General features: G+C 37.6%; 11 protein-coding genes, 1 non-coding gene and 1 pseudogene across 13 annotated transcripts; 3 read left to right on the top strand and 10 right to left on the bottom strand.

Annotated features, from left to right (window-relative positions):
- Positions 1–7,008: 7,008 nt before the first annotated feature.
- Positions 7,009–8,159, bottom strand: LOC137718774 (bZIP transcription factor 11-like). Its single transcript, XM_068458410.1, has one exon. It carries the CDS (start codon positions 7,673–7,675, stop codon positions 7,202–7,204), a length of 474 nt encoding a protein of 157 aa, XP_068314511.1. The 5' UTR covers positions 7,676–8,159; the 3' UTR covers positions 7,009–7,201.
- A 4,185-nt stretch (positions 8,160–12,344) lies between these two features.
- LOC137745674 (mitogen-activated protein kinase 7-like) lies at positions 12,345–15,223 on the bottom strand. Of its 2 annotated transcripts, none has more exons than XM_068485680.1 (3): positions 14,731–15,223; positions 13,569–13,995; positions 12,345–13,223 (listed from the first exon to the last, which is right to left on the bottom strand). In XM_068485680.1, exons 2-3 carry the CDS (start codon positions 13,989–13,991, stop codon positions 12,510–12,512), a joined length of 1,137 nt encoding a protein of 378 aa, XP_068341781.1. In that variant the 5' UTR covers positions 13,992–13,995; positions 14,731–15,223; the 3' UTR covers positions 12,345–12,509. The 2 variants fall into 2 exon arrangements, with proteins under 2 accessions (XP_068341781.1, XP_068341775.1); XM_068485674.1 differs by having other exon boundaries at positions 13,569–14,005; positions 14,731–15,219.
- Positions 15,224–18,424: 3,201 nt separating this feature from the next.
- LOC137747288 (phosphatidylinositol/phosphatidylcholine transfer protein SFH12-like) lies at positions 18,425–23,125 on the bottom strand. Its single transcript, XM_068487376.1, has 15 exons — positions 22,957–23,125; positions 22,275–22,423; positions 21,777–22,032; positions 21,578–21,677; positions 21,144–21,410; positions 20,761–20,838; positions 20,549–20,650; positions 20,420–20,469; positions 20,211–20,310; positions 20,039–20,086; positions 19,782–19,856; positions 19,441–19,585; positions 18,947–19,329; positions 18,669–18,758; positions 18,425–18,583 (listed from the first exon to the last, which is right to left on the bottom strand). Exons 2-15 carry the CDS (start codon positions 22,291–22,293, stop codon positions 18,569–18,571), a joined length of 1,728 nt encoding a protein of 575 aa, XP_068343477.1. The 5' UTR covers positions 22,294–22,423; positions 22,957–23,125; the 3' UTR covers positions 18,425–18,568.
- Positions 23,126–24,697: 1,572 nt separating this feature from the next.
- LOC137744739 (thioredoxin domain-containing protein PLP3A-like) lies at positions 24,698–26,475 on the bottom strand. Its single transcript, XM_068484535.1, has 7 exons — positions 26,170–26,475; positions 26,009–26,056; positions 25,755–25,897; positions 25,603–25,675; positions 25,385–25,446; positions 25,024–25,121; positions 24,698–24,952 (listed from the first exon to the last, which is right to left on the bottom strand). The coding sequence occupies exons 1-7, from the start codon at positions 26,326–26,328 to the stop codon at positions 24,846–24,848; spliced, it is 690 nt and encodes a 229-aa protein (XP_068340636.1). The 5' UTR covers positions 26,329–26,475; the 3' UTR covers positions 24,698–24,845.
- Positions 26,476–28,160: 1,685 nt separating this feature from the next.
- LOC137713132 (AAA-ATPase At2g18193-like) lies at positions 28,161–38,037 on the bottom strand (annotated as a pseudogene).
- A 2,759-nt stretch (positions 38,038–40,796) lies between these two features.
- LOC137742308 (AAA-ATPase At2g18190-like) lies at positions 40,797–42,771 on the bottom strand. The gene is made up of 2 exons (XM_068482149.1): positions 41,608–42,771; positions 40,797–41,412 (listed from the first exon to the last, which is right to left on the bottom strand). Exons 1-2 carry the CDS (start codon positions 42,619–42,621, stop codon positions 40,948–40,950), a joined length of 1,479 nt encoding a protein of 492 aa, XP_068338250.1. The 5' UTR covers positions 42,622–42,771; the 3' UTR covers positions 40,797–40,947.
- A 16,703-nt stretch (positions 42,772–59,474) lies between these two features.
- On the top strand, positions 59,475–62,919 carry LOC137742301 (uncharacterized). Its single transcript, XM_068482135.1, has 5 exons — positions 59,475–59,979; positions 60,640–60,718; positions 60,826–61,590; positions 61,783–62,043; positions 62,302–62,919. The coding sequence occupies exons 1-5, from the start codon at positions 59,571–59,573 to the stop codon at positions 62,459–62,461; spliced, it is 1,674 nt and encodes a 557-aa protein (XP_068338236.1). The 5' UTR covers positions 59,475–59,570; the 3' UTR covers positions 62,462–62,919.
- Positions 62,920–63,033: 114 nt separating this feature from the next.
- LOC137742316 (AAA-ATPase At5g17760-like) lies at positions 63,034–65,258 on the bottom strand. Its single transcript, XM_068482160.1, has 2 exons — positions 64,196–65,258; positions 63,034–63,679 (listed from the first exon to the last, which is right to left on the bottom strand). The coding sequence occupies exons 1-2, from the start codon at positions 65,171–65,173 to the stop codon at positions 63,245–63,247; spliced, it is 1,413 nt and encodes a 470-aa protein (XP_068338261.1). The 5' UTR covers positions 65,174–65,258; the 3' UTR covers positions 63,034–63,244.
- Positions 65,259–77,601: 12,343 nt separating this feature from the next.
- LOC137728591 (probable S-adenosylmethionine-dependent methyltransferase At5g38780) lies at positions 77,602–79,781 on the bottom strand. Its single transcript, XM_068467332.1, has 3 exons — positions 79,665–79,781; positions 78,716–79,381; positions 77,602–78,030 (listed from the first exon to the last, which is right to left on the bottom strand). The coding sequence occupies exons 1-3, from the start codon at positions 79,779–79,781 to the stop codon at positions 77,692–77,694; spliced, it is 1,122 nt and encodes a 373-aa protein (XP_068323433.1). The 3' UTR covers positions 77,602–77,691.
- A 4,115-nt stretch (positions 79,782–83,896) lies between these two features.
- LOC137720513 (U4 spliceosomal RNA) lies at positions 83,897–84,043 on the bottom strand. Its single transcript, XR_011066530.1, has one exon. It is a non-coding gene; the product is annotated as a U4 spliceosomal RNA (small nuclear RNA).
- Positions 84,044–102,765: 18,722 nt separating this feature from the next.
- LOC137717784 (cytochrome P450 711A1-like) lies at positions 102,766–105,603 on the bottom strand. The gene is made up of 5 exons (XM_068457274.1): positions 105,252–105,603; positions 104,789–104,941; positions 103,594–104,386; positions 103,389–103,484; positions 102,766–103,314 (listed from the first exon to the last, which is right to left on the bottom strand). Exons 1-5 carry the CDS (start codon positions 105,479–105,481, stop codon positions 102,988–102,990), a joined length of 1,599 nt encoding a protein of 532 aa, XP_068313375.1. The 5' UTR covers positions 105,482–105,603; the 3' UTR covers positions 102,766–102,987.
- A 22,926-nt stretch (positions 105,604–128,529) lies between these two features.
- On the top strand, positions 128,530–130,140 carry LOC137713312 (cytochrome P450 716A1-like). Its single transcript, XM_068452621.1, has 4 exons — positions 128,530–128,804; positions 129,450–129,774; positions 129,890–130,039; positions 130,123–130,140. The coding sequence occupies exons 1-4, from the start codon at positions 128,530–128,532 to the stop codon at positions 130,138–130,140; spliced, it is 768 nt and encodes a 255-aa protein (XP_068308722.1).
- Positions 129,243–132,193, top strand: LOC137739937 (abscisic acid 8'-hydroxylase 1-like). The gene is made up of 7 exons (XM_068480072.1): positions 129,243–129,774; positions 129,890–130,550; positions 130,646–130,732; positions 130,886–130,964; positions 131,190–131,296; positions 131,494–131,612; positions 131,815–132,193. The coding sequence occupies exons 2-7, from the start codon at positions 130,314–130,316 to the stop codon at positions 131,906–131,908; spliced, it is 723 nt and encodes a 240-aa protein (XP_068336173.1). The 5' UTR covers positions 129,243–129,774; positions 129,890–130,313; the 3' UTR covers positions 131,909–132,193.
- Positions 132,194–143,879: the final 11,686 nt, after the last annotated feature.

Raw genomic sequence — 143,879 nt, forward strand, 5'->3', positions numbered from 1 at the left:
AACTTTTGACACACGTTCTTGTGAGGCCCACTTCGTAATGTATTTTAATGATCCGAATCATCTATCTTTTCGAACTTTCCTCAAAGTTGATGTCTATCAAAAACCACCTAAATTTGAAACCATATGAACGTTGGATTCAGGGTTTAGGGTTGCTTTGTAGAACCATATTCGTCATTTTTTCCACTACTAATGAATGTATGAATGGTTTTGAATTTGTCTAACTTTTTGCAAGGATGATCTATTAATGTTGTTCTAAAAACTAGACGTTTGGATGGTTAATAAGTATTACAAAGTGGGTCCAAAAAACAAGTGTCAAAAGTTAGGTAAAATATATTAATAATAAATAAAGTCACATGTATTAACGCACAAAATTGGAGGTTAGACCCAAATGAATCCATGTGAACACTAACATACTTTAAACCCAATGATAAAAAATATATTGACACACCTTGACCCAGAAATGTCCACTTGGACTTTGAATCGAGTTGTGTTGGCCAACACCTGAAGGGTGACGAAGCTATAAAGTGTAGTGTAGTGGAAAAATACGAATAAATTTAAAACCTACAAGTGCCTAATTGAAAGAGTGGCGCGTGAGGGGGATTGAACTCATTTCACACGTGATGGCAGAACGTAAGAACAGTACAGTAATTAGGGTGAATGTTATACCACTGAAGATAACCATCTACTGAGATCTTGCCAGAGTCCTCGCTTACACGTAATCACAGTTACTAAACCTGGAGGGGCGAAAAAACAAAGTTGAGTGGGTCAGAAAATAACGTTTTGTAAAAATCTTTTCAAAAACATTATAACCCCTAGCCATAAAATCAAGTATAGTTTCCACAATATATACATACTACATATAGTAAGAAAATACTTACCGTAACCTGCAAAGTCTTAAAAAATCAATAAGGCATAACTATCGCAAATAATCACAAGGTGACCAATATCACATAACCTCGTAATATGTAAACATAACATAACAAATGCTCATCGACACATGCTGACACACGAGTCGAAGTTGCCTAAGGCAGCCTATACGACAGGACTGGGTGTAATAAGTGCGCTCTAGTACTACAATCACGTGAAGGCTGGCGTCGAAGTGCGGTCACATACGAGTTGAAATTGCCTAATGCAATCTGTACGACAGGATTGGTACCAAACTTGGATCCAAGGTGAGTGAACGGTGCGGATATGAACATACATGTGAAAGATTGGCCCGGACCCTAGGCAGAGTACTAACACCGGGGTGCAGCAAGGAAGAGCAGATGACATAAATAAAATTGTGCCACAAAGATTCGATAACTCTAATCAACATATTAATAATCACAACTATAAATATAATATCATGGTATCTCGTGCATATTTGTGAACCTATAGGGCGCAGAATAATTCCCTAGGTTCAGTCATTTCACTACTTTATGTAATTTTAGTCTAAGCAATGCATACATAGTAAATTCTTTTCAAAGTATAACTGGAAACTAGCAAGTATGCGTATACTTATAAAAAGAAATGACCCACTCATAGTTACGTAGTTGAAATGAAGCCTCTGAGCCTTGCTTGACTTCGTATGTCCTTGGGATACGTTTCCTCTGTATTTGAAATTACTAAATAACTTAGTTTAATAATACATAAACGGAAACTTAAATAAAACCTTCGTAGATTGCTCAAACATAGGGTTTGAATATACGAAGTCGATTTACTCGACGACACGGACCTACACAAATTGACAGAAAGCCAATCGGAGGCCGAACGTGCCACCACGTGCCGGCTAGGGCACGACTATATGCACCACCACGCGTAGACGAAACCCTGATGTACGTCAGGAATATTCCATTAGTTTGACGGAATATTCCGTTAAATGATTAATAGAGTTTAACGGCGTTACCTAACACCGTTAGAATGTTCCGTCAACTTTGACGGAATATTCCGTCATTTTCTCAAGGAGTCCTTACCGGTCGCCGCCGTCTGAACTCGCCGGAATCTGGAAATTTTCACCAGTTTCTGGGTAGAATTTTAAACCTTCATATCTTCTTCATTTCTCAACCATTTTTCATAAACTTTGCATGGAAATGAAGCTTATGAAGTGTAAAATCAATTTATACTTTTGGAAGTCCAAAAATGGACGGGAAAAGGCCTGAAATTGGCTCGATAGTCTCGGCTTAAACTCGGCCCCTTGAAACTCGTCTGTTTCGACATCAACTCTTCCTCAAATCTTCACTAGGACCTTTAGGGAGTTGAGTAGGAGTTTCCCCGAGTCCTAAAATGCCATGACTCGATTTAAAAATCGTCAACCTAAAACTCACCAAGTCAGAGCTTTCGATTTGGTGAGTCAAAACTCAACCATTCTTGAAACTGGTTGCATGGTTATGTTCTTGGGGTCGAGATGAGTTTAATGGTATGGTTTTCAGGTCACGTTGGTAAGGTTTGTTGTTCGTTTGAGAGAGTTGCAGAGTGAGAGAATGCCTTCGAGGAGTGAGAAGGAAGTGAGAGAGAGTGATCTCTGCAAACTGATTGGGGAAGAGAAACATGAGAGTGAAATCTGATTGGTGAGGTAAAAGAGGGAAAAAAATTGATTGGGTGGTGAGGATGGATTCAAGGAAAAAGCAAAAGTTTGATTCTTGTTTTTGTGAAGAAAAGGGGACCGAATCCACCAATTAGGGAATATATGAGTGGATTTTGTACAATTTTTAATGTACAAAATTTGCTTCCTTACAGTGTTTCAAACATTGATAATTTGTATGTGCATGTACAAAAATACCTGTGGTTAACGTACTTTAACGGAGCGTAACTATTTCGTTACAACTCCGATTCGAGTCTAACATGCGCTCACGCGTTCGTAGCGACAAGTACTAATTTAGTACGAAACTAGGAAAATGAAACTGAAAGCCGAAAACCACGTCCATGTTAGATTCGACTTTTGTCCAAAAGGGTAAAATCGTTAACTCATACCAACAGAAAAGAAATCAAAGTGAAAAGTAGGGACAAATCATCACAAAAGCCATAGCTCTCAGGAGGAAGAAGTGGCCCAAATGCGTTTGGCCATGACGCACAAAGGGGATAGAGAGCAAGAATGGTTCAAATGCAATTTCATGATAGAGGACCTCAACAAATACACTCCAGAGAGGAAGAAGTTCTTACGTGCTAAGCAAAAGGAAATTTTGTGAAGACATGCCACAAGGAGTATATTTCAAGATGATTCATCTCAAGGCTATATCCCAAGTCCACCACCAAGTCAAGATGGTGGATATCATTATTAAGTTTACGTAGTTTATGAATTAACGATTGTATTAAGTTTATGTGGTTTATTAATTGTCGTTTGTATTAAGTTTATGACTTATTAATTATCGTGTGTATTAAATTTATGGCTTATTAATTATTGTTTCTATTAATCTAGATGTCTTCAATAATTATTGTACTTATTGTTGCACTATTTGATGTACAATAGATGCCTTCAATAATTCAAACGGCCTTCAATAATTTTGACAACGTACTAGACAAAAAACTTGTCACAAGAAGACACTTCAATTTATTACTAGAAAATACCAACATAGTACACTTAAAATTATATAATTTTAACAACATAGCACACTTAAATTTAACACAAGAACAAATTAATACACCAACATAGCACATTAATATACCAATACTAAAACATTAATGCACTTAAGATTATCCATCATCAACGTTCTCCTTCTTAGTGCCATATATGCTCAACCAAATCCTTGCGGAGTGTGTCATGACCTTGAGGAGCTTGAATTCTATTTAAACGTTTCATATACTCACTCAACATGACCCTATCCTGTTAGGTCTTGTATGTGGTTGCAGTGAGATATTCAACATCTCTTGCCATAGCTCTCGCATATGTTGCTTGGTCATCATCCACATCTTCGTCAGAATCATCTTCAATTTCTACGTACTCATCTTCCACAATCATGTTGTGCAAAATTATGCACGTCATCATGATTGAATGGAGGTATTCCACATTCCACAATCGTGTAGCCCTTCTAACAATGGCCCATTGAGCTTTGTGAGAACTTGTATTTAAAATATATATATATATATATATATATATACTATTATTTTCTAGTTTTGACTTAGGGTTTCCATGTGGTATACTATAACTAGTATTCATATGTACTTATACTTAGCCAATAAGTTTACAATCTATTTATGTATATATTGATCATACTGAAGTTTGAGTACATGCTGTTGACTCAGCATATTAGCTTAGCATGAGGTGCTGGTAAGAGGAAGAATGGTTGGGCTGTCTTTAGCTAGGTGGTGGCATTCTCATCTATTTTTTTTAAGGTTAAGGTGGCATTGTTTAGACTTCCCAGGTGCTCCACGAGCACTCTATTGTTGCTGACTAGTTATAGCTAGTAGCAGGAGCTGTATTGCATGCACTAAGATTAGATATCCTCGAACCAATTTTACTTTAGTTGCTGCCACATCCACCAATGAGATGCTTTTAAATTGTCGGCTTCTACTACTATAAATAGGAGCCTCGCTCCATTGTTTTTAGATGGAGAGGGGTTGGAGCATGTGAGCTCTCGTAGGAGAAAGAGATAGAGATAGCCTGCAATGCATGCATTACGTAGAGATTGGTGCATACATACATACATACATACATACATACATACATACATACATATGTTTTGCGTGTATATATTTATATGTAAGAGAGAGAGAGAAAGAGAGAGAGAGAGAGAGAGAGAGAGAGATTTAGGAAAGAAAAGAGATTGAAAGAAAGATATGGTGTTAGGAGCAATCAAGAAGCTTCCTTAAATAGGTGGAACTTAGCTATTGTGGTATTGACGTCGATAAGTACGTGGAGCTTAGCTACTCCGGTAATGACATTGATTTTGGTTTAGCCTTGGAATCTAGGTAGGGGAAATAAGGCAGACCTTTAAGGAAATTGATTTTATTAAATTCGTGAAGTGCTATAATATTCTTGATCTTTTTGGTTGATTAATGTGATTGGATATTAATTGGCTAATTGCTTCAGTTAAGTGTTTACTTGTTATTGGTTATGGAATTATTGCTGGAATGCTATTCGTTGAGAATATACTGTGAAATATGTGAAAGATAAAATGACATTATTTGTGCATCATTCATGTTGATATGGGTGGAGTTTTAGTATTCAGATTGGAAGTATGGAAATGAGGGTAGTTGGAAAGGATCTTTTGTGTAGTTGAATCTATTCATTATGAAACCGGTTTCAGGCGAGCCCGATGTGCACATTAGAATAGGATATCGACGGGAATTGTCGATGTGGGTGATTTGGGCTGGAGATCAATAAATTAGATAAGATGACTAGCAAAAGGGGTTTATGAGCTTGGGATATCATATAGGGGTTAGTTTCTATAATATAACATTTGAACCACCTCTGCAGGGGTAAAATGCATGGTATGGGACGTGCAGGTCCGCATGTTTTATTATATAAATTAACGGGGGTAGTTGAAAAGGTTGCATTGCATTCATGCATTTCTATCGATACTGATTGATATTTTGCTATATGATTTCATGACACTTAATTTAATATTGTCTATTTACTGTGATAAGGTTATGTCCCTACTAAGCTGTTGAAGCTCATCCCTCTATTGTTATGCAGGTTTACGAACTAGACATTCAAGAGGGTAGGCAAGATGAGATCAAATTAGATTGGAGTAAAGAACGTTTATTCATCTATTTACTGTAGGTTGTAAAGAATTCTTGATTTGTTTAAGAATCATGAATTATTTTAATAAGAGATGTTCATTTTTCAACTTATGTCAGTTTCCTTTTATTTATTGACCTTTTAACTCACGTTTCAGATTCAGGTTCGAGTTTTTACTACTGATTCCGGGTTCGGGGCGTGACAAGCTTGTAGGATGAATACTCTCTCCATATCCTTCCTGTAAGACTCTTGTTTCTGCGAAAATAATTTCTTCTTTGCACTATCGGGATGAGAATAACTTTTCATAAAGGTAGACCAACTAGGATAAATATCATCAGTTAAGTAGTAACCTAGCTCATACCTATTACCATTTACCTTGTACCTCCATTATGGTGCCCATCCATTGACAACATCATCGAACAGATGAGAAGACCAAAGAACGTTGATATCGTTGTTTGATCTAGGAGCGTCGAAGAATGCATGCCAAATCCATGTGTCGTAAGACACCATAGCCTCGAGCATGATGGTTGGCTTGTTGTGACGGCCAATGCATACAATCGAGACTTCCAATGCATACAATTTGGCCAAACCACAATGATGGCTAATTCATTGTGGTTTGGCCGAAAAACGGCTCGAAAGTGGCTAACTTGATACCAAGACAGCCAATTTAGAGTCATTTTTTGGCCAAATCACGGCGATTTAGCAATCGACAAAGGTACCATTCTCTTTGTCTCGTCGAGAAGTATGATTTTCGTTTTTGAATCATCGATTTCGTTGAGTATTGAAAAAGTTATGAACGTTTAAAGTTTACCCAGTTTCTGGTGAGTTTTCCAATTTTCCCTCTAACAAGTCACCTGTCAGGCTATTTTTTCGGCCATCTTCGGCAACCATTGGGCTTCCAAATAGGTATAATCTTATTCTACACTTTTCTATCTTCATTTTGATATATTATGGGCCGAATTTGGTTAAGAAACGATTGAGTACGAAACTTTGAAAATTGCCAAAAGTTTCGGCCAAGAGTTCCGGGACACTTAACGGAGTTTTTAACGGAATGACCAAAATAATGGATGATGGACAATCTCAGGAACCATTTCTATTGATTTTCAATCTCAGGAACCAAAGTGATGTGTTATGCAAATCTTAGAGACCATTTTGGCTAAAAACCATATTTGTCTAACCGTATGATATGAAAACCACACAAAATTCCAGCACACAATATGCCAGCATTATTAATTTTTAAGAAAATAAAATAAAGTAAGCCAACATTATTAACACAGTACAATAAACTTGAAATTGTATACAAATAAATAAACTAGAAGTATTTTATTAAATCATAAAATTGGGAACAAAACCAGAGGCCAAAAGAAAAAACAAAAGTGATTGCTTACACATGCTTTACATGTTCAACAGTAGAACAACTCATGACCCACCCACCAATAATTCAATTGTTACAACAAATCTACACAAGCCATAGATGTTCTTAGTAGTTACATCTCAATTCACTTCACTAATCTCTCACTTAATCCATGATTAACCCAACTGAGTTTAGCACATAAACATGTCAGCAGAGGCCATGATTGGTTGATTATTCAAAAAGCCAGCACTCCATGGATTCAGAAATCCATCACTTCCACCAATAATATTATGATTTTCTTCTTCCTCATAAATCCATTTGCTTGAATTAATACAATCCAGGATATCATTGAGGGACTGCAATCTGTTGGTAAGCTCATCCATCTGAGCTCTTAGGACTGAGTTTTCGGCCTCAATCTTCATGTAAAGCTGGTTGGTCACATTCATGGATGTGATGATCTGGTTGTTCTCCTTCATCAGCAGCCCAATCTGAGCCGTTAGATCAGTCATATGCTCTTGTTTTCGCATCCGGGATCGACGTGCTGATTCCCTATTGGACAGCATTCTTTTGCGCTTTCTCTGGTCCATGACTAGGTTAAGATCTACATCAGATCCTGAGTTTTGGAGCTTGCTTGACTCTGAAGAAACCCCACTTGAAGAAGCCATGCGCGTAATGTTTATATGCTTAACAAAACCAAAAAATAAAAACTTTTTCCTTACCCAAGAAAGTAAGAGTGATTATTTGAAGAACCCAGATGCTAGATATGAAAAATAATTAAGAAAAAAGTAAAAATTTGTTTATAAAATGTTGTAAAACCAGTAGAGGAAGACAACAGAGAATGATTGAACTAAGTGGCTTCTGCGAAGGAGGGTGGAGTTTATCATATACCCAGAGAGCAGGATTTCACTGAGCACTGGAGACATAATTATATCTATAGGTTTTTATATTAAGCATTGGAGAAAAAGGATACCACAAAAGCTATATATGAATTTCGAAGCAGACTCAAGTTTTTCAGAACTAGGAAAGAAAGAGAGAAGGTTTCCAGAACCAGGAGAGGAGAGAGAGAGAGAGCAGACACAAGGTTTTCCGAACCAGGAGAGAGAGAGAGAGAGAGAGAGATCAAAATCTTGGGGTAGGCACTACTAGGCAGGAAAGATAAGGGAGAGGAGGTTTTGAAGAGTGTTCGATGGTTGAATATATAGGCCAGCGGCGCCCGCCTAAAATAAATAAACTACTAAAAACAATTTAAGAACATGTCTGATTGTCTCATATAATATAATTATGAAGACAAGGGAACAACCTATAATGTGACTCTTAGCCCTCGTTTGTTAGTTTGGACTGTATTGATTATTTTAGTTGGATAAAATAAATAATCATCGGATAATATTAATTAAATTAATCGGACGTTTAGTATAATATCGAACTAATGATCGTCTTATTTATACTGACCGGATATGAATTCAATGTAATTACCTAAAAACCCAAATACATTTCAAATCATAATCTTCAAAATAAAAAAGCCACAAATAAGAGCAAATCTATTTAAAAAAAAAAAAATTGCCCAGATAAATTTTTCTTAAATTTCAAATTCCATCATCAATTCTCAGCCAAGAGACTTCATCACTAGTGTCCTCCTCTCCGAGAGCTGCAACGAGGGGCGGTGGTTTTGTCCCCACTTTGTGGTTTAACCCCCGGCATTTCATTACTGTTTTTGTTTCTCTGTCCTCTGTAACCTTCCTCAGAAGGTTTCGCTCCTTTTGCAATATAAGTCGCAGCTTCCAGAAAAGAAAAAAAAAAAAAGATTCAGCAAAACAGGGCCTTTAAGGGCCAAGTCCTCAGTATTTGAAATTTCATAAGACTTGGTTTGCATTCTGTCTGATATGTATGTATTCTTCAAAAAGAGTCAATATTTTCCGCTGATTTTGTGAGACAAAAATTCAGGGCCTTTAAGGGCCAAGTCCTCAGTATTTGAAATTTCATAAGACTTGGTTTGCATTCTGTCTGATATGTATGTATTCTTCAAAGAGTCAATATTTTCCGCTGATTTTGTGAGACAAAAATTCAGCATGAAATTGAGATTTAATTTGTAAATTGAAACTACTTTAAAGTAATACGTATTCCTCTCATCTCATCTTAGATTATGTAGCAATCGGCCTTGAATTATATCGTGATATACAATATGGTGCACTTCATTGATGCGGCTGACACCTCCACCACATCCGTTTCAGCATTTCAACACCAATATAACATAATAAACAAAATTTAGCTAAAATAGAACGAATATCGAGATTCAAAATGCAGAATGACAAAATTTTAATCCAAAAGAGAAAGTGAGATTAGGTTCGAGTTTCAGGAAGTTTCGCAAAAAATTGCCTTTTTTTTTCCTCAAGTTTACATCATATACTTGGCAAGTGTGGCATAATTAGGTTACACCAACCAAAAGTCGCACATGAGTCTTGTGTTGACATGCTTGCTGTTCTAGTTGAATCCCAACAATACAAGGGCACGTGTATGTGGTCAGAATTCTAAGCGATGGTCCCTTAAAATTGATCAATAACAAGAAGGGTTACATCTTACACAGGTAAGGCCCCCTCCCTGCAGCCTACAAAACGACTGGTCATTGGCTGCCCAGCGATGGAGCTGTGTTTTTCTTTTAAAGAAAATATAGCCACTCGAGTCCCTTTCGAGCAGTTCTCGTGCCCTCGAGCAATGTATGAACACTTCTTGAATATGTATTATGCAATTTTCGAGAGCACGAAAATCTCCCAATAAACACTTGATGCTTTTAGTTTCTCGATCATTTTTCATGTTTGTTGTGTTTATAATTCAATTTAAGCATATGAATTTTAGACATTTAAAATTTTAAGTGACCAATTTGTTTTATTAACAATGATCCCCGTTGGACTCTGGACTTTGGAAACCACATATGACATATTGGACCCTTCCTCAACTTCAAGGTCAACTCCATTTAACATATTGCATACTCAAATACATATATACACATATACTGATATACATATACATAATATATATATATATATATAGAGAGAGAGAGATTGTCCACATCAAATACCACCTAAAATGGTATAAACATATAGTACAAAAACATGGTATGAATAACATGATATGAGAGAGAGAGGGGGGGGGGGGCGGCGGCGGCGGCGGCGGATATTCCACTTTTGATGTACATGTGCTTAAGAGTTAGGTAATCTTTCATTTAAAGATGCCAGCTCCTCGTTACTTTTTGCCAAACACACTTTTCATACCGGGCACTGAACACAAATTAGATACAGTAGCGGTTTTTACACTCTCAATTTAGCTTCTAACATTGTATCTATATGTGTAGAAAAATTATAAGCTAAATCGAAAGTACCAAAATCTTTACCTATTTAAAGAGAAAATGGAAGCATTGTCATGAACTTTGACCCAATCTGAGTTTTAGTTGTTAAATTGAAAATCTATAAACATTAATTCTTGAACTTATCACAACGTAGAGAAAACATCCTTTTGAGCAACAATGATGGAAATATCATCCAAAATAAAAGGTTAAAGGAAAAAAATGAACAAAATTTCTAACGAAGTCGCTCAAAAAAACTCATTTCTACACATTGTAGTAAGTTCAAAAACCATTACTCTAATTAAATTACAATTTAAGACCATTACTTCAATGGCATGTTTCGTGCAAGTTGCCTTGAGAGGGTTGGACCCAGTCATTGTAAAAAGAAGGGGGAGAGGCAGGCAAGAGAGGTAAGCAGTGGGCAGTGAGTGGTGGGCTGTTAGTGGGTTTATTAGGGGTTAAGAAAAGTTGGGAGACATAAATGTCAATTCTTATCAACTTCTTCTGTGAAGGTCTCTTTCTTTGGGTCTCAAATTGTGTGCTCTTTTTGCTTTAAAGTGAACTTTCGAGTGTCATGGCTGTTTTTGTATATGTGGTAGGATATAATATATATGATGGATGTTTTCTAATAGTTTGTTTGCCAAAATAAACTTAAAAGGTAGGCTGCATATCGATGCAGCAGCTTTAGAAATAGGACAAGGATTATTTCTCATTTTTATCCACCTTCTTCTGTTTGAACGATTAAGATTTCATCTTGTCACTCTACTAGTCTTAGTAATAGTTGATTTTAATTCTTGATAGAGCCAGAAAGAATGCATATAGAGGAACGAGAAATGAAGAATGGTAGGTGAAGGGTCTGAAGATTAAATAAGGGAGAATGTAGAAAATAGAAAAGAAAATCTACTAAACTTTGTTTTTAGTTAATTTTTATTTTGTGTACTCTAAGATATCCGCTTTATTCCCGCCATTCATCCTCCACCTTTGTCCATCCCTCATTTCTCTCTTGTATTTCCTATTTACTGTTAACAAAACAATGAAACTAAAAACAACAAACGAAATAAAACAGTCTTATATTCGGTTCCGAAAGGCATTGAACCAGTCAATCTCCAACCAAAAGCTAGGGGCCATACTAACAACTGTGTGCTTACAGTAGGACAGTATTAAGCTGCTTTATCCATGCCTCGGCTCACCTTATCTATCCATATCCACCTCTGGATATTATCCAAAATACAAGACAAACATGAATTCCCTAGTTTACTTTCTCAGTCTTTCATTCGTGGTTTTCTGCTCTTTACTACAAAGTTGCATAACTCTACAAGGACTAACCTTTTCGATAATAGTTTTAGTTTTCAGTTTTCGTTAGAGATGGAGAAACTAAAAGGAGATGGAGGAGGGTGGAGGTACAAATTATGGAGAATGATTGAAACAAAAATTAGAAATTAAAGCAGTTCGTTTTAGTTCTTAGTTTTCATTCTATGTAGCATTTCATACACGCATCTTCGACCTCCCTCCCACCACCTTACTCTACACGCATCTTCGACCTCCCTCCCATCACCCTTACTCCGCACTTCTTCTTTTCTCCCCTTTCTCTATATCTCTATCGAGTTTTCATAGCTCTAGAGCAATTGTAGTTTCCTATTTGTGCCTGCCACGAAATATCAACCAAATGACACAAATCGTACAGTGAAATTTTGACGAATGATTTTATATATTCCTCTCACTTTCAGGCAAACAAGCATATGCTTCAGCATATACACTAAAGCCTTGGGCGACCCACTCATCTACCTATTAAGCTTGAGCTTGACAATATGTGAAGAAACAGTACACAAATACACATCTTTGCCTTTGAGTAAAGAAAACTACAAAGATAATTGAAACAGAAGACAACAACGCGAATAAAAATGGACGCATCTTTATTCAGTTACTTTCGGTTTTTTCTCAGGAAATGTCCTGCATGCATTATCCATAATAAGATATCATAGTTACACGATAGAATGTTCAGAGAGACGGAGACCTCAAGCTACCGAACATAATGCAAAATCTTGGTAAGATCATTATGAACAACAATACGTTTCTCTAATGCATGGTTTTTTTTATAAATAATAAACACATTGCACGAAGAAATATTGTTTTTGAAACTGGAAAGCCTTTTGAAAGTTTACCTAGGCATGCACAAAAGCCGCTACTGGATGGTAGTGAAGCATCTGGATAGCTTCTGGATGGTAGTGAAGCATCTCGTTCCACATCATCTCCCTGATCATTGGTTCCCCCATATTCTCATCTATATCGAGGCTGATGGGAACCTGGGCAAGAGGATCGGATCTTGGATCGTATAGCTCTGACATGTAAGGGTGTTGGAGTGCTTCTGAGACGGAAATCCTCTTGGTTGGATCAAACACAAGCATCCTTTGCAACAAGTCTATAGCTAAAGGATCGGCTTGGGGGTATAAACGGGACAAATGTGTCCCCCTAGAAAGGGGCAGTGATTGGATGTACTTCCTGGCTTTCGGGTTGTCAATGAATGCAAGATCAGGCTCATTCTGGCTACCAAGAACATTGATAATTAGTTTTAGTTGGTTGAGGCATTCAGTTCCAGGAAAGATTGGCTTCCGGCCAAGAATTTCAGCAAAGATGCATCCTACGGACCAGACGTCAATGGATGTTCCATAATTGTCACAGGACAATAGCAGCTCTGGTGCACGATACCAGCGAGTGACAACATACTCTGTCATGAACTGGCCTCTACCTCCGCTGGTTCGGGCCAACCCAAAGTCACATATTTTCAAGTCGCAGTTAGCATTGACTAGCAGGTTCCCAGGCTTCAAGTCCCGGTGAAGGATGTTTGCTGAATGAAGATACTTGAGCCCTCGAAGCAACTACAATGCCGAATCAAATCAGTCACAAGTAGAACAACTATTATAAGAGCAGAGCTCAAGGATTAACTGAAGCTTGGTGAGGAACCAAAATTTCAGCCTTTGAAAAGCATAGAAACACCGGAGTGTTGAGTTCTACATAAGAAAATGCAAGAAGCTGAAACGTCTGCTTGTGCTTGGTCAAAATGTTCTTCGGTAACATGCTTTCTACTCATCAGTTCCTATACCTTTTCAGAATTGTTCACATTTCCATGAACTAATTCAGCTCAAAATTAGCATCAACCAATTGGGATGACTACTTGGAGGAATTAATGAGGTAATTAACACTAGTTGAGAGAAAGCTAGTACCTGAAATAGGAAGTACTTGCAATGGTCACTGGAAAGTGGTTGGGAGGACTTTATAATATGATGAAGATCCGTGTCCATGAGCTCGTAAACGAAGTACACATCTTTGAAACTTGTCCTGTGGATAGGCATCATAACATCCTTCAAAGCAATCACATTTTCGTGCTGGATATGTTTAAGAAGCTTCAACTCCCTCAGAGTCCTCAATGCATCAATGCTGTTCTCAAACACGTTATTGATCTTCTTGATTGCAACTTTCTCATTCGTTTCCCTATTGATTGACGAGCACACTACACCATATGCCCCTTTCCCTATTGCTTTGATCGGTACGTACTTGGTGTCAACCTCAAACAATGTTTGCCACATTGAGTAATAATGCTTCCCCCGTTGCCTAATTCCATTCGGAGGCTCAACTAAAGTTGCCATTTTCCTGCAAATCACTATAACACGATCCAAATCACTCAATACCTTATAACTTAAAACACAAATACTTCTAATAAAAACCCTCAAACAACAAAAATATAACAAGAACAACATGAAATACCAAGTGAAAGAAATTGAAGTGTATGACAAGCACTGGATGATAAATTTCTACAGAAACCGAAAACGGCATGTGTGGGAGTGTGTACGTAAAGAAGAGGTAAGCTTTAAAATGGAATCAATCCTTACTTGCCCATAACACTTCTAGACTTGGATCTTTTGCAGTCACCCAATTCCCCGTTTGTGTTATTCTTGCTACTTTTCTCCTACTTTTTAAATTACACAGAATTTCACTTCCACTTTTGACTTCTTTTTTTTTTTTTTTTTTTAACTTTCAACTCCTAAATTTTTCATCTTTTTTCTTTTACTTGTCGACCCAGCAATTTTTGAAATCCCATTCACACCAACAGTTCTCCAACTTCCACACACCATAAAAAACTACCCAATAAACCAAACTCAAAAATGAAACTGAGAAGCACACTTATTACCCGAGTTCGAATTCCCTCCCGGAATTTAAATTAGTTTAAAGTAGAATGTCGATTGCATCAAAAGACTAGCTGAGGAATCGAAGTTTTTACTTTTTACCGACATGAAAGCTCCCAAATCACGAATTCATAGCTAAATTCTAAAACTTCACACAAAAATTCAAGAAAAACAAAAACCCAGAAGAGAAAGAAGAACAAACCTCAATAATTGGCAAGCAACATTAACAGGAGAAGAGAGGATCCTCAAAGGTCGTGGGGACAAGTAACTGGCAAGTACATAGATCTTCCCTTATCTATATTTATATATACGAATACATATATATATATATATATAGATGTAAATATATAGATAAATGGCTCAAAGCCTCATAGTGATATCAGATCATCATCACGAGTTATGATTCTTTTTCTCGTCGTGATCAGAGACAGAGAGAGAGAGAGAGAGAGAGAGAGAGAGAGAGAGAGGGAGGGGGGGTTAATGTTAAATACAAATTAACCCCCCACGGGAGAGAGAGGAGGAGGAAGGAGCTAAACCCATGACCCCGACACCGACAGCTGCATAAGATCTCGCTTTCTTTCTGTCTTCGTCTTTGTTGCTTCATGCACAATCAATCAAACACTCTAAAATCCTGCTGTCGAATATAAGATTACGCCGTCTGTTGACGGCTCTGGGTCAATTCGGCTTACCTATCAGTTTATCACTTCCCTCGTCTATGTGAAATGTACCTTTTTTCAACCCTACTTATTTGAAAATTTGTACCACCAACGACATAGGCATTCATTGCATTTTATCTATTTTTGCATACGGAAAATGTTCTATTTTTTTTTTATAATTCGATGACATTTTTATACTGAGGGGTGGATGAATTGAGTTAGGCTGCTACAGTAATCATAATAATTAGGTATCATATTAGTTATTTAAGTAAGTTAAACTTGAGACGTTCCATGTGAGAATGAATACTACTAGCTTTTGATAGACAAAAAAAAAAAAAAAAACCTAGCCTTTGTGTTAGTGACATTTGGTTTGGAAACTTCAGCATGAATTGATCTCTAAGATATCTTGAATGAAGAAAATTTAATAAAAAATTTTGTGCCAATTAGAAGGTAAACGATGAATTACTCATTAACGAAACCTATCATTTCAACCCCTCAAAATAATATGAGAAGTTTCATTCACGTACAATTCTTCTAATCACCTCAAAATGAATAAATTTTCACCATTACTTTTAATATGCCTTCAATTTATGAGATATTATTATTACTTTTCTTTACAACGATAAAGAAATGATACTCATCCCCGTTTTTGTTCAATTACAAACAAGAAACTTGGAAATAAGGATGTATATGCTCTTTAGATAATGCTAAACAATTGGCGGTTGATAGGATAAGTATAGATTAATATTTAACGTGCAATGCGAGGAGATCCATTAAGATGACTCATCGGTGATACACAATAGGTGCCCACATACATTCCATATATCACTATTATCACTATTACAAACACAAACATCATCATTTACCATTAGAATTAACACATATTTACATTTAAATAGACTTCCGTTTAACTAAATGAGTACCCATTGATGATACCTATTGGTACATTTCCATAAGGCTAAGTTCCATAAGTTTGGTCACATCTTTAAATGTTTCTATTGTAATTGGAAAAAAAAAAATGCCCAAACTGAATTTTACATCAAAATTTCATCCAATTCAAACTAAATGGTCGTTCCAAGTGTGATTTAAGGGTGAAACAACTTCACAAACTTAAATAAAATTTACATTTTTACTCTTGAAATGATGCACACAATAAAAATAATAAAATATGGATAAAGTTTGAATGTGATATAACAAGGGTTATTATACAAAATGGTCCCTGAGATTTGCATGATCAATAGAAATGGTCATTGAGATTGTCCACCATCCATGATTTTGGTCTTTCTGTTACGATTTTGGGCAATTTTCAAAGCGTTATAACTCAATCGTTTCTTAACCAAATTCGACCCATAATATATCAAAATGAAGATAGGAAAGTATAGAATAAGATTATACCTATTTGGAAAATAGCTTGAAAGGTGACCGGTCCGCGGGAAACTGGAAAACTCTCCGGAAACTAGGTAAACTTTAAACGCTCATAACTTCTTCAATACTCAGCCAAATCGAGTGATTAAAAAACGAAAATAATACTTCTTAACGAGACAGAGAGAATGGTACATTTTTCGAAGGCTAACTCCCCGTGATTTGGTTGGACAACGGCTCGAAAGTGGCTAACCATTTTCGAGTTAGCCACTTTCGAGTAGTTTTCCAGCCAAACCATGGCGAGTTAGTCTTCGAAAAAGGTACCATTCTCTTCGTCTCATCAAGAAGTATTATTTTCATTTTTGAAGGATTTGGTTGAGTATTGAAGAAGTTATGAATGTTTAAAGTTTACCCAGTTTCCAGCAAGTTTTCCAGTTTTCCTGCGGACTAGTCACCTTTCAGGCTATTTTCCTGCCATCTCCGACAATCATTGGGCTTCCAAATAGGTATAATCTTGTTGTACACTTTCTTATCTTCATTTTGATATATTATGGGTCGAATTTGGTTAAGAATCGATTGAGTTACGAAGCTTTGAAAATTGCCCAAAGAGTTTTTAACGGAATAACCAAAATCATGGATAGTGGACAATTTCAGAGACCATTTCATTTTCGATCTCATGGACCATTTTTATTGATCATGCAAATCTCAGGGGCCATTTTGTATAATAACCCTATAACAAATAAAATTTGAAATGAGATTGGTAACATACTAATTATACAACTACAATGGTATTATTAAAGAGTTATGCACCGCAAGAGCAACATTAACATACGCCACAGTACATGGATGATTTCTCTAATCTGGCTTTTAAAAAAAAAACATATTTAATCTTTTCGATTTTAGAGATAAATGTTAATGATGATCACAAATATAGAAAGTTTCAAGTGCCAAATGAGATTTTTGGAGTGCTAATAACAATTCCTCAAAAATAATATAATGTATTAATGTTATAATGTTTGATGTATAATTCTGTTTGTAAGAGAATATCAAACCCTTTCGGTGGACTTGGCTGCCAAACCAAATGGCTAAAAGCCTAAAACTAAGGGGAGGCAGTCCAACTTGAAGATATGGTAAGATTGTGAAGAGTGTTGTCTTTGCTTTCCCTCCAATTCATTCATTCATTCATTCATTCACTCTCTCTCTCTCTCTCTCTCACGTGAGTCTTTGAAAGAAACATTCCGTAAGTGCACACTTTCTCCGCCGCCCTCCTCCATCTCTCAAGCAACCGGCGCAGCTGCATGGCGATGCGGTAGCTGCCAGACTGGTTGCCGGTTGCCTTTGCTGAGTTTGCTCAGCTTGCTTGGTGGGCCCCCCTAGAGCAAACCCTATTCTGCTATCCATCTAGATTCTGATAATCTGAGAGTAGCTAAACTCTTGCTTTCCAACAAGCAAATCACAAAGTCTTTGGCTACATCATGGTATCATATCATGCATAATGCACCCAAACAAACCCAGCTGGGTTTGTACCAAACACTCAATAGTGTTTCAACAACTCTCCTCGACAAAATCTGAACTCAGAATTGCCTCCAGCGAAGTAAAGACTAAATGTCCGTTTAAATTAGGATATCTACACCATGATCATATCATGCATGCACCAAAAATCCAGTTGGGTTTGTACCAAACTCTAAAGAGTTTTTTCAACAACTATCATCTGTTCATGAGATGTGAACGCAATATCTTCTTTAACAAACTAGAGATCGAGTGCCGCGCGCTAGACCACTGTTCATGTGCTATTAGAAATTTATATTGAAAAATGACGACATGCACATAAATTATAATAGTGAAAAGTGATAAACTGGCAAACTATGCACATGGCCAAAACTTTATTCATTCATATTTTATGTGGTAAAAGTTTAATAGAACAATTAAGTTGAGTACAGGCGCGCATTTGGGTGGGGGGTTTTGACAGCCAATGATTCATTTATTCAACCAAGCATCTCGTCTCCTGTGTCTGACTTTTCTTCACCAGATATGGAACTGCATTACAACCCAAAACATATTTAAAATGTCACAAACTCCACCTAAAATTCGAATAAGTGATGTTTTCGTCTCGGTTGCTTACCATTTTCTTCTTCTTCTTGTTCTTCTTCTTCTTCTTTTTGTCAAGAGAGCTCAAGAGCTCCTCTTGCCGGGTAAGTGACTCCTCGAGAGCCTAAACAAGAAGCCAATTCAAATGAGGATCATACACCTATAACGTTTACAGTACCCTCCTAGCGATTGATGTAAATTACGGCTTTTACTTTCCTATGGTTGGATTCTGTTTCATGATTTATTTTTTTGGCTAGGTTTTACAGCTCTGTATTCCAGAAATCTACATAGAGGAACTTGTACAAACGCTACCTGCTTTGTTGCCATAAGCTCTTGCTCCAAGGCATCAACCCGGCCTAGAGCAGCATTCAGCATTTCCTCCTTCTGAGCTGGCTTGGCGGCTGGTTTCATGTTCAAAACAGTCATTCTCTCTTCCAACTCAGCCATGCGTTTCATGACAGTCAAGAGATCTGAACCGGAGATGGCAGAGTGTGAAGAGCCCTGGCCTTTGACCATTGTGTCACTGTCGCAGACAGTGCTGGAGTAGAAGGTAGAGTCGGTGAGCTTCCTCGGCATGCTACGTGTTAGTCTGACCATGGCAACAATGCCCATAAGAAACGTCATAATAGCAGCCATAATCTGAGAGCCGAACCCTTCAGGAAGTTCGCAAGCATTGTTCCTGGTTAAACAATCTCCTGCAAGTAAAGAAACTCGGACCCTATAACTATTGTGAAAGGAACAAAAAGGGAAAAAAATGGAATATCTTAGAATTAGAAAAGGAAAGAAAACACAATATACCAGCTCACCTAAATTCTTAGATGATTTAGCCTTTGAGAGGGAAAATTTAACATTCCCTGCTGACACTGGCCAACTTGAATCCACAGATTTACCAACCATCGAGACACTGTCCTTGCGCCTGAAAGACACTTGACGAGTTTTGGCTAGGGAAACCTGCAAAGATTATCTCAGAGGAAGTTAGAACTGTCACAATAACAGAGGAGGGAAACTTCAGCTACAAGATATGCAGATAACAATTATACGTGTGTCTATGCTTAGAAACACATACATAAGAAAGAAAAGCTCTCAGTGTATTTTGACAATTGCTCGGTTGAAATTTAAATTGAACTTGGAAGTCTTTTGCACTTACTTCTTCATGAAAGCGAGAAAGTGCATGATTGAGTTTAGGAGCGGAAGGTCCAATGTTTAGAGCTGCATCGAGTCCCTAGGAAGATTATATGATTAAGCTATGAATTACATCTACGAACAGGAAGCACCAAAATATATTTTGAAAATCATGTGACTAAGAATTTTGAGATGACTTAGTGTCCGAAATGTGAATCTGGAAACTAGGGGCAGGTTTATAAGGAAAAAGAAAAGCAGAAGATATGTTCAAGCAGGACCTACTTGAAGTCCAGATTTTCTTGAACATTTATGACTGCCGTTATGGACCATCTGCAGGTACATAAATTGATACTTATGAATTCTAATTAAATTAGAAGTTAAAATAATGCATAGTGGTAATGATACAAAATAATAAAAAGGAAAAAAAATGAAGAGAAGAACGGTCTTTATCTACCTTCATGATCTCCGGTTGTTTCCAGGGTCCCTTGTCCGAAAGCATACAGCCTCCTTGATCAGCACAAGTACATGTACCTCCTAAAAACTCGGGCAATTCGCTGGAGCAAAGTCAAACCAGAAAATGTACATGAAAATAAGCAAACTGATGAAGCAGCTTATGTGGAAGCAAAGCTCCTAAAAAGTCTGCTTCGTTTAAAACAGACTTACCTAGCATCAATTATTTCAAGCAACTTGCTCTGATACTTGTTGCCAAGGACCTGGAGGATGATAGTTTTCCCTGATTAATGTAGCCCTGACGAGAATAAGCATTTTTAGCATAAAAATGTATATACTCACATTAATCTTTGCTGTAGTCTTCGGATCAAGGAAGGACTTCACGGTGTTCCACAACATTCGAAAGCCAGAACCAGCATTGATGATAAACATGCGATTCAAGGTCTGTGGTAAAAACAACAATTTGTGTGGCATCATAATTCTGACATCAACAAAAATGTCCTGAAGTTCCCGAAATTTTATAGACCAAAAGATGTTAACTGGTAAGGCAGTACCTCAGGATAATTGTCACCGTCAATCTTCTGAAGACGAGTAATAAGTTCCCTGGCAGATTTGTTGAAATTCTTAAATCCCTGAGGCATTGCAGTAAGTTTGTAACAGATTATTTAACTTCCATGTAATGTAATTTGAAGCAAGAAAACTTAGAAGGCCAAAAAGGCTTGTCTAGCGCCATCATCTGCAAACTGCGTAAGAAAACTTATGCCTCTCAAGATTCTTTGTAGTAAATATCCCTTATAGTTAAAAATCTTAGCACATCTTGGCAACAGCTATAAACAATATACCAGCTTTTCCCTTGTTTTCCCATAAGTGATTCTAGTTTCCTGTTTTTCAAATTATTTGCTGAGTAGAAGTAGCGGTTATAGTTAGTATCACATACCACTCCTTGCACATCGAGGATAGTTGTACTTTGATCAATGTGCTTCTTTGCTGCAATTGAGCAAGCTGGAAACTTAACAGCAAATGTCCTCTCGAACTCCTGGACATGGTATTTGATGTAGCGGTCCATAGTTGTAGCTTGCATCAGCTTGGTCACATCTACAAGGCCTAGTCTCTCGATGTACACAGGTCGTCCTTCCTTGTCTACACCATGATGTCCTTGGGGATAGTATTTCAAGACTTCATCGAGTTCCTTGAATTCAAAGTCCTAGAAGAAAAGATAAATACATGAGTAACTAAATTGACGAACAAATATAAACAAATGAAATTCTGCTCTTTACTAAAGGAAAACAAACATAAAAATTGAATGGAAAGATATAAAATGAAATACTTAGCAAACTTCAAAACCTAAGCACCTATTTCTACAGAAGATACCTCCATGATTGTGTCAGCATCGAATGCCTTCCTCCACTCGAGCATGTCAGACCACATTTGCTTGGTTTTGTCGACATCAAATTTCCTGGCCTTCAAGAATCTGTCTTACAATGATTGATTAGATTAAACAAGAACCCAGTATCTGTCATAAAAACCATCGACGACAAAACTGCCACTGGAACAAGAAAAAGGAAGAAACCTGAGCATCTTATGATAATCATCGTGTTTGGAGGGTAGAAGCTCCTCCAGTAAAAGTGCCTGCCGCAATGAATCAACAGCATGTATCTCCTCTAAGTCGTGCACATCCTCAATGTCGATAGACAAGACTTTACTACTGCTTCTTCTATTCCTTTTTGACAAAGAATTTCTGAACCTAGTAGAGGCATTCATTGCCTTCTTCTTCAACGACCCGACTTTAGTCTTTCTATCTTCCTCAGAGATTTTGACATCAGATACTGAAATTTACACAACATAAGTGAGTCATATCTATGCGCATCAAACGCGAGGCATCCTAATATGCAAAGAATAATATGTTTGCCTATCAATGCATCCAAATTCCAAGGCTTTTTTTGTTCATTCCAACATCCTAAAGTCCCTTAAAGTGGCATTGTGCATTACAAATTCAAGACAAGTCCTCACATTTGAAGCATATAGTTATCGAGATGTGAATATACGTTGATTCTAAATGAAATATTACCGGGTAGAGGTCCAGACATGGTGTTACTTGTGAGGGCAACGGGGTTTACTTGTCCGAAAACTTTGTTAAAGTAGTAGCTGAAGTGCAGAAGAAGAATGAAGCACTCATATCACAGATGCAGACCCAGAACCAAAACCCTGCCCAAATGCCTGCATTTACATTCCCACTTTGGAAAACAAAATCACAAAACAGACCAATTATGCTATATAATGTACTTTGCAACCAAATGCAGCTTAAATTTCGAAAAAGAAACAACCAACTTAAAAGGGCAATTCGCTAAAATGATTAGAAACTAAATCCCAATTCCTAAAACGATCAAAATCAGATATCAACGATATATTGAAAACTGATCGTTTTTAGCAATTGGTACGTGAAAAATGATCGTGTTGGCTAATTTCCCAACTAAAAAAGCAAATTACTTCAAGTAAAATTGAGCAGTAACTACAAGAATCGCCCAATTGAACAAATCCATGCATTTACATTCCCACTTTGGAAACCAAAATCACAACCAGAGTGCAACTTAAATTAAAATATAAAAAATATATATAACTCAACTAAAAAATAGGATTAATTCAAATAAAATTGAGCAGTAACAACAAGAAAGAGCAAAATTAAAGGCCTCCAATTGTGCAAAAATACAGAAAAATATAGTGGGATTAATAGGATTATTGATTTTATTTACCTCTGTCCTCTGGTGAACACAGTGGGGGGTCAGTCCAAAAAAAAAAAAACACGAATGGGGTTTTGGGGGAGAGAGAGACAAGGATGGATATAAATATCCTGAATCATAGTCGGGATTTGAGAATTCTTAGAAAATGTCGGAGAGACAGTGAGGGAGAAGAAAATTAGTAAATCTTGTTTTCTTTTTTTAAGGTTTCGATTCAGTTGAGAGCTTGATGTTTGACGAGGTCTCGACAGAAGGCGAAATGCAAGGCAACTCCACTCAAATCCTAAATAACGTCTCTTTGCTTTTCCCGGTAAAACTATATTCCCACTACTTTCATTTCATATATGGTTTTGTTTTCATTTGATTAGTTCTCGACAGTACGAGGACAATTTTATTAACAATAAAGCATAAATTTGATCTTGGCTAACTAATACCTAGCTCGTAGACATGTTTTTTTTTTTTTTTTTTTTTTTGAAAAACACTTACGTTTATATGCACTTTTATAAAAAGTACGTTGAAATTTTTAATAAAAATCCAAAAAAACACTTGAAGTTCCTAAAAGAAGAATCTAGCAAGTGCTTTTCTTATACAGCATGTCCGGATATTTTTCTAATCCATATGCACTTTTAACTTTTCTTGCTAAATATTATGAAACATGGTTTTGATGATCTGAAATCACTTATACAAGAGAGTTTTCTATATGAATAAAATCAGAGTCACCTCGAACTAACCAAGACAAACCAAAACAAAGAAGAGTAAAGCCACAAGATAAGAGGGTTTCAACTAACTGAATCAGAGAGAAATATTACGTTGTGCATTTGTTGTCTTTTTTCTTCACCGTCTGCCTTCTTTATTTTTGGGGATAGAAAGTTAGAAACCAACGTCCTCCCATTCTAATTATATAGCGCTCCAACAGACTCCTCTGAGTGTTCATTTGGAAATGGTGATCTCAAATCTACGTATTTGGGATTTGATACAAGAAATATCTAGAGATTTGGATAATATTACCTAGTTACATTGTTTGATTTTACTATGCATACCTGTATTTTTTAAGAAAGTTTGATTGCATCTGGTCATTTTAAATAAATGTGATGTTGTTTCTCACTCGACGTTCACCTGCATGAGAGATTTTTATGCCAACTAAAAATAACGGATCATAAATCTTAGATTGTTACTCGATCACGAAAGAATTTGCGGATGCTGCACTTACCGAGTTGTACTTTCTGTTTTTATAATTACTTTTTTCGACTTTTCTTAATTAATTACAAAAATCGGAATCCCTTCTTTCACATGGTTTCATCCAAATGTACATTGTTGTATAAAATCAGATACTTTTCTTAATTTTCTTTATAAAACTAAATTTATTCACCTTAAGTCATTTCTTTTCCGGTTCTGTTGGCTTTACCTAATTTACTTATCGACTTAATGTCATTTTTTCTTTCTTACCTATCCAATCTCCCGGGATTTGGCTCGATTATTTCCAGCTCTGTCCAAAATATTTGGATTCCAAATTTCCTGATTCTGCTCATTTTTGTTGTCGCCCGGAGAGCACAAAATCTCAGGACGGACTTTTACCATTTATCAGGATGAAGAACTTGCACGTAAACGGAGTATACACCACCTGATGTAGGTAAAGTTTATCTCAAACTGAGGGTTTAGCAATATAATCGTATTTCCATGCAATTGTTTTACTATGCTACCGTATTTTGTTCACGATAAGTTATTGTGTGGTACACGATTTAGAAAAGTCTACAGATACAGTGCAAACGAATGCCTGGAAGAATATATTTCCACTGCAAATGCGGTCCACAAAAAGAGAAAACAAAACCGATTCCGTTCATACGGTAACATAACTTAGATGCCACAACAAGCATACAACGCATTTGAAAACTCAGGTTGCGGTTTCAATCTGAATCCGAATCAAGATTCACAGATGATCTCACTGTCCTGCGACCGCCTTCAAGATATCCATCATCTTCATCATCGTCTTCTTTCTTCTCACTAATTATACCTGTTAAATTGGCAGTTTAGAGACTCCGCAACAGGATACAAATTGTGAAACACACTTGACAAAGCCATTACCTTTCTTGATTAGTGCAACTTCAAGCGCCCTTGTGCTGAAATCATCTTTTGCTCCCACTTCTTGAAATCCAACCAACCTATCCACGGCAACTCCTTTTCTGAAAAAAGGCGAACCTCTGAATCAGTAAATATGAATTTCAATGGAAGATCTCAGTGCAAGATGTTATTAGCATGAAAGTTATCACATGCTCTTGAAGCACACGTCAAATGATTGCGCAATTACAGTATCACTATATTTCCAGCTTTCGTTGCTCTCCTGCCTTTTCATACAACAGCGAAATAGTGGATGCCCATATGCCTCTTTAATGCTCGAAATGGGCATGCACACAGATTTACAATAGTTACATGGAGATTGCCTGACCTGAAGAGTATGACACAAGGCAAAGTTTTGATTCCGAGCTTGGTAACAAAGAAGGGCGCATTCTGCAGTTCATCATCAAATAATCAATTCCCAATTCTAAACCCATTACTAACTAAAGGACCAAAAACGGAAGGTTGCAAACAAGTAAGCAAAATCCAAGTAAACACGAAAATTTGCACCAACTATAACACAAAACAGGAAACGAAGTTCACAGCAACCTCGGCATCCAGCTTGATGAACTTAGAATCAACATGCTTCGAGGCAAGCGTCTTCAAATGCTTATCCATTATCCTAGAAATAACCAAGTAACGTAAGTTCAAAACACAATCACTAATCCATGTCTAAATTTTCTAGACCAATATGCACTTACTTGCATCTATAGAACTCCCGGTGATAAAAATGGCAGATAACCTTTTCAGTTCCAGTAACTTCACCCAAAAAATCCCCCTCAGTTATATCCCTGTACTCTCCATGCCCCTTCCTCTTCAAAGCTTCTCGCTTCTCAGCTTCTTTCTATTCAAACAAAATCAAAATTTCAAAATTTCAAATCAAACCCGTCAAATAAACACACAAATCCAAGAAATCCCCCATCCGCAAATCAATCAAACACGAAAAATATCGTACCTTTAAAGCATTAATCCGATCCGCGTGCAGTTTTTCAAGCTCCGGATCCTACTCATCACAAAATAATCAAACAAACCATCGCTTTGCGAATTGGGAATTTGAAATGCACATGAAAGATGCAGAATTGAATCAAATCGAATGGAATCGAACCCAGAACTTACATCCATCAACTCGTCGAGGTCGACTTCCTGGTTGGAGGAGCTCGTGGCGGCCGCCTTCTCGTTGGAAAGCAGTTCCTTTTGGTAATTACGGGCTGCGGCGGCCATTACATTTCCGAATGCTAGATTTTGGAGAGTGGACTTCACTGAATCGGGATCCATGTTTCCTGGGAATTGAAAACTTTTCGGATTTGGAGCTTGGATTGTATTGTTCTTCAGTAATATATGGATGATTGCAGATCTGGAAATACAGAGTAGATGCAATCGCAGCTTTTCTGGATTTCGCGGAGGAAAGGGTTCAATTCAAGCGCGAACCACCATTGAGTGGAGGTTTTGGGTCTTGGAGACGAAGACTAACGATCAAACGGGCTCCGTGTTTGGGTGACAATAGGTGATCGGGCATTGGCCCAAATAGTACTGTTTTCCTTCAATCAGAGCACTCAATTTCTCGAAACACTCGTACCCATTTTAAAGAAATTATTTCATTTTGTTTCTTTGAGATTATTTTTGAAAAGGCTAAAAGAGTTTTATGACAATTAAAAGCACTTTTGGCAATGTTTGGTAATTTTTTTTTTTTTTTTTTTTTTTTTTAATGTTTGTGATTTATAAAAGTGCTTTCTTCGATAAGGTATTTCTAAAAGTTTTATTAGAAAACACTTAGATAATAAAATTTCAATGTATACTTTTACTGAAAGTGTTTCTTGCAAAAACTCTTATAAACAAACATTCTTTCAACCTATGCAATCTGAGCCACTACTCATCTTGCTAAAGGCCTTCTTAGACTTTGATCATCCATTGTCTTCAGATGTCCCTGCCTAACTGATATTCTTATTTTCACGATCATTTTAGTTGAGTTTGGTCTAATTATATTGTAATTAGTCTATTTGAATTTGGACTTTTGCCCCAATTCCACCCAAAAGAAAAAGGTAAAAGTTATTGTGAACAACTTTTTTTTACCTTGAATATTGTATTGCAAAGGGTACAAGTCACAACTTGCAAACTGCAAATTGAAAATCTATGAAGATGAACGGAAACCAAACATTTTTCTACGAGGTAGCGTATATATTACATAGCCTCATGCTTATTCAACACATGCATGATGATAATTTTCATTGACCTTCCCTGCTCTTCAAGCTTCCAGACACCACCTCTAAACCCAACATCCTCAACCGGAAAAGACACCAACTCACATTCAGAACTCTCAACGACGGCAAAACTTGTCGAACCCCTTCCCATTCTTCTTCGAAATCCGAAAGAGATTCGAGCATTCGGCCTACAGTTTTCCAAACAACGCTGTCACTAATCCCTTAAAACCTTTCATTCATCTTCTCAAGACTGCCCGATGATTCGAAAGATACCTCAAAATAGGAAGTGAGATGGGATTGAGCCAAACTGGACTAATCTTTCCGCGATAAAACTTAAGACTCAGCTCATGAAGCTGCTGAGGAGGGAACAACAACTTATCAAGCTTGGTGACGAGATCATCACTGCCGTGACTATGGAAACAACAAAAGGTATCGAATTTAATACAAACCTTTTACATATTAGTCCATTCATAAACGTGAGAAGTAAAGAAAAATATCACTGAACTTAGTCCCTTTTAGCCAATTAAACATTCTCCAACACCCAATTTATAGAGAAGTTTGCTATTCCACCTACCACATTTCTTATTTCCTTGAATTTTTGCATTTTTGCTTCTTTGCTTTTCTAGAATTTGTTTGGAACTATTTTTGTTAGAAGCATTTATCGTAGTAGCACTTTTACTATAAACATGCTGAAATTTTGTTTAAAATTCAAAGTAAATGTCTTAAGTTTTTTCTGATAAACATGGTACGAATTTCTTTCTAACTATCCCAAAAAAACAAAAAAACAAAAAACAAAAAAAAAAAAATTAACCATTCTAAAAACAGTTCCACACATGCCCTTAATCCTTTCATCCATTATTCCATTGCTCCCAGTCTCACTTTCTTTCCTATGAGAAAATTGGCAAATCCTTAAAGAGCAACTTCAACATCATTGCTCTTCATGAGCTCCTCAGCAACCTCAGCAGTAGTCACCTCTGTGCTCTCTATCAACGCTTCAATCTCCCCACATAAGCGACGTCGGTTGTCATCATGGTGTTGGTGTGAGTTAAAGAAAACAAAACTTTCTCTACAAGTTGTATTTCATTTTCTGTGTATAACAATTACATGGATGTATGTATATATAGCCTTGGGCTCTTTACATTTATGCCCTTAACTAAACTGTTACAATTCTAACTAACCACACCTAATAACAAAACTAACAACATTTAGTTTTTACAAGCTATGTTTTCTCAACAGATACAGATGATTGATCATCTGTCCTAATACACCCCCTCAAGCGAGAGATGGAATCAGAAATGATGCCAAGAGGAAGCTTGGAACACAAGTAGCGCAACCTGGTTTTGGACAAAGACTTAGTGTGGAGATCAGCCAATTGATCTTCACTGCAAACAAACTGCACTTTAAGCAGACGAGCTAAAACCAGTTCACGAATGTAGTGGTAGTCAAGTTCAATATGCTTAGTACGAGCATGAAAGACGGGATTGGAAGCTAAGGAGATGGCGGAGAGGTTATCACACCAAAGAGTAGGCAGCTGAGGAAGAGAACAGTGAAGATCACGCAAGATTTTACAGACCCAAGTAAGTTCTGCAGCAGTGTGAGCTAGAGACCTGTACTCTGCCTCGGTGGAGGAACGAGCAACCGTGCTTTGTTTCTTAGCACTCCAGCTAATGAGATTGGAACCAAGAAACACACAATAGCCACTAGTGGAGTGCCTATCAAACGTGCAACCAGCCCAATCAGCATCCGAGTAGGCTGAGAGATCAACAGAACTTTTGGTAAACCATAGGCCTTGAGAAACAGAACCCTTAAGGAAACGAAGAACACGTTTAGCAGCTTGAAAATGCTGGTCGCGCGGAGCATGCATAAATTGGCATAACTGATTTACAGCAAACGCAAGGTCTGGGCGAGTCCAGGTGAGATACTGAAGTCCTCCAACCAGAGACCGATAAGCAGTCGGATCAGAGAGAATAGACCCACTGTGATCCAGTTTCTGGGAGCCAAGAGGTGTGCAGCAAGGCTTTGCACCCTCCATATTAGTCCGCTTGAGAAGCTCAAGTAAATATTTGGTTTGGTGAAGGAAGATCCCTTTAGTAGACCGCTGTACTTCCAACCCCAGGAAGTAGTGTAAAGGACCGAGATCCTTCACTGGAAATCTGGCACTAAGCTGTGTAATAAACTGATGACAGAGAGTAGAGTTAGGGCCAGTGACAAGAATGTCATCCACATAGACGAGAACTATAACCAAGTGAGGACCATTCAGGACAAATAAAGAAGCATCAGAGAAGGACTGAGTGAAACCAAGAGCCTGTAATGCCTGGAACAGTTTATCAAACCAAGCCCGAGGCGCTTGTTTGAGGCCATACAAGGATTTTCGGAGCTTGCAGACATGACTGGGAAAGAGAGGATCAGTGAAACCAGGGGGTTGCTGCATGTAAACATCCTCATGTAAGTCGCCATGAAGAAAGGCGTTGCTAATATCCAATTGGTTTAAAAACCAATTGTGTTGAACAACAAGGGTAAGCAGAATGCGAATAGTAACCGGTTTAGCAACCGGACTAAAAGTGTCGTGAAAATCAACCCCTTCTTTTTGATGAAAGCCCTTGGCTACAAGCCGGGCTTTGTAACGATCGACAGTACCATCAGCCTTGGTCTTGATGCGGAAGACCCACTTGCAGCCTACGACGTTTTGAATAGAATGAGAAGGAACTAAAGACCAAGTTCCTGTAGATATTAATGCATTATATTCATCTTGCATAGCAGCTCGCCAGTGAGCATGCTTAGAGGCCTGTAAATAGGTGCTGGGGACAAAATCAAGAGGAACTGGGAGTGGATGTTTAGTCGCTGCATACGCCTTCGGTTTGTAAATGCCTGCCTTAGATCTAGTGACCATAGGATGAGCATTATCAGAAACAGGGAGATGACAGGGTGCAGATGGAGAGACAACTGAGCTGCCAGGATGAGAAGCACCTGTAGGTGGAGAGACAGCAACAACAGCATCAGGGACGGATGAACTCGGGCTAGGAGAAGATGAAGAAGCAGCAGCAGCAGGAAGAGGCTGTTGAGTATACTTGGTAAAATAAAGATCCATGGAAGAAGAGGAGACTGGAGAAACACTTGCAAATGGAGATGGATGAAGAGGCAGGGACTGAAAATGATATGTATCTTCATTAAAAATCACATGTCTGGAGATGTAGATGCGATTGTCAACAGGATCAAAGCATCGATAGCCTTTGTGTTGAAGGCTATAACCTAAAAACACACAACTCTTGCTCTTAGCAGCCAATTTGCTAGAAACATAAGGTTTAAGCCAGGGGAAGCACTGACAGCCAAATACTTTGAGTTTGGAATAATCCGAATGCTGATGGAAGAGAATTTCCCAGGGAGACAGGGTAATACCAGAGATGGGCAGGCAATTTATAAGGTATATAGCAGTAGAGAATGCTTCAACCCAAAACACATGAGGGACATGAGACGCCACAAGTAAAGTCCGAGCTGTTTCAACAAGATGCCTGTGCTTTCTCTCAGCACAGCCATTTTGTTCAGGAGTGTGTGGACAGCTAAATTGATGAAGTATACCATGTGTACGAAGAAAAGATGCAAAAGAATGACCAGTGAACTCACCCCCTGAATCAGAACGCAGGACTTGTATTTTATTGCCAAGTAAATTTTCGACATAGGTTTTGAAGACAACAAATGTAGAAAATACATCAGATTTTGGCTTCAAAGGGAAAAACCAACTATATTTACTAAAATCATCAACCAAGAGTAAGTAATACTGAAAACCACTGTTAGATTTAACAGAAGCAGGTCCCCACAAATCACAGTGCAACAGTTGAAGACTGCGAGTTGTAGTGGAAGAAGCCACTCCAAATGGAAGCTTGTGGTTCTTAGCTAAAGCACAATCTGAACAGAAGAAGTCAACCGTAGATTTGCCATGCACTGCAAGTGAAGTAGTAGAGATGATCCTGCAAAAAATGGAAGAAGAGGGATGACCCAAGCGTCGATGCCAGACTTGAACAGGAGCTTTTACACTGAGAAAAGCAGAATGAAAAGGAGGAGAAGAGTTACTGGAACTTGGCAGTGGATAGAAACCATCTTTAACCATTCCCCGCAAAAGCGTCCTCCCCGAAATACGATCCTTGACAGTGGATCCATAAGGGTCAAGAGTTAAAGAACAGTCATTATCCTTAAGAAATTGATAAGCAGATAAAAGGTTATGTGCCATGGAAGGAACATGAAGAACATTCTGCAGTTTAAAAGAGTGATGAGGAGTGTGCAGAGTAGAAGAACCAACATTATGAATGGATAAACTTTTACCATTGCCAATATACACTTTGTCCTCGCCAGTGTAGGGAGTGGGAGAAGAAAGATTAGCAACATCATTGGTGATGTGAGATGTAGCGCCGGAATCAATTAACCACGGCTGAGAAGATTTTGCAGAATGATGCACACACATGGCAGCAAGCTTAGCCGGAGGAATACGACCACAGATTTCAGGGTTCATGCGATCGAAACAATCAATAGCCTCATGACTAGTAGAACCACAAATCTGACAGGGGGCTTTGAAGTGAGAGGAACCTGAATGATTTCGAGAGCCTTGATAGATCCGATGACCGCGATTAGGAGAGAAATTACCACGATGATTGCGATTGCCCCGATTAGAAACAAATTGGCCCCGAGGAGACTTGCCACGATTAGAGTTGTATCGAGAAGCAGATTGAAGAGGAGAAAACTGAGCAGCAGATGGAGTAGGAAGTAGAGGAGGCTGAGATTGCACTGAGAAGGCCTGAAAAGGTTCAACCACAGAGGCGACTGTTTTTCGTCGAGCCATAGAAAGTTCCTTAGTAAGTAAGAGACCGTGAAGTTCATCAAGAGACGTAGAAGACAGGCGAAGCATGATAGAGTCTATGAATGACTCAAACTCATCAGGTAAACCATGTAAAGTAGCTGCAATGAGATCACGATCAGAAACAGAAGAACCCGCAGCATGTAATGAATCCGCAATTTCCTTGATTTGCTGGAGATAGACAGAGATAGAATTGGAGCCTTTTTGAACCGATTGAAGACGAGATCGCAATTGATGAATGTTAGCCTCCGAAACACCACCAAAACGCTATTCAAGTTTCACCCAAAGCTCGCGAGACGACGAAACCCCAACCGTGAACGGAATGATCTCTTCAAAAAGTGTGGAATTCAACCAGATCAGAAGATTCTGATCTTTTTCATACCATTCCTCAGCAGCAGGATTCAGCGAGCGATCAGCCAAGAAAGGTGGTGGACAGATCTCAGTGCCATCAATCACACCAAGAAACTTGTACCTTCGTAAAATAAGAGCAAACAACGCTCGCCATGGAAGATAATTGGAGCTTTTCAATTTGATCGGCACCATGCTTCCAATGTTATGAATCGTAAGAGAAGTATACGAATTCAGAGAAGGAGGATGAGAAGTCAAATTAGGGTTTGGAGACGATTCAATTGGGGACGATTCAGATGGAGAAGCCATAATCCCAGAAAATAAGAAGCAATCAACGAACAGAGAAGAGATCGGAGAAGAAAAAACAAAGAATCAGAGTTGAAACAACAAGAAAACGATCAGAAGAAGATCGATCGATGCGGAAGGTGGAAAGAAAGCTGTGAAGCGAGAAGGCGAGATACCATAAAGAAAACAAAACTTTCTCTACAAGTTGTATTTCATTTTCTGTGTATAACAATTACATGGATGTATGTATATATAGCCTTGGGCTCTTTACATTTATGCCCTTAACTAAACTGTTACAATTCTAACTAACCACACCTAATAACAAAACTAACAACATTTAGTTTTTATAAGCTATGTTTTCTCAACAGATACAGATGATTGATCATCTGTCCTAATATGAGTCAACATCCTAGGAGGGTTAGGAATATAGGTGTTTTTCCTACTTTGGTTGTATTTCCTTTAAAATTCCTTGTATCACAAGTTTTGGAGTTGTATATATATATATATATATATATATATATATATATTACCTCCCAACAGGAGAAGAATAACAAGAATTATTAGAACTCTAAAATACAATTTTATCTTGGTATCAGTGCAGGTTTCAGCCGGTCTCTTCCTCTAAACCCTAGTCTTCCACAACAAAACAAAACACCAACAATTTTGATCAAAGAAAACAAGGTAGGTCTCAAAACAAGAGACTGAAATAAGATCATTGAGCCGAGTTTCAGACAAAGAAGATAGAAAAGACTGGACACTGTTGCTACAAAGAGGAAAGGCATTGCAGCCTTTGGCCAGACTTCCATACCATAGAACAAAATCACAGAAGTACAAAATTGTGCCACTCCAAATGGCTAAACAAGAAGTTGGGTTTCCCATTGTAGGTCCAGCTCCGGTGTCCAATCTGGGTGCTTTGCCGTTTGGATTCAAGTTAAGGGATTCAAACTACAAAATTTGGTCAAAGATGATGGAGGTTCATGTTGCGGGTTTGAACAAGATGGGATATCTCAATGGGCAGACTTCGGCTGTGGAAGAAACCGATCCTGGTTTTTCTAAATGGCATACAGAGGATGCTGTCGTCCCGGGTTGGTTACTGAAAACCATGGAGCCGCATCTTATAGGGTTATTTATCGACTTACCAACGGCTCATAATATTTGGGAAAACGTTACTCAGATGTTCTATGATGGGGCTGACGAATCTTAGTATTACGAGTTGAGGTGCAAAGCTACAAGGACAAAACAGAATGGACGGTTAATAAATCTATACTTCGCAAAACTAAAAAACATGTGGCAAGAGATGGACAAGCGACGTCCAAATAGAATGATATGTGCTGCTGATTTGAGAAGGGAAAAAAGGATTTTAAAAGAGATAACGTGTATGATTTTCTTGCATGACTAGATGACTCATTGGATGCAGTTCCCAACAATATCTTACGAATGAAGCTCGTCCCTGGAATAGAATAGTGCTTTAACACCATTCGGTGTGAAGCACAAAGAAAAAACCACCATGCTTGGAGGAAAGGAAAGTGATAGTGGCCTATCTATGCCCATAATCAGCAATCCGGGCCATTACGTTCTCTAAATTAGAGGACGCAGAAAAAGACAAACTTCGATGCATACATTGCAATGGAACTCACCATACAAAAGAGACGTGCTTTGAAATTCACGGCCACCCGGAGTGGTTCTTGGAGCGTAGAAAACAACGAGGTCAGGGAAAACCGAATAGAAGAGCTGCAAAAGCCAATGTGGCAGATTCGGGCCTGGGCTTATGGCCCTAATTTCCAGCGGACCAGGTACTTCTATTCAACGTGTTGGGCTGGCTGAGCCTAAGGCCCAAAGTCAGGTAGGGCAACAATCAAGTGGAGGCGCTACCAACAGCGCTAACGCCAATGAAGGAAACACCTTGGACCCATTTGCAGACTTCAAACAGATTGTGGAATCGGACTTGGACAACTTGGCCCAACAGCTATCCCTATTAAATTTAATTGCCTTGCAAGAACAATCCGACGATCCAGGTAATCTCGATACAGGTTGGATTATTAACTTTGGTGCTACTGATCACATGACCTTTGACCATACTCTTTTGAATTCCACAACAACAACCCACGGGATAATATTCTCACTGCAAATGGAGGTGTTGCCCCGGTCACAGGGGTAGGTTCAATCACACTCACTCTTACTCTCTCTTTACACAACTATTTACTCGTCCCTACATTTTCTAGCCATCTATTATTTGTGGGACCAAAGTTCTAAAATACGCTAGGCAGCTAGGCGGAGCCTAGGCAGACTAGGAGGATTTAAATAAATATATTATATTTCGTGTAAATAAGTGTTTGTTTATATTTAAAATATATATAATTTCATCATAAACTACAAAATCAATTCACATTTATATTATGAAGTATTGGAACATAATGAAAATGTGGGGAACAAACATATAATGTGTGTTCATTTAAGTATTCAACAAGCCTCTTACAATTTATTGAAAAAAAATAATATGCAAAATAGAAGTTATCTATTTTTTGTTTAAGTGAGTAGCATGCTAAGCTGGTACCTAGGCGAGTTTGGGTGGGCTAGACGGGTGCCTAGGCTGTCTGGGTGGGCGCCTTAGCAAGTCTAGGCGCATTTTCTTAATTTCCAAACACCTAAGTATTAATCGGGGTGGTGGCCAGCCGCCTAGCGCCTAGGTGGCAATAGGTGGGGATTTTTAGAATAGTGTGTGGGCCAAGTCACCAAGCAATTAAACTATGTGTGTGCTAATGTTTCCGTCTTTCTGTTTACTTTAGAATATTTGGACTTAGGTGATCATTGGGTGTGGTACTAAGAGAAGGGGGTTGGGCTATGTTGATGATGTTGCACAAGGCAGTGCTCATCAAGTTCAAGGTTGTGACAATGGAAAGTTGAAGACTGTCCAATTATGGCATCATCAGCTAGGTTATGCCTCCTTTGGTTATTTGCAAAAATTACTTCCGTTATTATTTAGGAATATTTCAAATTCTTCGTTAAAGTGTAATGTTTGCACATTAGCTAAAAGCCATCAAGCTTCTTATTCTCTGAGTATGAATAAAAGAACGATTCCTTTGAATTAATTCATTCGGATATGTGAGGGCAATCTCCGGTTGCTACTTAACATGGTGTGCGTTGGTTTGTAACCTTTGTTGATGACTGTACTAGAATGACTTGGTTGTACCTCATGAAAAATAAAAGCGATGTGGGTGGAATCTTCAAAAAGTTTTATGACATGGTCAATACTCAATATTCTCTCCCTATTAAAGTTCTTTGGTCAGACCACGGTGGTAAGTATATGAATCAGGATCTTTCTCAGTTTTTCACATAAATGGGTATTCTCCATGAAACTACGTGCCCTCAGACTCCACAGCAAAATGGTTGCCGAACGAAAAAACCGACACATCCTTGAGATTACCCGTGCCCTTCTTATTGGTGGTTGTGCACCCAAGACATATTGGGCGGATGCAGTAACCTATGCTATTTATCTCATGAATCGGATGCTATCGCGTGTTCTCTCTTTTAGAACACCTTTGGCCATGATTATCGATCATGCTTTGCTCTCGTCCACCCTTCACTTAGAACCATAGGTTTTTAGTTGTGTGGCATACATTCACCTTCACAAAAATCAATGAAGCAAACTTGATCCATGTGCGGTGCAGTGTGGTGCGTGTTCCTTGGATTTAGTCTTCAACAAAAGGGTTATCGCTGTTATCATCCATCCACTTGACATACATATGTGACCATGGATGTTACCTTTTCTGAAGACGAATTATTTTTTCCTCTCAGCCATACTCCTCAAGGGGAGCAAACCTTAATCAATGATTATGGCGAGTTCGGTATAATTGAAAAATTAAGTGTAGAAGACAGTGTACATGCCCCAAATAGGCTGCTTAACTGTGATAGTAATAGTCTAAATAGCACCACCACTAGTGGGCCACATAAGTGCCCATAATCTGCCTACCCAAAAGAGCAAAAAAATCATGATATTGCCGAGAGCCCAAGTGGCCCCAATGAAGTGAATAATGATTCACGCCCCAGGCAAAATCTATTGGACATTAATGATGACACAAGTGGGCTGAGTGCAGAAAATCTACTCCATTGCCAACTATGTCTCCACTCATCGACTTTCACCGCAATACTGTGCATCTGTTCAACAGATGGAAACCATCAAAATACCCACCAGAGTGGAAGAAGCCTTGAAAGATCCAAAATGGATAGAGGCAATGCAAGTTGAAATGGAAGTATTACAAAAGAATAATACATGGAGTGTAGTTACACTTCTCAAAGAAAAGAAATCAGTATGATGCAAGTGGGTGTTTACTATTAAACATATGGCAGATGAGACAATTAACAAGTACAAGGTGATGTTAGTGGCAAAAGGGTTTAGCCAGACAAGGCAAGGTAGTTAGAGGCTAAAACCCTGAACCCGCTTGTCATGCAATAGGATATGTGAATGTGCACATCCATTCCACTAGGACGCAGCAATGCAGGGTCAAGTCAATTCTTGTGGTTAGTGGTGAATACAATAATTCTCTCGTCGCCAAAGCTCGACCACAAACCATCTATGAAGTTCAATAAGCTCGAGAGTGACACTAATTGCAATCATTATAACACCACGTGATATGTCAATGCCCGTCAAAAGAAAAAAAAAAGTAACTAAGAATATCATTTGTAACAAAAAACAGAAGGAATTGAAGCAAAACCTTGGTGTTAGAAGTTTGATTTTGTTTTTCTGATTGCCGATTTTGTATATCAACACTGCAGCAATTGATATCCTCAATCACCAAAATTGAACGATTTGTAGTAGACAACAACACCCTCTTCAATTTATAGTCAGTGGAAAGATTAGTAAGCCCCAAATCATACACATCAAACTTAAAATAATTAGCCATGGCTGCGATCAAGCTCGATTTCCAGTGCCGAGAGGACCATACAACAAGTAGCCTTTTTTCAAGCCTTCCCCACCTTCTTATAAAACTCCCTCCTCCTCACAAACCTATCCAAATCCTCTACAATCATTTTCTTGAGCTCAGGGTCCATTGCCATCGTCTTAAAAGTAGCAGGGTGCTCTAGGTTTATCAATCCCCAAGTACTGTTGTTGCCATCATCATACGAACATAAATGACAAGAGTAAAGCTTCACAACCTTCTCCTCTTCTTTAATGGCATTTGCCCTAGCAAGCATGTAAGGCAAGAAGGCGTCTATCACTTTGTCTTTGTGTTTTTTGTGAAATGTCAGCTTAAAGAATTGGTGCTTCGAACTTTCCCTAGAGTACTCCTTTACCTTCTGGGTTTCCATGACATTAAAGTGCCACCTGAGCTTAACATTATCGAAAGTGTTGGCAACTTTTTCATCTTTGTCGATGGAAAATTAGATGGTCTATTGGCAATGCATTTTTCCGACTTGGAGGCATTGAGTGCCGGGATTGTTGCCAATGGTTTAGAGGTAGACCTCAGTGGCATCATAGACCTGGTTGCGTGATAAGCTCATATTTATATATATTTTTTACATCAAATTCACTTATCTTTTCTTTGTTAGTTCCTTATATTTTTGAGCTATTTACTTTATTTTTGTGTTTTGTAGGATTCGTCAAGCAAAGAAAAGAAAAATAGCACAAGTGGGATTTTAAGTAACAAGTTCGTCAAAACTGCCTGTGCAGGTCAGCTGACTTTGGAAGAAAGTTGCGGACAGGTCAGAATGAATTAGAGAATGAGCTTTATGTGCTTGGAAAGCTACAGATGTCTATTTTTTTGGAGCATTTCATGGATTACTAATATCATTTTTCTAGAAGAAGTTATGAACATTTTAACACTGAAAGGTTCCCAAGAGGCTGAGCAGTTTGTAACTGACAAGAAAGCATTGAAAGCAATAAATCCAATAAAACTAGCAGCCAAAACTGATGCAGCTAAGAACAAGCCAGTTGACACCTATTCAAATATCAGAGGAAATGGAAAATTAACTGGGAGTAATTGGCATAAAGGCTGCCCAAAGAGTTACAATTGTTTTACCATTTTCTCTCACTTATTGTCATCACTAAATGGTTGTTAGTGGGGTGAGTTATGGAGAAGAAACTGTGGCAGCAAACAAGAACCAAAAAGGGATGCAGGTTGCAGTGGCAAAGCTAGGAAAAAAATGAAAGGAAAGGAAGAAAAAAAGGCAAGGCTGCTGCGTTGGGGAAGGAAGGAAAGGAAGGAGGAAATCTTGACATTCTCTTCTTTCGGTTTTATCTTCTCAAACTCATATCTTTCTTTTGGTTTTATTTGTGAATAATGTGTAACTAAATTTTTAGTAGTTAGGGGCTGTTTTGAAGCCTCGAATATGATTGCAAGTTTGTTATAACATTTCATTTGAATTACTTTTATGAATGGATGAAAATTGGTTCAGTACTTGTCTCATTGATGAATTCTTTATGTGTTTTCTACGGATGCATACTTAGTAAGTATATCTAGGATTCTAATGCTATGAATATGTGTGTGCCTGCCCTTGTCGAATGAGGACCGACATATGTTCTAGAGTAGTACTTGTTAATTGCGATTAAAATGTGAACCAATTTCTAGGATAAGTAAGACAACACTAGTACTTACGATGCCTTATGATGACTCAAACTCTTTTCGTTCTTAATGATTTCTACTTGTTAAATCTATGAACACGCTATTCTAGATTGCACGTTAGGGACTAAGTTGAGTTGAAAACGCCATTCTCTTAACATACTATATAAGAAAGGGTAATATGTTGAGTTCTAACATTGAGCCAACTTGAGCACCTTCATCCAAAAATAGAAGGAATTTGAATGAAACATAACATGTTTGCATGATTATTTGGTGGTGGATAACAATTCCCCTAACTCGTTTTTCTTAATTTGTGAACTACTTGAAATATGTTTTTGTCCTGTTCTTGTTCGATTTAATTTAAATAGCAAATCAACTCCAAAAATCCCAAAAATTTGTGTGAATATAACTCTGTGTGTCTAGTGTTTGCATATGAAATTTCGTAGACTTTAGATAAGTGTAAGTCGGTCTAATAATTATTTTTTGGTGGCTGGCCAGTAGGGACAGCAGCCCAGTTTTTGTGACATTTTAAATAGTTAGATAAAACAATTTTCTGCGGGATAGACCCTTATTTTCATATGCTACAATTGACAAATCTTAGTGTTAATAAGGAAAATCAATAGGACATTTGTGTGATACTTTGTGGTGTGTTTTTAATCCTATCATTGTGTACCACTCCGTAGAGCTCGTCAATGATGAGAGTGAGGTTAGAGGAGAGTGGAGTGAAAAGGGATTTGAGTTTTGAGTAGACGTACGAGCGGACGGCGGGGATGAGCTTTTTGGCCATGGGACGGACCAACACCATGGATCCTGCAACGGAGATATAGGCTGAGAACAAGGAGGATGCTACCGTGAGTAGATTTTTTGGATCAAAGGAAAACATTTTGGTAATTTCAGATTGGTTTGTTGAGAGATGGATGAAGATACCAATGGAAAATTATCTACTCATCAACCAACAAATTAGACTTCATACAAGATGCTTAATTTTATTTGATCCCCTCGTCACCACAAACGAACCCAACAAATTATCTGCTTAATAATTAAGCAACCTAATCCGCCGCCACCGTGAGGGGAAAGGACACCCAAATACAATGCATGAGAAATAAGGGAGACGAAATTGGACAAAGTAACACAATAAAATGTATCGAATTCAGCACATATATTATACGCCTTAGTTCATTCATGTTAACCCCTATTAGCCAATTAAACATTCTCCAACATCCGCCTTATAGAAAAGATTGATATACCACCTATCACATAGGGTTAAGACGGCACCCCACTAGTTTTGAAATTTAACTTGACCCCTTTTATTTTTTAAATTTATGATTAACGTCTGTTTCACTCTAAATTACGAAAAAGAGAATTCGAACTTGAGTGCAAAGTATGAAGCACATTGCAGACCTAATTTAGATTTAGAATGAATTACCATATCGCTTTGTCAAAGAAAAAAAGGTAGGTTAAACTCTTGTGCTGCAATTCCATCTAATTTCCTGTGTTTACATTCGCGAATTCATAAAACCAAGTTCAGCAAGTCCTTAAATCACATAAGATTCACAAAAGAGAGCTTGAAACTAGCCAGAGATTTCCGAAAGGATTTAAGGGTTAATCATCTAAGATTGAAACATTAAACTAGGACATGGGAGGTGCCAGGCAACAAGCATCAGGATTTCGACCATGGAAGACGGATGTGCAGCAACTTTTTGATCCCTTTTCTGTGCCGCTGTTGCTTCTTAACCGACGGCAGCGATGTTTCCTTCTTCTTGCTCTCAGCCTTCTTACCTTTGAGCAGGTTGACAAGTCCTTGAAGAGCCACATTAGCATCATCACTCTTCATCAGCTCCTCAGCAACCTCTGCAGGGGTGACCTCTGTGCTCTCAATCAGCCCTTCAATTTCTCCGCAGAGGCGATGGCGGTTGTGTTCTTGAATGCCAAGGTAGTTAGAGGCCAAGATCCTGTACCCAGCTGTGGTGCAATAGGACATGTGAATGTGCAGGTCCATTCGACCCGGACGCAGCAATGCCGGGTCCAGTCGGTCTTTGTGGTTCGTGGTGAACATAATGATCCTCTCATCTCCACAGCTTGACCACAATCCATCAATAAAGTTCAGTAGACCCGAAAGTGTCACCTGCAAATTAAACATTAAGTCCATGTAAAGTTGCAACGCAATGCTAATGCCCATTTGAAAATAACATGATAAACAGGGAAGATGCAAAGTACTAACAGGCTACTACAATAAAAATTTGAAACTTAGAGCTTCATTTGGCAAAACATTGAACCTTGATTCATCAAACAAAGGGCATCGAAAAAAAAGAGTACTAACCCGGCTCCTGTCCGAATCTGAATCCGAGTCCGAATCTGAATCCGAATCCCGGTTGCCAACATCCACTCTGCAGCAATCAATGTCCTCAATTACCAAAATAGAACGATTGGTAGTGGACAGCAAAACCTTCTTCAACTGAGAGTCACTGTAAATGCTATTGAGCTCCAAATCGAACACATCAAACTTGAGGTAGTTAGCCATGGCGGCGATCAAGCTCGATTTTCCCGTCCCTGGCGGCCCGTACAGCAAGTAGCCCCTTTTCCAAGCTTTCCCCACCTTCTTATAAAACTCCTTCCTCCTCACAAACCTCTCCAAATCCTCCACGATTATTTTCTTCATCTCCGGGTCCATCGCCATGGTGTCGAAAGTCGACGGGTGCTCCAGGTTCACAGACCCCCATTCGGAATTCGCCACGTCATCGTCGTTGTATCTCGACCAGAGGTGGCGGGTGTAGAGCTTCACCGCCTTCTCCTCTGCTTTAATGGCGTCGGCCTGAGCAAGAACATAAGGCAGGTACGAGGAAATCACCTTGTCCATGTATTTCCTACGAAATGTCAGCTCAAAATACCGCCTTTCGGATGTGCTGTCGTTCTTCCCCTTATTGGTCTCCGAGATAAACCGCCACTTGAGCTTGACGGCATCGTCGAAGGTGTCGGAAACTTCCTCGTCCTTGTCGATGGCGACGCCGATGTTCTTCTTCCGGGGAGCTTTGCTGACGCGGAGGCGCTCGGTGTGGGGCCCGATCTTGGTCCGCAGGTAAACCTCGGCTGCGTCGTAGACTTGGTTGCGGGTCATGCCGGAGAGCTCATCGACTACGAGAGTGAGGTCACGGGAGAAGAGAGGAGCAAAAAGGTAATTCAGGGCTTTGTAGATGTAGGAGCGGAAGGGGGCGGGGATGAGGTCGCTCGCGACGGAGCGGAACAGCATCATGAATGTGGTGATGGAGGCGTAGACGGAGAACATCGACGACGCCGTCGTCGGCATCTGGTCTTTCAGTTTGTCGAGAGAAAACATTTTTGAGGTTTTATGAAATATGGCGGCTCTGTTTTCAGAATTTGAGACAAGTGATTTTGCTGCAGAGTTTTTATAGATGTAATGATCTTCAGGCTAACAGAAGAAATGGTATGGACTGTTTAGTAATTTTATCATAAGTTGATGTGCAGAGAGGAAAGATTCGGGTGATGCTGCAGCTGCGATTTCTTGGGGCCAAAGAAAGGAAAAGGTGGAAAAAAAGTAAAACCGTCAATGTCATGGACTTGGGAGCTTGACTTCGGCGTCGGCAATTCAGTAGCTATTATTAGTAGTGTATATTAAATTTGCAGTCAATAATAAAAAATAAGCACGTTAATCAACACTTAAATAATAATTCAATCATCAACTTTCATGTTATTTAATTTACAAAATTTAACCCAAGGGGGCACCCTTCTCCAGAAGTTACGGGGCTATTTTGCTGAGTTCCTTAGAGAGAGTTGTCTCGCGCCTCTAGGTATTCTCTATCTATCCACCTGTGTTGATTTTGGGTACAGGTACCCATTTGTTGAAGGTCGTTAGAGCTTTTTTTTGGAGTATGGCATGGACTTTTAGTCGGAATCTTATTAAAAATGGGAGCGTATGGATTGGTTCGGATGAATATGGAATTAATTCTCTTATATAAATTTAGTCTTGTTAGCATTACCCTTGTTATTAAGTTTCATCAGCCGTTCATGCTTTTTGTTTGATTTGGGACTCTTTAAATTTTGAGTATTGACTCCATGTCAAGTATGGTTTCGATACTTGGACCTATCGGCTAGCACCTTCACCTCATGCTAGCTGCGAACATTGCAAAATTTTTAGGGAAATACCCAAAATGGGACAATTTCTTAATTTTAAGAAAGAAATAGGACAAACCGGCCATGCACACCATGTACAAAACTGAAATTACTAAAACACCCACATATAAATGGGTTATTCCTTCCATTTTCTGATTTCTCTCTCTGCTCTCTCCTTTCCTCTCTCTCTCTTCTCTCACTTTCTGTCTCTCTACTTTCTCTCCCTTCCTCAAATCTTTAAGCTCAGATTTTGAAGAGATGGATGTCCAAAGAGAGGCGAGATGAGTGAGTTGGGCTTTGGGTTCACCTCATACCCTTTATTTCGAACAAAGTGATGTGAGAGAGAGAGAGGTCAGAAGAGTGAGTCACCATATTTGTTGTTTTGGCCAGAAAGTTCCATTTTTTCTACGACTAAAGCTTTGGCAGGCATAGTAAGGTATGGTGTTTAGTTCCAAATTCCTTCATCAATGATTAAATGGGTTGTTTGTAAGATGAATTAATACTTAGAAGTTAAATTAGGGTTTGTGTTTCATGTTGGGGCGTATGGGTTGTGGAATAAATTTCAAGTTTTGATGTGCTACAAGACTAGGATGGAACAATTTCTAGTTCAAGTGTTCAATTGCAGAAATTTGTGTGAAATTTTTTTCGTAATGTGCACGTGGTGTGCATGGCTATACCTTAATATGAGAAGTGGGTAGACATGTTGACACGCCGAACCCTGATATTATCCAACATACTAGGGTAGGCATGTGATGGCCGACACCTGAAGGTGACGAAGCCATATTAGGATGCATGAGAACTAAAAACAAATAACCGACATATATAAAACTTGTAAATTTAATTATAATGAGTATGCAATTGTGGAACGTGTTCAGAGCATACAACTAATACGAGACACTAAAAAGGAATAATATATAATTTAATGAACAAAGGGATGGGTCCTACACCGAGTGGACTCGAAGATGCTGAATCTGGAGTGTCTTGATGCCAATTCTAAGTCCTAGCGGGGCGCAAAACAAAACATGAGTGGATCAAGTTGATATATAAGTAATACTAAAATAGTTATTCTTCAATGTACTAACCCCCAAAGTTTAAGAAAACTCAATAGTATAATATGTTTTCCGAAAACCCTAGCATGTCATAAAACTTCATAAAACATATATCATATATAATGTGCTTAGTAGTGATATCAGTATCGCCCGAAGACATATAGAACTCTTCATTTGCCCAAAGGCCTTCCTTCACCCGTAGGCCCCTACAACACCCGACTGAAGCCATATATAAATATCATTCGCCCGTAGGCATATAGGGACCATTAGATAAGCACAAAAATCATTAAACATAATATTTCCAAAATATATCTCATCGGAGCTCAATAACTCAAACATCATATCATAAATCATGTTCATAAATATCTCAGTGAAAGTAAATCCAGGAAAGCATGAAATATCAATAAGCGTAAATCCAATTTACTCATAAATGTTTCATAAAACTTAACCATTAAATCATGATTTTCATGTATACATTTCTAATAGTAAAATCATGCATTTTGGAAGGGGTTCACTCATAGATACTTTGCCATCGAAGAGCCGTGCAAACTATGGAAGACGGAAACGTCACAAACAATTGCACCTAAGCACATAAAAGGACCAATTAATAAAACTATACTAAAACAATTGAATTTGGGAAAACAGATGTCGGATTTGTAATCAGGGTGTCGAATTACCCTAAGAAGAGTCTTGGGTAAATTTCGTAAAAGTCAACAAAAAGTCAACACAGAATATTCTAGGAATATTCTAGAGAATATTCCTAGACAAAAATTTATTCCCTAACAGAATATTCCATCCGGGTCGGGTCGGGATAATCCGGTTTGGATCTGGGTTAGATCGAAACTGGGTTTGGGCCGGGTAGCTGGGTTGGCCCTGGTTAAAGGGTTAGGCTCGGTTTCTGGGTTTGGGTCAGAGTTTTGGGTTGGGCCGGGTTACTAAGACTGGGCTGGGTTGGTTAGGTTTGGGTTAAGTAGCAGGGTTTTGGGCTAGGGTTTGGAATACGTTTGGATTTACAGGTCGGGTTGACCTATTTCAGGCCGAGTTGGCTGGTTTTGACGAAGAAGAATGCTAGAGCTTTCCCAGCTCCGTTTAACCCCAAAACTTAACCAAAATAAGTCATATAATATACCAAATTGAAGCCCAAAGAATAAGGATTTGAATCATACCATTAGTTTCCTCAATCATGGCCGGAGTTGGCCGAAAAACGGCCTGGAAGTCACGGCATTCTCGCCGGAATCTGGGGAAGTCTCCTTGAGGTGTTTCTTTGTAGTTTTGACGACCAAAACATGTACAAAAGAGTTAGTCTTCAACCAGAGACGAGGGAAGGACAACCAAAAGTGTTAGAACCTTACCCTTGTGTCGGGAAGTCGAGGAACTCGTCGGCGATGGCAGCTCTGCCGCGGTGATGATGTTGCAGGGTTAAGAGGAGAATTTAAGGGGAGTTAGGAGATGGTTGTTAATGGTTGAAACTTGTCGAAACATGACGGTGGGTACGGTGTTATCCTCTGCGTTTGTAGAGAAAGAGAAAAGAGAAATGAGAGAGAGTTGAGGGAGAGAAGTAAAAGAGAGGACCTCACGAGGAGATAAGAAAGAAGGGAGGGAAAAATGGGCCGGGGGACAAACTAAAAGGAGTGGGCCCGACAAGGCACATAATTTAAGACCTAAAAAACAACATTTCAAAATATCTAACCCCATAATGAAAATACAAAATTACCCTTCCGTTCTGTAAGAATCGAGGACGGGTGACATGCCCCGATCCTGATGTCCAAAGGACAGTGGGGTGGCCATGTACTGGTCAACACCCAAGGGTGATGCAAGCCATTAAATGAATGCATATGCCGAGAACATGTGAAACATGCATATAAATTTCGCTCGAACTACATAATAATAATATTCAGCCGTCAATAAAATGATGGTGATAATGCATGACATGTTGAGAGGTTACATCTAATTTAGAATATAAGTGGAAGGTGTAACAGAAAGTGCTATTACAAGTGATGTCAAAAGCAGAAAGGATGATACGATATCATTGGTAGGGGAATGCCTTGTAGCTCGGATCGTATGCTTCGTTCCTATGTCTTGAGGGGGTGCAAAACAAACATGAGTGGACCAAGTTGATATATATATATATATATATAATACTGAAACCGTTATTCAACAACGTACTAACCCCGCAAGGTTTTATGAAAACTCAATAATATGTAATAGATTTTTCCAAAAACCCTAGCATGCCATAAAACCTTCATAAAACATATATCATATATAATGTGCTAAATAGTGGTATCAGTATCGCCCGAAGGCATAAAGAACTCTTCATTCGCCCGAAGGCATATAGGAAACTTCATTCGCCCGTAGGCTCCTACATCACCCACACGAAGGCATATATATAGTGACCACTAGATAAGCACAAAAATCATTGAATATAATTTTTCCAACATAAGACATATATCTCAATAGAGCTTAGTAGCTCAAACATCATATCTCAAAACATCTTCATAGTATATAGCCATCCATCATATATACTACAAAGAACGTAAAAATCGATAAAGTATGGTATTCCAAAATATTCTTAATAAAGCATGATATTTCATAAAGTGTAAATCCAATTTACTCATAAACGTTTCATAAAACGTAACCATTAAATCATGCTTTTCATGTATGCATTTCTAATAGTAAAATATGCATTTTAGAAGGGGTCCACCCACAGATACTACGCCATTGAAGTGCCGTGCGAAATAAAAGGACGGAATCACTGTTAATAAACGCACCTAAGCACATAAAGGGTACAATTGATAAAACTCTACCATAACGATTGAATTTCAGAAAATGAACGTCATAAATGGATTCAGGACGTCGAAAAACATAAGGAGGGACCGCGGGTACCCCCACGCGCTGCCACAAGGTGGCGGCCCCAGTGGCCACACGTCGAGATGGATTGCTAGAAAGTTAGCCAGAAAAGTCGCCAGCACGGCCCAAAGGCCTGGGTTCAAAGGGATTTTGGGTTTGGGTTCTAATGGGCTTTGGGCTTGAAAGCCTGGCCCAAAGCTCTGGGCTAGAGGACCCAATTTAGGGTCTTGGGTTGGGTATGACTCGATTTTGCGATGGAGAATACTGAAGCTTCCTGAGCTCCGATCAACTCCGTTACTCAACCCTAGGATGCGATTTAGCTATCAAATTGAAACTTAGGAGGAGAGGAAGAGATTCGTACCTACAACACGTCGTGAGGTGGCCGGAGTCAGCTGGAGTTTGGTTTGAAAGTCCCGGGGCTTGCCGGAGTCTCTAAACCCTTGCACCAGTTTCCATGGTGCTACCTTCTTGGTCCTGGGTTCCAGGGTTGGTGTCTGTGGGTAGTGGGTTCGAAGGTTGGTGTGTGTGTGTGTGTGTGTGTGTGTGTCTCGTCAGAGAGGAGATAGCACTGAGAGAGAGAGATCTGCGAAAGGGAGAGATAGTGTGAGCTGAGAGAATGAGTGACTCAGGGGAAATGAGAGAAGAAGAAAGAGGGAGATAGGGAGCTGCCACGTGGCAAGCAGATAGGAGGGGAATGTGTTAAAATAATAGGAAGAAATCCAAAAAGGGAGGGGGGAAAATCCGGATTGGGTAATGGATAGGGGGCAAAATAGTAATTTCATAATTTTGTTAAAATGAAAATATACATAATTTAGGATGGGGTGTCACAATGGGTCGTTACACTTGTAAACGAGTTGGGTTTACTGGGTTTGAACCCGACCCGTTAATTTAACGGGTCACCTGAACTCAACTCTTTAAGCTAACGGGTCACCCAAATCCAACCCGTTAATCTAGTAAGTCACCCGTTAACATCCGTTCACAATTTTTTTTTATTTTTTATCTTTTACATTTTGCATTCCAATACTAATTACAGATCTTTTAACCAAAATTAAAAACATTGACTAACAGTCTAACATCATATATATATATATCAAAGTACAATCTTCCAAATCAACAAATTAATAAAACTCCATAAGGGTTTTACAAAATGTGAAGCATAGCTATACGTCATGGGGCAATGTCGTATTCAACATCATCAAGATGTACAGCCAAATTACATAGTTACTTCAAGGAAGAATTTGCATATCAAACACCTAAAAATCTGCAACACACCCACAAAACACAATTATTTTAGAATCACAGAACAAGATTTGGCTTACTAGACTAAATTTGAAACACAAAACACAATTATATCATTCTGCTTTAGTGCTACGCAATGTCCCAATACTTATAAGGCCAAGCCTGATAAAAGTTGGCTGCCTGGACTAAATTGGAACTATTTTTCATGACAAGTCAAGGCCAAGGTGGTACTTAACAAGGTGCAAACACAATTATATCACAAAACACGAAGGATGCATGCAGTGTTACTTGTTTCTATTCATTTGCCCCAATAGAAAGAAAAAACTGGATAAAGAAGTGAAATCTCCATTAGTTTTGATACCAAATGAACAATAAAAGTAAGCATTAATCTTGCACAATCCATCCAAATTACTAAACATCACAGAAAATATCTTTAAAAGAACAAGGGAACTCTAATTCTGGTGTAAGGGGTGGGCGCCAAATGGCCTAACTCACATCTATTGATAGTTTTGACCTTCTACTTCCTGGAACATATATATTGTAGCCCAAAAAGCACCCAACTGCTGAAGCTTAGCTCAAAAATTGACATATTAGGTTCCAAGAATGCAACTTTAAGCTAGGCAAAATTAAAATGGGATCAATACAATCGTGCTTAATAGCAGGAAATGGGTGGCTTAAAAATTCAATATTTTTGGACTTTCCAAAGATTATAATTGCTAAACAGACGAATACCCAATTGGTTTTGAGCAAATTAAGCACTTCAATGTTCAACCAACTACTTATAAGGTTGAATAAATCCAAGCTCAATTTAGTTTTATCAATGACAACTAATCCTCAATGCATAACAAAAGTAATGCCTACAATCAGTAAACTAGATCTTTTATCGAGGAGATTGGGAATATCAAGCATGCCAGCAAGAATTGAGAATATGAAATAGCACCGAATCTAATTCCAATTTGCATTCTCTCTAAAAGGATTAAAAGGGACTTTCAGAGAATAGCACCCAACCATTATGCTCGATACCATGAAGGTTTGAGTTGACATAAACAATCCAATTAACGAGAATGCAGATGACAACAAATGCATTTTCAGAGAATGCAAAAGAAAAGCCTCCATAGCTGTAAAAATTGATTTCCCTTAATTGGTTTGAGTGTAAAGAATACTTATCACATTTCTTATATTATATTTGTACCACATTTTTAATAAAAGTAAAACCCTCCAACACATGCGAATTCTATTTTTATTTGGTAAAAATGTGATATAAAAATGTGACAAGGGTAGAACCCGCCAACACATGAAGGGAGACCAATTGTTTAAGCCAAATGATGTGTCACTAATAAGAAATAAGTGCGTTAATCAATAGTTAATTAATAATCCAATCATCAACAACCACATAATTTGGTTTACACAATTTGGTTTAAAAATTTGACCTCCCTAATATTACGCTTTTGTAAGTATTAACTATTTAGTAAAGGCTTATTTTTTTACTATGTTCTTGAGACTTGATTTTTAGTTTCATAACTAAATTTGTTTTCGCTTAATCATATAAAACTCAATTTTTATCTCACTTTATCACAGTTATGTCAACTTTGTCGAAAAAGCGTTAACCATCACATGGTACAACTAGTCTGCATGTTTAGAGTTTTGGGCGGACGACATGGATATTAAGCCATTAATATCACATTTTTTATATTATATTTGGACGACATGGAAGAGAAAAACAACCGTTGACGTGTGTGAGTAAAATGCGAATGGAATTATAGGACTCCCTACGCCTCACAAACCTGTCCAAATCATTTTTAATCATCGTCTTAAGCTCAGGGTCCATTGCCATTGTCTCAAACGTAGCCGGGGGCTCCTAACTTATCGACCCATTCACAATTGTCGTCACCGTCGTAGTGCGAATGTGAATTTTTTGTATAAATTTTCGCGACTCTGTCTTGTTCTTTAATTGAATTGTGTTTGGACTGAAAATAAACAATTATTTTCACTTAAAGCACTGATGGGTATTTATTTTAAACAAAAGTGAACAATGCGTCGGCTTAAAGATTTCAAAAGTATTTTACACGTGGTGTTGTGGAGCTTCAGTTGATGTGCAATTCTACACTAAAGCCTAATGCTTTGTTTCTTTATTTTCTTTGGTACATAGCCCTAATGCTTATTCATTTTTTGTACATATTATCTATTCTGAGGAGAGAGGGTGAACTTAACATCACAATATGCTAACAATAATATGGTTTAAACTCTTCTTTGACGAGAATCGAACATAAGATCTCTCATTTATAAGTGAAAAGGAATACCACTACAATGTAGTATTCATTAAACAAATGATTTTGGTAACCTTTTTCGAGTCAAACGAAGATATTGTGAGCTTTTTCGGTGAAGAAGTTATTGTGTTGTACTAGAATATTGTAACTTAATTAAACAGTAAGATGAAACTGATTTCCTAAATTAAGTTTACAAAATAATTTATTATCCCATATCGCGGACATAATGCAAATTTATATTAAATATATGTATCAATTTTAAGGCAAACTACCAAGTTCAAAATTCTATTTGGATTAAGCTATAATTTGAAAGAAGACATTAATAAGCATAGGACAATTTGAAGGAAGACATTTATAAGCATAGGAAAATTTGAAGGAATACATTAATAAATATTTTTAATTCCTATAATACTCTTATTAAACTATAAAAAAAATGATATTATTTATCTTTCTAGACACAGTTTATACTTAGAGAACAATGTGACTGCCATCACCTACCACTACCAAACCTAACCTCTTACACCACCATTGCCATGACCACCACCACAACCATAACCGTCACCACTACCACCACAACCACAACTTCCACTACCATCATTGCCATCACTGCCACCACTATCATATACGAAACCGGCACCATCGTTGTTGTTGTTGCCCTTGCCACTATTGTTAACTTTGCAACCCAACCACCGTACCCCTTATTGTAGCCCAAGCGCCACACCCCTTTATTGGCACCACCACCACCACCATCACCATCACAATCATTGCCCTCGCCGTTATTGTCGTTGGCATCACCCCCAGTATCATGTTTATTTTTGTCATTATATACAATTATATCCCCTTTACATTAAATTTTACCAAACGCTTTTTTACACTGTTTTTCATACTCACAACACTTCTAAAATATAGTTTACTAAACGCTTAATTGCTTTAATTTGCAGCTGATCATTCTTAAAATATAGCAGAAGCAGTTAAAAAAACATATATTCTAGCTAAAAGTTTAGACTTGGTATTTAAACTTTAAACTATGTTGATGCACAAAATCAGCAAGACTTTGGAACAACGTAAAGTGTCGAGTTTATAACTTTCGCACGGTTGCTCCGGTCACCTAGTGAGGATAATATGTAAAGAGATAAAGATAGGGAAGCAAACACAAGATGTACGTGGTTCACCCTAAGTTTGGCTATGTCCACGGAGTAAAGGAGTTCTCATTAATAGTGAAGGGTTTACACAAATACATAAGTTCAAGCATAATCATCATTAGTGGGTTCTAATGACTAGTTTAAGTACAATAATAACATTAGGGATTCATTGTAGGAGAATGGTCTTCTTTTATAGTTAAGGAAAGTCTCCAGCTTTTGTCCGCGGTCGATGTGAGACTGTATGAGCTTTATTTTCACGTTGACATGTGTCGTGCTGTGATTGGCCTCCTGGTTTGAGGGAAACCCTTGTGCTTCAGCAGTGGTGCCTTAGCATGAATCCTTCAGTGGGTCCTTGAGGGTATGAAGTTGACCAGTGCTTGGTAGTTTCAGGATTGGTCAAGTATGGTACAAACAGTGCTCCCCTAAGTTCTCGAGTGAGGAAAGCTTCTTGGTTGGGGACTTGAAAAATCCAAAGTCACTGAGTAAGCACAAAACTTTTGAGTACCAAAGTGTAGTAGCATATAATGGGAGTCCCCTAAGTTTCCAAGTGAAAAGGATAGTCGAAGGAGGTGGCTTGATATTCTTGAGTCATTGAAGAAAAAACACTTCAAAAATTCTTTTTTTTTTCTTTTTCTTTTTTGGATGTAGCCCAAGCATATATATTTTTTCTTAAGCCCAATTCCTTCTTTCTTTTTTTGTGGGAAAAAAAATGTGTTTGGAGTCTTTTCCTTTGTGTACATAGCTTGCATGGTTGAAACTTTTTCCTTTAGGCACATAGCTTGAATGGTTGAAACTAGTCATAGGACCCCATAAATCGATTTGCTTAACACTGTCTTGATCAAGAATGTGTGAAGCTTTTTACATGTTATAGTGTTGATGCCTTTTCCTTTGGGCACATAACTCGAGTGGTTGAAGCATTGTAGGTGAAACTTTTGGGTTGAGGTTTTGTTGGTGAAATTTTTGGGTTGAAGCTTTGTAGGAGAAGTTTTTGGTTGAAGCTTTGTAGGAGAAGCTTTTGGTTGAAGCTTTGTAGGAGAAACTTTTTGGTTGAAGCTTTGTAAGTGATTTTTTTTGGTTGAGGCTTTGTGGGTAGGAGAAGCTTTTTGGTTGAGGCTTTGTGTGTGAAGCTTTTTGGTTGAAACTTTGTAGGAGAAGCTTTTTGGTTGAAACTTTGTAGGTACAACATTTTGCTTAGGCACATAACTTGAATAGTTGAAGCTATTCCTAGAGCACCATAAATTGATTTTGCTTCACACTATCTTGATCAAGATTGTGTGAAGTTTTTGACATATGTAGTTGCCTCCTATGTGTTGAAGCTTTGTTTGCCTTCTCCACATGTAATAATTAATAATTAATTAATTGCTTAATTAATTTCAAAATTTTAAATTATTTTTTTTGGCAGAATTTTTTTTAAACTAGGGACAATAAAATATGGGAGAGACCACATATATAGATTTTGCTTCCACATTCTTGAGTAAGATTGCGAGGCAAACCACATATTGTAGTAGTTGATGGTTTGGAGGAACCGTATAAATTGATTTTGCTTCACACAGTCTTGATCAAGAGTGTGCGAGGCAAACCACATATTGTAGTAGTTGAAGGTTTGGAGGAACCATATAAATTGATTTTGCTTCACACAGTCTTGATCAAGAGTGTGCAAAGCTTTCTACGAGTTGTAGTTGCATTGTTATAGAGGGAAAATACACTACTACGAAACCATTTATTAATGTCGCTATGATAATCGACAAGAAACGTATATTACTGTCGAATATTAAGCAAAATTTGACAGAAAATGGATGCATTGGCAGATATAATAAGTGACAAAATTGCTAACGTCAGGAAATGAATTTTCCGACAGAAAATACTTTAAAACCAACAGAACTTGAGTCGGATATAACCGACAGAGAATATATTAATAATGAATAAATAAGAGCATTCTCTGTCGGATAAAATCGACAAGGCATAATTTTGAAATCTGCTCAATTTAAAATATTCTTTTTGTCGTTTCCTTTACGCACAATGTCCTATCATTTACGCTGCTTCTGTTCTTGATTTTGTACTTCACTTTTCATGTGAATGTAGAGAGGTAAAGCTTAGACGGTGCAATTGTTGGCAGCAGCCAAAGTAAATTTAAATTGACAAATCCATTCTTCATCCATTAAAAAAAATATTTTAAATTTACTTGAATACATTGAATTTACTTGAATGTTTACACCAGGCCAAACCAAATTTGAAAAATAAAGTAAAAGAAATAACAAACATTTGTTGACAACTTCATCTTCCTCAAAAGACTTGCACCTCATCCTAGACTTGCTGCTTACAAACAACTTCATCTTCCTTAAAAGACTTGCACCTCACAAACAACTTCATCACAATTATTCAGGGCAACATGCATACAAAAAAAAAAAAAGTACATGAGTATAAAGAAGACTATCAGATATATGGATACAGAGACCATGTTTATTCTGGGTTGAGCATTTATACCTATATTTCTGAGATCTGTGGACATCGTGGTTGCCACTGCTCATTTTTCTTGCTGATCTAAAGTCTGACATTGCTACCGTTCCTTGTGTTTGCCATCATCTCCGGTCATCGTCAACAACAAAAGCTCATGGACTAGGCTTGGATTTCACTATTGCATTTGTACTGGAATTAAGAAATTAATGAGGAAACGAAATCGATGCATTTTACCTTTGTGCGTCACAAACCGAGACAGCTGAAATAGGTGAGCTAGGCTTGGGTCTGCGAAGAAATGAAGGCAAATTTGTGTTCAGATTTGCAGGTTTCAGAATATGGAGTTGTACAGCTTATATACTAACTTGCTAGGGTTTCTCTCACACAGGAATCTGAATGAATAACAAATTGAAAAACTTTTGGCAAAAAAATAATAAAATAGTCAATTTCTATCAATTATAATAGCCATAATATGTTAAAAATATTAAAAAAAAAATACTAACAGTTGCATCCGACACTAAATATCCGCTAGGAATTTATGTCGGATATAATCAACAGGATTTCATTGTTATCCGACACTAACTGATTGATGTGTCAGATATCTTTTATACGACATAATGGCTTATTAAACCACCACCATCATCCGACGCCTAAAGCTAATATTGTAGTAGTGATGTATAGAGCAGATGCAAGAGTTCTGAAGAGCTTGATCTTTGTATACCATGCACTGAAGCCTTTGTTGGCTTGTAATTAGACTTCATTGGTGACTATAGCCCTTGTTGGGCATAAGTGCTCCCCCAATTTGGTTGAGTTAAGTTTGCTTATCTCCCTTTTGAGTTGTAAGGCTTGAGGGTTTTTTATTATTTGTGAATGCTAATTATTTGTGATTGCTAAGAGTTCACATGTACAAGTTGTACCATTCTTCACCTAGTTGGTGGGAAGAATGGTGAGTTGCTTAGGCAAAAATGTTTATTAATAGTACTAGTTGTACTCTTCATCGCCTGGTTGGTGATAGAAAGGTGAGTTCCTTCATCACCTAGTAGGTGATAAGAGTGGCAAGTTGCCAAATGATATTAAAGTACGGGTTGTACTTTTCATCACCTGGTTGGTGATACGAAGGTGAGTTCCTTTATCACCTGGTTAGTAAGAATAAGGGCAAGGTGCTGAAGCACATTATAGCAAGTGCCAAATGACAAAAAGTATGTTTACACCCCTTCAAAGCTCAGTTGGCTTATGTATGAATGTGTTGGAATATATGATGTTTATGTTGATTGATATGAGTGATGCTTATGAATGTTTTGCTATGCATGAAGGAATCCATGCTTTGGATATGTAAACCATGTTGGTTGTAACACTTAGTTTCACTTTCTTTATGTGAAAGTACGCATATTGAAGCTCTGAGTTAAAGTATAGAGGTAGGTTAACGTAGACTAAGTGTTCTAGTGCTAGGAATGTAAAAGACTCAGACGAAGTTGTTTGAATTCCTCTTCATTAAATATTTGCCGAAGGGCTTCTGTTACAAAAGATCTCAAATAGTTGAGGATCAAAACATTTGTAATGTGTATGCATTCTTATAATAGCATTTCCTTCACACCTAGTCCCCGTACTTTGAAAGAGTGAGGCTTGACCCCATGGTCATAATAGTTGAAGGTACGTTCACCCCTGGTTTTCTTGATATGAACCTTTATCCCTCTTGTTGTAATGAGCGTGCTAAAAGTAAAAATTCTTCCTCTTACCAAGAGACAAATACGTTTGGTGGCTTAGCGAGTAGTTAAGTAAGGCAGGACATGATGCAATGGGTGTTTAAATGGCCAAAATCTCATCACTTGGTAGAACCTAACTTCCACTCCGCACTTATTGATATGGGTTAACCATATGAGGGTTCCCTTGATATGTCTTTGCCTTAGTAAAGGCATGATTGTAAGCTTGCATCATCACTTCAGAGTAAGTCTTCCAAGTGTTAACATTGATCATGTACTTGAAGAAGCATTTACGCATGCCTACCGTGAAGGCCCTGAGTTCTGTTTTATCATCTGTCTCAAAGCAACGAGAGTACTCATGGCTGAAGCGACCAACATATTCATGCAATGACTCGTCTAATTTCTGACGAATGATGTATAACTTATATGCGAAGTGTAAACGATCAGCTTGGTAGATGTGTTAAACCATGAAAAGTCTTCTTAGCTCAGCGAAGGAATCCACAATATTAGGTTGAAGACGACAATACCAATTGAGAACTCGACCAAAGAGAGTTGGGGGGGATATGAGACATCGTTCTTCATCATTATGTCTTTAGTATGTCATGGTAGATTCGAAGACCCATGCTTAATTAGATTTTTCCTACCAGTATACGATTGCAAGCCAAGCTTCTATTTAGTTTTTTTTTTCTTGTAGACGGGTGCAAATTGTTAAAGGTCTTGGCCTTGAATGATTTTAGTCAGGTATTTTAGCTTGACGCTCAGCCTTCAGCTTGTTCACTTTTTCAAGAAGCTGCAAGATAAGGGGTCTTGATTGGAGTTAGGCACTATTATAAATTTTCTTCGTAAGTTTCCCTCATCCTTTGGAAGGAGAGAAGTTTGGTCAAAGGCATGTGGCCTTTCCTTGGATACACCGTACTCATTTCCGGGAAGTGCCCGTTAGAAATCCCCCGAGTTTTCTACACATTCTTGTCCCTCCCAGGTTTGTTGTTCTTTTCCTGGATTGAGGGCTAGCTTATGTTGTGGTAGGGGACTGAGCCCTTTAATGACCTTTGGGTCTTTGATCCTTGAGTTTATATAAAAGGGGTTTTCTTGACGCTACCTTAAGAAGTCTTGACTGTCGTGATAAACAGCTTTCGATCCTTCTACTCCTTCTGCAAGGAAGTGCCTTCCCCCATTTCTTCTGCTTTGAGTCAAAGCAGTTGAGTTAAGAGAAATCTCGCGTTGATCAACATATGATGAGTAGTTCGCTCCTTATTAGGAGTATCCATGTTGAAGACCGGTGTCCCTCCATGTTAAGGGGCATCCAGGTGATGGTTAACATCCACATGGGTGATGGGCTCGTGAGATTAAGTTTGTCTAGCCTTGTGGAGCATCCCGAATAGTTTCTCATACTATTCTTGGAGGATTTCATTCTTCATTGCTATCTTGTTGTTTTGAGCCTCAAGCTCTTCGATCTTAGCCTAAAGAGCAAATTTTTTTCTTTCCTTTCTTTGCCGGCTCACACTAAACACGAGGGCAGTATCATTATGTATGTTGTGGCTTCCTTCACTTCCCATGTTGGAGAAGGATGCTTGATCAAAGGAGAGTGTACGAATGATGGAAACTAGCTTGACAAAGCTGGAGATAGTAGGAATAAGTGTCGTTCCCACAAATGGTGCCAAATGTTGATGCACAAAATCAGCGAGACTTTGGAACAACGTAAAGTGTCAAGTTTATGACCTTCGCACAGTTGTTCTGGTCACCTAGTGAGGATAATATGTAAAAAGATAGAGAGAGGGAAACAAACACAAGATGTATGTGGTTCACCCTAAGTTTGGCTATGTCCACAAAGTAGATGAGTTCTCATTAATAGTGAAGGGTTTACACAAATACATAGGTTCAAGCATAATCATCATTAGTAGGTTCTAATGACTAGTTTTAGTACAATAGTGACATTAGGGATTCATTGTAGGAGAATGGTCTTCTTTATAGTTGAGGAGAGTTTCTAACTTTCGTCCGCGGTCGATGTGGAACTCTATGAGTTTTAGTTTGACGTTGACATGTGTCGTGCTGTGATTGGCCTCCTGGTTGGAGGGAAACCCTTGTGCTTCAGCAGGGGTGCCTCAATATGTATCCTTTAGTGGGTCCTTGAAGGTATGAAGTTGACCGATATTTGGTAGTCAAACAAACTAAAAAAACTCTATCAATTTAATCTTCAACCTGTTTAATATATGATTGTATATAAAAATAAAAAGAATAAAATTCCCTAGGATAGAGCGAAGCTTCTCTCCGATTCGTGAAAGTTCATTCTCTCATTTCGTGAGAGTTCCTTCCCCCTTTTTGAGAGTTTGTTGTTTACTTCTTCATCCCTTCTCAGTCGCAGGCCCTGGGTGAATCCAAGGTCGGTGGCCATCTCATGTTTCTCTTTTTCTTATTTTATTTTCTGCATGCTCGTTGGCATGCGTTTTGTCCTCGATGTTTCGACCTAATCTACCTGTGCTCCATGTTCTGATCCCCTCTTCATCCAATCTATGTTTCTTGTCCACCTCCCTATAACTCTTCATTCACCATCTTATCGACTGCACCTGGCTCTAACCTTTTTCTATCTCACTCAATTTCAGATTTGCAGTCCATTTTTCTTCACGCGACTTGTCGTGAACCTCTTAGAAGGTGCGTATAGCTCCGGCTTCGGTGGAAACACCACCACCTTCCATGTGTATGCGTTTATTGGCATTGCTACTGGTGGGATCTCTTTCACGCTGGTTTTTATCAATTTGTGGCTCAGATCTATTTAGTGTTTGATACAGGAAGGTTGGAGTTTTCTTTTCCACGAATGAGGATCTTCTTCAGATCCTCTTTGTGAGGATCTTGGAAATCCTCTAATCATGACAGTTTATCGTATATCGTGCGGTTAGAAAGCATTGTAAATTTTTTTATTTAAAATTGAATATAAACAGTACTTGACGAAAATTGGCTGCACGATGTATAATGAACATATGTGATTAGAGGAACCTCGAGATCCTCACAAAGAGGATCCAGAGAGGATCCTCATTACATTTCCACCACTTATGGGGCATTGGTTGGCTAGATCTCTGGTATGTTCTGGGGATGGTGGTACACGATGGAGGATTCCGATCGATGGCGGTGTGGTGTAGGTTTTTTCTAGTTGTTTTGTTTTTTGTTGTTATGTTTGGGCCCAATTGTTTGTTTAGGCTATGTTTTGCTCGGAGGGCTCATTTCTTATTTTGTGCTTGACTTGTAATTGAACCTCCTATCATGTATAGTTGTTGTGTTGGTAACTTAGCAATTAATAAACTTTGAACAAAAAAAAACACAAAAAAAAAAAAAAAAAAAAAAAAAGAAGAAGAAAAATTCCCTGCAATATTTTTTGGTGAAAGAAAAGCCCTAAAAATTGGGGGTTGTAGACCCATTTTAAGAAATTCCCATTGTATTCGTTGGAGCTGGCCGCAGTAAAAGAATGTCCATGGAGCTTCAAACCGCTGGAAATCCGAGAAAATGGCGGTTCACATGGGAGGCCCAATCTCACATCCCAATCCTCCGCCTATTCCTATTTGATTCCTGCACAAAACCCTCGACTCAATGCCGGAAGCTCACCGTCCACATAACCCCCTCAGAGTCTCTGGTCCTGGTGAGCTGGGCCGAGGAAGCTCAGGAGGTCTCGCTTAGGGTTCCAATGCCTAGGGTTTTGGTGGACGCTGACTCTCCGGTGAGCTTCAGTGCCCTAGACGATCACATTGAAGTCAAGCTCGTCCTCCTCCTCCCTGTTGATCACCCTATTGTTTTGAGCTTCGATTCTTTACTCAGTTTGGATGGAGGGGAGGAGAAAGCGTTGGAGGGCGAATTGAAGCCACTTTCGTTGGCTTCTGGTGAGTTGGATTTTTTGCTTAATACGTTTGGTTTTGTTCAATGTTTGTTGTATTAGCTAAATTTGTTTTCTTTGCAGTAGGAACAATTGATGTGTAAAATAAAAACACTAGCTGTTTTTGTGTTTTTATGGTTTGATTCCTTATTAAAGTTGTCGTCTGTTCGAAGATTTCAATTAGTTGTCCAATGTTGATAATATTTGCTCAAGACATTGATTCTGGGTTATTGCTTAATGTGTTTGGTCTAGTTCAATGTTTGTTTGTTTGTAAGTTGTATTTGAATGTGTGTAGGTACATTTGCTTTCTTTGCAGGAGGGAAAACGATGTACAGAGAAAAAAGACTACAATTTTTTGTGTTTTTATGGAGTGATTGAGCAAAGTTGTATTAAAGTTGTGGTCTTTTCCTTTTCGATGATTAATGAGTTGGCCAATGTTGGTAATTGTTGATCAATACATTAGTTTTCTGGGATATTGTTGTAAGGGCGTGACTTATCATGTGGAAAAGTGTGCACATTTTGTTATGTTAATGCCCTTTATTTTGGGTTCTGCATAATGATGTACCTCTGTTTTTTTAATCAGGATTGTTTGTTTTCTTTTCGTGTGATTTTTGTAAACAAATAATTACTTCTTTTATGTAACGCTTGGTTGGTCGGTTGGTTTCAGAGGTTAAGAGTCTATCATCGTCTGGAGTTCACTTTTACTGCAGAAATTGCTCGTTTAAGTTGACTGCAAGTCCCCTGAGGTAAGAATTTGTTTTCTTGTTTGAGCTCATTAAATTGTACTTAACTAACCATTGAAAGTCTCTTTCTTGTTTCTTTGTGATATTTCAACCTTTATTTATGAATGTAGCCAGTTTGTGGAAATGCCTTCAGTCAATTGGCGAGAGGTGGCTGATAACTGGTTTGGGGCTTGCTGTTGTTCATTTGGAGGCATTAGTGAGAAGCTGGTTGTTAGATATGCAAATTCTTACACATGTGTGAAGGGTGTCTGCCTGGTGAACTCTACAAATATTACACTATGCAAGGATGATCTTGTTGGATTTGAATTTCCTGACTTGGGTGAACGCCAAAGATATGATAGTGAATCAGATGGAAGTGGTGACAATGGTTTTACCGAGTCAGAACTTAATCTTGGAAATAATCTCACATGCAATGAAGATTTTGCTGCAGAATCTAAATGTGAAGTTGCTAACGACGAAAGTAACGGTGAGGATGTACCTCATCTCTGCTCAGGATCAGTTTGCTCTATAAAAAATGCGTCTGCACCAGGATGCTGTAATCATATGGGAAGTCATGTTCAAAATTATGATGGTGACAGCTGCAGACTTCGTTTTTCTGAAATTTCTTTAGAGGACCAAAAACCTACTAAAAGTACGGAGATCCTGAAAAACCACGAATCTTTCCTAAATGGGTATCTTGAAAACATTTTTATGGTTAGGTCCTCCAATCTATCTATAGATGTTGAGTGGGTTGAATTTTTCTGCCCTCAATGTTCATCACTTCTCGGAGCTTACCCTTGTGATAATGGCAGTGCACTTGTAGATGGTGGAGTTCGATTGTTTAAATGTAATGTTTCCACTGGCCTGCCAGTTGGTGAGCCAGCGGACATATTCAGGTTAGCATATAGTGAACTACAATGAATATATATCTCTCTTCCCCCTCCCCCCGTGGGTACTCACATCACTCACTTGTGTCTTTTGTCCACCTTGTAGTTTTCAGTGGTCATCTCCTTTTCACTCTACAGTATTGAAGTTTGTTTGAGTGTCATGGAGAAGTTTAATTTTCAAAAGTTTTGTTTCATAAACAGGAAGTATACACTGGAAAGTATGTTCGCAAATCAACTACTTGAGTGTGCAAAAGACGAATTATCTTTTAGGACCGTGGTTAGTGACCTAAAAAGCAGATCTCCCATGGTGCAAATTGTTCTCATGAATACAAATTCTTGGTCTGGCACCGGTCATTGTTTGGCCAGAGAGGGCAATAAAGAACCAGTACCCAAGATAGATCTGCATCCTGTCATCAAGGTGCTATTTTCACAGCGCAGCAGCAGGGAGGAATCTCAAGCAAGGTTAGTTTATCATTTCAGCTCTTTTTGTGTTTAGATAAATGTGCAAATTATTCATAGCTCATCTTGAAAAATGATGCTAGTCTAGGCCTTAGCACAAAGAGGAATGCATTTTTCTCCTTGCTAAGTAAGTTTTCGATTTTGTGCATTTCGGTCTGCTATGCGATAGAGGTTTGTCTAGTTCTGATTAATTTCTATGTATACTCTCTGCTCATTGTCCTCAATTTTTGTCCTCTAATTTTATAAGATAATGGTATGTAGGATGCTAGAAGATTCAGTAACGAAGGACGTCGTTGATGAAGTATTTATGCTGACACATCAAATAGAAGAACTAATCGAGACTCTTTCTGCAAGAAAGGATATGCTTCCACCTTCCTGCTCTTCATTACAGGGTTTATCTTTGTCATCCATGCCGAGGTAGCAGCGTATCCTAGATCTCCCGGAAATTCCATATGTATGGAGAAATAGCCCAATCTCGTTTGGATATCCGAAATATGGGAAAAGAACCCCCCCCTTCTCTACCTAGAGTGGCAGATTCTGTATCGTGGTGATATCTCAACTTGATGTGTAGAGTGGGATGCACACATATTAAAGAGGTGACGACGTATACAAGGGGAGGCGAGTTTAGTGATTTCGTTACCACCATCAGATAGGCTAATTCATGTTTGAATAGTTTAGAAACCCTGTAGCATGTAATATGGATGTTAATGTTCTGTAAGATTGTCCTGTTTTGAATTTCTTCAGGGAGGTTGTAAATTATTCTTGAAGGCAAGAGTTTAGTTTTGAACTTATTCCCGGTGACAGCCTAAGAGTACCCCACACGACGGCTTACGAGTACTCCACTCGTCGGCTTACGAGCAATCCACTCGTCTGCTAATACCTGTTTTTTCTTTGATTATGGTTATGTTGTTTTAGCAGCATGAAGAAATGAGCTGAGTTTGGCATCACAGACGTGCTCCTTCTGCTTTTTTCACAACAGCATAAAAACAGAGCTTAAAGAAAATATTATCCATTAATATTTAAATGACCGCACTCATTTATGTTACGCTAGTAGTGAAACTGAGCCCCAAAATCTAGCAGCAGTCTCTTCGTAATAGGATTAGAGATAATCTCGTTCTAAACAGATGATTAGTTTAATACAAAATGGGTTTTTTAGCGGACAAACGGTTGCTGCTTCTTTTTGTGGCGATTCTTCTGTTATTCCTCACGGATTTCTTGTGTTGCTTCCCAATTTCTGCCTCTTTGCTGCAGGCTTCTTCTCAGCCTCCGCCTCACATTCATCGCCTTCCAATTTCTTCCTCTTTAAAAGCTTGACAAGCCCTTCGAGTGCAGTATCAACATCTTCGTTCTTCATCAGCTCTTCTGCAACGTGCGCTGGAGTTACCTCCGTTTCCTTGAGTAAGTCTTCGATTTCTCCGTAGAGGTGGTGATGGTTATAGATGCCTAAGTAGTTCGAGGCCAAGAGTTTGAATCCGTGGAATGTGCAGTAGGACATATGAATGTGCATGTCCATGCGGCCCGGGCGTAAAAGCGCAGGGTCTAGCCTTTCTTTGTGGTTAGTGGTAAAAATTATGATCCTCTCGTCTCCACAGCTAGACCATAAGCCATCTATGAAGTTTAGTAGTCCAGAGAGTGTTAACTGCAGGAAGCCAAAGATGTGTTAGCTAAACTTCTTGTACTGAGGAGTGCGTTTTCCAGGGTTAAATCCGGAGAAAAAAAAAATGGATTCTTGATAATACACCGGTGTATGTATGTATCAGTATTTAAAACGCTTGGATTAGGACTATCAAAATTCATTCACACAAATCCAGCCGCCCAATGTACGAGTACATTCACCGGTGCAATGTAGAATACAAAAAAACAATCGATTTTCCTTCCAATCCAATGGGGTAAAAAGAGTCGTGAAGGGAAATATAAAAAAGAGCAACTTCCTACCTAACTATGTGGGTGCTGGTGCTTTTCCCCCTTTGATTCAAAAACTAAGAGTGAGGTAGGGTTGGTTGAAATGTAGTGCTAAGCTAGTTGTTAGTTACATGCTAAATAACCAATCAAATGCTAATTAACCCAAATCAAGATTTACCAAATCACAAAGATCAATTCAAAGCATCAAACTCAACAATTTTATATAAGAAAGCAAAGCACTAGGATGGCAAACCTGTGCATCATGCTGCTTTCTTCCATCTGTATGTTGACGATCGGGAAAATCAACGCTACAATCGATGTCTTCAATCACAAGAATTGACCTGTTCGCGGTGCCCAGCAGCACGTGTCTCAGGTCCGACTCCCGAAATATGTTAGTGAGCTGCAAGTCGTAGACATCAAACTTGAGATAATTAGCCATGGCTGCGATCAAGCTCGATTTTCCAGTGCCCGGAGGACCATACAGCAAGTACCCTCGTTTCCACGCCCTTCCTACTTTCTTGTAGAACTCCTTCCTCCTGACAAACCTGTTAAGATCATCGATAACCGCATTCTTGAGCTTTTGGTCCATGGCCAGAGTCTCAAATGTTGCAGGGTGTTCGAGATTGATGGATTCCCATTTGATGCAACCGTTTGAATTCAGTGTGTACATCTTCAAAGCCCTTTCTTCATCATTCATTGCATTGGCCCTTTCAAGAACATAAGGCAAATAACAATCCAAAACTTTCTCTCTGTACTGGTTGTGGAATGTTAGCTCAAAGTAGCGCTTTTCGGACCTCGGAGGAGAAAATGGATCATTACGGTTCCCCTGTTGTGACTCTGCACAAACAAACCTCCATTTGAGTTGAATCCCTTCATAGAAATCGACCAACTTCTCGCCTTTCTCGAGTCGGATTGTCAAGTTCTTCTCCTTGGGGCTCTTGCTAACTCTGATCCTCTCGGTGTTGGAGCTGATCTTTGTGCACAAATAAATCTCTGCAGCTGCATAGACTTGGTTGCGCGATATTCCATTCGATTCCTCTATGACTAGGGTGAGTTGAGGGGAATGAGTCTTGAAAATGTATCTGATGGTAGATAAAAGGTAGCCCCTAACCGGATGAGGAATGAGCTCGTTGGCCATGGACCGAAATAGCATCATCGAGGCCGCCATGGAGGCGTAGGCAGAGAACAGCGACGACGGAGAGGGCATTTCTTTGGAGGAGAACATGTTCATGGTTAAAAGCTTTGGATCCAGAAGAATTTTAGAGTTTGTGTTGTCTTTCAAGTTTTTGTGAAGTGTTGAGAGGAGAGGAGTGAAGTATGATATGTAAACGTGTGGATGCATCTGCGTATGCGTGTATGTAAACGTGTGGATGCATCTGCGTATGCGTGAGTGGAATCCTACAACAATACAACCAAAAGAGAGAGAGAGAGAGAGAGGCCCCATTATCCCATGCTTTCTTCTTTCCTTCTTTCTTTCTCTTTTTATTTCTTTTTCGTCCTTTTTCTCTCTCTTTTGGGTTTCATCGTTAGTTGTTCAATTATTATAATTCAAACGCTAGAAAAGCTGAATTCCGAAAGCTTCGGGAGCAAGCAACGATGTCATGTCTCATAAAGAATTCTCCCATACAACTAGTGTAAATGCATAACTGGTTGCACGGATAAGCTGAGATCATCTCTAATCCTTGAGTTAAAATCTAAAATTTTTAGCTCAGAAAATTTAGTTTTAGCCCAGAAACAGTTTTTCTGCTTAAACCCTTCTGGTTTAAATTTTTTAGTCTGAGATTATTAAATAATAAATTTAGGCTAATTTTTTTTAAAGTAATTTAAAATTTTTTTTTGTACACTATTATAATTTAATTTTAGTCTAAATTGCCAATTTGCCCCCTGAACTATCACTCAACTTTCGATTTCCTCCTTGAACTTTTTAATTGGAAACTTAAGGACTTAAACTAATTTTTTTAGCCGATTTCCCCCTACGGTTAGTTTTTCATAGATTTCATCCAAATTAACATTATGTCTGATCATGTGCACACCACGTAACTCTCCTTTGTGGACAAAAGTGTCACTTCACTAGACGTTTAGACACAAAAGCTATAGAATCACACATATTTGCATAAGTTTATATTTTAGAAATATAAGGTTTTCAGTTATTTTAAAGAATGAAACGACCGAACTACCCACACTTATTATGCACTTGCTTCCATTTAACAAAAATTTGGATGGAATGAATGAAAAATTAATAGCAAGGGAGTAAATCGGCCAAAAAAATTTACGTTGTTACCATTGTAATATATTGAACTCTTGATATCTTGAATATAGAAATGATATGTGGTGGGTCTGATTCTTGATATATAGATAGAAATAATTCTATGCTTACTGTTCTATTTAATTAATCCGTTCAAGGATATAGGAATAGGCTAAGTGATCTCTGTGTTCAATCTGTGTTCAATCTATGCAATCTGTGCAACTACATAGAAATGATGTGCAATATGTGCAATTGTCTTGCACTCTTGGAATGGAGTGATGTTGGACGTTTAATGTTATTGCAGATGTTAATGTGGATGTTATTCCGGTTTTAATGTTTATGTTTTTTTGGATTTGGAATAGCATGCAGAAGCTTGAGGCTTGAGGTAGCTCTTGTAATTTTTGAAAACATCTGTGTTGCTACAATGCTGCTGTGCACTGCAGTGCAGTTTAATAAAAACGTATTTTTGAAAAAAAGAAAAAGCAAAATAGAGTTAGACTTGTGAACCTGACCTGGACCGGCCTGTTTGAAACGGTCCGAGTTAGGTCTGGTTTTAAAACTCAAAATCTCTCTACCTGGCCCGGCCCGCTCCGTTACAATTTATAACGGGTAGGACCAAGTCCCTCCAAATTTGGGCCAGGCTTGGCCCGTGCCCACCTTTAATGCTCGTGGTAGCTAAAGTTAAATTAAAAACATGAAGCTACAAGTAAAAAGCAAAAGTAAAAAATTGAGTTTAAAACTCAAAGGAAAGGAGCTGCGACCAAAAATTTGCTTTTGTAATGTCAAAAGTAAATTAAAAGCAATGTGGCTTGCTTTTCTTGACGCCACGTGAGTCCTGCTTGGACCTGGAAATCCAAGTCTACACTACACAGAGAAGAAACAAAAAGCCTGCAAAGTTCTTAATTAATTGGGAATTGCAGCTGCCCATGTGGCAACCTAGGGAAAGCTACGGCCTCTAAGAATTTTGGACCTTATAAAATATAACTTGGGCCAAAATAAATGGGCAAAGCCCAACGATGAAATTGGATTTCATCTGCATCCATTTTATGGGGATCTTAGAGATCTTCACATTTTAACCATTCATCGTGTATCGTGCAGTCAGAAGTCAGTTGATTTTTTTTTATTTAAAATTAAACACAAATAGTATCTGATGAAAACTGACACACGATGTACGATGAACGATGAACTGTTAGGATGTGAGGGTCCCCACAAAGTGGATCCAGAGAGGATCCTCTTCCCCCAACGGCATCATGGAGACAGTTTTGAACCACTTCAAACTCCGTAGACGTGAACCATCCAAAAGCACAAAGCTCGATGGACTAACACTACGTTAAAAAAATTAGTCAAATTCTCGAAGTAGTCAAATGACACAAAGTCGCATCAATTTCCAAATGGCACGAAGCTGCTTCAAAATTCAAATAGCACAAAACCGTATCAAATATCAAATGGCACGAAGCCGTATCAAATACCAAATGGCACGAATCCATATCAAATATCAAATGACACAAAGCTGCATTAAATTTCAAATGCTTATTACCTGCACGAGCTGAAACTGCATAAAGTACAAAAACCAAACAAACACCAATTCAACGAACTACGTCGTTTTGGTTCCATTAAGGATACGTAGACAGTCTAGTACCATATTTTAGATGCAACTGCAAAGCCCAAACACAAAATCGAATCCTTAGTTTATTCAACTAAATTCACCCAAATAAACCAGAACACCAAATCTTTTTAGTGGGTCATTCATGCACTAAAAACCCAAACCAAATCAAAAGAACTGTGAGCGACTTGATCTCTCAAAGGGGTACATAGGCAATCTAGGGCTCGACCTAGGTGCAGTTGCAAAATCAAATAAACACACAAATCCTCAAATTTCATTTTTTTCATGTTAGAATAAAAGGGTATTCCTTTCTCAAAAAAAGGGTCGTAATTGATAGATGTGTGTGACATTGACCAAGTAGTTTATAATGGAATCTTGCCAGTTTGTAGTTGTACTAACCTGTGACACCTTGGCTGTTGGCTCCACTTCTATGCTTGGTTGGTCTAGATACTCCAACGGAATAAAGCGTTTGAGTTGGTGGTCGAGGACGGAGCCTAAGCCGGCTAGCAAGTCCGCGTAGGTGTTGTCTGCCCACGGAACTTGAGTGAGAGTGTAAGTTTGAAACGCCTCAAGTTACTTTCGTACCTTCTTTAGGTATTGCATTATCTTTGGATATTTTGACGTGTACTTCCCTATAGTTTGGCTGGTGATTAGCTGGGAATTAGAATGAATTGCAAGCTTTTCACCGCTAAGTCTTTTGCCATTTGGAGGCTTGTTAGCAAAAAGCTTCGTACTTTGCTTCATTATTGGATGCTTTGAACCTTAGAGTGATTGCCCTCTCAAGCATCGAACCGTCTAGGCTGACAAGGACCACGCCTGCTCTGAAGCCCTTGTAGTTAGATGTACCGTCGACATGCAAATGCCAGAAGTCTCTATCAGGTGAAGCAGGCGTGGCTAGGGCATGCTCGGTTGCCTCTGGGGCGTCATTGGGTAGCTCTGTTACGTCGCCTAGGCTAGGCGTGAATTCTGTTATAAAGTCCGCCAAGGCTTGGGCCTTTATCGTTATGCGGAGTCGGTAAACTAAGCTGTATTGGCCAAGTTCCAACGCTCATTTATCACTCGTTGAGAAGCATCTAGACTATGTGGGATTGATCGTAGAGGATAGTGAGTTATGATGATGACTGTGTGAGCTTGAAAATATGGTATGAGCTTTTGAGCTGCAATAACTACTGCCAAAATTAATTTCTCGATCTTTGGATATCTGGTTTCCGCATCAAGAAGAGCTTTAGAAGTGTAGAATACTGGCAGTTGGACCCCCAGTTATTCTCGTATGAGGGCAGAGCTCACTACTATTTCAAAGACTGCTCAGTAGATGTATAAGTCTTCTGCTGCTTCCAGTTTGGATAGTAAGGGAGGTGATGTGAGACACTTCTTTAGGTCGTGGAAAGCTTTTTCATATTCATCATCCCATTTGTCTCATTGTGCCTTCCTGATTGCTTTGAAAAAAGTCTTCATCGATTGATGAACCGTGAGAGAACGCAGTTAAACGTGCTACTCATCCGATCAAGCTCTAGATCTCATTTAAGGAAGTTTGAGACTTCATCTCTAGGATTGCTCAAATCTTCTTGGGATGTTCTTCAATTCCTCGTTGGGTTACTAGGCACCCTAAGAATATGCCTGAAGATACTCCAAATGTGCATTTAGTGGGATTGAGCTTCATCTTATACTTTCTAAGAATGTCGAAAGTTTTCACCAAGTTGCCAATATGGACTAATCACTGTTTTCCCTTCACTATAGTGTCGTCGACATAGACCTTCATGGTTACTCCAATTTGCTTCTTGAACATCATGTTTACTGATCGTTCGTAAGTGGCTCCCGCATTCTTGAGGCTAAAAGGCATGACCTTGTAGCTGTAGGTGCCTTGCTTGATCATGAATGCGGTTTTCTCCTTGTTGGGCTCATGCATGACTATTTGTTTGTAGCCGGAGTTTGTGTCCAAGAAACCGAGCAGCTAGTTCTTGGAAGTTGAATCTACTAGTAGATCGATTCAGGGAATTGGATAAGGATCATTTGGGCGTGCTTTGTTGAGGTCGGTGTAGTCTACGTAAACCCTCTATTTGCTCTTCTCTTTCTTCATTACTAGCATGACGTTGGCAAGCCATGCTGAGTCTCCTAACTTTTCAATAAATACAGCCTCTAATAGCTTGTCAATTTCAGGTTCGATGATCGCCACTCATTTGGGTGTGAAATGTCTCTTCTTTTGGATCACCGGTTTGGCAGTGAGGTCAACGTGTAGCTTGTGGCAAGCTATCTTGGAGTCGATGCCACGCATGTTGGAAGGTCACCATGCGAAGATGTCACGATTTTCCCTAAAGGTTCCTCATTTTCCTTTGGGCTCAGATATGAGCTGATTTTAACAGTCTTCTCTAGCTGCTGGGGATCAAGAATGATGTGCTTGGCGTCTTTTTTGGGTTTCCATCCCGTCTCGTCTGCTAGCGCGTTGATTTAGACACCTTTTTCTTGATCCGTCTGTTGTAATTGCTATTTGGTAGCTTTGTCGTCCCTTTGGACCTTGGTAGCCTTTACGGGGGTCAAGGTCTTCTTTTTTTACTCCTTCAGTACTTACACAGTGCATCGTCGAGATGTGGCCTGGTTAAACTTGATTTCTCTAACTCCTCATCTCGGGATGTTAAATTGAATTTTTTGATACTTAACGGAGGTTACAGTGTCTAGTGTTATCAGCCAAGCTCGTCCTAGAATCCCATTATAGGGACACAGCTCACTTATAATTGTGAACATCTGCTTTGAGACAACTAATGATGTTCTCACGTCAAGTGTAATGTTGTTGATGACAATCGAGGTGTGTCAGTTGAATATGGTGAGTACCTCTACTCGGCATATGATTGTATTTAAAGCCCATCTTCTGAATTACTGAGAGCTGAAGTAGGTTGACCACACTTCCGTTGTTAACCATCATTATGTCAACTATAGAGTGGGCTAGTTGGACAGATACCACTAATGCATCGTCGTGTGGGAAGTCAACGTCTTCAGCATCCTACTCGGTAAAGCCAACGATGGGCCAGGTTTGGGTGTTGACTGCCTGGACCTAATAGACTAGTAAAGTTTGCTAGATCTTCATTTTCTTAGAGTTGTTGGTGGCCCCCAAGTGTTCGAATTCGGCAAAGATGTCCTTGATCCGGATTGTCTTAGTCGGCAGTTCTTCGTCGATGTCTGCATTTCTTCTAGGCTATATAGTTGGCTTTTCCGAGTATCTATTGACCTTGCCTTCTTTCACTAGCTTATTTAGGTAGTTCTTCCAAGTGTAACAGTTGTCGGTTGTGTGACCAGGACCTCGATGGAATGCACAATACTTAGTATGGTTCAACTAGAAGGTATCACCATTTGATTACTTCGGTAGTGTTAACCATGGTTCGCTCTTGATGTCGCGGATGATTTGGTGGATCGAGATAAAGAACTTAAAGTAGTTCTTGGGCGTCGGGTTTCCTTTAATTGGGGATCGGTCCTTGCGTTTAACCTCCTGCTTGCTTTTATTGTTATACTACTTCCCGTCCTTCTTTTTTTAAGCTACTGCCATTCTTTTCGAGGCTGATCGGGTGCCTTGTCTGCTCCCCGAGCTTTGTCCCAAAGTGCATACTTCTTTGCTAAAGTTAGATATTCTTTCATGATCAACTCTCCAAACAACGGGTGATCTGTTAGAAGCCCTTTTGGAAGGCTGCACTAGCTATCGAATCGTTGCATCCAACTATCTTTGCCTTCTCTGCTTTGAACCTCTTCATATAGTTGTGGAGCGATTTCTTTAGGTTCTTCTTCACGTTGAATAAGTGGTTGGACTTCTTCTTAATCGAGTGATAGGATGAATACTCCTTGGTCAAAACCAAAGAAAGCTCATTGAAACTCAGGATGGATCGTGGTGGTAAGGTGTGGAACCAATCTTGTGTTTCGCCTTGTAGAGTGGTGGCGAATATCTTGCACATGAGAGCACCATTGTTCCAATAGAGGATCATTGTGTTTCGGTAATGCTTTAGGTGTCTCTTTAGGTCTCTATCATCTTTGAAGGATGTGAAATGTGGCATGCTAAATTTGCATGGAGGCTCTGCCTGCTCGATCTCCTCCATGAAATGTGACCTACTTATATTGGTCAATCCCTTCGTAGTGCTTCATCAGTGATCTCGTTGCGTTGGAAATCGCGTAATCGCTTGATCATAAGCCTTTCTACTTCTTCCTGAATTTACCTTTGTTAGGGGTAGTGGAGCTCTCGGCTGCCCCAGTCGTGACCTATTGGTCTAGGCTACTTGTCCATATGTTCAACTTATCTATGTCGCGGTTGCGGTGCATGTGGTATGTTCCTAGCAAGTGAGTTAGTTCCTTGTGGGCTACCGGTTGAACTTGAGCCGAATTGAGTAACTGCTTCTCTCTATCTGTCGTGCTACCTACTCTGATGTGAGGTAAATGATGCTCCTTGCGATCCTAGCCACAAATCAACACTTTGCTTGGAAGGTTGCTCATGTTAATTATCGGAGTGTGGCTCTAGCCAAGAATGCACGCTCCTCTACACATTAAGAAGAAAGTATACGCTATCTTGGAGGTCGAGTCGGGAGTGTGTATTACCCAAACGCTTGATTCGTGACTGGTAGAATGGCTACTTGCCGAGACACTATTGGAAAGGTTTGTCGTCTGCCCTTGTCCTACTTTAGGAAACCTCGTTTGGGGCACGCTGCAAGAGGTGATTTACCAAGGTCATCTATTACGCAAGGGCGCTTGTCAACTCTATGACTTGTCGAGACAAGTGTTGTTCACAATTTAGATTGGAAGAACTTGGACGATATGCATTTCCTTGAGTAGAGGAAGTGTAATGGACTCCGGCCACGAAATTTGAGTTGGGATATGTCAAATCTGCGGAGAAATGAGGTGAAAATACCCACGATTCAATCGTCGGTCCAGAAATCTGAAGTTGGGCTAGTTGAACCGATCTTGTACCGGTTTGGGGTGCTAGGAGGGCCACGGGAATGCGATGGGCCATGTGTGCAGGCTGTTCCGTGTGTGGTGCGTTTGGGCGCTGGGCTTGGGCTCAGCTAGGGAGCACATTGGCCTTGGGCCCGTGAGCGCTGGGCTTAGACAACTTGGGCCCGCTTGCACTGCTGGGGCAGTGACTTGGGCTACCTTCGATGGCTGGGCTTACTGTTGCACAGTGGCGTGGGTTTTTGGCTGCCTCACTGCTTCCTGCTCACTGTGGGTTGTGAGCTCGCCTAAGGCTGCTACAGTGGTTGATGTCATGGTGGCTGTAATGATAGTGCCCTGTGGGGGCGGTGCCACTCCACTAGTTGTCGCATTGAGTCTTCTGGATCGTCGTGGTAGGGCTACATCACGATCTCCATTACTTGGTCCAAATCCTTAAACGTAGGAAATGTTTGTCATGATTTCTGAATTTCTAGTCATTATACTTTTCTTTTACATTTATTCAAAGAATTTTATCAAAAAATTCTAGGAATAAGGATGTACGAAAAATCTACAAATGAACAAGAAATAAGAAACTTTGAATGCGACAGTCTTCTTTGAGCGTGTGAATTAGGATTCTCAATGAAAACACCAATTTGTGGATGCAAATTTCCATCGTCTTCTCTTTTGACGAAAATGCACTTGCAAAATAATAACATCTAAGATTAAGGCCAAAAGCCTCACGCGCCCACGATGAATGGGGGGGCTTTGGCCGAAGAATCTTCGATGCCAAAGTTAGAATTTGAAAAAGAATATGTAATGGCCTAGCATTTTAGTGGGAGAATAAGGCTATTTATAGGGAAGTGGCCAGCCCTATTTGGAGAATAGGGACTAGCCATATATGGTGGATTTATGAGTATAATTGCAAGATATTATGTGGAATAAGCAATTAACTTCGTAATTAATCCTAAATTGAATAGAAAATTAGGAGTTACCTTTCGAGTGAGGATTTGATGAGGAGTGATGAGAAGGATTTGAATAAATACCATTTTGATCACCTTTGACTCTTCCTTGATTGAGCTGTTATTGTCTGTTGCATGCGCATGGGAATCCCAGTGTGTCTCGATGGTAATTTTGTCTTTTTCACCCAAAAGTACACGTGTCACCTCCTTAAGTTTCTTGATTATTTTTGGCTCCACAACACGTAGTCTAGAAAGGGTCAAACTTAAATTAATAAAACTCTCTTCGGAAAAATGAACGAGGGTGAAATTGTCATGAGTAAATTATCTATTCTCGTGACAATTTTGGCTCAACAAGAATATCTTTGCACCACTTCCAAAGCATGAATCTCGAAGCTAAGTTTTGGGGCTAATAGTCTGCCTCCAAATTGGGATGTGCCATATGTGGTCGGCCTGAAACCGAGTGATTTGAACAGTTTACTTGCTTTGGCACAACCATTTGGGACACATAGGTCGAATAACAACAACAATGCCACGTATACGACGCGTCTCCTTACCTAAATTAAGGATCTTGTGCTTACAAGCACACTTTGCCAAGCCTGCTCATTTGGAAAATTAGATATGTTATCCCTAGCAAAAATACTAAATGGCTCTCTTTTCACAGTGAATTCAAGGGAATAATTGTGGACTAATCCAACCAAAAGGTGGACTGTGTAATTACCTATGGTTTTGGTTGATTTACCGACACATTGGTCACATGTTTGTCCACGCACTACTAACCTCTTGGTTGAGTTTAACCTAAGGGTTCACCACCCTAATTATCCTATAGAGTCTGGAAGACTGGATAATACCAGAGAGTTTATATAGAAGATGTTTTGATAAGTATTACATGTCTTTTGAGTTTGCAAATTGAACATCGAATTCTCTATGGTCACCCCCAAACAGCCTTGCAGCGCGATCATAAAGCACAATTACATTCATTGCCCCAATTTTGTGAACGCACCAACTGCCTAGGGCTATGCAATCTTGTTTGCAGCTATGTTGGTTCCCTTAAGGCTCATTGTCACCCAAATCATTTTGACATTACAGATGGTTATTAGGTACAACTTCACATTTCACACTTACACATTTAGGTGTGCATTTTATGTGTCACGTTGTGTTGCCGAAACATACCAATATGGGTCATCAAAAAAGGATGTGAATCTCTTTCGATTATGATTCTTTTTCAAAATAGCTCTTTAAAACCCTTGCAAGTGATCTCTTTACCGCTTATTTGCAAATTGTCACTTTAATGAGATAGTATTCCAATGTTAGAGGGGATAAGAATGTCAATGTTCCTGAATAAGGGCATAAATTACCGTGGACGTTGCCTACTATGTCTCATCTCGATCCTTGTACCACACAAGTATGATAAGCAAGTGCAATGTATTCTAGCTTTCAAAATGTGCTCTAGACGAATTTCTCTGATCTAGCTAAAGTGAAGAAATCAAATACCAGCTGCAAACATATCTGCAAGGATAAACATACCTAATGGATGGCAAGTTAACGTCCTCGATGGGTGTTCTACCCCTAAAGGATCCTTGGTCGCCCTAGGAGGATAGTTGGCCGCCCTTGTTGGACGTTCTAGTACACCGGCGAACAACCAATTAATCTTTCATAGGCCTAAAGCACAACAGATAACTCAGTTCGTAGGATTCACTTTCCTAGAAGAGGAAGGATAAGGCAAAATGAATCCATACTCGATCAATGTCTCAATCATTTCTATCTCATGAGATTAATCTGAATTACTCTCGAGACCTGAAGTTCTTGGTCCAATATACTAGTTTGGGTGAGATAAGGAATTGGAATAAGATTATCATTGATGATGTTTCAATTATATGGTAGTTACCGACATAAATGAAAAGTCACAATATTGAACAGTGCTTTGTTGATTAGTAAAAATGTAAAACTGATTTGACAACTGAAATTACAATCCCAGTTGAATTATATTCTTTATGAAAATGTTTTTGGACAAGTCGTTCCTACACTACCTAAGGTAAGGTAACATTATCATGTTATAAGTGGGAAATGAAGTGTAAAGAGATGAAAAAATAGTGTGATTTAGTGCACGCGTTATTGTGCAAGGCTTCTCTCAAATGCCTTGTTATTGATTGTAGCATTATAAATGTGGTTAGCACTTTTCTCCAGGGGGATATCGATACAAAGATTTACATGTAAGTTCTCAAAGACTTATATGAACTGGTTCAAATGGTTCCAAACCACTAAACACCCTCTCAACTCGTTTGTCCCGTTCATTTTACGGATTGAAGCAATCCGAGCAGATTTGGTATACCCATCTAAGCCCCTGATCCTCAGAATGATGTTTGTTTTGTTTATTATGTTGACGCTGGTTACTTATCAAATTCACACAAGGCACTGCCCCAAATAGTTAAACCATAAGCAAATTAGAAAAAAAAAAGGATTAATTGCCCCAACCGTCAAGACACTGGCCGCCATGCCATCCCCAATCTACACCTAACCCGTATCATTCTTTTTTAATAGATTTTTTATCACAAATGGTTCCTGAAAGTGACCCTCACCATCAAGATGGTCCCTGAAATTGAAAATCAATCAATGTAGTTCCTGAAAATTAGTGTCGCAAATCAATGTAGTCTTTCCGTCACAATTCTATTAAAAAATTTCTTTAAGTGCTGATGTGGCACATAAATGGCCCTATAAGTCCTTTTTTTTCTTCTCACAAATGGTTCTTGAAATTGATCCATGATATCAAAATGGTCCCTGAAATTGACCCACGACATCAAAATGGTCCCTAAAATTGAAAATTAATCAATGTAGTCCCTCAAGTAAGTGTCTCAAATCAATGTAGTTATTCCGTCACAATTCTATAAAAAATTTTGTTATGTAATGATGTAACACATAAATGGATCACACAAGTCTAATGAAATTAAAAAAAAAAAATTACAAATAGGCTTAATTATTTAATAGTTAATAAAAAATTGTCAACCCAAAAACCCAGTCCTATAATCACCTCTGATCCCAGCCCATATTTCTATACCTCATTCTCTCTGTATTCTCTAAAAAAAATCTCAATACACCCATTTTACACATTTCGACACACTTCACCGAATTGAACCTGGATCAATATCACCTTTGGTGACGGCTTGGCCCATTGGCAATGACTTCTGGGGCATCACCATTAACATTTAGGCGATCAACATCCTCACAACCTTAATCTTGAAGAGCTTGTTCGGCGCTTCCCTTGTAGTCTGGCGATGAAAAGAACGACGAGGTCTACCTTGAGATAATGAGGTTATAACCGAGGTGCATCCATTGTTGATTGAAAACTATTACCACACCCCCTCTTAGGCCTTGGTTAAGCCTTGTGCCTTTGAGAATTTATGGAAGGGAGCTCTCTTCGGGGTAGGTCCTACTGTAAGAAAAAAAAAATTCCATTGTGCAAAAAGGTATTTAGACAACTTTTTTAATTAATTATTAAATTTTTACATATTTGTGGTGGAAAGATCATATTGATTTGTGACACTTATTTTCAAGGACTACATTGATTGATTTTCAATTTTAGGGACCATTTTGATGGTGTGGATCAATTTCAGGAACCATCTTGATGGTGTGAGTCAATTTCAGGGACCATTTGTGAAAAAAAACTCATAAATCTTGTGAAGCCCATTTATGTGCCAAATTAGCACTTAACAAAATTTTTAACAGAATGGTAACGGAAAGACCACATTGATTTGCAACACCTATTTTCAGGGGCTACATTGATTAATTTTTAATTTCAGGGATAATCTTGATAATGAGGGTCAATTTCAGAGACCATTTGTGATAAAAACCTTTTTGAATATTTCGTTCAATTTCCAAAGTCTAATACACATCATATTACCATTTCTCAGTTCTCTTAACTCGATTAGTACAACTGTACAATGAGACTATATCCGCACATAAAAGCTTCACTCCTGCGATTTTTTATTGCCGAAATTATTCAAATCATAAACAAAAGTGCGCGCAGTAAGAAAAGAGAAATACAAACATCAATTCTCCTTGCGTTTAAGCACAAAGAGAGAAATAATAGCCTTCCCCGATCCAAACTTGGAGGGTTGCTCTGCAACTTTCTTGTGATATAAGTTGAAGAGCTCATCTAACATTTCGTCTCCAAAGTGCTCCTTGAGGAGTGTTTCCACGACAGCTCTAAGGTGAGATGTAAATATTGAGGCATTAGAGAGAGTAGTACTTGTCAATACATTTGGTAAGATTTGTATTCTCTCTATGTTGAAGTTTCCATTTCTGTCTACAGCAACTTCCACCTCTTCCGGAGACATGAAATATATAGGTATATTGAATGAATCAATTTTCTCTTCACTAACTTTTCCCTGCATTATGGCAAAATACATTGACGTCACAAAGATAATTTTTTGTGTAATTATACATGCATATAGTGTCTCCCAATGGATGTAACATTCCCCTTATGTTGAGGATCCCTCTAATAAGGACGCTTTATAGGACGCACTCCACATTTTTTTATTTTTTTTTAATAAACGATATTATCTACACTAAAAGGGAGGGGTATGTTTAGCCTTACAATGAGTAAGTAATAATGTAGTTCAAACTTGTTTTTGGTGAGAATCGAACTTAAGACCTCTCACTTACAAGTGAAGAGAAATACTACTAGACCGTAGTACTAAGTGGCCACTCCACATTGTATATATTGCAACAATCCTATCATTCATTTTTTTAGATCTTCTCTGAAAAATCATCTCTATCAAAAATTACCCAAATGCAAAACCATTTGACTGTTGGATTAAATGGTAGTTATATTAGCGTTTCTTTGAAAAACCGTATTTGTCTATTTTCTTCACTATAATTATATGTTTTAATGGTTTTTGGATTTGCCTAATTTTTTTGGAGAAATAATCTATAAATGATGTACTAAACAGTTTGGATCGTTGAGAAAAGTTATAGAATAAGCACCAGAGGTGTCTCTCAAATAAAATTATTTGAAAGATCCCTCAACGGAGGGGATGTACAGACATATATTTCATTTTTATCATGGCTTACCTCTTTGGTCATGTCCATGAGGCAAGATCCTAAAGTTTCATAGGTCGCAGTTGCCAAAGTATCAAAATGAGGGGTACCACTGGGGCGGCATATAATAATAAGCATCATCAATCCTCCATACACGATCTCTTCTGCCCTGGCAGAAAGGAAACATTCCATGTCCTCAGCATGTTGAGCTTCATAAGCCCTTATTACTTCTCCTGGGCTTGTGGAATTTGAGTAATGGATTTTTCCCTTATTCCAAGCAGGACTATCCTTGTCCAGTACCTCTTTTGGCACTCTTGAAAGCCAACTAAGGGAATAAGAAGAATGAAATAAGTTAATGGAAGCTTTAGGAAATAGCCGACCATAGAAAGAACCAGGCACGCCTACGGCGTAGTAATTCCTATTCTGAGGCAGCGATTTGAAGAGCATGTTAAAATCATTTCCGGAATGATCATTAAAGAAAACTTGAAATTCGGGGGTTCGAGAACTCGGCCCTTGAGTTTGATACTTTAGTTGCACAGCTTCAAGTATGTTTTCAACTGCAAAAAATGTATTTGGCCCAACTGAGCAACCCAAATCTGCAATGTGAAAGGTACTGGATGACAACGACAACGTGCGTGTGTCCATCTTTTCTGCAATTTCTTCTCTTATGACTTCCCTGGCAGAATCCACAGCTTTTTTCTGTAGAATGAAAAACAGATGAGATTGTGCATCTTAATTTCAGTGCCCGGTGCGATATTCATTACCGATGTGAAGAGTACGCACAACTACAAGAAGTATCTGGTTACGTAATCCATGTTTTGAAACAATCTTCAATTTCGTTATACTAACAGACCAAGATTTACCAAACAATAACAAGAAGAAAAGATGGAACGAGAACTGCCCTGCTTTGAAAAATGCAAAAAAGTAAAGATTACAAAATAAGATTGACAAAAAAAAAAAGGGTTACAAATTAAGACGAAACCTGGAAAGTGGAGTTGTTGGCATAGCTGTTAGGGCCGTCGCCAGCCTTCATTACATAGGCTTCAGACAATTTTTCTTTGAAGCCTTTGTCTGTTGGGGCCATCTCTGATGCAGGCATCACTGTATTTTTGTCTTTTGGGAGATGGGGAGGGAAATGGCAAAGATCATGGGGGCTCATTGTTATTGTACTCACACTCTGCTACTACTGGTTGGTTAGTGAATGGGACCCACCTAAGTGAAGATTTAACAAAAAAATAGTTAATTTATTGGAAATTAGTAAGAGCCGGGTTTAGTCAAATGTGTAACGCAGAGTATTTTATTTTAATTTAAGAAAATTTAGAATCCCTGCACTTTTTTAATACTCTTTAGATTAAACATTGGTTCTATTTTGAAATTTGATTAGGACGCCTAAACAATAGCTATGTCAGCATTTTTATATTTATTTATATTACATGTAATTATTGTGTTTTTTTAATTTAAAATGTTAATTATTAAATTCCACATATATCCTTTCAGGTTGATATATTTTTGTACGTGACGTTTCTTTTAGGAAGCCAGTTTCTTCTCCCATGTTAGAATTATGTGATCCTCATTTTTGAATTTTGAATGGACTTATCCATTTCAATTAGTTGTTGTTTTCACTATTTTATATTGATATTATGTGAGATAATTAGACGTATTCTCTATTTTCGGAGGCTTGAGGCTAGTACATTTATTTAAACGTACCGAATACGTACCAAGAAGATATATAAAGTACCATACCAAATACGTTTTTTTTTAAATAAGTATAAACGTACCAAAATAATATAGAAATGTATCAAATACATACAAAAAAGAAATATGAATGTACCAAATACGTACCAAGAAGATATATAAAGTAACATATCAAATACGTACCAAGGAGAAATATATGTTTAATCAAGAGGAAATATATGTACCAAATATTTTTTTTAATAAATATAAACATACCAAATACAGACAAAAAAAAAAAAAAACATAACAAATATGTACCAAGAAGATATATTAAGTAACGTATCAAATATGTACCAAGAAGAAATCTACATTTCATGTGTAATTTGAAAGACTTTTTATTAAAATTGAATACTACAATATTTATCTACAAGAATTTTGGAGTTTTGAGATATTATGTAAGAAAATTAAAAGGTAAATTAAATATAATGGCAAGTCACATTCATGGGTATTTTGAAAGACTTTTTATTGGAATTAAATTCTACAATATTTATCAACAAGATTTTAGCAGTTTTGATGTATTATCTAGGAATTAAAAGGTATATTTATATAATGGCAAGTTGGGTAATTTAAATTATAAAAAAGGCTACTTCTAATCTATGTGGCACCTAAATTGTAGAAAAATATTTAATCAAAACTCTAAAAGGCATAAATATTTAATCTCAAAATTTTAAAACCTAGACATTTGTATCAAAACCCCCCTTTAATTTATTTACTAACATTTGGCGTGATGAACAAATTAACCAAACTAGGAAGATAGCATCAATCTGTTTATTTATTTTCAATCTCTGTTTTTATTGGTGGGAATTAGAAAGAATATAAAAGTGAAAAGAAATAAAAATTATATATGTGAGACGATACTAGGATGGAATTGGTGTTAAGAGAACCATAGTTTGTCCCTCAGCGACAGCAACATCTTTGATTAATTTGTTGGCAAATGTCGACGATGTGAAACATTTCGATTTCCTATGATATAAAAACCGCCGGATCGGTTATCAATAATCAAGCAGTGATGGACCTTTGTTTTATCGACATGCCATAAAATTTGGGTGAAGTGTTCTACAACCTCCGTCGTAGTAAGGATGTTTTACATATTCCCTTGGCCCTATCCAACTCGTGTTGTGTTGGCTTGGTTCTATTTTCACAAGTATGGTGATTGGGGTTCAAATCTAGATGGCTTGGTCGGTTGCAGCGTATTGAGATCTTATTAAATTGTTGTTTGTTTATTACTGACAACAATATGTTGATTAATTAGTTGGCAATGTAGACGATGAGGGACATCTTGATTTCCGAAAACATAAAATCCTACCCCGCTGGCTCGGTTATCAACAATCAAGCAGTGAAGGGCTTTATTATTTGGGTTTTATCACAAATGATTCATAAAATTGGCCATCGTCATCAAGATGGTCTCTAAAATTAAAAATTAATTAATGTAGTCCCTGAAAATAGGTATCGCAAATCAATGTGGTCTTTCCGTCACAATTATGTTAAAAATTTCGTTAAGTGCTGATGTGGCACATAAATAGACCCCACAAGATTTATAGGTTTTTATCACAAATGGTTCCTGAAATTGACTCACACCATCAAAATCGTAATACTCTGAAAATTTAAATATATGAATATGCGGAGAAAAATCGAAAATAGATCAATTTATGGGTATGAAAAATTGAATTGAGAATTTTTAAAGTTTGTTTCCGGAAATTATTATAAATTATGTTGTGAAATTTATTGTTAGGTTGAAAAGATGGAAATGCTCCTAGTTGGCTTAACGTAATTATACGAGGACGTATTTTATCTTTATATATTTTATCGGATTTCTTGATATATTTAGATAGAATGAGTGAGTAAACGAAAACTTTCGTGAAACAGAACGAATGAGTTATTAGCATTTAAAGTTAGGGACATTTTTGTAAATTTAATCCCTTTCAGAAGGCTCCATATTTTCTTGAGTACTAAGATTATGCCACGTGGGTGGCTGAGATGAGAAGAAAAGAAGAGAAAGGAAAGAGATGGATGACTGTGATGGAAAGGGAAGAAGAGAAAGGGAGAGAGAGGGACCAATCAGAGGAGAGGAAAAGGAGGGAAAGGAGAAAAGGAGAAAAGAGGGGGGGAACCGGGTCTCTGGATCGTGCGACCCAACTGGCGGAGGCCATGAACTCCAACCGTTTCCCGGTCAAATTTAGACGAATTGAAGCCCCTCACCACCTGAAAAACATTCCATTCCCTTTACCTATTCCACCATAAATTAGATGAAAATTGGCCTTGAAATTGGGCAAACTGCACCGGTGGGTGCGCGAGTTTATAGATGACAATCTACCGAATTTGAAACAAATTCCTTCGATCACCACCACCTATATCATTATCTTGAGGCCTGGAACAAAGTCCAAACAAGTTTGGGGGCGGCGGTGCTATTAAGGAGTCAAATTGAGGACACCCAAATTCTCGGATTCCAGCAAGTTCATGGCGATTTGAGACTTTTCCCGGCCAAAATGGACTTTGGCCCAGGTATAAAAGTTGTTCCCCTTAACTTGCTCTACATTTCTGTAAAATTTGGTAATTTTTGGAGATAAATTTTCCAGCGAGTCGGGATGGCTGACCACCACCTACGGTGGCACGTGGCCAGTAAGCCGATGCCATCTTTTTAAGCTAATTTTGATATTCTGAATCCATATTTGATATGCATTTGGTGTGATTCCTTTGTTTGGACCTCGTTAGTGATTGTTAGTCACTTGAATTGTTTTCGGAAATGAGTTAGAAAGTGGAAAGGTGAACTATGAAAGGCTTGATCCCGCTTAAAGGTACATAGGCAGTCTAACAATGTTAGATGCAACCTTAAATAATCGAGAATTGATCTTTTGTTGAGAATTTATTTTAATAGAAGGAATTTGGGGATTAAATTGATAAGTTATTCGTATGTTTGATAATTAAAATACAGATATAGTTTTGTGAGGAATTAAGGAATTGAAGTAAAGAATCGTGATTAATGGAAGTAATTTAAAAAAGAGTTAAATTGGGCCTATCATCGGAATTATTTCCCGAAAATAAGTAATTAAAGGGCGGGGCATCACAAAGACGGTCCTTGAAATTGCCCACACCATCAAAATGGTCCCTAAAATTGAAAATCAATGAATGTAGTTTTTGAAAATAGGTGTCGCAAATCAATATGATCTTTCTGCCACAATTCTGTAAAATTTATTATTATGTGCTGATGTGGATTTAATAATTAATTAAACAAGTTGTCTAAATACCTTTCTGCACATAATGTAGCCTTTAATCATTCATCACAAATCGTGTGGCCAGTTTTCGTCAGGTACTATTTGTTTTCAATTTCAAATAAAAAGTTTTAAATGATTTCTGACCACACAATGTACGATGAATGGACATGGTTAAAGGATCCTCGGGATCCTCACATAGAAGATTTGGAAATGTTCCTTATTCTTTTGCACAATGGAATTTTTTTTTTTTTTTAGTAGGACTTACTCCAAAGACAGATTCCTTCCATAAATTCTCAAGGGCACAAGTTTTAACCAAGGCCTAAGAGGGGGTTTGAAAATAGTTTTCAATCAACAATAGACACACCTCGGTTATAACCTCATTATCTCAAGGCAGACCTCGCCCATTCTTTAAGTCACCAAACCACCAGGAAAGCACCGAACAAGCTCTCCAAGATTAAAGTTGTGAGGATGGCCTAAATGTTAATGATGATGTCCCAAAAGTTGCTCCCAATCAGCCAAGCCGTGATCAAAGGTAATCTCGATCCAGGTTCAATTCGGTGAAGGGTGTTGAAGTGTGTAGAGATGAATGTATTGAGATTTTTTTTTTAGAGAATAAATGGCGAAGGAGGTAGAGGAATGTGAATTGGAATTGGAGGTGATTGTAGGACTGGGTTTATGGGTTCACAACGTTTTGTTAAATATTAAAGTATTAAACCTATTTGTAATTTTTTTTAAATTTAATTAGACTTTTGTGATCCATTTATGTGTCACATCAGCACATAACATAAGGACTAGATTGATTTGGGATACTTACTTGCGTAACTACATTGATCGATTTTCAATTTCAAGGACCATTTTGATATCATGGGTCAATTTCAAGAACCATTTGTGAGAAAAAAATAAAAGGTTTATGGGACCCTTTTATGTGCCACATCAGCACTTCATGAAATTTTTAACATAATTGTGACGGAATGACCACATTGATTTGCTACACCTATTTTTAGGGACTACATTGATTGATTTTCAATTTCAAGGACCATCTTGATGGTGATGGTCATTTTCATAGACCATTTGTGATAAAAACCTTATTGTTTTGGGAATTAGGGTTTACAAAGTAGCACTTTAAGGAATTGCTTGACAAAAGTCTCTCACGATACAACCATTTCTTCTTTATAGAAAGTAGCACGTTAATCCAAGAAAAGAAATCTCAAACTTTGTTTGAACTCTCTCACTAATTCTCTATTATTCTAGATATAAATTTTTGTTGTGATTTAAGACTCAAAATTAAAATAATGCAAAAATTAGGTTTGTATTAACTATTTTGTTTGTGTCCTATTTGAATTTGGATTTGACTTCTTAGTCGGACTCCTTGCTTGATGGAGTAATTTTGTTAATTACCTATTTGATTAGGATTTTGATTTAGTTCCAATTAGTATTAGGATTCTCATTGTAACTTAAACTTTATGCACTATGTTAATGTGCAAAATCAATGAGACTTTGGAACAACATAAGGTGTCAAGTTTGTGACCTTTGCAAGGTTGCTCCAGTCACCTAGTGAGGATAATATGTAAAGAGATATAGATAGGGAAGCAAACACAAGATGTACATGGTTCAAGTTGGGCTATGTACACGAGGGTAGAGAAGTTCTCATTAATACTGAAGAGTTTACACAATACATAGGTTCAAGCATAATCATCATTAGTGAGTTGTAATGACGAGTTTAAGTACAATAATGGCATTAGAGATTAATTGTAATTGAATGATCTTCTTTTATAGTTGAGGAGAGTCTCCCGCTTCCGTCTGCGGTCGATGTAATTTGTATTAGGGTTTGTAATTTGTTGAATTTGGGTTGTGAGAGTTAAACACTCTTTTGTAATCTATATTTGTTTAGTGAAATTCCTCGTCGTGCTTAGGTCATAGGCATAAGTTTTTATTCTGAACCATGTTAATCCCTTGTGTTCTTATTTTGAAATTGTTTGTTTCTTCACTTTTATTTGCGACGTTGATATTTGGTACTTTGTTAAAATTCGCTTCCACTTGAACATAAAAGTACAACACTTCCCTCCTAACCAAACTAAGATCTAAAACTTTAATGGAAGAACTGAGCTCCTATTACTGTACCAACATTAGCACAATCCTATTCTATAAACAATCACACTCTGTTGACCTTAGAAATTGCAAAACCTATGTGGCACACATGCCGAGTAGCTACTGAGCTAACTATGCATTTCTGTTGATGTGAGTGTACCAATTCTTGACTGAGCTCGATCGGGTGAACAAAATAAATATGGTGATGCAATGACGAATCGCGCTAATGACTTCTTCTTCCTATACCTTCGTCGTTGTTGTTGTTTTTTTTTTTTTCAAAAAAAAACAACAAAAAAGCATTGCGTTATATCGTTTAGTGGTTCATTCTATTATTTCTCCTTTTGTTTAAAAAAAAAAAAAAAAAAAAAAAACATTGCGTTATATCGTTTAGTGGTTCATTCTATTATTTCTCCACCTCATTCTCATTGTTTATTTTATACGTCTTATCCACCATTACTGCGACCTCATTCCCCCCCCCCCCCCTATAAAGCTCAATTGATCTTTTATCCATTTAAACTTAATTTGCATCGGTCCATTATATTTGGATGGCTCTATTTTTAAGATCTCGAGCATAATTTGATCATAGTGGATATGTTAGCTAGAGCAGTATGTTTTTCGTTTTGTATCTAAATTTGAACTATTTATTCTAGGCTTCTAGTTTTAAATTAAATTAGAGTATTATTCAGAAGAAAAAAAAAATCTCAATAATTGGGGCACCTCACTATCCAATTCTATATATTTTTTTTGGTTAAATAACCAATTCTATAACTAATGGCCCAACATGGTGTACTAATTAATGTGTATGTGTTGACCCGAAAAATTACAAAGCCTACGCGGCGCGCAAGTCGAATAACTAATAAGCTAACTAAGTCATTCGGTTGAATGCAGGGCGTGCCAACTGGTCGGCCTAGCTCGGCCGAGGAGTAAAATTTGTTGATATTGCGTTGAGCGCGTTGTTGACTTCTTTATCTTGCGATTGCGACCGAGGAAGGAACACTCTCGGTCTTTGGGTCCTAGAGCCTGAAGACAAGGCTACTAGTTCTGCAAAGTTCACAAGTCGTCGGTGCCTGATTCGGTCACCGTGATTATATTCGTAAGAGTATAAGCACGTCGAATCGACACCAGACTATACGGACATAAATATTCAAAGGTGACGTATGTCTTGATGGTGAACATCGTTCGGCCGTCAGAATGCCGAATTTTAAAACTCACTTGTGAATATCCAATCATAAAATCACTTGGCGTCCATTACACCGAACGTCGTAACTCGTAACACCTTACTTCGCCGAGACAGCTGATAAGATGACCCCTGCCAATAAGGATTCGAAAACCCTTCTCGGCCGAGACTTGGATAGATAATCAGTCGGCCTCGACGCAGTGCTGTTTATCCAAACTGAAGATGCTCCTCGGTCGGCTGATTCTACGGCAATAGTGCTGTTTATCCAAACTGAAGGTGTTCGCCGGTTGCCTCCACAGTGCTGTTTATCCAAACTGAAGGTATGTTGGCCGAAAAAGAAAAGGAAAAATCTCAAGGAATTTGAGAGGTTTTGCGCAGGGCAATTGTATGTTGAATTGAAGGTCCTTCTTTGTTGCATGATTTCTTGTATTTATAACACCCACTCCTTGAGACCGAATTAAACCCCTCTCTAGATTGGGAGTCCTTGTCCCGTTCCAACTTTACTTCGAACAACCCTACTCCTATTAGGACTTTGAACTTACCCCCCCCTTCGAGGCTTCATTCCTCGCTGACCGAGAATCCTAGTTGCATCAGGACTTCCTCGACCCTTTTTATTTATCTGGACTACTCCTTCTTATGATAGGACTCGACCGACCCTGCTAAATGGCCCGGAATCCATCAGGCAGCCCGTAGTACTTGACACAGCTTTGGGCCGAGCACAACCCTACGCTCGTCCCAACAATATTATTTCAGGCCCAAACAATATGATAGATACTCAATACTAGAATATTCTTTAATAAAGCATATAGTGTGTCTTGTTTGCATTTTTTTGTTTGCATTAAGATTATACTATAAATTGTAATGTCTGGCATAATGTACTTGTCTTTAACGTACCAATGTGAATCTAACCAAATATATATATCGCTCAAGCATCTTCTCCAAAGATGCTGCCCACATTAAGAGAGAGATACCTTCCAACATTTTGTCCTAGCCAAATATATATGGCTTAAGCATCTTCCCCAAAGATGCTCCTAACATTACGATAGAGATATAATTCTAATATTTTGTCTCATTGTTGTCCTTTACGTGCCAATGTGAATCTAACCAAATATATATGGATTACACATCTTCCCTAAAGATGCTCCTAACATTAAAGAGAGAGATATCTTCTAACATTTTGTCTCATTGAAAGACTACATTGTTCCTAAAAATAAATAAACAATAAAATATTGTGCATTTGTTTATAAAATGCACCATTGGAACCAATTAGATTCACTACCAATGTTAGTTTAAACCAAAAATACATGTGTGGATGTAAATTTATGCCATCTCTTTCTTTGACGAAAATGCACCTGCAAAATAATAACACCTAAAGCCTCACGCGCCCACAATGAAACTACAAGAAATCGAATTAATATAGGCAGAAATATTTGCCTCTAAAAACCACCAATAGGGGCCAATACATAGAAAAATTGCCCCTAATAACAAGGAGTGGCGGAAAGTAGATTCACCCCTAAAGAGACTGTTGCTTATTAGATACAAAAAATGTCAAACATTCGCCTCTATTATTTTTATTGCCACATTGGTAGGTTTTATGAATAGACATAATTACAGGTAGATAAATGCATCCGCTCCTAATACTTTCATTTATATAAAAAACATCCACAAGATAATAAATGCATTATCCACTCAAACGTCATTTATTGGTTTTGAATCATTCACAATATTCAAACCTAGCATGATTCATCTTCATCTTTCTAGACCTCAGAACAATAGAGTAATTTTAACAAAAAATTACAAGAAAAAACATTTTCTTCCTTCAATCCTCTTCTTTCCGTTAGTCTCAAGCTTTGTAGACCAGATCTCTAAGTCCATCTTCTTATGTTGCAGCAGCACACGAGTCTACATAAAAAACAAAAAAGAAAACATAATAAACAACAAAGCCAAATTATGAAGTACAGTGATTTGTACAAACAAACAGGAAAAATCAAACCTGAATTCCAATCAATTAAACGTATAAAAAATAAATAAACAAAGATTAACGCAAGGCTATTACCTCTAAAATTGAAAGTTCTTGAGAATTCTTTCTCACTATCAATCAAATGATATTTCTATTCCAATCTATTCATAAAATTCTCTTCCACTCTAAATTATTCAAAATCTCACCAAGTGTACCTACAAAACAATTCAAGATGGAAAAAAAAAAACCTTCAATCAAACCAAATAAAATGAGTTTTACCTTCTCTGTGACAAACCTTTCTTTTGGTCCTCCCGGAGTAGCAAAGGACAAATAGACAACAAAAGATTACTAAGAATGAAAGAAAGAGATAACGGATTGGGATTTGCACAAGAGAAAGAGAGGGGAAGAAAAATGAAGTAAAAATGGAAAAATGATGAGCTGTGTGGCAGTTGAAGAAGGGAAAAGAGAAAATTGAGGGAAGTGGGTTTGTATTGGAATTAGGGTTTACATAATTAATGTTTTTTTTTCCTACTAAATAATAATATCCTTTATTTTTATTTTTTGTAAACATTAATTTGTAATTAAACATATCTACCTTAAATAGAAAGAAAAAAAAAAGTTTAAATAAATAAGTACAAACATCCGCTGTGAGATCCCACATCGGCGGCGTGAGGGTTGGTCCCTGACCTTATATGTACATGCTTACTTCCCATTGCAAGCACGTGTGGGAACTCACTGGCTTCGGATCCCATAAGAACTCCGAAGTTAAGTGAACTTGGGTGAGAGCAGCTCAAGGATGGGTGACCCCCTAGGAAGTTCTAGTGCCAAAACCCAAGAACAAATCCATGAGGGCGTGGTCCAAAGTGGACAATATCGTGCTACGGTGGAGTCGAACTGGGATGTGACAATTTGGTATCAGAGCCAAACTTGCCATCTGTTTGAGTGTGCCGACGAGGACGTTGAGCTCCCAAGGTGGGTGGATTGTGAGATCCCACATCGGCGAGGTGAGGGTTGGTCTCTGACCTTATATGTACATGCTCACCTCCCATTGCAAGATGCATTTTGGGAACTCACTAGCTCCGGATCCCATAAGAACTCCGAAGTTAAATGAGTTTGGGCGAGAGCAATCCTAAGATGGGTGATCTCCTGGGAGGTTATTGTGTCGAAACCCAAGAACAAATCTGTGAGGGCGTGGCCCAAAACGGACAATATCGTGCTACGGCGGAGTCGAGTTAGGATGTGACATCCACCCTAATGAAAAGAATAATTAAATTTAAATTATTATTAGTTGAATTGGGGGCTAATTTATTCGCCTCTAATAGCTAAATAAAGTAAAGGCAGTTTTTTTCTGCCCTTAGAAGTAGTAATAAAATTATAAGAGGAGAATTATTTTTTGTCCCTATTAAATTAATAGAGACAATTGCATGTTTTTGCCCTTAATGAAAACTATTAGAGGCAAATTTTTATTTTTACATCTAATATAATGCCTCTAATATTCACTTTTCCTGTAGTTTTTTTTTTTTGGGGGGAGGGGGGGGTGGGGTGGGGGCGCTTTGGTTAAAGAATCTTCGATGCCAAAGTTAGAATTCTAAAAAAAATGTGTTTAAGAGTTTGTGGGTAGCAAATAGCCTCCCAAATTTTGAAGATAAAGTGGGTATTTATAGGAGAGAATGAGGAAGTGGGCCGAGTTTAATAGTGAAGAGTTTACACAATACATAGGTTCAAGCATAATCATCATTAGTGAGTTGTAATGATGAGTTTAAGTACAATAATGGCATTAGGGCTTAATTGTAAGAGAATTATCTTCTTTTATAGTTGAGGAGAGTTTCCCACTTCTGTCCACGGTTGATGTAATTTGTATTAGGGTTTGTAATTTGTTGAATTTGGGTTGTGAGAGTTAAATACTCTTTGGTAATCTTTGTTTGTTTTGTGAAATTTCTTGTCGTGCTTAACTCGTGGGCATAAGTTTTTATGCTGAACAATGTTAATCTCTTGTGTTCTTATTTTGAGATCATTTGTTTCTTCACTTTCACTTGCGACGTTAATATTTGGTACTTCGTTAAAACTCGTTTCCGCTTGAACATACCAGTACAACACTTCCCTCTTAACCAAACTGAGATTTAAAACTTCGGTGGAAGGACTGAGCTCCTATTACTTTACCAACATTAGCACAATCCTATTCTATAAATAGTCACACTCTGTTGACCTTAGAAATTGCAAAACCTATGTGGCACGTATGCCGCGTAGCTACTGAGTTAACTACTCCTTTCTGTTGATGCAAGCATACCAATTCTTGACTGAGCTCAGTCAGGTGAATGAAATAAATATGGTGATGCAGTGATGAATCGTGTCGCTGATTTCTTCACTAAGCGACTTTGGCCAAGGACAGAACACTCTCGCCCTAGCATTCTAGAACCTAAAGACAAGGTTATGCCTCCGGCTACAAAGTTCAATGTTTTGCACTGGGTTTGGCTGCTTCAACTATATTTGTGAAAATATGGGTGCACCGAAAAAGAATCAGGTTGTAAGGGAAAAGATACAAGGAAATGAGCGTCTTTACTGTGAATATCATTCGGTCGTCTAAATGTTGAACGCTGAAGTATACTTGTGAGTAACTGACCATAGAACACCTCACTTCGTTGGAAAGTTGATGAAGTGATCTCTTTCATTGAAAGAATCGTAGAATCTTCGCCAGCTGAGACTTGGATAGATAACCAACCAAACTTGAAGTAGTGATGTTAATTTAAACTGAAGATACTTCTCGATTGACTAGTTTTACGGCTCTAGTGGTGTTAAGTTAAACTGAATATGTCGCCGGTTGTCAGCACAATATTGTTAATCCAAACTAGAGGTGTGTTGACGAGAGGTTAGTGAAACAGTTAATATTTTCTCAGGGGTTTGAGAAGAGTTTCGCGTAGAGTGTTGAGTTGTTTAAGGTCCTCTTTGCGTTTCAAAACCTCATATTTCTAGGGATAAATTTTGTTATGGCAAAGTTTGCCAAGTTGTAAAATTATGATAATAATCCAATTCCTCGGCTCATTCTTTGAATATACTTGGAATTATTCTCGGCATAAACTTTATCACTGGCAAGTGCCACCATCTTTAACTATGACTATGAACCTATATTGATTATGTAATTGATTCAACCTTTATCCAAAAACAAATTATGATTTTTAACATTTCTTTCATCCAACAACTTAGAATATAAGGGTCGAGTGCATGCAAAATTAGATCCAAACACACTCAATTTAGCAACATATTCGAATCAAACCATTCTTATTTTTTCAACTACAAAATCGATAATTCACAACTAAAGAACAATGAAAGTATATTAAATAAAGGATTTTGGTGTTCAAAAAAATAAATTCTCCACTGGGTTAAATGAGGGTTTGGGTAAAGTGGGTGATGTTGGCATCTGTGTAGCCATGTAAGCAAATTAACGAAAAACTTAACAGAAGGGCTAACGTTGTGCGATAAACAAAATTCAAGTACTAAAATGAACCATTTTTCATTTAAGAACCACTCTAAACAAGGGTCATGGTTTAGGAATCAATTCTAAATTTTTTTTTTATTTTCTTATATTCTTCTTATACAGTGGTTCATTCTATTATTTCTTCACCTCATTCTCCTTGTTTATTATATACGTCTTCTTCTCATACATATCCACCATTACTGCGACCTCGCTTTCCCCCCTATAAGGTTCAATTGTTCTTTTATCCATCTACACTTAATTTTACATTGGTTCATTATATTTGGATGGCTCTATTTTTAAGATCTAGTGCATAATTTGAGTAGAGCGGATACGTTGGTCAGACCATTATGTTTTTCATTCTGTATCCAAATTCAAATTATTTCTTAGGCTTCTAGCTTAGATTAAATTAGAGTATTACTCAGAAAAGAAAAAAAAATCTCAATAATTGGGCCACGTCATTATCCAATTCTATAATGTTTTTTGTTAATTTTTTATTCTTTTTGTTATTAATTTTGTTTTGTTTTTGTTTTTTGTTAAATAACCAATTCTATAAATAATGACTCAACATGGTGTACTAATTAATGTGTATGACAGATACCCAATACTAGAATATTCTTTAATAAAGCATATGGTGTGACCTGTTTGATTTTTTTGTTTGCATTAAGATTTGATCTGGCATTCGTGTCATGTTTTTCGTGTTTATGTCGTTTTCATGTCATACCTGATATCTTAACGGATCGAATCGTGTAACACTCGTTAAAATAAACATGTAAAATGACCTGATCCGAAATCGACCAGATAATATTAACAGGTAATATAACCCGACCAGTTACATGTTAAGGAAAATATATTTTAAACATAAATAATCAAATAAACAACACAATACTAAATAAATATATACATACCATATTGTCACATCCAAAACATAAAAACGTATTTTTCTTTTAAATATATAAACATTCGTAATGACAAGCTTTATAACTTTCATGAAGAGCTTAATTTCGAAATTCGCCACTATAATTATATAAATCATAGATCAAAATTTGACCGTTGATTGTTTTTTACATTTATGCTTCATTGTTCTCATCAAATTTTGTTTCTTCAGATTTTCTTTTTTGAAAACATGATCTATTAGAAGATGCAGGAAGATTAATGGTTTGGATCGTTGATATTATATTCAGAGTTTTACGGTTAGTGAAAATATTGTTTGATGTTTATAAAGTTTTTATAAACTATATAACATCGACTCATATTTCAGTTAACCGTAAATATCGAAAAATGATATTAAAGATATGAACCATTCATCTTCTTATATCCGCTAGATGATCATGTTGTCAAAAAAGAAAATTTAAAAAAAAAAAAAAGAAATTTAGTAATAAGAATAAAGTGTAAATGACAATCGACGGTTAAATATAAATTTAAGGTTTATGGATTATAGTGTTGGATTTCGAAGCTGACCCATTTATGAAAGTTGTAAAGCTTGTCACTATGAGTGATTTTATATATTTTTTACATTTTTTACACTTCTACATTTTTGTTCATCTTCTTATATCCGCTAGATGATCATGTTTTCAAAAAATAAAATTAAAAAATAAAAAGAAATTTAGTAAGAAGAATAAAGCGTAAATGACAATCGACGGTTAAATATAAATTTAAGGTTTATGGATTATAGTGTTGGATTTCGAAGCTGACCCCTTTATGAAGTTGTAAAGCTTGTCACTATGAGTGATTTTATATATTTTTTTACATTTTTTACACTTCTACAATAATTATTATTAATTTTATGAATTTTGCCCTCAAATAAAAAACATTATTCATGAGGGTTTGAAGGATTTTAAAAATCTAAACGATAATTTAAGTGTAACCATTACCTACTTGTGGAGGAATAATAATGAATCACGAGTGTTTATATATTCTTTCACATTTTTCATACTTGTATGTATATCTTCTTAGTTCTTGCCTATACAAATTGTAAGATCCCACATCGACCAACGAAGTGGGGGTGATGTGCCTTATATGTACATGTTCCACTCCCTATAGCACAAGGTCTTTTTGGGAACTCATTGGCTTCTGATATCATAAGAACTCCGAAGTTAAGCAAGTTTTGGGCGAGAGCAGTCCTAGGATGGGTGACCCCCCTAGGAAGTTCTCGTGCTGAAACCCAAAAACAAAACCGTAAGGGAATGGTAAGCCTAGAGTGGACAATATCGTGCTACGGCAGAGTCGAGCTGGGATGTGACACAAATATTATACTAGTTTATTTTAATTTTGGACAACAACATGTTAAGTAAAATTTATCCTAGTAATGATAATAAGGAACCCTTATAATAAAAATAAATAATGACTAAAACTTTTTTTTTTTTTAACTTATATAGAATGATAATACAAAACTATATATTTAATATAGAATATATTGTATATATGAATATGGCTATTGTATTTTATAATAAATATTTTAGTAATTAAACTTTAAAATTATCAAAATAATTTTTTTCTTAATGGGTCGAAACGGATTACCCACGTGTTACCCGCATGTATATTTGTTAAGAACCTATTATTAACGGATCACCCGATAATGATCCGATTAATTATCGTGTTGACCCGAAATCCGTTACTTTTGTGTCGTGTTACCGTGTCGTGTCAGAAACTGCCAAATCTAATTAAGATGGTGTACTAATTAACGTCTGGCCTAATGCACTCGTCTTTTACGTACTAATGTGAATCTAACCAAATATAAATGGCTCAAGCATCTTCCCCAAAGATGCTGCCCACATTAAGACAGAGATATCTTCTAACATTTTGTCTCATTGCCGTCAAAGTCTTTTACGTACCATTGTGAATCTAACCAAATATATACGGCTTAACCATAAAGCATCTTCCCAAAGATGCTCCTAACATCACGATAGAGATATAATTCTAATATTTTGTCTCATTGTCGTCTTTTATGTACCAATATGAATTTAATCAAATACATATGGCTTAAACATCTTCCCCAAAGATGCTCCTAACATTAAGAGAGAGATATCTTCTAACATTTTGTCTCATTGAAAAATTACATTGTTCATAAAAATAAATAAAAAGTTAAAAAAGCCAAAAAAGTATACAGAAAATGCAAACCTCTATCACCCCGCAACACATACGAATCACCAATTTTTCAAATTGTACATCATAGAACATTCTTACAAAATAATCAAATCGGAAATATTTAAGGCATCTAATTGAGTTCAAAGAAATTGATGAACACTTTGTTTTAAGAAAACATTGAAATTTCATCGTGATAATTAAATAGGCAAATGGTTTTAGATTGAATTGAATTTTTACAAGGATGATCTAAGAATCAAGACTTACAAAATGGAAGGTTCGGATCATTAAAGTTCGATGTGGAGTGGGATCCACAACTAATTTGCATTTTTTTTAATAAAATGAGAATTTCTTTCCTTAAAGGCGCACACATATATATATGGATAGGATCAAGGGGCAAATATTTAAACAAACATTTTTACATTTCTTTGTAGCCTTTAGATTTTATAGTTTTCAATGGTCTAGACTAAGGGGGTGTATTCAATTGGGAATTGAGAGATTTTAATGGATTTATAAATCCAAGGATTTTTATGGAGTTTAAATGATTTGTAGAGATTTCATGTAAAATTTTGATTCAATTCCCTTGAAATCTCATGGGGAGAGGTGAGATTTGTGGATGCTTAAAATACACTACAAAATCTCTCCAATTCACCCTAAGTCCTCAACTTTTCCAAATTCTTTAAATTCTAATTCTAATTGAATACACTTGGAATGTTATAAACTTCTTTAAAATTCTAATTGAATACACTCGAATTTCTAAGGATTTTAATAAACTATCTTAAAATCCTAATTGAATACACATTGAATTTAAGAGAATCACTTAAAATCCTGATCGAATATCCCTGGATTCATTAAAAGAATTAAAATCCCTCAAAATCCCAATTGAATACACCCTCATAAGAGTGATGTGAAGAGTTTTAAACATTAATTGACTTAAATGATGATGTGGATAATAATTAACAAGAAAAATGCTAATCTAAATTGAAAACAAATATCTAATATAATAAAACTGAGAAAAAAAAAACAAATAACATTTGAACCCTAATAACAAAAAAACATGAAATCTATCCTTTGCCAATAAGGTCTGCAATGCCTCCCTTCTTTCATTTTATGAAAAATAATCCTAATCCTAATAATAATAATAATAATAATAATAATAATAATAATAATAATAATAAAAACATGATTTAAGAGTAGAAAATTCATGAATCACATGAACTGACAAAACTTAATTTTATCACCCCCGCATATATGAACAATAATATAGAATTTAGGGTTTTATTTTGCTTACGTAATGAAGATTCAAGGCATGGAAGTTGCAAACCTGGGGGAGATGGAGGTTGCAGACCTGGGGGAGATGGAGGTTGCAGACCCCCTTTCTTATTTTCACAATTATAGCTAGGTTTTCTTCCCCTTTTAATTTTAGTTTTAATTTTCTTCTGGATTTTATGTTTTTCAATTTTATTGTTATTTTTAATATTAGTTAAAATCCACATATGTATCCAAGTTATTTAATGAATAAATAATAATCCTTGGATGCTATAAAATCTAAAGGCTACAAAGAAGTGTAAAAATGTTTGTAAAAATATTTGTCCCTTGATATACATATATATATATATATATATATATATATATATATTGTGTTATACAACATCCCGTTTTACTTCTCTCACACTCTTTGTTAATTTCTATCATTTGTTCATCTTTAATTCAGTTGATCCGACGGTTGTAAATTAGAAGAGTGTGTAAGAAGTAAAAAAAGTTGTGTGGATAGCACACCTCATATCCTATATGCGGATAGGGAAAAATGACATAATGTAGGTCTTTGTCGGACAAATTCGACCGGATTGTAGCACGGCTAGCCCTTGTTGTAGGTACACCCTTGCACAATTTGAAGTTTAGAACCAATTAGATTCATTGACAATAACATGGGAACTTTTAAAATTTTCTCAAATATGCTGAATCTATCAAAGGAAGAGTTCCGCTTGCTTGTGAGGGGAAGGGTCACGAGTTCCAAAGTTAGCATCCCCGGCGGGTTGGGGACATTTATTTATTTATTTATTTATAAAACCTCGACAGTACGAGGGAAAATTTTATTTATAACAAAAAAAAGTTACACCTAGTTATGGGGAACATAAACCTAATCCCTCATAATACAAGAAAAATGGATAAAAAAAATTACATGAAAAAGAAGGGGGCCATAAACTTTACCCTTCTATAAATGAAAACAATAAACTTACAAGGAAGAGATATTTATGAAACCTAACCTGTATACCGATAAGCAAATTAATTTGAGAAGCACTAGTCAAGAAAGCCACCATAGTCTGAAAGCAAAGCATTACAACCGCCAATGGCGGGGAATCATTTCCTTTGCGATATATATGAGAGGTGTAGACAGTTATTTTCTAAATGCGGTTCAAACAAATAGACCATTGCGTATGAAGAGTCATCTTTTGAATACAGTCCAAATAAATAGACCATTGCGTACAAAGAGACCAAGGAGGATCAAAATCAATTGATTGGAAAGCAGAAATAACACTAGAAGAGCCAATTTCCAACCAAAGCCAATGCCAACCCCGTTGATATGCAACCTCTACACCAATAATAATTATTGATAATTCAACAAAAAAAGCATTGCGATGACTTATCCCTTAGCAGAAGCCACCAAGAAATTGACCATGGCAGTCCCTGAAAACTCTTCCACAAGCAACAGGACTAGGATTTCCTTTGGACAAGCCATCTGTATTAAGTTTAATCCAAGGAAGGAGAAGACCAAAGCACAAGAAGAATAGTGGCACCTTGCGATGGATAGGTTGGATTAGACCTGGTAATTCTTACACGTTCCGTCAATACAACACATAAACGATACGAAAATAATGGGTTTCAGGTCGACATGATAACTAAGTGGGTCACATAATAAGAACTTGCTAATAAGTCCACTCGCTATTAGCTCGCTTAAATCTCTTCACTCGCATAGTAAACTGCGCTCGCCCTAGTAAAATCCAGATCTTGTTCCTTGCTAATAACGGGTGCTTAACAGGTTTACACGAGAGTGACACGCGGGTAACCTGTGAAAAATGTGAAAAAATATGCAAATGCTCGTAATCGCATCCTCTATGCTTTGAGAAAAGCGTAGAGGATGGGTACTTCGTCGTTTTAATTTTTAAAACCATACAAACCCTCGTGAATAGTATTTTTAAGGGAGTTCAAAATAATAAATTCATAATCATTAATATATATGTTTGAAAAATGTGAAGGCATATATAAATGCTCGTGATTGCATTCTCTATGCTTAGACGATGGTTACATGGTCATTTAGATTTTTAAAACCCTCCAAATCTCATGAATAGTGTGTGTGTGTGTTTTTTTTTATTTTTTATTTATTTATATTTGAGCGCAAAATTAATAATAATTATTGTAGAAGTGTGAAAAATGTAAAAAAGTATACAATCACTCGCAAGGACAAACTTTACATCTTTCGTGAAGGGGTTAACTCCGAAATCCATTTTCGTTTACAATTCTCGCAATGACACCATAATCCATAAACCTTAGATTTAAATTTAACCGTCCATTATTGATTACACTTTATTCTACTCACTGAATTTCATTTTTTAGATTTTATTTTTTGAAAAGTGATCTTTTAGCAGATGTATAAAAAAGAACGATTCGGATTGTTGATATGACATTCTGATAATTATGTTAACTAAAATATGAGTTGATGTTATATAGTTTCTAGAGACTTTAAAACTTTGAGCTATATTTTCACTAATGGTAAAACTCTGAACGTAATATCAACGATCAGAACCATTCATCTTTCAGCATCTTCTAAGAAACCACGTTTTCAAAAAAGAAAATTGAAAAAAAAAAAAAAAATTGGTGAGAAGAATTGAGCGTAAATATAAACGACAATGAACGGTTAAATTTAGATCTATAGTATATACTAATTTAGTATTATATTTTGCATTTTTTTGGTCAAATTATGTTTTTCATTTTCATTATTTATTGATTTAAAATATATTTTTCTTAACGGGTAACGGGTCATATTATCTGATAATATTAACGGGTCAATTTCAGGTTAGGTCATATTACCCGTTTATTTAAACAGGTGTTAGACGACACGATCCGTTCAACTATTGGATATGATACGAAAATGACACAAACACGATAAACACGACACGGATGTCATGTCTAGGTTAGATCCCCAAAGAAGAAATGAGTGTCAAAACCTTGAGAATAACTAGGAATAAACTTCCCATTATTAAACATCACATAATTGATAGACATTAAAAGATGAAGAATATAGATTAGGCGACCCTAAAAAATATACTTGTTTCGAGCTTTCCAAATACCCGAAATAGTAGAAAGACTCGCAAAAATCCAAAGATTGTGCAATTGTTGGGAAAATGGCTTAGGTATGTAGGCATCCTAAAAAACAACCAGGGATTTACTAAAAAAAAAAAAAAAAAAATTACAAAGAGGTACCAAATTGACATGCTAACTACCTCTAAAGCTGCCTAGATATCTGGCAACTGAAGAAAAGATAAACAGTAGATTCCTCAGAATTATGACATAAACAACAGATGGATGCCAAAGAAAATACCACATTGTTGAAGTGCACCTTCGATAGGAAGTTTATCATGAAGAAGCCGCCAAGCCAAAGTAGACAATCGAGGTGGGATAAAATGTTGCCAAATAACCTTAGCCCAAGTACAATCACTATTTTTTTGTCGAATGAGATGATAGCCAAAAGAAAAGGAAAATTTCATAGTAGGTGTAGGCTCCTAGATCAATTTGTCATCTTCTACATTTAAACGTAGAATATGTTGCACTACAGAAGGAAATAAATCTACAAAATAATCTGGCAAATACCAACTTTGAGCTTTAATAACATTTAGAACCCTAGGAAGAACTATAGAAGAAATGATCGAAGATAATGAAGGGCCAATAATTGGACTATCCAACCATTTGTCAAACCAAAAGGAAACTTACTTCCCCTTGCCAATAACCCAATAGCTATTATTATTATTCAGAATAAGCAAAAACACGCTTCAACCTATGCCACATAGAAGACCATAAATAGATATCTTATTTTTAATAAGGTGCAAGAGGAAAACGTTGACGAGCGAATGAACCCCACAAAGAAGAGGATTGTTAAGCATCCCAGCCAAAACTAATCAAAATTTTCAAGTTCAAAGTAGTCAAATAACGAGCACCAGGGGCCACCTTCATGCCTAGGTCCACACCCCATACTCCAGTCAACAGTTACTAGCTTTCGTGAAGCCAAGTCCCTTGACCAAATAAAATTTCATACACAAGCAGAAAGATGTTTTAAAAAGAAAAATGGGCAATTGATAAATTGAGAAGCTATGGAGAAACAAGCTTTGATAAATAGATTACACCAATTGGAGTTGTCCAACCATTGAGGGAAGGTTACCTTTCCAACCTGAAAGACGAGCTTTAACCTTATCCACCAAAACTTGAAAGTGAATTCTCCCTAGCTTACCACGAAAAATGGGTACCCTAAGATAAGTGAAAGGAACAACACCCATACGAAAGCTAAGATATCATGAGACATGCACTTTACGATGGGCAGAGGTGGATACGAGATAAAAAGTACTCTTAGTTGTATTAACAAGTTATCCAGATGCACAACCATACTTATCAAAAACTTTTGAAGAGAACAAAGAGATCGAACATTCCCACGACAAAAAAAAAAACAAAAAAAAAAACAAAAAAAAAAAAAAATCATCTGCATATAACACATAAGTTGGAGGGCAACAACCCTGTAGTGCCGAAATAGCTATTATCCATCCAGTAGAGAAAAGAAAAGATCAACTTCTACTCAAAGTTTTCTATGCTAAACAAAAAAGTAGTGGAGAAAGAGGGTCTCCCTGACGTACGCCTTGAGAACAAGAGAAAAACCCCTGTGGTGTACCATTTACCAAAATAAAAAGACTATTAGACTGTAATAAAACATGAACCTAATCCACAAAAATACGAGAAAATCCAAAGCTAGAAAGCATGTGGAACAGAAAATTCATGTTTAAAGTATCAAAAGCTTTAGCAATATTGACTTTTATGCCCACATTACCACCCAAAACCTTTTTGTCCATAAAATTGAACACTTTTGAAACTAGTTCAATGCAATGGAAAAGAATGCTATGACTTTGTCAGATGCCGGTTATTATGGTTAGTTATTCTATCATTCCACGCCTATCTTGGAAGGTACATGTAAGATTAGGCGGTCATAACTACACACCAAGGCTTCATCGGACAACTAAGCTACTTACCCTCTTCTTGTTCAAAGAAAAAAGTTTTCGTGTAAAATGTTGGCTCAATACAAGCCAAGATGGATGTGAAGAGAGTCCCACATTGGAGAAGTACAACAATAATCTAAGGTTTAAATATAGGTGTTCCACTTCTAATTACACCGAGGTCTTTTAAGATAAAACTCCACACTTGAGATCTATTGGGTTTGATACCACCCAGGAGATTGGGCCTAGGTGCTTAAGTGAGGACAATATCAGTGCATGGCAACCTTAATAGTGGACACTTATGGAGCCTATGACTTACCAACCGAGATTCAAATTATACCCTCACCAAATACACACCCACAGTTGAACAGAATAAAATACAAGAAAACACTTATGGAGCCTGTGACTTACCAATCGAGATTCAAATTATACCCTCACCAAATACAAAACCACAGTTGAGTTAGATCGACATAACCCAATCCCAAATTCCTTGTACACCCACTCACATAATTTTTCTAAGATCTTCAATCTACCCCAAGAGTTCTTTCACCAGAGACCTCACTCTAGCTCTTTTGATTTTCTCTCAACCCATGTTCAACCATTCCCATGGGAGAGCCGAATGCTCTTCCCCTAGTAGAGTAGGGCTCGGAAAATCCTAGTCCACCAGGAGCTAGGTGGAGCAAGGGCTCCTAGAGGGGCTGAAGGAAAAATCCTTGGAGAGGTAGAGTTGCAGTGACCGGTGCGGCAACCATACCATTCTTGGGAACCCGTGGGTTGTAAAGTATGGCGTTACCTTGGCTTGCCCACGCCAGCGTGGAGATTGTTGGTGTAAAAGGTTGGCTCAATACAAGCCAAGATGGATGTGAAGAGAATCCCACATTAGAGAAATCAGTGCATGACAGCCATAGTAGTGGACACTTATAGAGCCCGTGACACAACAAATAATAGAGTCCTTAATGCGAGGTTCATTTGTAAAATATTTTGTTTATGGTTATGAGCGCGAGACATCTACTTGTTTGTTTCCATTGAAATGATCATTATCTCGCATTTATGTTATTACTAGCTCATAAGATTCAAATTTACGATTAAATTTAAAAGCTTTACAGTGAAGATGTTTACATAAAACTTCATTGAAACAAAGCAGAAGCAAGACACAGCTAAGGCTAAGTAATGCCACCAACAAACAGCATAACAAAGGACAAATGATGGTACTGCATGGATAGCGGGAATTGCAAAAAGATGCCGCAGTCAGATCTTGCTCCACAAGGATTTATGAGTACGAATAAAAAGATTGATCTCGCAGTGTTGAAGACTAATCAGTGCATGATCACCGCTTTACGACTCTAACCTTGACACCGTTCTTGAAATTAAGGACAATGCCATACTCGAGTGCCAGAGGGTTCTCCATGTTGGGAGAGTGCCTGAATACATACTTCCGGTACAAATGAATCAGCGAGACCTTTAATTCTTGCAGTGAAAATTTCTGACCAATGCATGCTCGAGGCCCGATTCCAAACGGTATAAAAGCATAAGGATGCCTTTCTTTCTCTTCTTTGCAATTTGGATCAAATCTCTCTGGCATGAACGAGTCTGGTTCCGGGAAGTTGTTTGGATCTTTGGCTAAAACTCCGAGTGCTAACCACACCCAAGTTCCCTGCTCCTCTAAAAAAATTAGTCCCATAAATTATGCAACCATTTCCAATTTACATAGGAAAAGTAGAGCAATACCTTTGGTAGAAGATAGCCTCCAATTTCAACTTCCCTAGATGTTTCTCTTGCAACTAATGGGGAAACCAGGTAAAACCTCATTGCCTCTTTAATAACCTGCATTTGAAAAATCAATATGAAGGCATGACGATCAAGTAAATTAAGCCCTTGGAATTTCAAATCTTTTACAAAAGTCTACACTAATTTTGAAATTCCGAACGCATGCCTGATCAATATAAGGAAATTTGTATTGAAGATCATGAGCAGTTGGCATCTGATCAAGAGGTCCAAATCCATCAATTTCCGCCAGCAACTTCTTTTCGACATCTGGGTGTCCGGCAACCAAGTAGACAATTGAAGACAATGTGAATGATGTAGTGGCTGATCCAGCTAGGAGATGCTCATAAGCAACTGCACTAATGTAGTCTAGAGTGAAGACGTTTTTGGCAACCATTTCCGATTCCCTCGCATTCATTATGAGTGACAAGAAGTCCTTTGAACCACGTTCACTGTCTTTCATTCTCTTCACCACAATCTCATCAAGCCGGCCACTCAACTTCCGGTTAGTACGCTCAACTTTCCAGTCCATTGTCCCGGGAATTCTTTTCAAGACCTGCCTAAATGGCTCCTGAAGAATAGGAACAAGTAGTCCCAGTATAATTGAAAAGGAACCGGATAAATCCATCTTAAGCTGAGTAGTGGAATATATGTGTTGGTTAATAAAATCCGAGACTTGATCATCATTGTTGCTGTCTTTGCTGTCAATCTTGTCAATTGATTCACTAATGGATTGTGGTTTAGAGAGGCCAAAGTTGACACCAAATGCAGTTTGTCCTATTACATCAGTGGCCAACCTGAGGGAGAGGTCAGAAAAGGTAATCTCTTCATCCTCTTTAAACGAGTCGAACTTTTGAGTTGCAGACTCGATGAATGATTGCATTGTGGGGACAAGGCTGGCTAGGTGCGATGGCTGATACAATGATAATATAGTGTTTCGCATTGTCGACCATCTTGCATCCCTGTAGATAAACTTTATGAATTTAACTGACAGATATATATAAATTCTACACTACTTTGTATTCATGTTTCATTTTGGTAATTCAAAACAGGTCCCCAAATTCTACTTTGTATTCATGTTTCACTTTGGTCATTTTCCCGTCATTTATGGACATTTACTAATAGATGACCTATGTTCCACTTCATGGAGTTAGGGTTTTCCATATATCATTCACTATTCCTCAAGTAACTGCTTATCCATCAAATATATGGTTGTATGGACGAAACTGTAACATAAAGACAAGTGAGAATCACTTGATGCAATTGCAGGACCACAAAATTTATGAACTGAACTGAAGGATCAAAGTGAAATATGACTATAAAGTTATGTAACCGCTGCCGTAATTAGCCCCTAAAACAAATACCTGGTGAAAAAGAGACCCTTCTGATGAAGAGGGGAAGCTGCGATGGGAGACGGAATGCTTCTGTTGTGGATATCTTTGAATTTCTTGATTCCTACTTCTCTACAAAGCTCTGCATCAGCTACAATTACTAGTGGCTGTCTACCCATATGAAACCTGCCAAGATGTGTAGAATCAATACCTTAATAGCTATGCCATGGCCATATGGATGCGCCACCAGCTTTGACAAATTCAGAACTAAAGTGACATAACTAAAATGTACAATTTATTACGAGGTCATATGTTTAACAACCAACCTCCATTCGAACCATATATTTCAGTCATATATATGAAGTTAATTTCAAACGTATACCATTTAATAAAATTTATTTGGGAATATATTGTCCAACTATTAGACATAAATTTTGGTCCCAAAGACGATTGCAAATGCAAATCTGCTACATATATGCAATATACGCATACTAACCTGAAAATAGGGCCATACTGTTTGGCAAGAACTGAGAATATATCAGGACCATATTTTGCCAGCAAGGGAAGGTGTCCTACGAAAGGGATAACTGGTGGGCCAGGTACCCTTCTCACCTTCCAGTAGGGGCCATACAAGTAACTCAAAACTCCTGCAAACATTGCTAACACCGTGAAAAGGGTCGGTGGTGATATCAGAAAACCATTGGTGAACATCGACGGCAGTTCCATATTTGCTGCCGCCGATCAGTTTCTGAATCCTGATTGCCCAGAGTCAGAGAGCTATGGTTGCTTTAGTATTTGCTACTCTTTAAAAGTATCTTCGATGACCTCTTACATAAGTATATGGTCCTTGTCGCTATATAAATGATTTTTTTATTTTTCAGTCGTTTCGTTCTACTCGGCAGTTAGCTGAAGATTGGAGATTCTAAAGCATATAAAAAATAGGGAGAGTTTAACTCACACCCTCGAGGTTTGGACTTATTACAACCATACCCCTAGGTTTAATTTATTAACCCTAACATTTCCTTTTTCAAAATTTTAACTCCTTTGTGTTTGTAAATGTGAATCACTCTCTTTGTGTTGCACCAAGCAATGTAGGATGAGTGTAGAGTGATTGTTTTGTGAAAATCCCTGCAAAAAAGTTCTCAATCATTGGTATATAATAGCCCAATTTGCTCTATAATATATAAAGAGCTGAATGAGTTAACTTAATACTCGTCTTTTACGTACTAGTATGAACCTAACCAAGCATGCTTTAACTTAAACTTATATTTTTACTTGTCTTCTACATACCAGGTTGAACCTAACCAAATATGATTGAGCTCAATACTTATCTTTTTAGTATTAATGTGCCTAATTAAGCCTTTTTCCCATAATGCTCCAAGTTACCATTAAAGCAAAAGAACTTCTAAGTTCTAACAATTTGACTTATTTGAAAGCAAGTGTCTGTGAGAGGGAAAGTTGCAACCAGTTAGATCCATAATCTCGGAACTTTTGCTAGTTTCTTCGTTAATTAGTAGCACTGTTCTAAAAATTCCCGTCTAGACTGCCTAGGCATCCGTTTAGGTTGCAACTCACTTAAACAGAAAATAGATAACTTTCTTTTTGAATTTTATTATTTTCAATAAATTGTAAGAGACTTGTTGAATACTTAAATGAACACACATTATAAGCTTGTTCCCCATGTTTTCATTATGTTCCAATACTTCATAATATATATATATATGTTATTCTATTTTGTAGTTTATGATGAAATTATATTTATTTTAAATATAAACAGACACTTATTTACACAAAATATAATAGATTTACTTAAATCCGCCTAACCACCTAAGAGCTAGGAACCAGGCAGAACCTTGATTAGTAGGGAGTAATCTGTCCCGCGAATATGGTTTGTAAGGTGCCTTTAAGAGTTCATCAAACACTAGTACAATAAGAGTTCATCAAACACTAGTACAAAAAAATTTGGTGACCTTTTGTTAGTCAGGGCAAGAGTATGTCGAATAGATTTCTTGAATGAGCTCCTATGTATACAAAATTTTAGAAATGTTGGATGTTATAATAAAATGAGTGCATATATGCATTACCATGCATTACCCCGAAGAAGGAAAAAATAGTAAAATTAGCAGTGTGATTATGAGAAAATCTAGTAGAAACCATAAATCATTTTTCCAATTCTTATGTTATTTTATGGTGAATATTTAATTTAAAATCAATTGGACATATATCATCATTGGTATATAATTATGTGCATGACAGATATCGGCGCTAGAGCTTTCTTCAATAAAATTATAAAAAAAAACTTAAAAGTTTTAACTTAACACTCAACCAAATTTGCATCAGCCACTTATCTTTTTACTCGTCTTTTACGTACCAATATGATTATAACCAAATAATATATAAGCCTAATTAATCCTTTCTCCCCATAGATGCTCCATATGAACGTTAAAACAAATAACTTTAACACTTTGACTCATTCGAAAACAATTCTCTACAATATGCACCATTGCATCCCCTTGATAGATTAATTGACACTTTGAAGAATCTACTGCTCATCTTTTCTTCGACTGTCGAATATCTAGGTAGTTTTGGAGGTGTTTAGCATACTAATTTGGTACCTCTTTGCATCTTTTAGATTCGTTGGATATTTTTTGGGATATTTATGTGCATAAGCCTTTTTCCAAACAGTCGCACAATCTCTGGATTTTTGCGAGTCTTTCTACTATTGCGGTTATTTGGAAGGCTCGAAATAAGTTTATTTTTTAGGGTCGACCAATTTATTTTCATCGTCTCTGCATGTCTATCAATTATGTGACTGTCCATGGTGGAAAGTTTATTCCTGGTTATTGTCAGGGTTTTGACACTCAAATCATCTCTTCGCTGGGAATCCGACATATCTCTTGCAACGCGCCTACTATTCTTTCTGTCCTTTGGTCTCCTCCTTATTTTCCTTGGATTAAACTTAATACAAATGGTTTGTCTAAAGGAAATCTCAGTCCTGCTGGTTGTGGAGGAATTTTCAAGAATTGCCATGGTCGTTTTCTTGGTAGTTTTTGCCATTGGGTTGGTAATCGCAACTCTTTTTTTTTGCATAATTATCTGCAATTATTATTGGTGTAGAGTTTGCATATCAATGAGGTTGGCATTATCTTTGGTTTGAAAGTGACAGCTCTAGTGTTATTTCTGCTTTTCAATTGTCTAATTTTGGTCCTCCTTGGCCTCTTTGTACGCAATGGCCTATTTGTTTGGACCGCATTAGGAAAATGACTTTCTACACATCTCACATAGATCGCAAAGGAAATTTTGTTGCGAACAATTTTGCTAGCATGGGCTTGTCTTCTCCAACTTTAACTTGGCATAATTCTCCTCCGCCGACAGCTCGTGCTAAAGTGTTTTCAGACTATGTTGGCTTGCCTGGCTACCGCTTCTCAAATTAATGTGCATCTCGGCATCCAAGTTTGTCTTACTTTCTTTTTTTTTTTCCTAACTTTGTGCTATTGCTCAACTTGTTTTGCAAGTTTAGACCTTTAGGTTTGGCTTTAGAAGGGTTAGGTTTCATGTCCCCACCTTCTTTTCTTTGTATCATTCTTATTTTTGTTTCTAGAAGGCAAGGCTTCTGTCCCTCTTCTTTCTCTTGTATTGTTATTTATTGTCTCCGTTTTTTGATGGGTAAGGTTTATGTCTTCCCTGACTAGGTGTAACTTCTTTTTTAGTTATCAATAATATCTCCCTCATGTAACCAAAAAAAAAAAAACTAGGTTTAGGATTTAGACCGTGTCTATTAGAATTAGGTTTTCGTTTAAGAATTAGAATTAGTTTATTATAAAATGTTTGTTATTCACTTGTGAATAATTCAATCTCAATATAGTCCATTCGAGTTATGTAGCTGTTTCGGCTTGTTTTTCGGATTTGGGTTTACCCTGCATTTGTCTCGCATCAGTTTGTCTATCGTCGTATTTTCCATTGTTTTGTTTGTTCTCGGTTAAAATTTGCATCTCACCACCACAGCCTGCTCGCAATCTGACAAACCGCACCGCCGTGTCTGACATACCAGCATCAAAGGCGCCGCCGCACCCACCATATGTTATCACACCTTTGTTGATCTGCACAAACCAGGTCTATTATGCTATCACGCTTGTTTTTCACATTTTGAAGAGGCCCGAGGACCAGGAAAAAGGAAAGAAAGAAAACAAAATAACGAATCACAAAATTTGGCTGAATCTTTAATTTTGTTGTGAAGTAATTGATTGAATAGAACTTATGCCAATTTTCTAATGACTGGAGGGAGAAGATCGATGAGGATGAAGATGGTTGTTTAACCTCCGATAAGGTTGAGGTATTTGAGGTTGGGGATCCCGGGGAGGGTGGCGGAGAGGGCGCCGGTGACGAGGTTCAGGGAAAGCACGAGGGAAGGAAGGTTTTGAGCCTCCTTTTTCATTTCCTTAGTTTTTCATTTTATAAAATTTTCCGCATTTAGTCAATCAACAGAGGAGATAGAATGGGCTCTACGACTGCCATGCCAACAGTAAATAAACAAATTCACGGATTTTTAAATGGAAGATTGATATTACAACGAATTCGAAATTGATGTATAATATTGCAAGGTTTAAAAGACGAAGTATGAGTTTTTTATGTGATCGAAAGTAAATGGTAAAATGTAATTTATCTTAAAAGAAATAATTTGACGACCATGAGAAGTTGGAGTGAAAAAGAAGATTTTGGGCCCCATTTGTGTTTGGTGGGCCGCATGTTGCTTTCTACCTGCCAATCACTTGATTATTTGGATTGGTGGTCACTAAATTAATTATTGTCGAAGATTTCGGAATTGTCTATTGTTGCAGTTGGGATATAGGAATGTTGTCTGTTTAGTGACGAGGTCCATACTCCCAACATTTGTCTGCTTGAAATCTATATTTGCCTGTTTTAATCTAACTGCCATCTGCCATCTAAAAATCTACCAACCACAACGAAGCCTGTCTATCTGTCCCGCATAGTGGAGCCTGCTTGCATATCTGTCTGTGCGTGTAGCAGAGCCTGCTTGTCTATCCAATGAATAAAGCCTACATTCACATTTACTTGTTGGCAAACTCATGTTGTTTACCGCCATAAGTTTGATGGGGAGTGTTGAAAAATAATAAGTTTAAAATTTGAATCAACCCATTAGTATACGTTTTTTGTTTAGAGATTAGAGTTTAGTTTATTATAAATAGGATGCTTGCTATTCACATATCAACAAGTCAGTCACATTGAAGTTCATTGGAGTTGTACAGCTGTATCGGCAAATTTGTAATGTTTCTTTGTTTTCAAATGTATCCTTAGTTTTGTAATTCTTTTGTTCGTTTGTTCATTGTGTACTCTAATTCTCAACTATAGGACCTTTTGATATTTTCTTGATCAGTAGAGTTTTCCTTTAAATTGACTCCATCAATGGAATCATACATCTTCATGGTGAAGAACTACAGTGATTTTTATTTTTTTTTCTCTCTATGTAATTCTAATATATATAAATTTCTTTGGCTTATTAACCAAAGAAGAAGTAATGCTACACGAAGGTTAAAGAGTCGGTATAAACTAACACAAAAAATTATTAGAGCAGGTTGATAAGAAGATGCGCAATAGAACATCAACCCTAATGCTTATGCTACAAATCAAAATTGCTCACACAGTTGGGTATCTATTTTCCGGCCACTAATCACATATCTTGAACTGCTACTCGACACTGATTACATTTCTTTACGTAAAAAAATACACTATTAATATTTAAAGGCCAATCAAACTAATTAAGAAAAGTAGAAGACGACAGGAAAAGATGCTCTGCCGAGTACTGACAAACCTTGGCAAGGATGCACTCTATGTAAAGTGTAAACAAAAAATCAAATAAAGAAATTGTGTTTTAATGAAAAGGGCTTAAGCTAATAAATATTTAATTAAAAATCATTCTAAAATGTTATTTAATCAAAAGAGCTCAAAGTTTAATAAAAAATCATCATCCAAAACTATTGTGCACAGATCAAACTTACAAGCCCAACCAGCTACAAATCTATACTTCCGTAAATACCCCTAAATGATTCAATATTGTCCTGACTCTTCACCAACCTCAACCCAGTACGAAACCATCATAATAACTCCCTGTCTTCCTATCAAATTGAATTCTCCCATTTCAAAAACAACCAAATTAAAGTTCAAATCAAAGTTGAAAAAGGAAGCATTCATCAGAACAAAGTCGCCGAAACATGTTCAAAGAAGTTTAATGGCAACAACCGGTGAAAAAGTGTCTGGAAAAAAAAAGAACCAAAACATAAAACTGTTTCTGAACAACCCAAAACATAACACTATTTCTGGAAAAAAAAGTCAAATACAGTGTTTGTTTTGTCTGTGCACAAACAAACACTATATATAGAAAGAAAAGAACCAAAATCCAGAAATAGTGACTTAAATTCTAGAAACGGTGACTTAGATTCCAGAAACAGTGACTTAGATTCCAGAAACAGTCTATGTTTTAACCTTTGACTGTTTCATTTCTTTCATGCATCAGTTGATTATATTTAAGAAATATGGTGTTTATTGTGCTTTGAATCCAAATACAGTGATTTTCACTATTTTTTTTTTCTAGCTTACATTTAAGAAACAGTGTGTCTATTTCATTTGGATCCAGAAACAATGACTTAGATTCTAGAAACAGTTACTTAGATTCAAGAAAAAATGATTTAGATTCAAGAAACAGTGTTACTTAAAATCTAGAAACAGTTTATTTTTAAAGTCCAGAAACAGTGACCCATCGTTATTATTGAATAGCATGCAGATCTCAAATTTATTTTCTGAAGAAACAAATGATGAACTCCACTGACGAAGAAAAATTGAAAAACAGTACCTCGAATACACTATGAATAATAACGACGATCACATTTCAACAAAATAATACAAAATATAAATTAAATAGCATGAGGATCTATATTTTTGTTTCAAAGAAAAAGAAGAAGGTCTGCAAAACAATGATGAACTCCATTAATGATGAAAATCTAGAACTCAACCTAAAAACGTTAGGGGTAAAATCGACAAGTCATAATTTGTTATAGTTGGGCCATTTTTAGTTGGACTACTTTAATATGGGTCTTGTACTAATCATTAAACAAAACTTATAACATGGTTTTTGATTAAAACTGAAACTTTTCAAGCCCTTTACATTCATTTTCCTATAAAGAAAAGGTAATTTTGGGATAGTCTCATACATTTGTTAATTTTTCCATTAGAACCTCTGTTAACTAATGATGCAACACCGACGTGGACAATTACTGGATGCCACGTGTCAATATGGGCCCACTTCAATATTAAAAAATTACAAAAAATAAAAATAAAAATAACCCAGCCATCTTCCCAACCCCATCACTTCCTTGTTTCCTCTGCAACGGCCACCCTTTCTTCTCTCCTCTGTAAACCGCACTACCCACCTTCCCTCATCTCCTCTGTAACCCGCACCACCCACCTCGCACCAATGGGGACCTATCTCCTCTGCATTCATCATCATCTATCATCTACTGTCAAAAAAAAAAAAGAATTTAGAGATTAGTATAAAACCAAAAACCCTAATTTCAAAAAAAAAAAAAAAATGATGAAATGAGAGAAACATGGCGTTTGCATCGTGAACCGGCACGACACCCAGAGTTGGGACTCCATCGCCTTGGAGGTCGGGGGCCGCTGGTCTGCCAAAGTGACGACGCTCTTCACTGCTCAAATCTAAAACCATTACACGAGGATGCCTCACACTCAGATTTCTTGCAAGGGCAGCGAAATTTACATGATCGAAACGTCGCAATGGCGGACCTCACATCGAAGCTCCTCGACCCTCAGCCTTTGCAACTCGTCAACCATCTCGCCCAGGCTCCCAGACGAATCATCTGTTGGAGTTTGAGACCCTCTTATCTCACATTGGTCAATAGTATTTTTTCATAAGCCTTTATAGAGGCTTATTCCCTTTTCTTAGTAATTAGAACTTGGACCATTTGGAAATGGATTGAAGGCTTGGGCCTTATGGTTGTGTGAATTAGGCTTGAATATAATATAGCCTAAATACAATTAATATTAATTAATCAAGACAAGGGCCTTGGGCCTTGGGGCCTTGGAATTTAAAATTAATCAGATTCATTAATTTTAATTTTCGGATTAAGTTTTTTAATTAATTTATTAATAAAAAAAACGTTTTGATTAAAAGACACAGCTGTTAGAAAGAGTTGTACTTTTTGATTAAAAGATACAGCTATTAGAAAGAGTTGTGTGCTTTCAAATACACTGAACAGGTATTTGAAAGGGTGTGAAACAGCCTATATATTTGTAATCACAGTATCCAAGTGAGAATCATTTTTTCTTCCTCCTTATCTTTCGTACAAAATTTCCAGAGAGTAAACACACAAAGCAATTTGCTAGAGTTCTATAATCCGGTGCGGGTTGTAGAATTTGGTAGTTGTATCCTGGTCGAGCAGACGTTGTAGAACCACAAGCACAAGAGTGGGACGAAAATACTGTTCGAAGGACATAGCTTTTACGCTAGCCTCTACCTTCTGTGATCAAGTTAGTATCATTGATATTATTATATTAGTTTATGTATTTATTGTATAATTTCATTCTGCACATCAAGTATATTTGGTAAATTAAAATATTAGAATTTCAAGTTCTGTTTATTTCTGTTATATTTGTTTATTTCTGAATTGTTCTCCAACATCATCGTCGTCTCCCAATACGAAATTAGGGTGGGTGGTGCGGGTTACAGAGGAGATGAGGGAGGGTGGGTAGTGGGGGTTGCAGAGGAGAGAAGGGAGGGAAGGTGGGTGGGGGTTGTAGAGTAGAGAAGAGAGGGTGGGGGTTGCAGAGGAAAGAAGGAAAGGACGGGGTTGGGTGAGGTTGAAGATGCGTGGTGTTTTTTTTTTTTTTTTTTTTTTTTTTTTTTTTTTTTTTTTTTTTTTTTTTTTTGGCTTTTTGTATTTTTTTTTTTTAATATTGAAGTGGGCCCATATTGACACATGGGGCCTAGTAATTGTCCATATGAGTGCCACATCATCAGTTAATAGAAGTTCTAACGGAAAACTTAACTGATGTATGAGACAGTCCCAAAATTAACATTTTAGGTATAACTCTGAGACGAAAAAAACTTAATGTACTAAATGTTAAAAACCACGAAACTTAATAATAGTAAACTGAGATTTATCCAATAAAAAAAACACAATTTTGAGGATATGGATAGCTCTCATTAATATTTTAGAGCATTATTATCTATCAACAAGATGCCTGAACATTATTTTTTAATTCGGTGCTCCATCAAAAACCCACCCACACATTTCACCAAAAAAAAAAACCCACCCACACATATAAAAATATAGATGATGATCTCAATACTTAAACCTTAGACCGTTAATAGTCCACGGAGCAACGTTTTCTCTTTTCTATACTCAAATTTTAATATTAAATTTTATAATTTAAGATTATGACATTTACGGGCCAAAAATCTCAGTCAATGGTGGGTCACTGTTTAATTAATAAAATGACCCAATGTTATTCTATTAATTTAATGTATATGGTAACTTTGTCTATAAAATTTTGGTGTGACTTGTTTACATTTCTTACACTACATTCAAAGTACACGATGAATTGAAATATCTGGCTTCATGCACTTGTCTTTTACATACCAATATAAATCTAATCAAACATATAAACTTAAGCCTTTCTCCCCAGAGATGCTCCTAACATTAAAACAAAATATTCCTTTCTAGGATGAGTGTTGACTGATGATTGTTTTGTGAAAATCCCTGCAAAAAAAGTTCTTAATCATTGGTATATAATAGCCAAATTGCTCTATAATGTATAAAGAACTTAAATGTTTAACTTAATATTCCTCTTTTACATACTAGTATGAACCTAAACCAAACATGTTTTAACATAAAACTTAAAACTTATATTTTTAATTGTCTTCTACATACCGGGTTGAACCTAACCAAATATGTTTGAGCTTAATACTTGTGTTTTTAGGTTGAAGAGGGTTGTTTAATCTCCAATGAGGTCGAGGTATTTGAGGTTGGGGAGCCCGGGGAAGGTGGCGGAAAGGGCGCGGTGATGAGGTTCAAGGCAAGCACAAGGGAAGGAAGGTTTTGGGCATCCTTTTTCATTTCTTTAGTTTTTATTTTATAAATTTTTTCACATATCAATCAATAGAGCAGACAGAGTGGGCACCTCTGTGCTTGCCACGTCAACAATTTACAAGCAAATTGACAGATTTTTAGACGAAAGTTACAACGAATTTGAAATTGATTTATGATATTATAAGGTTTAAAAGATGAGATATAAGTTTTTTATGTTACCTAAAGTTGGTAAAATGTAATTGACCCTAAAAGAAAGGATTTGATGACCGTGAGAAGTTTGAGTGAAAATGAAGTAGTTGGGCCCCATTTTAGTTTGTTGGACCACTTGTTGCTTTAAAGGCCCACACAAGTGTTTCAATTGTAGGCCTGTGTGTGGAAGTTGTTGTTGCCTGCCTGTCAATCATATTGCTTGGACTGGTGGGCACTAAAGTGATTATTGTTGAAGATTTTGGAATTGTCCGTTTGTTTGTTGTTGTAGTTGGGACATAGAAATCTCGTTTGTTTAGTGACGGAGTCCATACTCCCAACATCTGTCTATTTGGAATCTGATTCTTTCTCTTTGAAGCTATCTACCATCTGCCATCTAAAAATCTACGTGCCACAACAAAGCCTGTTTATCAGTCCGCATAGCGGAGCCTACTGAATGTCTATGTGTGCATATAGTAGAGTGATGAGTGGATAATATATTACATTTTTTACCCTAACCTTAGTTTATTTTGGTTTTTATTTTGGAAGAATTTTGATACTTTGAATTGTGTTTTCAATATAGGACTTTCGACTTCCTTTGGGGCGAAACGTGATAAAATGGATAAATTTTGGAGTAATTCTAATTGGAGGGCGTTCGTGAGTTGCTTAGCTTGATATTGTCAAAATATCATACTTTTCCTTATTTTCTGGCGATAGAATAAAGGAGCAGTGCGCGAAACTGAAAAAGTGACGTTTTGGGCTTGATTACTAGTTTTGGTGTAATAAGGTCTTTGGCCGGCCCTGGCTTTCTCTCTTCCTTTATGCGAATTTGGGATATAGGAACTTGGCTAGGGTTCTTGAAGAAATGCATACTTCTACTTTAAGGTGTTTTCAATACTTTTCTTCGTTATAATATTTTCTCTAGTTTTTATTATGAGTATGCTGTGGAGCCAAAAATAATCGAGAAAAATATGGAGGCGACACGTGGATTCTAGGGTGAAAAAGACAAAATTACCCTCAAGGCATACCGAAGCTTATACGCGCAAGCAGCGGACAATCATGGCTCAATTAAGGTCAAAAGTAGACCCGGCAGTTTCTTACACGATACGGTAACACGACACAAAAATATCAGGTTTCGGGTCAACACGATAACTAATCGGGTCATTATTTGGTGACTAGTTAAGAACCTGTTAATAAGGGGTTCTTAACGGGTATACACGCGGGTAACACGTGGGTAACCTATTTCGACCCTTTAATAAAAATAAATTATAATTTTAAAGTTTAATTACTAAAAATTTTATTATAAAATACAATAGTCATATTGTATATATTGGTATATTTTATATTAAATATATTTTTTTGTATTATTATTCTATATAAGTTTAAAAAAATTAACTTTTATTCATTTATTTATTTTTATTATGAGAGTTTCTTATTATCATTAATAGGATAAATTTTAAGGAAAACTAATGAAAAAAGCTTGAAAACTTTGAGTTTTAATGATAAGTACAAAGGGTTGGTTGTTCGACGCCATGCAACCTAATCAAATTAAACGATTTATTTGTTATGACACAGCAAAGCAAGTATGGGTTGCAACCAAGCAAACCTATTCAGATGGTGTTGATGAAGCTAAGATTTATGACCTTCACAGACGGTCATTCATAATGAAGCAGACTGGTGCATCCGTTGCCAAATATTATAGTGAGCTCGCTGAGATTTTTCAGGAGCTTTATTAATTAAGTCCAAGTACCATGGAGCATCCGAAAGACGTTGAGACTAGACGCAAGGAGGTTGATCGTCTTCGATTTATATATTTCTTGCTGGTTTGGGCAATAATTTTGATCAAATCCGAGGAGAAATTTTGAGGATGGAGCCTAAGTCCGAACTTGAGGCAGCATATACACATATTAAATGAGAGAGTAACCGACAGGGAACCATGTCTAAAGCTGGTGGAACCTTCGATGCCACAGCCTTGGCTGCTGCAAGGTCCAAACAATCTCGGCTGAACAACTACAATGTCGACTCTACTCGTAACCGACCTCCAATAAAGTGTACTAAATGTTGTTTAGATAACCACACAATTAATGGCTATTATGAGATCATTGGTTATCCAGAAGGATGGGTCCACAAAGGGCGAAAAAAGGATTCGACAAGAGCCTCATTTGCATCCGCTCAGTCATCTAAAGAGACTGCATCAGAACCTCTATCAAATCCGAAAAACGTTGACACTAGCGCTACTAATCACATGACATCTAGTTTTACTAGGTTGCATTCTACCAAAGCATCAAGCCAAACACATATTACCAATGCCAATGGAACCACCTCCCAAGTTATAGGAGAAGAGTCTTTATCTCTTACATCCTTATTAAGTCTTGATCATGTCTTAGTTGTCCCTTCACTTGACTATGACTTGTTATCTGTTCCTCAAATCATTGATTCCCTTAATTGTACCGTGTGTTGCCATTGTATTGTCTATTTCAGGATCTTCTCACCAAGGCCGTGATTGGATATGGTACTAGGAGGGGAAAGTTGTATTTTCTGGACTTGACAGACGACAACAGTAAGAGATTGAGTCACGCACATCATGTGAAAAGAGATAAGTCTATCAAGATGAAGAAAATTTGGTTGGCATAGATGATTAGGGTATGCTTCTTTCGATTATCTGAAACTTGTATTTTGAGATTTGTTTTCCCAGTTTGCTGAATCAGACTTTCATTGTGAAACTTACATTTTGGCAAAAAGCCATCGTATTTCTTATCCATTAAGATTGAATAAAAGTTTTCTGCCTTTCATGATTGTTCATTCTGATGTTTGGGGACCATCACGAGTTCCCACTATTAGTGGTTTTAAGTGGTTTGTGACGTTTATTGATGATTGCACCTAGATGGCCTGGGTTTTTCCATTAAAGTAGAAAAGTGAAGTCACCGCCAAATTCAAGTTATTTTATCAGTATGTTGCTACTCAGTTTGACAAGAAAATCACTACATTTCGGTTTGATAATGGAAGAGAGTACGTCAAACATGACCTACATAATTTTTTAAGTCAACATGGTATTGTTCATCAAACCACATGTGTCTATACACCACAACATAATGGTGTCGCATAACATAAGAATAGACATCTCTTGGAAGTTGTTCGTGCCTTTTTATATGAGGCCCGTATACCTCATCATTTTTGGGGGGGGAAGCTCTTTGTTCTGCTGCTTACCTCATTAATAAAACACCATCCAGCACTCTTCAGTATCAAACTCCATTTCAAACATTGACCATTCTCCTCACCATGCCATTCACACCAAATCTCGAACCACTTCTCTTTGGTTGTGTTGTTTATGTTCAAGTGTATCCACATCAGCATGGCAAGCTTGATCCATGTGCATTGCGTTGTGTCTTTGTGGGGTATGCTAACACTCAGAAGGGCTATAAGTGTTTCCATCCTCCTACTCAGACCATGCATTTTACCGCATATGTGAGTTCCCACGAGAGTGAGTTCTATTACTTAGGGGAGTTTCTGAGCATCCTCTATAGGGGAGAGCTTTATCTTTGCAGCAGATACTCAGATCATCCAAATTCAACAAAATGTTTTAGAATAGTCAGTGTCTAAGCAGCCAGCTACAGTGGTGCAACAAGATCAAGAGTTACTGAAAACTCTAGATAATGGTTCAAATAATTTCCCTCCTACTACAGTACCATCATCAATCATCCAATCAGGTCCTGAAGATTCCCCGCAGGTAACTAAACATTTAAACTCCAACTTAAGCACTTTACCTGAGTCGAGTTATACAAGAAACACAGGTTATCAGTTACCTCCTTGTACCACTAGAGGGATTCCTAGACAACAGTATGACCCGGACCCAAAAACAAAAGTTAAATACCCTATTGCTAATCATGTGTACCTACATAGGTTATCTCTGTCATGTGCATCATTTGTATGTCAATTATCCACTGTATCTATTCCAAGTAATGTGCATGAAGCTCTGAAAGATCCCAAGTGGACTCAAGCGATGAATGATGAAATTGAGGCCCTATAGAAGAATTCCACTTGGGAGATGACTATCCTTCTTAAAGGGAATACAACAGTAGGTTGTAGATGGATATGTATAGTAAAGTTCAAGGTAGATGGCACCATTGAATGATACAAAGCAAGATTGGTGGCGAAAGGTTATGCTCAGACTTATGGGATTGACTATGGTGAGACATTTGCCCCTGTAGCCAAGATAAACACAATTCGGGTACTTCTTTCTCTGGCAGCAAACCAAAACTGGCCATTAAACCAGTTTGATGTCAAAAATTCCTTCATGCACGGCGACCTAGAAGAAGAAGTCTATATGGATTCCCCTTCAGGATGCAAGTTAGAGCCCAATACTGGCAACATGGTGTGTAAACTGAGAAAGTCTCTTTATAGATTGAAGTAGTCACCCAGATCATGGTTTGGAAAGTTCAGCAAATCAGTGAAGGATTTTGGATACAAGCAAAGTAACTCAGATCATACTTTTTTCTTGAAACATAAGAAAGGTAAAGTCACTACCCTTATTGTAAATGTTGGTGACATGGTAGTTACCGGGAATGACCCAGAGGAAAAGGCAGCATTGCAGCACCACTTGGCAAGTGAGTTTGAAATGAAAGATCTTGGTGCTCTGAAATATTTCTCTCACAACGGAAATATATCCTTGACATTTTTTACTAACATTAGAATGTTAGCTAGCAGACTAGCAGATACGCCAGTGAAGTTGAATCATCAGCTTAGTGAATATCCTGATCAAGTACCCACCAACAAAGAAAGATATCAACACCTCATAGGTAAGTTAATCTATCTAGGACACACTAGACCTGATATAGATTATGCCGTAAGTGTGATGAGTCAGTTCATGCATGCCCCAAGGGAAGCTAGATGGATGCGGGAAACCGAATTCTGAGATACTTGAAGTCATCTCCTGGAAGAGGATTGATGCGATGTTCGCACGATATGGTCATCCAGATGTTGAGGGTCACACTGATGCAAACTGGGCGAGCTCTGTTATTGATAGGCAATCTACATCTGGATACTTTACCTTTGTGGGAGGAAATCTAGTATCTTGGCAAAGTAAAAAACAAAAAGTAATGTCAAGATCAAGTGCTGAAGCAGAATATCAAGGTATGTCACACGGAGTATATGAGCTACTCTGGATAAGGAATATGTTGGGGGAATTGGGGTTCAAACCCAAACATGCCATGCAATTGAATTGTGACAACAAAGCCGTAATAGACATTGCACATAATCCAGTGCAACATGATAGAACCAAGCATGTTGAAGTTGACGGACATTTCATCAAGGAGAAGCTCGAGGCAAAGATCAATGAGGTATCATTTGTTAAATCCGAAGATCAACTTGCAGAGGTCCTCACCAAATCAGTCATAGGCAGAGTATTTCACAGCTCACTTAGCAAGTTGGGCATTGACGACATATATGCTCCAACTTGAGGGAGAGTGTCAATAAGCTGTACATTCCTAATTAGTCTAAGTCAACTATTTGATTTTGCAAGATTATAGGCTCATAATTACTTTCCTAGAATAGTTTCCTAGATTCTGTATATATAACCTTCCTATTGTTATACATCAATATCAATGAAGTATTATTTTTTTACCCAATCTAAGAGTTTCTTCATTAATTGGTAGAGAGAGTAATCACTCCAGCTAATATGGTTTGTAAGGTGCCTTTAAGAGTTCCTCAAACAGAAGTACAAAATTTTTAGTGACCCTTTGTTTGTCAGGGGAAGAGTATGTCGAATGGCTTTCTTGAATGAACTCCTAAGTACTCAAAATGTTAGAAATGTTGGATGTTATAATAAAATGAGTGCATTTATGCATTACCCTGAAGAAGGAATAAATACTAAAATTAGCAGTGTGATTATGAGAAAATCTAGTAGAAACCATAAATTATTTTTCCAATTCTTATGTTATTTTATAGTGAACATTGAATTTAAAATCAATTGGACACCAGTTTCAACTATTAGAGGAGAAAGAGAGGGCTTAATGGGAGAGAGAGGCTGGGAATTCTTTAAACTATTAGGCAAAACATCAACCAGTAGGTCCGATACTTTCGTGCGTGACATCACTTAACCTAACACATAACATATATTGTTTGAGAGGATGCAATCATGCAATGAGCTATTGGACTAAAAGAGCACAGCTCCGGTTGCTTTGATGAACTCTGACATAAGTACATGGTCCTGGCGTCTATATAAATGATTATTTTTTATTCGTTTCATATTGTATTTGGCAATTAACATTTAAAAAGTATTCTACTTTGCAAAAGTACAGGTTAATTATTCCAACCATACCTCCAAGTTTTAATTTAATTAATACACTAACTAACATTTGGTCTTCCGTGGTTATTGTTTCTTGTTTACATTTTAACTTATTTGTCTTTATAGATGAGAATCTCTTATTTTGCGATGCCATTGGAATCTCATTCTAAATTTGTCTTCACATATACTATTGGTATATAATTATGTACATGATAGATACCGGTACCGGAACTTTCTTCAAGAAAATTATAAAAAGAACTTAAAATGTTTAGCTTAATACTAAACCAAATTTGAAACAGCTACTTATCTTTTTACTCGTGTTTTACGTACTAATATGATTCTAACCAAATAGTATATTAGCCTAATTAATCCATTCTCCCCAAAGATGCTCCATATGAACATTAAAACAAACAACTTTAACATTTTGACTCATTTGAAAACAATTCTCTACAACATGCACCATTGCATCCGGCTGATAGATGAATTGACAATAATCTAGGTGTTGCAAAATAATAAGTTTAGGATTTAGACCCAGTCCGTTAGAATTAGATTTTCGTTTAGAAATTAGAATTTAGTTTATAATAAAATGTTTGTTATTCACTTGTGAATAAGTCAATCACAATGTAGACCATTCGATTAATGTAGCCGTCTCCACGAGTTTGTAATATTTCTCCATTTTCAATAATATTCTTAGTTTTGTAATCCGTTTTTTCGTCTATTCATTATGCGTACACTGATTCTCAACTTGGTATCAGAGCAGGTTCAATCCTTTGGGATTTAATTTGCTATGGATTTGTATCAGTTAGTCAGTGTGTAATTTATTCATGTCTTCTGCTTGTCGTTTTTCGGATTTAAGTTTACCCTGCATTCGTCACGTATCAGTTTGTCTATCGTCCTATTTTGCATTGTTTGGTTTGTTCTCGTATGAATCCGTAGAATTGTAGTGTTTTTTATTTTGGTAAGGAGTTATCATTGTTAGTTTTAAATTAGAAAATCTAGAGATCAAACCTGCTCAAACATCTGCAACAGAGTCGAGCCCGTCTGCACCCTCACCCAAGTCTACATATGTGACTGTCTGCATCGTACCATTTGCATCCCACCATGCTACCTGCTCACAATCTGACCAACCACACCGCCGCGTCTGACATATAGGCATCAAACCCACCGCTGCACCCACCATCTTTTGCCACACCTTTGTTGATTTGCACCAACCAGGTCTATTACGCTGCCGCGCTTCTTTTGCACAATAGAGGAGATGGAGTGGGTTCCGTGCCTGCCACGTCAACAGTTAATACACAAATTGAAAGATTTTTAAACGGAAGTATGATATTACAATGAATTCGAAGTTAATGTATGATATTGCAAGGTTTGAAAGATAAGATATGAATTTTTTATGTGACTATTGACCCTAAAAATTACAAAGGCTACGTGGCGCGCAGGCCGAGTAACTAATGAGCTAACCACGTCCTTCGGTTGATGTAGGGCGTGCCAACTTGTAGGCCGAGCTCGGCTGAGGAGTAAAATTTGTTGACGTGTTGAGTGCGTTGCTGACTTCTTGATCTTGTGATTGAGGTCGAGTAAGGAACAAGTCTCGGCCTTCGAGTTCTCGAGCCTGAAGATAAGGCTGCTAGTTCTGCAAAGTTCACGAATCGTCGCCGCCGAATTCGGTCATAGTGATTATATTCGTAAGAGTATAAGCACGTCAAATCGACACCAGACTATATGGACACAAGTACTCAAAGGAGATGTATGTCTTGATGGTAAATGTGGTTCGGACGTCAAAATGCCGAACTCTGAAACTCACTTGTGAGTATCCAATCATAAAACCACTCAGCGTTCAATGTGCCGAATGTCGTAACTCGTAACACCCTACTTTGCCGAGAAGGCTAATAAGATGACCTTTACCAACAAGGATTCGGAAACCCTTCTCGATCGAGACTTGGATAGGTAATCGGTTGGCTTCGGCGCAGTGCTGTTTATCTAAACTGAAGGTGCTCCTTGGTCGGCTAATTCTACGACAACAGTGTTGTTTATCCAAACTGAAAATGTTCGCCGATTGCCTTCACAGTGTTGTTTATCCAAACTGAAGATTTGTCGGCGGAAAAAAGAAAATAAAAAATCTCAAGATGTTTGAGAGGTTTGCGCAGGGCAGTTGTGTGTTGAATTCGGGAGCCTGAATGATGCACTCTTCTCTCTATTTATAGCAACAATCCTCCTCAAGATCAAGTCGAAACCACATTTTGATTAGGACTTCTTATTCTGATCCTACTTTATCTCGACCAATCCTACTCTTACTAGGATTTTGAACTCACCCCCTTTTCAGGATGTATTCATTACCGATCGAAAATCCATATTGCACTAGGACCCCTTATCATATTGGGACTTCTTCAACCCATCCGCTCATCCAAACTACTCCTTCTTGCAATAAGACTTGACCATCTTTACTGAACAGCCCGGGACCACCAGGCAGCCCATAATATATTTGGAAAAGCTTTGAGCCGAACCTATGTTTGGCTCAAAATATTATTTTAGGCCCAAACAGTGACCTAAAGTTGACGTGGTAAAATGTAGTTTACCCTAAAAGAAAAGATTTAATGACCGTGAGAAGTTGGAGTGCAAAAAAAGTTGTTGGCCCTATTTGAGCTTGTTGGATCACTTGTTGCTTTAAAGGCCCACGCAAAGGTTTCAATTGTTGGCTGTGTATGGAAGTTGTTGTTGCCTACCTGTCAATCACTTGATTGGTTGGACTAGTAGCCACTCAAGTGATTATTGTCGAAAATTTTGGAATTGTCTGTTTGTCTGTTGCTGCAGTTGGGATATAGGAACCTCCTCTGTTTAGTGACAAGGTCCATACTCCCAACATCTGTTTGCTTGGAATTTGAATATGCCTATTTGAATCTATCTGCCATCAGTCATCTAAAAATCTACATGCTACAACGGATCATGTATGTCTGTCTGCCAATGCGAGTAGTGATGCCTGCCTGCATGTGTCTGTAACGTTGCCTAACTGTCTTTCTGCTTTGCAAAGCCTGCTTGCCTGCCTGTATGTTTGTCTGCATAACGGAACCAACTTGCATGTCTGCTTGTGTGTGCAACAAAGCCTGCTTGTCTGTCCAACGAACAAAGCCTGCATCCACATCTGCTTGTTGGAAACTCATGTTGTATACCACCATAAGTTTGACGAGGAGTGTTGAAAAATAATAAGTTTTAGATTTAGGCTCAACCCCGTTGGTATTAGGTTTTCGTTTAGATATTAAAGTTTAGTTTATTATAAATAGGATGCTTGTTATTCGTTTATCAATACGTCAGTCACAATGTAGTTCATTGGAGTTATGCAGCTATCTTGGCAAATTTGTAATGTTTCTTCGTTTTCAAAAGTATCCTTAGTTTTGCAATTCTTTTGTTTGCTTGTTCATTATGCACTTCTCAACTATAGAAACTTTTGATATTTTCTTGATCAGTAGAATTTAGTTTTAAAAAGCTATAGATGTTGACTCCATCAATGGAATCGTACATCTTCCTTGTGAAGAACTACAATGATTATTTTATGAATGTCCATTTGCATTCTCTGTGTAATTTCAATATATATATATATATATATATATATATATATATATATATATATATATGTAATATCTTGGCTGGTTAACCAGAGAAGCAGTAACGCTCCACGAAAGTTAAAAAGTCGGTAAAAACTAACACAAAAAATTATTAAAGCATTTTATATGGTTAAAAGACATCAACAATAGTAGGTTGATAAGAAGATGCGCAATAGAACATCAACCGTAGTGCTTATGCTAAAGTATTGTCCAAATCAAAATTACTCAACACAGTTGCGGGTTTCTTTTTTCCGCCACTATTCAAATATCTTGAACTGCCACTCGACACTAATTATATTTCTATACATAAAACAGCCACTAATAATATTTAAGGGCCAAGCAAACTAATTAAGAAAACTAGAAGACGACGGGAAAAGTGTGGGTTTGATGCTCGGCCGAGTGCCGACAAACCTTGGTAAGGATGCAATCTATGCAAAATGTAAACCAAAAATCAAATTAAAAATGAAATATATAAAATATAAAAATAAAAAAAACCACACACACACAATTTTGAGCATTTGGATAGCTCCCGTTAATATTTTTGAACATTATTATCTGTCAACAAGATGCCTGAACATTCTTTTTTAATTCGGTGCTACATCAAACTCACCCAGACATACAAAAATATAGACGATGATCTCAGTACTATTCTCAAATTTGAACAATAATTTTTATAATTTCAGTTAATATATTTACGTGCAAAAAATGTCAACCAATGGAGGGTTAATGTTCAATTAATAAACTGACTCAATATTGTTCTATTAATTTAATGTTGTTTGGGCCCAAAATATTGGATCATTCTAAAGGACGCTAGGCGCTAATCGGGCAGCTGACTGGGGTCTAGTGCTTAGGCAGTTAGGCGGGGACAAGAAGGGGGCCTAGGTGGACTAGGCGAATTTGCGTAAATTTATTATATATTGTATAAATAAGTGTCTATTTTTACATAAAAACACACATAATTATATTGGTATACATAAGTTACAAAATAAAATGAGATATATATATATATATATATATGTTGAAAACATGGAAAACAATCATATAATGAGTGTTCGTCTAAATATTTAATAAGTCTCTTACATCTTATTGAAAAATTAAAATGTAAAATAAAAGTTATTGATTTTCTATCTAAGTGAAAGTCTAGACCTAGGGGGGTTTAGGCAGGTCAGGCGGTTGCCTAGGCGAGCTAGGCATACGCTTAGGTGGGCCTAGGCACACTTTTTTAATTTCCAAACGCCTAGGAACTAATTGGGGCGGTGGTCAGCCGCCTAGGCAGGGATTTTTAAAACAGTGAGTATGACTTTGGGTTCTACCCAGATAGAAAACCCAAGACGCCTAGGACTATCCTAAGACTAAGGTTGAACCAAAGAAAAGTAGCTGAATCCTAATTGGTGTCTGACTTTGAGAAAAATGGGATTGGATTCGGCTAGTCCTAAATTAAGTAGAATTGTTAAGGATCAAGCTGAATGTTGATAAGATTCATAATATTCCGAGAATCAAGTTCATAACTGATTAAGGGCAAGAATGAATTAAATTTGGAAAAGGAGTAGGTTCAAAGTCCTAAGTCTAGTAGGAGTGGTTGAGCTCTATACAGAGATTAGAACGAATTGGTGTTGTGAGGGCATAATCCAGATAAGACTCTACTCCAACAAAAATAGAAGTGGATTTGTGACATTCAAATCCTCTTCAACACAACACACAAATCTGTCATGCGCAATTTCTTACTTTATGCGAAACCCTCTCACCTTTGAGAAAACATTGACCTTCCTAACTTCATCAACCATATCTCTCAGTTTGTATAAACAGCTCTGTAGTTGACAATTGGTGACATCTCTCAGTTTGTAGAAACAACTCTGGAGTCGTAGAGTCAGTCGATCGTGAAACTTCTTCCAGTGAGGATAAATAACACTACTTCAAGCTTGGCTGATTATCTATCCAAGTCTTTACCAACAAGGAGTCTTTGAGTTCTTGTTGAGGGAGGTCATCTCATTAATTTTCTCGGTAAAGTGACGTGTTACCAGGTTACATTGTTTGCCACATTAAAAGCCGAACCCATTTTGTGATTGGATATTCACAAGGGCATTTCAAATTCGGCATTCTGACGGTCGAACCATATTTACAGTCAAGACACTTATCTCTTTTGAGTATTTGTGTTCATACAATCTGGTGCCGTATTTACAGTCAAGACACTTATCTCTTTTGAGTATTTGTGTTCATACAATCTGGTACCGATTCGGCGCACTTATATTTGCACGAATATAATTGAAGCAGCCTTAGTTTTGTAATTCTTTTGTTCGCCTGTTCATTACATATTGTAATTCTCAATCATAGGACCTTTTGATATTTTTCTTGATCAATAGAGTTTAGTTTTAAAAAGCTATAGATGTTGACTCCATCAATGGAATCGTACCTCTTCCTTGTGAAGAACTACAGTGATTTTTTTACGAATGTCCATTTGCATTCTCTGTGTAATTCCAATATATATAAATTTTCTTGGCTAGTTAACCAGAGAAGGAGTAATGCTACATGAAGGTTAAAGAGTCAGTAAAAACTAACACAAAATATTATTAAAGCATTTGTATGGTTAAAAGACATCAACCATAGTAGGTTGATGAGAAGACTCACAATAGAACATCAACCGTAGTGCTTATGCTAAGTATTATCCAAATCAAAATTACTCACACAGTTGGGTATCTTTTTTCCGGCCACTAATCACATATTTTGAACTGCTACTCGACACTAATTATATTTCTATACATAAAAGAAGACACTAATAATATTTAAAGGCCAAGCAAACAAATTAAGAAAAGTAGAAGACGACGGGAAAGGTGGGTTTGATGCTCTGCCGAGTGCTGACAAACCTTGGCAAGGATGCAATCTATGCAAAATGTTAACCAAAAATCAAATAAAATAAAAAACACAATTTTTAGCATATGGATATCTCTCATTAATATTTTGGAGCATTATTATCTATCAACAAGATGCCTGAACATTCTTTTTTTTTTTTTTTTTTTTTTTTTTTAATTCGGTGCTACATCAAAAACCCACCCGCACATAAAAATATAGATGATGATCTCAATATTTAAATTAGTTGAATCCATAAACCTTTTTTTTGGTAAAAGAATCCTTAAACCTTTAATACTAAACAGAGCAATGTTTTCTCTTTTCTATACTCAAATTTGAATATTAATTTTTATAATTTTGGATTATTATATTTCCGGATAAAAAATCTTAATTAATGGCCGGTCACTGTCATCAATTAATAAAATAACCAATATTATTCTATTAATTTAATGTATAAGGTAACTATAAACTTTTTGTCTTGGTGTAAGATGTTTACATTTCTTACTCTACATTAAAACTACACGATGAATTGAAACATTTGACTTCATGCACTCATCTTTTACATGCCAATATAAATCTAATCAAATATATAAACTAAAGACTTTTCCCCCCAGAGATGCTCCTAACACTAAAACAAAAAAAAATTCCTTTCTAACATTTTGTCTCGTTTGAAAAACTACATTGTGCATTTCTCTATAAAAGGCCCCATTGGAACCGATTAGATTCATTAAGAAAAACATGGCAACTTTTGAAATTTTCTCAAAGATGCTGAATCCATCAAGGGAAGAGCTCCTCCTCTTCGTGAAGAACTATAGTGATATTCTCATTGCTGCTCTGCTTTCTATTGTAACAGTACTTTTGGTCCCAAAAATTGCTAGGGGAAGGGTCACCAGTTCCAAAGGTAGCATCCCCGGCGGGTTAGGGTTACCCATTTTCGGCGAAACCCTTTCTTTCCTTTCAACAAGTAACAGTGCAAAAGGATGCTATGACTTTGTCAGGCGCCGGCGAATGTTGTGAGTTATTCTATCACCCCATCGCTATATTGGAATGTAAATGTAGGACTTATCGATCACTTAGCACTTCTTTGGTGTCTAGGACTAAATTTGATAGGATAATTCACTTTGTGTAAAAAATGTTGAAGAAACAAAAATTACATACATTGTTTCCAAAATTGCAGGTAGAAAATGGATTACTAAGGGATAAGTTTCCTTAAACCAAAATAAATATTAAATAAATCATTCGTTTAGGAATTATTCAATCCAATCCAATTCTTGACATCAAACGAGGCTTTAGTAACTGCAAGTAGTGAGGGTACACGATCAAGCTGTTTTCTCCATCGACCATGTTACCAATTATATTTTTCTTCTTTTGTGCTGACCCTTCAACACTATGAAAAAATAAAAATAAAATCATTCAAGGGGAACTTGTCAAGGGTGATGCTTTATGTTGCTAGTGCACCTAAACTCCTAACTTGTAACACTATTGATTACTGAGATGAATTATTTCTTACACTCCTATGTAGTTGATGCAATATTATGGATGCACTTTAGAACCTACTTGAATAGACTAAAAAAAGTTCTTTTGGTTGTTAGAGTATGTATATCTAATCATTTTCATACTGATGGAACGTTGAATTGACTTTCGCGGTGAAACTACAGGTATGGAGATTGGTTTAAGACGAGGTTATTTGGCAAGATCCATGTTTATGTTCCAAGTTCTGAGGGTGCAAGAACCATTTTTGCTAGTGATTTTGCTACCTTCGACAAGGCGTATTTGAAACCAATGTCAGATGCTGTTGGAGTCGATAGCTTGCTGGTTGTGGCTCAGGAGACTCATAGAAGGATTAGGCGCCTTCTATCTGATCCTTTCTCCATGAGTTCTTTACCTACGTTCATTCAGAAGTTTGATAAAATTCTGTGCCAGGAGCTAAAAACAAGAGAAGAAAGCGGGGAAAAATTTTCAGTGCTTGCCTTGAGTATGAAGGTATGAAAATTCTTCTGGAATGCTTGTAGAATCAAGAGTTTCATATATATATATATATAGAATATAGTAGTAGGGTAAAAGAAGCTGATCTCTCTGAATGTTATCTGATGCGCAGCTAACGTCCGACGCAATGTGCACTTTGCTAATGAGCGTCACAGATGATAAAATACTGCGAATGTTTGAGCACGACTGCGCCTTAGTCTCAGATGCCATGATATCCTTTCCAGTCATGATTCCGGGCACTAGATATTACAATGGCATGAAGGTACGTGACGTGTACATCCTTGTTAGTTCATTCACTGTTTTAAGTTTTTGGAGTTCATCGTCTAACGCATTGTTAAAGCTTAGTTAGGGGTCTTAACATGATATAAATTGTCGACCAAAAATGTGGCTGGAAATCAACTCTCTCTCATTCAAATAACAGTTCACAAATCTCACTACATCTCATTATCCGAGTGTTTTGTAATATATGACTAGAGAAAAAGTTTACCTTGAAGAGTGTACTAAAAGAATTGTCAAAGCAGGCACGAGCACGTGTTATGAAAGTCTTTAAAGACATGATCGCCGAGCGGAGAAGTGGAAAGGAGTATTCAGATGACTTCCTGCAGTCAATGATAGAAAGAGATACATGCCCTGACAAAGAAAAGCTGACAGACGCAGAGATTATGGACAACCTATTGACATTGATAATTGCAGGGCAGACCACCACTTCAGCTGCAATGATGTGGAGCCTTAAGTTTCTCGACGAGAACAGAGAAGTCCTGGACAGACTCAGAGTAAGTAATTCCAGAGTGTATCTTCATATCATATAAATTGTGGTAGCAATTTCAGCATCGTTGAGATAGATAAGAAAGAATATATGAATATACAGGAGGAACAGTTGACTATAGCCAGAGCTAGACCAGAAGGAGCTTCAGCTACACATGAAGATATTAAAAACATGCCCTACTGTCTCAAGGTTCGCACCACATCCTCGAAACTTTCGATTGTTAAATTCAACGTAGAAAAAGGATCTTTACTAATGCAACTTTTCACCAGATTAAACTGATAGCGGAGACATCTTGCATACAAACGCGTTGACATCCTTAGTGCTCCGTATGTTTTTCTCCAGGTTATGAAAGAGACATTGAGGTTGGCAAATGTTCTTGTGTGGTTTCCTCGCGTAGCTACCAGTGACTGCACTTTAGAAGGTATGTTACAATAAACTTAACCTAGAGAAGTTAAATATGACTGGCACAGACAAATATTTCTTCTGTTTATAGATGTTCGAAGCCGTGAGTTACCACAACTAGCACTACAGTGGAAATGCTTTCCGTCTCATAGAGAAACCCGGAGAGGATAGATGATAGGTTCCTTTTCAATATTTCTCTTAACAAAAACTTGTTTAATCTTAATTCATCACTATGCAATTGCAGGTTTTGAAATAAAGAAAGGGTGGCGGGTGAATATTGATGTGACTGGCATACACATGAATCCGGATCTGTTTCCAAACCCAACGCAGTTCGACCCATCTAGATTTGATGTACCCGTCTCTCTACCCGAACACTTCATTTTTCTTTTAACTTCTTTTATACACAAAAATATTTCAACCACTCAAATATGCATGAGAGGGATTTAAATATGGTTGAAACTGGAATTTCATACACTTCATTTTTGATTGTTGCCAAGGTATTGACATTGACAGATGTGTTACTTATCGTTTGTGTCAATTTTCTCCAGGAAATGCCAAAGCCATATAGTTATATACCATTTGGGTCAGGACCCAGGTCATGCTTAGGAACCAATATGGCCAAAGCGACAATTATGATCTTTTTACACCGCGTAGTAAGTGGATACAGGTGAGCGAGAGTTTTCAGAGCCATCATTTTTTATTTTTCTTATCTTGTATGAGCTATGTTAAGGTGATTCGCCCATGCATGTATGTGCAATTTATGACCATTTGTTTTGGAACTCGCATTTGAGCAACGGTAAAAATTCACCTACGGGAGTGTGGACATCTTATATTGATGAATCTTAAAATTCTTTCCCCTTATTGTGTAGCTGGACAATTCATGATTGGGATCCTAGCCTGGAAAAGATGTCACACATTCCACGGTTAAGCAGTGGTTTGCCCATTACCTTGAAGGCCTTGTAAGAGAGCAGACCTGGTATGCCTGGAAAATTAGGGTTCAATAATCCCGCGTCTTGCCGGTTGTGTGGATAGTCACTACCCCGTGGTTAGCGCCAGCTGCGAAGGCTTCTCCTCGTGCAAGTAAATGTTATGCGTGGGTCTTAGGGCTAGGGTTTTTGTTTTACTGGAGCTACATGTTTGCGGCTCATTTGTGTTTTGTAGCAACTACTGTTGCTATTTTGTGTTTAGTCTCATATTATATATTGTGGCTTGTTCCGCTTGCGTCTTGTGTTAATGAAGTATTTCTTTTTCCGAACAGAAAAAAAAAACATCCAGAAGCATGTAATTTTGCAGAATAAGTACGCATTCTTGCCAAATTTATGTTACTATTGATCAGATCATACAATATTACAAGTGCCTTTCCAATCCCCAGCGCCCCCACCCCAAACAAAACGCTACTTGACACTAGCTAAACCCACCCTATAGTCATATTTTCATGCCCATGTTATAATCTCAGTCTCTCCTTTCCCATAACCATAATCATTACAGACCGCTGAGAAGCATGTAATACGATCACATCCATATTGCTTGACTTCTTCTTTAACACCATCCCGACTATCCCCATGGCTGATCACGGAGGCGATGCAACAACAGAAACGATGAGCAGTCGCTCAACCAATCAAAGAATCAAAGCTGAAAGAGAAGTGAAAGTGGTGGAGAAAGAAACCCGGATGTCATCCATATAATGCATTTGATGCATTCAGTGTGTTTGATGGTTGTTGCGGCGAGCTCGACGAATACAACAAGACGAACGCGGGATTCAATCATAGATTCAATAGTTTAGGATCTTCTAGACATAAATTAAAAACTGAAAGAATTGAATATCAGAGTGCTCAACAAATAATATTATAAAATAATAAAAATATGGATTGGAAGGTTTCCTGAAATTGACGCTGGAATATTATAAAATAATAATAATCTAGATTTGGATTATAATTTGTTAGTTAGCGGTTTTTTAATTTGGTAAAATTGTTAATCTGTGATGTATAAGGTTAGGGTTTTAATTTGTTGAATCTATGATGTCTACGGTTTTAATCTGTTGATTCTACGATGTTGATGGTTTTAATCTATTGAATTTGTGAAGATATGTGTTTTGTGAAATATTTTTAATCTATTGAATATATGATGAAATTGTGGAATTTTTAATCTGTTGAATATGTGAAGAAATTGTGAAATTGTGAAGATATGTGTTTTGTTGAATCTGTGAAAATATGGGCAAGATTCTAAAAGACGCTATGCACTAGTCAGATGGTGGGCTGGGGCCTAGTGCCTCGGCAGACTATGTGGATTTTAGTAAATTTATTATGTATCGTATAAATAAGTGTCTATTTAGACTTAAAAAACATTATGTATTGAAATATATGAATTGAAAACTAAAATGACATATAGATTAAAGTATTATAACATATTGAAAATATGGAGAACAAGCATATAATGAGTGTTCATCCAAGTATTCAACAAGTCTCTTACAATTTATTGAACAAAAATAAAATGCAAAATGGAAGTTATCGATTTTTTGTCTAAGTCGCGACCTAGGCACGTGCCCGGATGGGTCCAAACGGGCACCTAGGTGGGCTAAGTGGATGCCTAAGGAGGTCTACGCGTCATTTATTGATTTTCAAATGCATTAATTGGGGCAATGGCTAGCCGCCTACCACCTAGACGAGATTTTTATAACAATGGATATGGTTCTTAATTTGTAAGTTCGTTAATTTGTTAGTTTGTTAGCTTTTTAATTTGGTAAATTAATTTTGTGAAAGTGGATGGCTCCCCGATTGATCACAAGCGACTACCGCTCTGCTTCCTATTCGGCTCATAGTGAGCCGTTGACCTTTAGTGTGGTGGCCAATGGGATCCAAGCCACGACTGCGAAGTCGGCAGTGGGGACAAGTTCCATTATCCCATTGCCCCCCGCTCCACGATCTGCCAAACGACTCAATAGCACATGTTGCCACTAACCGCCTCCACACCACCAAACCCCCCCCCCCCCCCCCCCCCCCCACCACGATCACATCACCCACAACTGGCAGCGTGGAGGCTAAATCAGCCCTCGTGGAGGGAGATGAGGCAGAAAGACAGCCATTACCAGGCCAAGGAATAAGAAGACCCAAGGCATTTGTCAGGGCCTAAAGATAAACCAGATCACTCGAACCACCCAGGCCCCAATCCCAATTATCTACCTCCCAACTAATGTCGAACGTGTGCCCATGTTAACAGTTTGTTGACCCACGATTGCGGGGCCCTGATCCGGAGCAAATGCCCCATGAACGTTGATTCATGGATTTCCCATCAGCAACAGGTTCGTGACGCGATGTGCTCTCAGCTTTCTGTAAGTCTAACTAACGATTAGGATCATTTTAAAATAAAAAATAAAAAAAATGTGTAGTTCATTTTTTTTTTCTCATTAATGAAAATGTGCAGACCAATTTCAGTTGGAATAAGGAGGACAAAGCATGTGAAGATTACATCAACTGGGTCTGGAGCGATTGGTCCAAGGAGTGGAAGTACAAGCTCCACCTACTATGACTTTTGTCCAACAATAGAGGCAGCACGGGCGGACCGTTCCAAAGATTTCCTAGAGAGGGTGCACGAGTGGCACTCGCTTTGCACTGAATTTGAGAATGCAAAGTTCCGAGTAATAATTTTTTGTTTAATTTTATATTAATTTGATATGTATTGTGTTTTTTTTTTTTTATCTTCATTTAAACTAATATTTTTTTAATGTACAGAAAAAATCGGCAACAAATAAGGGAAACCGGGATCAAAAGGCATACGTGCACCATTCATATTCCTAACTCCTTTCTTACCCGGTCGAGGAATGGGATGCTGGGGAACAGTTCTTGGAGGTGGTGGTCCCGCGGGCGGGGGGGGGGGGGGGCGCGGTGGGTGGTGGGTGGTGTGGTGGGCGGGTGGGGTGTGGGAAGACCCATGCTGACTATGGCAACGAGGTCGTGGAAGGGATTTATGTAAGTATTCTTTCATAACTTTGTATTTTATTTTTAAAGGCTTTAATTATGGTTTAAATTCCAATTGATCTAACTTCATATTGTTTGTATTTTTTTTAGGCTCTAATGGTACAAAAGAATGACAAGGTCCTCGCCATTCTCTCCTAGCAGCATCCTGACATGCCTGTAGAGAAGCTAACACCCGATCCAAGAGTGTCTCTCCAAGTGCTGATGGACAGGGTTGGCCGAATGAAGGACAAGGAAATCCGCAGCCTTGGAGCGGGTTAGGTTCGGGAAGTCAAGTCTTGTTATTCATCAAGTTCTACTGCAATGACTAAGACCAACTCTCAACTTCAGCATGTGGAGGAGGAGCTAGCACGTCAAAAGGAATTAATCCGCCAATACTTCATGGTCGTATCCCAGAGATTATCAGCTTCTGGCATTACGATTCCACCAATGTCACCCGAGATTGTGCCGCCATTCGAAGAGCCTCCCCAACAGTCGTCCCAACAGGCCCCCGTGCAGCTGCCCGATGAGCCACCTCATCAGTGATCATGACCCCTCCTAGTTTACAATCCTTGTTTTTTTTTCTCTTTAATGTAATATGTTAGAACAAAAAATAGGGGCACGTCACCATCCAATCCTATAACTAATGACCCAACATGGTGTCCTAATTAATGTGTATGATAGATACCCAATACTAGAATATTCTTTAATAAAGCATATGGTGTGACTTGTTTGAATTTTTTCGTTTGCATTAACATTATACTATAAATTGTAATGTCTGGCTTAATGCACTCGTCTTTTACATAATGTGAATCTAATTAAATAAATATGGCTCAACCATCTTCCCCAAAGATGCTTCTAACATTAAGATAGATATATCTTCTAACATTTTGTCTCATTGTCATAAAAGTCTTCTACGCACCAATGTGAATCTAACCAAATATGTATATGACTTAAATGCCACTTAATACTATGGTCTAAGGTTCGACTCTTTTCAAAGGTAAATATATGAATCACATTATTATGGCTCGCTCATTGTGAGACTTAGCCCGCTTCCCTTCCCCCTTAGTATAGATAAAATTAATATCATTCGTTAAAAAAAAAAAATATATATATATATATATATATATATGGCTTAAGCATCTTCCCTAAGATTCTCCTAACATTACGAGAAAGATATAATTATAATATTTTGTCTTTGTCGTCTTTTCACATACCAATGTGAATCTATCCAAATATATTTGGCTTAAGTATCTTCCCCAAAGATGCTCCTAACATTAAGAGAGAGAGAGATCTTCTAACATTTTGTCTCATTGAAAAACTACATTGTTCCTAAAAATCAATAAATGTTATAAACTTCTTATTTAAATGTGATTGTGTAAATTCTTAATTAGATTTGATTCTAGTTATTCTTCCTTATTAGGACTTGTATTCCTTGGAGGAGAAGGATTTCTTCCCTCCCTTATTACTATAAATGAAGGCACTATGCAAGGGGAATAACGCATCCTCTACATAACCCTACAAACACATCCCTCTCTATTTTTTCTCTATGCCGCCGGCCCCCTCTTTCCCTGTTAGTTAAATATGGGTCATAACATGTTATCAGCACGCTCCTACCGCTGCGCTTAGGAATCTAACGTCGAAGTTTTCTGCATCAAATCAATTTGTCAATATCATCACGCAATCAGGTTCTTTCAAAACAACAGTTTTTATCTCGATATTTGTGTAGCCCTGATAGCATGAACATTCACCAAAATGCATGACCCAACTTTACACTTTTCGAATTTTAGATTCTACATAATTGTGTAAGCATTATATCCATAATAGTTGAATTATGTGAATTGATATTGCCATGAATTGCATCATATATCTGCTCATGCATTAAATTATATGTTGAATTAATCTAAAAAAACTTTGTAAAACCCTAGCATCACCAGCTTCATGCCGCGTCGCCGTATAAGCCGCCAGCACCATGCGAACAACTTGCATCGGCTTGGCAAGCCCAGGCACGAACTACAAGGCTACAAGCCTATAAGCAAACAGTGCGTTTTAGGCACCATCGTTCCCATCCCAAATCCTCAGCCTAAAGCCAAGGTCATCCCCGTCGACTTTTCCAACGAAAACACAATTAGCTGTCGTGTGATTTGTGTTTTCACCAACGATCTTCGAAATTCCAAAAGGATTTTGTGAGTTTTTCGTAGAATTCACTCAAATCTCTTTGGTTCTCATACCCCGACGTTGAGGTTCAACCTCTGTCGTCTAATCTTGGTTCTCCGATGAACCAAGGCTTGCACTGATCGTGGAACGCTGCCTGAAGCAGCGCCATTGACCCTCTCAGACGGATCTCCATTCCTAGTGCCGTTGGGGTGGCCTTAAGATCCAACTCGAACCATAACGGCCTTAGATTCCTTTTGGTCCATAATGCACATAAACCTTTTTATTGGGCTTATGTGTGCCTAAAGCCTTGACCCGCATTACCAGCCCTTTGGGCTTTGGTGATAACTCGGCTCGAGAACCAGTTAAGCCCTTCTGGGCTCTAGTCGTTTCTCTCATGCAACGCGTCACACACAATCACAGCCTTTGCTAGTGTATGTGTGTCTATGCCGTACCAGATCCCAGCCCACGCACCAAATCACAAGCCCCTATTTTGGGCTTGTGCATGCAGCCCACTTATTTGTGATACTGGGCATACCTACATGTTAGGCCCGAGCCCAACCTTGCCCAACTTTTGGGCCTGGACCATGGTACTAAATTTGATAAGCCCACGCGTGGGCTTTGGCTCATTATTTTGGGCCCCTGATTTTAATTGTTTATTTTTTTAGACAATTTGGGTTTTATAATTTTTCACCCGCACTTTAATTTTGGCCCAAAGTCCAAATAATTAATTCAATTATTATAAAGACCTGAAGTTCTATTTGCATATTTTCTTGTTGCGTATTTCTGTATATATTTATGTTTGTCTGTAGGAACATATGAACCTGAAGTTCATAATTATTTCAAAACTTGAAGTTTCTAGAAATATGCCTTGTTTGAAAACCTGAAGTTTTCTTTAAAAACATCATCCATGAAAACCCGAAGTTTTTTTCATGAAAATTTAAACCAATACATGTCTATTAGAACCTAAATGTTCTACTCCCATGTGAATGGATTGATTTTTTCTCCATTACACTAACCACATCTTGTCTATTTATTTTGTGATAGGAACATGTCAAATTTGAATAAACATGACTTCACCACTTTAGAGGTCTCTGGAAAAAAAAAAAAAAAACTACCTCAAGTGGGTCTAAGATGTGAAGCTCCACTTCACCGCAAAGAATTTACATCTCGCCATTGAAGATGAGACTAACAACCCGGTTGGCAAAGCTGAGAAAGCCACTGCCATGATCTTCATCCGAAGACACATTCATGATGTACTGCAAACTGATACCTTGTTGAGGAAGACCCACAAGCACTTTGGGTCATTTTGGCTGATCATTTTAATCACCAAAATGACCTCTTCTTGCCTAAATCAAGACATGATTGGCAGCATCCGTGCTTCCAAGACTTTAAGTCTGTGAATGAATATAATTCTGAAGTTTGTCGAATCGATCACTTCTCAAATTTTGTAACGAGAACTTGACTGAAGAATATCTCCTAGAGAATACCTATTCGACCTTCTCTGCTACCAATATTGTCCTACAGTAACAATCTAGGGCTCAGAAGTTCACTAAGTTTTCAGATTTCATCTTTATTTTACTTCTCGCTGAAAAACAGATTCAGTTGTTAATGAAGAATCATCAAGCTCGACCCACTAGGACGATTACTGTGCCTGAAGCACACTATAGCACGAACCAACACCCAAAACGCCAACATAAGCATAGTAGGGGGCGGCCAGAACCACATCGTCAAGGTCAACAGAGCCAAGGCCCACCTAAAGGAGGAAACCGAGCCCAGAAACTCCCTAACCTCACTCTCATGGCCCCAAACTTCAAGAATAAGGGTTAAGCACCTAAAACCATAGATGCAAACAGGTGTTACCATTGTGGTTCAAAGGACCATTGGCCCCGTGTTTACCAAGCTCCCTAGAAGGTTGTTGCAAAATATCATTCTCGTCGTAAGAAGTTTGAATCAAACTTTGGGCAAGTGGATGAATCGGAAAGTACCAAGATGGAGGTTTCTGACTTTTAGGAGGATACCACCCTTATGGAAGATTAGAATCCTAGACATAAACTAATTTTTAGTTGAAGTTGGAACAATGGGGCTGAATTCCATTAAGCAGCTGAACCCCCTCTTGTTTTCTGGTTTAATTTGCACACTTTTCCTTTATGTTTGGATTATTTGTTGGTGATTTATTTTTTGGATATTAAATTTTTATTAATTGCCATCCTTGAATACTTAAATTATTTTGAATGGATATTTGTTTTAGAACTTTTATGCATGTGCCCGATTCAAATTAATTTTTATTTCTAGGTATGACTAGTATGAAAGTTAGTTGTCTGGCTGATAGTGCAACCACGCACACCATTTTGCATGAACGCATCTATTTCACTAGCTTAAGAATGCACCTCTAACAACCCTCTTAGGACCATCCATCCTGATCGAAGGATACAGTAAGGCACGTATAATGTTGTCCAATGGTACAATTTTAACCATTGATAAGGCACTCTATTCTCCACGTTTCGGGAAAAACGTTGTTGAGTTTCAAGGGCATTAGAGATAATAATTACCACGTTGAAACCTATGCAGAAAATGGAGTTGAATTTTTGTGCATCACTTCCTACGAATATGGTCAGAAGCATATTCTAAAGAAGATGAAGCGTATCCCGAGTAGCCTATATACTATGACCATACGCCATATAGAAAGCCACTATGTGGTCGGCCCTACCTTTAGGACTATGCACGAAATTACACTTTGGCATGATCATTTGGGACACCCTAGATGAACAACGATATGTCGTATCCTCAAATCATCACATGGGCATCCATTAACCCAAAGTTTAGGTTCGATTTAAGGAATCGCATGTCAAACTTCCTAATGGGGAAGCTTATTATTAAGCCTTCTTATGAAAAGATTCGTTCGGATCCTCCTATTTTTCTATAAAAATTCAGGGGGACATTTGTGGACCGATTTGCCCTCCCTGCAGACCATTTAGATATTTTATGGTTTTGGTTGATCCTTCCACATGTTGGTCACACGTGTACTTTTTGTCCACAAGGAACGCTACATTCTCCAAATTGTTGGCTCAAGTTATCAAGCTCAGGGTTCACCACCCTGATTATCCAATCAAATATATTCGATTGAATAATGCTGGAGAATTCACATCTAAAACTTTTGATGACTATTGCATGTATGTTGGGGTTGAATTTGAACATCTAATACCTCATTTTCACACCCAGAACTACCAAGCACAAGCATTCATTAAGTGCTTACAAATGGTTACTCGATCGTTAGTTATACGTACCAAGCTCCCGATAGCTACTTGGGCCAATGCAATATTATATGTAGCCATGTTGGTCCGCCTGAGGCCTGTTGCGACCCAACCATATAGCGCCATTTAGTTGGTTACTGAATACGAACTCGACATAGCGCCATTTAGTTACAGTCTATGTGCGATTTCACCGCCCTTACATACAAAAATAAAGCCTTAGCGAAGGATAGGAATCTATGTTAGATATGATTCTCCTTCGATCATTCGTTACCTAGAACCTTTGATGGGCAACCTGTTTATCGCTCGTTTCGTGGATTGTCACTTCTATGAGACAGTCTTCCCGTCGTTAACATGAGATAAGAACGTCAACATTTATGAAGAATAACACGAATTATTATGGACGACTCCCAGTTTGTCTCATTTAGATCCCCACACTGCTCAGTCTGAAACTGAAGCGTAGCGCATATTAAATCTCAGAGGCATAGCTCAAAGCATGCCAGATGCTTTCATCGATCTAGAGCGAGTGACAAGATCACATATTCCGGCTGCAAATGTGCCTGCAAAGATAGATGTACCAAATGTATGGCGCCTGGAGGCCTGGGACACTAATTTGGCTGATCTACGTACATCGGTGACTAGCTAATCATCTACCCCTGCACATAAGTGTGGTAAACCACTTGGTTCAAAGGATTCACACCCTTAGAAGAGGAAACCCACGACATTGGTCACTAAAAAGCCTACCGTGAATCCGATTGTCACTTACTCATTATATCCAACTCATGAGGAAATTCTAGATTACGGAAGCATCCTTGAAGAGACAAATCTACCTCCCGAGAATCAGAGATTTCAGTCCATTATGCTAGCTTGGATGATGTTTGGTGTAGAAATGAGATGATCGTTGACGATGCATTAGCATATGCAGTAGCTACTGAGATCATGTTGAGCGATGACATTGAACCCCGTTCCATTGATGAATGTCGACGTAGAACTGATTGGTCAAACTGGAAACAAGCAATCCAAGTCAAACTTGATTCACTTACGAGAAGTAAGGTGTTTAGACATATAGCTCATACTCTTCCACATGTAAAGCCCGTTGGCTACAAGTGGGTTTTCGTTCGAAAGTATAAGGAGAAGAATGAAATTGTGCGTTACAAAGATCTTCTTATTGCGCAAGGCTTCTTTCAACACCTCAGGATTGACTATGACGAAACTTATTCACCTGTTATGGATGTGATTACTTTTCACTACCTTATCAGTTTAGTATTTTCTGAAAAAACTGAGTATGCAGCTGATGGACATAATAACTGTGTATCTCTATGGGGATCTTGATATTGAAATTTATATGAAAGTTCCCGTTATGGATGTAATTACTTTTCACTATCTTATCAGTTTAGTAGTTTCTAAAAAACTGAGTATGCAACTGATGGACATAGTAACTGTGTATCTCTATGGGGATCTTGATATTGAAATTTATATGAAAGTCCCGAAGGACTTACATTGACTGGATCAAATATTTCCAAACCCCAGAACACGCTCTCAATTCAGCTGAGGCGTTCACTTTACGGTTTGAAGCAATTCGAAAAAATGTGGCATAACCGTCTGAGTAAGTATTTGACTAGTCAGGGAAATATGAACAACGAACTATGCCCTTGTATGTTCATTAAGAAGTCACATTCCGGTTTTGCAATTGTTGTAGTAGATGTCGATGACATGAATCTCATTGGAATTCCTAAAAAGCTCCAGAGAACTGTTGTGCACCTGAAGTTAGAATTTGAGATGAAAGATCTAGGAAAGACTCAATAATGATCCGGTCTCGAAATAGAGCACCATTTAGATGGAATCGTAGTACATCAAACGAATTACACCCAAAAGGTGTTGCGTCACTTTAACGAGAATAAAGTGAAGCCTTTGAGTACTCTTATGGTCGTTTGATAACTAGATGCAAAACGAGATCCATTCCGTTTGAAGGAGGATGATGAAGAGATTTGGGAGTTTGAAGTTCCTTATCTAAGTGCGATAGGCGCTTTATTGTACTTAGTTCAATACACTAGACCGGACATCTCATTCAATATTAATCTTTTGGCAAGATACAAAATGCATCAACACACAGACACTGGACTGGTGTTAAAGACATCTTCTGAAACCTTAAGGGTACCACGAATTTGGGCTTGTTCTATCCCTAGAAATCCTCGAGTGATGCGACCCCCTTATCTCGAGTTGATTTTCGCCTTATTGGCTATGCCGACGCAAGATACTTATTTGATCCGCACAAGGCATGCTCTCAAACGGGTTATGTCTTTACCGTTAGAGGCATCACAATATCTTGGAGGTCAACTAAACAAACCTTGGTTGCTACTTCGTCTAACCATGCTGAAATTCTCACCTTACACGAAGCAACTCGGGAATGCTTCTGGATGAGAGCAGTTGTGGGCCATATTTGAAGCTCATGTTTTCTTTACCCCCATCGTTGACATCCTGACAATGATTTATGAAGACAACGCAGCATGCATCGAAGAGCTCAAGAAGGGTTACATCAAATGAGACAACACTAAGCACATTGCACTGAAGTCACGCAAATCTGTTCACAAGACAATATGGCTACCTCTTCACCAAATCACTACCGAATGCGACTTTTCAGAAGTATTTTTCCCACTAGGTTTTTGCTACCTAATGAGGTTTTGACGAGGCATCTACCTTGGGTTGTACATATTCCTGATGACATTTCATTTGACTTTGCATTACTCATGCATTTTTCCTTAGACTATGGATTTTGTCCCTACTCGGGTTTTTACCATAGCCATACGGTTTTTTGTGAGACTTACTTCCTTATGCAAGTTCCTACCTTATTGAGACTAGCATATTTTCAGAATCAGTGCCGACGAGTCGACTTCTTCAACTTTACATGATGCCGAATCTCCTTGAGTATTTACACACTCAAGGGGGAGTGTTATAAACTTCTTATTTAAGTGTGATTGTGTAAATCCTAGATTAGATTTTATTCTAGCTATTTTTCCCTATTAGGACTTGTATTCCTTGGAGGAGAATGATTTCTTCCCTCCCTTATTACTATAAATAAAGGCACTGCGTAAGGGAAATAACACATTCTCTACACAACCCTACAAACACATCTCTCTCCATATTTTCTCCCTGTCAATTAAATATAGGCCACAACAATAAATAAATAAATAAAATTACATTGTGCATTTGTTTATGAAATGCACTATTGGAACCAATTAGATTCATTACCAATGTTAGTTTAAACCAATTATACATGCCTGAAGCCTTTCTCACCAGCGATGCTAGCTCCTATCATCAAAACAAAAATAAAAACAAAACCTCTCGAATATTTTGTCATTGTGTATTTCTTTATTAAAATTAGACTTGACAATTTCTGACAAAACTCGTTAACACGACACGAAAATAACGGATTTTAGATCAACACGATAACTAATTGGGTCGTTATTGGGTCACCTGTTAACTACGAGATCTTAATTAATTAGGGTTCTTAACTTTACACAATAACCCTTTGGATAACCCGTTTCGACCCATTAAAAAGAAAGGAAAACTAATGAAACT

This window comes from Pyrus communis, chromosome 1, assembly GCF_963583255.1.
Source record: "Pyrus communis chromosome 1, drPyrComm1.1, whole genome shotgun sequence".
Taxonomy (NCBI): Eukaryota; Viridiplantae; Streptophyta; class Magnoliopsida; order Rosales; family Rosaceae; genus Pyrus; species Pyrus communis.

Excerpts from the sequence above, each read along its gene's own strand:
- LOC137742316 (XM_068482160.1), bottom strand. The coding sequence starts at position 65,173 with ATGAACATGTTCTCCTCCAAAGAAATGCCCTCTCCGTCGTCGCTGTTC. Across the intron at positions 63,680-64,195 it reads GAAAGCAGCATGATGCACAG|TTAACACTCTCTGGACTACT; the intron begins GTTTGCCATCCT and ends GGCTTCCTGCAG.
- LOC137747288 (XM_068487376.1), bottom strand. Across the intron at positions 19,586-19,781 it reads TTTCTCGCTTTCATGAAGAA|GTTTCCCTAGCCAAAACTCG; the intron begins GTAAGTGCAAAA and ends TAATCTTTGCAG. Across the intron at positions 18,759-18,946 it reads AGCTTATGGCAACAAAGCAG|GCTCTCGAGGAGTCACTTAC; the intron begins GTAGCGTTTGTA and ends CTTCTTGTTTAG.
- LOC137742301 (XM_068482135.1), top strand. The coding sequence starts at position 59,571 with ATGTCCATGGAGCTTCAAACCGCTGGAAATCCGAGAAAATGGCGGTTC. Across the intron at positions 59,980-60,639 it reads GCCACTTTCGTTGGCTTCTG|AGGTTAAGAGTCTATCATCG; the intron begins GTGAGTTGGATT and ends GGTTGGTTTCAG. Across the intron at positions 61,591-61,782 it reads GAGCCAGCGGACATATTCAG|GAAGTATACACTGGAAAGTA; the intron begins GTTAGCATATAG and ends TTTCATAAACAG.
- LOC137728591 (XM_068467332.1), bottom strand. The coding sequence starts at position 79,781 with ATGCCTGCATCAGAGATGGCCCCAACAGACAAAGGCTTCAAAGAAAAA. Across the intron at positions 79,382-79,664 it reads CCAACAACTCCACTTTCCAG|AAAAAAGCTGTGGATTCTGC; the intron begins GTTTCGTCTTAA and ends TTCATTCTACAG. Across the intron at positions 78,031-78,715 it reads TCATGGACATGACCAAAGAG|GGAAAAGTTAGTGAAGAGAA; the intron begins GTAAGCCATGAT and ends GCCATAATGCAG.
- LOC137742308 (XM_068482149.1), bottom strand. The coding sequence starts at position 42,621 with ATGTTTTCTCTCGACAAACTGAAAGACCAGATGCCGACGACGGCGTCG. Across the intron at positions 41,413-41,607 it reads CAGATTCGGACAGGAGCCGG|GTGACACTTTCGGGTCTACT; the intron begins GTTAGTACTCTT and ends TTTAATTTGCAG.
- LOC137718774 (XM_068458410.1), bottom strand. The coding sequence starts at position 7,675 with ATGGCTTCTTCAAGTGGGGTTTCTTCAGAGTCAAGCAAGCTCCAAAAC.
- LOC137717784 (XM_068457274.1), bottom strand. The coding sequence starts at position 105,481 with ATGGAACTGCCGTCGATGTTCACCAATGGTTTTCTGATATCACCACCG. Across the intron at positions 104,942-105,251 it reads CAGTATGGCCCTATTTTCAG|GTTTCATATGGGTAGACAGC; the intron begins GTTAGTATGCGT and ends ACATCTTGGCAG. Across the intron at positions 103,485-103,593 it reads AATTTCCTTATATTGATCAG|GTTATTAAAGAGGCAATGAG; the intron begins GCATGCGTTCGG and ends TTTCAAATGCAG.
- LOC137713312 (XM_068452621.1), top strand. The coding sequence starts at position 128,530 with ATGGCAACTTTTGAAATTTTCTCAAAGATGCTGAATCCATCAAGGGAA. Across the intron at positions 128,805-129,449 it reads GTCAGGCGCCGGCGAATGTT|GTATGGAGATTGGTTTAAGA; the intron begins GTGAGTTATTCT and ends GTGAAACTACAG. Across the intron at positions 129,775-129,889 it reads TGCTTGCCTTGAGTATGAAG|CTAACGTCCGACGCAATGTG; the intron begins GTATGAAAATTC and ends TCTGATGCGCAG.
- LOC137745674 (XM_068485680.1), bottom strand. The coding sequence starts at position 13,991 with ATGGCAACTTTAGTTGAGCCTCCGAATGGAATTAGGCAACGGGGGAAG. Across the intron at positions 13,224-13,568 it reads GCAAGTACTTCCTATTTCAG|TTGCTTCGAGGGCTCAAGTA; the intron begins GTACTAGCTTTC and ends TCGGCATTGTAG.
- LOC137739937 (XM_068480072.1), top strand. The coding sequence starts at position 130,314 with ATGAAAGTCTTTAAAGACATGATCGCCGAGCGGAGAAGTGGAAAGGAG. Across the intron at positions 130,551-130,645 it reads AAGTCCTGGACAGACTCAGA|GAGGAACAGTTGACTATAGC; the intron begins GTAAGTAATTCC and ends ATGAATATACAG. Across the intron at positions 130,733-130,885 it reads ACATGCCCTACTGTCTCAAG|GTTATGAAAGAGACATTGAG; the intron begins GTTCGCACCACA and ends GTTTTTCTCCAG.
- LOC137744739 (XM_068484535.1), bottom strand. The coding sequence starts at position 26,328 with ATGGATCCCGATTCAGTGAAGTCCACTCTCCAAAATCTAGCATTCGGA. Across the intron at positions 25,447-25,602 it reads TCATCAAGCTGGATGCCGAG|AATGCGCCCTTCTTTGTTAC; the intron begins GTTGCTGTGAAC and ends GATGAACTGCAG. Across the intron at positions 25,122-25,384 it reads CCTTGTGTCATACTCTTCAG|AAAAGGAGTTGCCGTGGATA; the intron begins GTCAGGCAATCT and ends GCCTTTTTTCAG.